The sequence below is a fragment of the Danio aesculapii genome, chromosome 12, assembly GCF_903798145.1.
Source record: "Danio aesculapii chromosome 12, fDanAes4.1, whole genome shotgun sequence".
In the NCBI taxonomy this organism is placed as follows: Eukaryota; Metazoa; Chordata; class Actinopteri; order Cypriniformes; family Danionidae; genus Danio; species Danio aesculapii.
In genome coordinates this window covers 26,629,297-26,762,567 of record NC_079446.1, presented here as the reverse complement: position 1 = coordinate 26,762,567, position 133,271 = coordinate 26,629,297, and the positions used below count along the sequence as shown (strand labels likewise).

Sequence of the window (133,271 nt, the reverse complement as noted above, 5' to 3'; positions counted from 1 at the left end):
TCCGTGACGTCACCCATAGGTTTCTGAAGAGCGCAAAAGAAGCCACAAGTAGGCGCGGCCAACCGTCGCCATTTTGTTCGCGCGTCATCGCACCCACGGCGGGATACCAAACAAGGGCAAAGAGGCGGAGAGTGGGCGGAGCTTGCTTAGACCTGGCAGACAGACTTTACTTTGGGAGAAACGCTTGATACTTTATTACCTGCGACTCGTTTGTGTTCTGACCACATGTGCTTGGCTGTACACTATATCAGTAAAGTGATTAGACTTTCAAAAACACTGTTGTAATACATTGAGCCACTAAACATTGTTCTTATGATGTTTTTCTACAGGAGGTAAACGCGAAATACTTCCAAACACTTCAGATGTCTGTGTGTGTTAGTAAATGCAAGACTATTGATGAACTCCAGCACAACACTGTATGATGACGCTTCAGATGACTGTTCTAGAGCCTACAGCTAATCATTCTGTCACATTCTGGAGTGCTTTACGGGTCTAAAGAAAAATATTAATGATAAATGATCTTAAATCAAACAAATACATTTATAGAGATGGTATACAAGTATATAACTTTACTCACATGGGAAACGAGGCCACGTGAATGGTTTGTGAGCACAATTAAATGCACACAGCATCCCATATCATCTGATAATTGTAAGAAATAAGTCCAAAAGGCAGCTGACTGTGTAAATCCACATAAAACAGAACAAAAATACGATGAATATGCCGAGATCAGTGGCTAATCTGCCGGATTCAGCTGAGGTGAAGTGACGGCGACCAGCGAGACCTAGCTGTCACTCAAGTGGCCACGCCCTTAATTATGCAAACTTAATATAACCTAATATAAAGGAAATGGATGAGTTATAAAAAAATTCACCCCCCTCACAGTTGTCATGGAGGGTAATAATAGCTATATGAACCAAAATCGTTCTTTGTACCAGGCTGTAAACACCTTTTTTTCTGCTGTAAAGTTGGCCATTCTAACAGTGGGCTCAATTGCCACTTGCTCTATTATGGAGCCAGGACTAGCGGAATTTTGATGAATTGCAGTTTCAGTTACTTCCGTATTGGCCTCCTGAGGGAGAGCGGGAGGTTGCCGCTTGCTTAAAACATACTGTTTACAAAAATGAAGATCTGCACCTATATCAGCATGACAACCAGTGCCTTAATTGACAACCATCTTTCGGGACATTTTAGTGCAAGTGTAAATAATTTTTTTATTTGGGCTCAAGTCTCGGAGGAGACGGGCTTTATGACTTGTTCTGCAACCAGCCCCCAAGGGGGCGATCTAACGGCCGGGACCTTCACTCAAAAGCAGGAGTGTGGCACACCTGGGTTTAGCATTTCATCTGAAAGACAACACTCACTGACATTATAGTGTCCCCTTCACTTTACTGGGGTATTAGGACTCACATAGGTTGCAGATTGAGCACCCCCTGCTGGCCTTACTAACACCATTTCCAGAAGTCAAATACTGTGAAAGTCAATGGTTATAGGTTTTTGGCTTTCTTCAAATTATCGTCTTTTGGGTAAATGATCTGTTTATTGAGCAAAATGTTAAAGGGATTTCCTGGGTTTCCTTTTCTGTGCATTTGCATTTCATACAAGAATGCCAACTGACCTACTGAGGAGATTTAGTACAACCACATAACAATGCCTCCCTTACTGTATGTGCATAACAAGTGCAGCTATAGCTTTCAAAGTCGTTTCAAATCTAATATGATTCGCTTTCTTATGTTGAACATAAAAGAAGATACTTTGAAGAATGTTGGAAATAAAATAATATTGCTATCCACTGACGAAAACTGTGGGAATGCATTTTGATCTACTGCTGGATGTGATTGAAAGAAGACTAGATGCAGCATGCATCATCATGTTTCCTTCTGTTTTCTTCCAGGCCTCAGATAATATTCCTGTCCATCTAAAGCGAGGTGTTCCAGACAGACTTTTGTACAGGTCCACCATGGCACTGACAGTCGGAGGAGTACTTTACTGTCTCGTGGCTCTTTATTTAGCAGCACAGCCCAAAAAGAAGTGAACTGTATCCATCCTCTTTTCATCAACTTGATGAAATGTCAGTTTTGATCAGCTGTGTTTATCATGAAATATATCAGTATGCCTCCCACCATTAATCACCATCAACAGACACTCAACAAAGCTTCTATTACATGATGCTGTTTTCCTTGTGTTCTTACAAGTGAATTGCTGTTAGTTGTATATATTAAAGCCATGCTTCTAAATCTTTATAATTCCAGCCCTACACAGAGTTCTTCTTGATGCATTCTTTACAGGTGGTATTTTTGTTGACCATTTCTTTTGCTTGAAAGAGAACAAATATACAAGTGAATCCTTGATTTTACCCCAGTGAGGAACTTATTTTATTCTGTTGATTCTTTTAGAAAAAAAAGGACTTAAGGTTTTTGCTAAAAACAGTTTATGTAGTATTAATTTCCGAATACCGAAATCTGATTCTCATCATGAATATTTACTTGGAAGAGGGTAAGGCATTAAAAAAGACAGAAGATAAAGTAAACCATGTTTTATTTAAAGGCGCTAAAGACGTTGTTATTATTATTAATCTCAGCTTTTTAATTTAATACGGTGCAGTTTAAACTTCCCAGAGGGGCTCAATAGGACTTAAATTGATTAATATTGTAATTTATTTAAAATGTGTGGATTGTAGACCTGGTAAAATAATGTTAATTCATCTGTTTATAAAGAAACTGGTGTCATAATGATTAATCGCAAATGAACATTTTAAAAGTTTTGCTCCAGGATTGTGAAAATGATTCAATCCATTTTTAATAAGCACATCAGTAATTTTGCTGAATGAGTTAGCATTTTTAACAGGCTAATAATAACATTATAATTTTAAACATTTGCATGTTGAGAACAACTGTATAGAATCAAAAAGCCGGATCTACTTCAAGTGATATTAAATATATCAGACAGAAAAACAATGTCAGGCTAAAATCACGTACACTAGGAGTTCAATCCAGGGGAGTATTCCAGAAAGCAAGGTTAACTTACCATCTGCTAAAGCCGGAGCTCTGGGTTGATTAACTATAAACCTGCTTACTCATGGAATGTTGATTTCAAATTGCTCTTGGGAGCAACTTCAGATAACTTAGAGTATGTTATCCGTGAACAGAAAAGACCGAAATCATGAGACATAAAAACCAAACACCAAAAAAAAATAAATAAGCAGTATGGCACACCTCCACTTTCTTCTTTTTCTATTTAGCGTGCTGATCTATATAGAATGACTTTTTGAACTTGGTTGTTCTCTTTTATACTTCAGCAGTTTAATGGCTAGCTGCATTCTTTAAACTTATTGCTAGGGCCAGACAGAATCTGCGGATGTTTTTTGCTATTTCTGTGGAGAATTTTGGTAAAAATCTGCGAATTTCTGCGGAATTATTTTGGGAGTATCATAACTAAAACCTTAATATGTGAGGTACAAAATAATATATCTTTAACTATTATTTAATGTTTAAAATGCAAGTCCAATTAGATTCACTTTATTTGGTAAACAAAGCAAGTCTCTCATATATTATATATCTACTAAAAGACAGAAAATATTACTGTACAAACTGTGTTGTACATAAATCAGATGGACATTAGTCAATAATATTACTGTAATTACTTTATAAACTGAATAAATATAGATATACACACATTTACTCAAGTAAATAAACAGAATTAATAATGGGCTAAAGATCTGCGGAAAATCTTCCATGTGGGCCTATTTATTGCTCACTTTTGGTAGTTGTACATTTTTTTTATAAAATTGATATTATTATTATCATTATTATTATGAAAATAAGATTTATGTTTGTTCGATGCTAATTATTAATTAAATTAATAGTTTAAATAAAAAGCTCTTGGAATAATCTTTAGGTTTGTATATTTTAAGGGTTGGTTGGTTTAGCTTTCACATTTGTTATGAAGTGAAATATAATTCCATAATAAAATAGCATCAACTTCACATTTGATCAAAAACACCCTCCTAAAATGATAATAATGCAGATCAACCATGTAAATAAGAGTAAATTTAATAGAGTAACCAATTTGAATAATGTATTATTGAGAACATACAAAATATGCTTTAAAATATTGTGAGAAACGCATATATAACAGGTTAACTATCCCTGAAAAATAACCTACCCCTGTGCAGGTAATGTTCTGGGCACAAGTTGCTATGGTTATTATGGTTTATTATGATACCCTGAATGTTTCCTCTGTTTTTACAACCCAAAGCTGAGGTTATCTACATTGCTTATTCAGGCATGTCCCATTACCTGCTTTTGGGAATACCCCCATGAGTTTGAAATGTCACGGTGAACTTTCCAGAGCAGTTCTCTTGCCTGCATGTTAAACAAAAAAAATCAGTGTTCAGTGAAGACTATGTAATAGGTATGTGTGCTCTCTAAGACTCCCCCATTTTTTTGTGTTCAATCTGTCAAAGTCAAACACGAATGAGTAAAAGCAAATACTGAAAAGTACAATTATGATAGAGGTTAAATGTTAATTCTTGCAGAAAAAAAAATATTGACACTTCTGTACAGGTACAGTCTAGTATGCAAAGTTCTATAAAAATAAATATGCCATAACTTGAGCAGGGGAAAATTGCAGAGCATGTTTGAACATAGCTATATTATTACATACTTTCTTACCTATCGTCTTGCATGCTGTCACTTTAAAAACACTTCTATTTCCCTCTAAATGAAAAAGAATACTTTTTGAACAGGCTTGTGGAGTGTTTATTATTTTGGCAGACAAGAAACCCTTCACTCTCAGCCCCATTTAAACCTCATCAGCACAGGAAGGTTTAAAGCAGATGTGTGATGCTTGGCAGATTGTGCGAATCATGTTTTGGTAATGGAAAAGTGTTGTGAATGTTGGGAAGAGGATAAAAAAAGGTGAGACTCACACTTTACAGCAGTGTTGATTGGTGTAATGTGTTTATTGCGCATTCGGGCATGTTAAGCGTGCTATGGTGAAGCCCCAATTAATAATGAGAAATCTATAGGAAGGGCTTTTAATATGCGCAGCATATTCTAGAAAAGAATCACTTACAAGGTCAATTCATTTGTTGCAGCGAACATTTCATTCATGAACGCTATCGTCATTTGAACATCTCAAGGACTTGTGCTGCTGCTGTGCACCATTTTATTACGTAAAGCAAAGCAAAAATGCTCCTTATTGGAATTGACATTAATTTCCTCTAAGTTCTAGCCCTCTGAGATTTGCATTTAATTGAAAGGAACACAGAACCAAATTAAAAAGAATGACCTTTTGATATCCTTGTTTGTTTGCTCTTTTCTTAAATCTGATGGACGTCTGACATTCAGGATAATATAAGATATTAGAAAAAAATAAATAATTAAATGGATAGTACACCCAGAAATTAAAATTTGTAGGTAATTTGATCACAGAAACCATGACCCTTGGTGATTAATTTTTATGTCACTTGGAGAGTAAAAAGAAAATTATAACAGGCAAGTCTAAATGATAACCAATGACACTTGACTGTACACTGAGATCTTAATAATAATAATAAGCTCTATTGTATATAGTGCCTTTAAAAGTAGCATCTCAAAGTGCTTTACAAATATAAAAAGTAAAGACGTAAAAGATACACACAAGGATACATGCATGTAAGATCACACAAAACAAAGCAATTATAATTAAAACAAAGATTCATTTATTCATTTTCTTTTTAGCTTAGTCCCTTTATTAATCTGGGGTCACCACCGCGGAATGAACCGCCAACTTATCCAGCATATGTTTTAAGACACTGGTGCCCTTTTCATCTCTGGGAAACATCCATACACATTCATTCACAGACATACACTACCGTCAATTTAGCTAACCCAATTCACCTATAGTGCATGTCTTTGGACTTGTGGGTGAAACCAGAGCACCTGGAGGAAACCCACGCGAACAAGGGGAGAACATGCAAACTCCACACAGAAATGCCAAGTAACCCAGCCCAGGCTCGAACCAGTGACCTTCTTGCTGTGAGGCGATTGTGCTACCCACTGCGCCACCGTGATGCCCTAAAACAACGATTCATTCATTCATTTTCTGTTCGGCTTATTCCTGTTATTAGTCCGGGGTCGACACCGCGGAATTAACCACCAACTTTTCCAGCACATGTTTTACGCAGCGGATGCCCTTCCAGCTGCAACCCATCTCTGGGAAACATCCATACACACTCATACACTACGGACAATTTAGCCTACCCAATTTACCTGTACCACATGTCTTTGGACCGCGGGGGAAACCGGAGCACCCGGAGGAAACCCACGTGAACACAGGGAGAACATGCAAACTCCACACAGATACGTCAACTGACCCAGCCGAGGCTCGAACCAGCGACCTTCTTGCTGTGAGGTGACAGCACTACCTACTGCGCCACTGCGTCGCCTAAAATAAAGATATTTCAAATTTTTTATTTTTAAAAAACATTACATAAAAGCTAGCCTAAAAAAGCAGGTTTTAAGTCATGACTCAAAAACGCTCAGAGATTCTGCATTCTGAATATCAGAGTGTTTCACAGTTTTTAGGTGCCAATGAAGAGAATGCCCCATAGATTTTAGACCGCAGTTAAAAGACTAGCATCAGACAAGCATAAAGCCTGTGTAAGGGATTAAAAGCTCAGACAATATTGCGGTGCAAGATCATTCAAGGCCTCGTAAATTAGCATAAGAAGGTTTAGCAAAATGTTTAATCTGTGTAAGTAAGCATTATTTGCTCTTGAACACACTCAGGAGCATTTGCTAAAGTTGTGAATTAAAGTTAGAATGTTTGGTTTCCTGTATAGACTGACCATTTTAATTCATAAGACCTCAATGGACCATCAGGTCAGTAGCCATAAGAGATTTGCCAGTGGGCCATTGCATTGGGGGTTGTTTAAAATACACATATGGTATCCTTGTCATACAAAATGGCTTCCCCAGATTATTGTTTGAAACGGCCAGTCAAATATAAAAATGTGTGGTTTGCATTTAACAAGCATTCAGCATGACACGACTAAATACAGCAATATTTATCAAGTGTTTATGAGGAAAACTGTTAAATGACAGACAGTAACTCCAGGGAATGCTGAAAATGATCTTATGTCATTTGAATATCGCGTCATTTGTCACACAATGTAATTTCTAATTGTGTGTAACAAGGAAATAAATACATTAGCCTACTGTGTATAGCAGTGTTTCAGGCATAATAAATAATATTGGATATAGCTTGTTTTCCACGTACACTTTCAGTCATTTTGTTTGTGGAAAAAGATTTAACCCTTTAATGTGGTAAAATTGTGACATGACTTCTGCACAAAACGGTCAAAATGGCAGTTACAGAATGTTTAAAATGCTCATTATGAGATTAATTTATTAGTATTAAAGGTATAGTTCACAAAAAAGAAGACATTTCCTAATAACCCTCCATACACTGGAATAATATAAAACTGTTACTCATATAAATAAAATAAACCAAAATATGAGATTTTATTTACCCTCAAAGGTTTAAATTTAATTTATGTTACAGTTTTAAGTTAAAATTCTGAGGTAAAAATAGCTCTGCACAAAGTTTCTTAAATTATATTTCACTTTAAATGCCAGTGTGTCATCAGATATGACAGTTGTTAATTTAATTTTGCCTGTGTTTTTTTTTACTCTCACAGTTCTGATTGTGTCAAAGACACCGTTTCAGATAAAAACATTTTTCAAAGGGACAATTCACCAAAAAAAAAAAAAAACGTTTTCTTGCTCTTTACTCACACTCACACAAGTGTTTCTGTGTTTACTCTGAAAATTTTGCAAAGAATAAAGGCAGCCATCAACACCCTTAGTAGGAAGAAAATATCTATGACAGTCAATCACTGTTATTTTCAGCATTCCCTTAATTTAAGTAGTAATAATCTAACATCATCACAATCTTGTTTTGAGTTCAACAGAAGAAAAAAACTCAAACAGGTTTGTAAAAAATAAAGGATGAGTAAACGATTATAGAATTTTTAGTTTTGGCCGAACCATCCTTTTAATATTCTACTAAAGAAAAAAAATCAATCAACATCTTGAATAGCCTGAGATCATTTCTAATTATTTTGGGGTAAACTGTCTCTTTACAATTAAAAGTGCTGTATTAAAGTTTTTGACTCTTCAACATAAAAATACCATAATATGTTTGCAGATATTTAAGAAAAACGCTAAGTGAACATTCTTGTTTCTCTGAAAAACAATGCTAAAGTCAGTTATTCTGCTTTGAAAATGTGAGTTATGGAATGGCTCTCTTTGTTTAGCTTCTTTTAACCCACCCGCTGCCACTTTAGCCAATTATATTTCAGTATCCTGGGTTGCCTTGTTTGAAAACTTCATATTTCATTCATTCATTCATTCATTCATTCATTCATTCATTCATTCAGAAAGGCTCTCAAAGTATGCTTCCGAGACCGAAATGCGACCTCTGGTGGACAGTAGCAGACTCCAAAATGAGACGCAGATTCAGTTCCTCATGATAATATATACCATATATATATATATATATATATATATATATATATATATATATATATATATATATATATATATATATATATATAAAATAATTAGCAATAAAAAAATATTACAAACGTAAACATTAGGCGAGCAGGTTACATTGTAATTTAGGCTCAGTTGTCAGGGACGCTCCTGTTGGTCTTCAATCTGGCAACCCGCGCTTGCGTTTGTTTTAATCCAGAAATGCAATACCTAGTTCTGCCACTGGGTGTCAAACTTACATACTGCACCTTTAAATTGTGATTACTGATCCTTTTGTAATGTCATAAACCACACAGAATAATGCATATAGTGAAGAAAATTGGCTAATTAATAATTATTTTTTTACATCATAATAATATTTTACCAATAAGAACTTTTTTCCTGTAAAACATACTCTAATAATATTTATTTACAACCCCCCAAAAAAGGTACAGTGTACAGTTTACAAAGCCCCTTTTGAAAAACTCTTTGAGCATCCATCTTAGGCTGTTCGCATGGCAACAGGAGACACTGTACACAAAAGAACTTCCAAAAATCCCTTTGAATCCGTCTGTTTAATGGCCAGAGCTCTGCAGAATTGCAAAGAAAGGATTTCCATTGTTCCTAGATCCCATTTCTCCACGTTTCTTTATAGTCTAGAGGTAATAACACAACAAGAGGCTGACAGACTGTCTAACTGCACACTGGCTCTTGATATGCTGTCAGAAACACAAAGCAAAGTGAAACAAATCATTGACAATGAGAGGCTGTGATTCACCCGGCAAAATCTTTGAGCCGCTCTGCTTACTATTGAAGACTGCAATGATCGGCCACACTGAGCATTTTAAAGAGGTCAGTAATCTCTCTGCCAAGAACTGCTGTTCTAGTGATAGACTTTCTTTTTTTCCAAGACAATCAATATTAATCTTTTCTACTTCAAACCTGTGACGTCGAAACACTCATCGCCATGGCAGCCGCAGGACTCTTTCGAGGTGTGCACAAATTTCCTGGCATGAGCTTAATTCTGTTTACATTATTTATGTCTCCATGACGTACATTTCATATCTGAAAGAATACACAACCGGCTTTTGTCTGATTGTAAACGTGATTGCTAGCGCATGTTGAGAGTTGTGATTGATTTGTGCCCATTACCTGTAATGGAGCCACAGGAAACACAGAGCTCGCCTTTAATTCACTTGCTTCCTTTTCTCTTGATCTCTCTTGTTCGCCTAATTGAGCCTGAATGGATGAATGAAGAATGGGCTCGATCATCCGCTGTGTTTGTTTTGCGGGTCTGTTTTGCATTTCAAACTTCAGATTTTTTTGTTCAGTTATGTAACAATAACTGGCAGTTAAACTAGTAACATACACTCAAAAAAATTTACTTTCGCTGCTTGTTCAAACTACTTATTGAAAATGAGTTGAAACAACGCAATTGTTAAGTTTTTAGGACAACTCTGTTGTTTTGTTCAATCCATCTAACTTTGTAAAAAAAACGATTAAGTTAACTTAATTGATTTGTGTTTTGACAACATGAAGGAACTGTGTGGAACCCAGCTTTTTTTTCTACAGTGACTACGTTTACATGGACATCAGTAATCGAATTATTTGCTTTAATCTGAATAAGACAATAATATAATTAAGGTGTTTACATGTGTTGCTTTTTAAACGTTCCTTTCATCATCCCATTTTACATGTTGTAGCACATAATTCGATTAACGTCGTTGTGTCACTGCGCTATCCACATTTCCTCTGGAGTTTCATGTAATTTCGGATGTTTCAATTTTGGTTTGTCAACTTTAACTGCAGTTTCACTGTCATTCAGGAACATTTCATGCATTGCCCTGTGACAAACGAGATATTAGATGCAAGTTTGAAGCATGGTGCTAGTAGTGGCATGGCGTGGGCATGTATGGCTGTCAATGGAACTGGTTCTCTTGTAATTATTGATGATGTGACTGCTGGCAAAAACAGCTAGATGAATTCGGAAGTGTTTCGGGCAATATTATCTGTTCATATTCAGCCAAATGCTTCAGAACTCATTGGACGGTACTTCACAGTGCAGATGGAGAATGACCCAAAGCATACTGCAAAAGCAACCAAAGAGGTATTGAAGGGAATGAAGTGGAATGTTATGCAATGGCCAAGTCAATCCCCTAACCTGAATCCAATTGAGCATGCACTTGCTGAAGACAAAACTGAAGGAAAAATGCCCCAAGAACAAGCAGGAACTGAAGACAGTTGCAGGAGAGGCCTGGCAGAGCACCACCAGGGATGAAACCCAGCATCTGGTGATGTCTATGCATTTCAGACTTCAGACTGTAATTGACTGAAAGGATTTGCAACCAAGTATTAAAAAGTAAAAGTTTGACTGATGATTATTATGCTATCCAATTACTTTTGGTCCCTTAACAAGTGGGCGGCACATATGCAAACTGTTGTAATACATTTCATTTGATTTGGATGTGAATACCATCAAATTAAGCTGACAGTCTGCAGTTAAAGCACATCTTATGTTTCATTTTAAATCCATTGTGTTGGTGTATAGAGACAAATATATTAGAATTTAGTTTTTTACAAATCAAATTATTAAAAATTTCCATGGATTTAAGATGCCGATAACCTTTAAACGTGTCATTACTGTCTTGTGAAAATGGTCAATCGATTACAAAATGAAGTCCTCCATGAAGACCCATTGGGGAACATTTGTGAGGGTAAAGCAGACATTATGGGGGTGTGTGTCGTGGAGTGTGTTTATTTGTGTGTGTGAGGACCCCAGTCTGTGAATCTGAAAGTGAGAGAGAGTGTGTGTCTGTGTGTGTGTGTGTGTGCGAGAGAGAGAGCAGTTGTTAATCTCCATCTGTAGCCCTGCTGCTCACTTGGCTTTAAACAAAGCTTCCTCTGTTCTTTGGGAATAGTGTGTAGGTTAGCAATCTCTCACATGTGTCACTGCAGTTCTTGAAGTTCAGTAGAAGGCAGTTTGCGTTATAGTCCCTATGCACTGCTGACTTCTTGGTTGCACCAACTTTCTTTAAAAAAAAACAGAGCTGTTCAGTCAAGATAATGCATTGCACTGCTATAATAAAAAAGACGAACGGGATTAACAGACAAAGTGATTCCTGCTAATTACAGACCTGTGTAATGAAACAGATGAAAAGAGTTTGATGTTTAATTAGTCTTGGCTTCCTCTATTCTTTTGTCTCATCAGTGAATGTCTCCTGATCATTTTTCATCCCCACACACAGCGCTCTCCAGCTTTCTGCACTGACCCTCTTTCTGATTGCAAGCAGCACTGAGAGGTATGCACTTAAAGCAATATATAGATATATTTACTTTTCAAATGACACGATGGCATGGATATTTCCAGCTTGTATAAACGGTTCAAAGTGGTGGTGGTGGTGGTTTAATGGTATGTGGGAGGTTTTCTTAGCACACTTTGAGCCCATTAGTACCAGTTGAGCATCGTTTAAATCAGAGGTCCTCACACACTTGTTCCTGTGGAGATCTACCTTCCTGCAGAGTTCAGTTCCAACCCCGATTGAGCACAACTGAACAACTTGGAAGGATCTGAAGGAGCACTTGATAATTACAGGCAAGGTTGGAACCAAACTGCAGGAAGGTAGATCTCCAGGAAGAGGCTTGAAGACCTCTGGTTTATCACTTCAGCTTACCTGAGCATCATTACTGACTATGTCCATCCCTTTATGACCACCGTGTGCATATCTTGCGATGCCTACTGTCAGTAGAGCTTCTCAATCTGTTTTCTTGAACATGTCATTTCACTGAAATGGTTCCACAGTTACCAGTGTAGACTTGCACTAGCTGCTTGTAAGTTCTTGCTTAAACTCGAACGTAAGTCCACACTATGGCTTAGTAACAGAAAATTTGTACTTACCTTAGTTACAACACTTGTTCTTAAGGGAGATTGTAGTAAGTTGGTCATAAGCTCTGTGTAAGGTAATGTGTAGTCACACTGAATGAGGTTATACCTAATTAGAAGCCTTTAAATTCTTAAAATAGTCTGAAATGCACATAAATTGAACATAAAGTTATCAAAATCAAAACATTAAACTTGAAATTAATGTCCTGTTACTTAAAATCCTGTTAAGTAACAGGAAGAAAAATTCTATCATGAAAAAAAATCTCTATTTAATTGATTGATAATGTGCTGGCAGTTAGCTCTCTGCAACTCTCACTTGGTTGCCCACTGAAGCTAAGCAGGGCTGCGCCCGGTAAGTACCTGGATGGGAGACCACATGGGAAAGCTAGGTTGCTGCAGGAAGTGGTGTTAGTGAGACCAGCAGGGGGCGCTCAGCCTGTGGTCTGTGTGGGTCCTAATGCCCCAGTATATTGATGAGGACTCTATACTGCTCAGTGAGTGCTGTCTTTCTGATGAGACATTAAACCAAGGTGCTGACCCTCTGTGGTTGTTAAAAATCCCAGAATGTCTTTTGAATGAGTACGGCAGGGCTATTTAATTAGTTTGTTATGGGGGCCAGTTCATGACAAGCATCCCAAATGAAGGTCTGGAGAGATATGACTTTTCAATATGACTGAGGACACAACTGCATATAAGAGCCCATATGCTGTATTTTTGCTCCTTAAGACACCCACGTTGGCGTTTTCTACATTAAAATGTTAATATGTTGTATTTTGAAACTACAGAACATCACTGCATTGTAAAATAGGCTTTTTTTTACAAGCATATTCAAATGTTGTGTTTCAAAGCACAACAAAAGCAGAAAAGACGTGATATGGGAACGGCCAGGTTTTTTTCAACTTAACTAAATTTAATAATTTATGTCTTGGTCTGTCATGATTACCAGCGATCTCTAACCACCAGAGGTCACTGTTAAGCACTCACTTTCACATGGACTACATCGTTTGAACTACATATTCAGTCATGCCACACACACACACACCTGCTCCAAGTCTCCACTGATTGGACTCCCACAGCTGATGCTGCTTCTGAACTGATTACCACACTACTTAAGCAGCACACGCAGTCATTCACTTTGCCGAGTCTTGTTTACCTGTAAAGTGAAAATTCAACTAGTTTTCCTTAGTCTTGTTTCTCCATGTTTTGACCTTTGCCAAGTTTGTCTGTTTGTCCCTGTTCACTGCCTGCCTTCCGACCTCTCGCCTGTTATAGTGACTACAATTCTGGATTTGCCTTTATTCATCTGTTTGCACCTGTGTTGACCCTTGCTTGCCTGACTACCGAATAAACCTGCACTTGGATCCTAACGTTGTCTCTGTCACTCCACGTGTTACATGGTCACACTAATTGGAGTGCCGTAACAAATTGCCTCGGGGGCAAAGTTTGGCCCGCGGGCTGCCAACTGAATAGCCCTGGAGTAGGGGTTTAACCCCGGCATTCTGGCCAAATTTGCCCACTGGCCTCTGTCCATCATGACCTCCTAACCTTCCCCATATCATAATTGGCTTCATCACTCTGTCTCCTCTCCACTAATCAGCTGGTATGTGGTGTGCTGTCTGGTGCAATATAGCTGCTGTCGCGTCATCCAGGTGGATGCTGCACACTTGTAGTGGATGATGAGATTCCCCCCAAAAATGTGTAAAAGTGCTTTGAGTGTCCAGAAAAGCTATATATAAATGTAAGCAATTATTATAAAACAAAACAGTCCTCGAAGGAAACTTAAACTCTTTTGTCACAAACTTGAAGAGTTTGACTGAGTTTGGGCACCCCTGACCTAGACCAAAATACTTCTCTAAAAAAACCTACCAACCAAAAGTGTTTTCAAAAGGAATCATAAGAGAAGTTCACCATGACCACATTGTTTTACCTTGATTGTACATTGGATTTATAACTTTTGTAAACCGAGGTCAATCAGTGCTTTTTAAAACACTATTGGTTGGGTTTAGGGAAGGGGGAGGGTGTGGGTGATTGGCCAGTGGGTCAGTCAGTCGACAGCGGTGGATTTACGGATTTCTCTGATGCGAATGTCGAGAGAAAATTGAGATCTGACAAAGCATACACAGCAGTCTCTGGTGGATTCACGAAAACAAGAACTGCAAAAAAAATGTTGCTTCTGGAACATATTTTGCTTTCTCCAGAAATGTATATGGGGTACGTAATCAGAAAGAGCCTGGGTTAAGATGGAAAATGAGACAAACATATTTGATTACAAATCAGAGAACTGCATGAAAAAATCCTTTATTCGTTGATAATATATCCTTGGAAATACCATTTATGTGAAAAGGTGCAAAAGTTGTTGGTGTCATAATTTTATCGTATCATTCATTTGACCTAAAAACTGCAGTCAAATGTGTATTGATGTATGTTTTTGTGGTTTCAAAAATGTAGGCTTAAGAATGTTTTGCCAATATTTATTATGTACCAATAGTATCTATTATAACAAAGTCTTTCAACAGTTGGGCTTACATTACTTTTTCTGGTCTCTTAATGGATAATGGTTCTTATCATTTCAGTTTCATCTTTCATTCATGCCATCACAGTTTCTGAAAATGTGGAGAACAACTGAGAAACTCTGAGAATCCTAGAATTCATTAACTCATGCTGACAGCGTTCTCGGGGGAATGGGAGGATGGGGTGTCAGTCTACAGCATTTGTACTGGCTTGGAGCCACACCAACTGTTCATAGGACAAACACCCACAACCACACAACAAGCCAAAGCCCGAAGAGTCTGCTCAAGAGACAACTGTACAATCAAAACCACGCAATCCACAATGGGCATAAGGCAACAGTGGTAAAACAAACTTTATTACATGGTCAGAAATCTCACACCATAATCCTCTGAAATATTACATTAATGAGATGCTTGCTCTCATATAGAGAGTAATCAATGAGACTTTGAGCCAAGTGTAAACTTTACCTGTGATGACATCATGGATAAAGCTAATCAAACATGAAGGGTTACTGGTAACTTTTTGCCAAATGAAGAACTGTCAACTATTTGTGGCTAAATATATATATATATATATATATATATATATATATATATATATATATATATATATATATATATATATATATATATATATATATATATATATATAAACATTGGTAAACAGAACAATTAATATGGTTGGTTGAAATTCCAGTAGTTCCAGTTAGTTTTGATCACAATTCGAAATAAATGTCCATCCCTCAAATATTAGAAGTAGCCATTGTAACCTCTGTGATATTTCATGAGATGATTGTATCCTAAATCCTTGAGTTTTTAATATTTAGATTTTTTTTAAAGTATGCACATTTTGAGTGCTGTCGCCTCACAGCAAGAAGGTCGCTGGTTCGAACCTCGGCTGGGTCAGTTGGCGTTTCTGTGTGGAGTTTGCATGTTCTCCCTGCATTCACGTGGGTTTCCTCTGGGTGCTCCGGTTTCCCCCACAGTCCAAAGACATGCGGTACAGGTGAATTGGGTAGGCTAAATTGTCTGTAGTGTATGAGTGTGAATAAGTGTGTATGGATGTTTCCCAGAGATGGGTTGTGGCTGGAAGGGCATCCGCGGCGTAAAAAAGTGCTGGATAAGTTGGCGGTTCCTTTCGCTGTGGCGACCCCTGATTAATGGGGGGACTAAGCCGAAAAGAAAATGAATGAATGAATGAATGCTCTTTTATAAAGAGAAACCCGGAAATGTGAAAAAGGTCCATCATCTGTATAATCATGAGGACACCAATGTGTGCTTCATTAGGAAGCTGATGTTGATCAACCAACTTGCAAATATGCTCAGAAACCTTTAAGAAGAGGTCTAGCTAACATATGTTGGTATGAGCTATTAGATATGTCCACGTCATATTCACGCACATGCATAAGTTCTCTCTTGCACCGCGCAATCTGTCTCTTTGTGACGTATTCAAAGCACAAGCATCTAATATGTACTAACTGATGAAACTTTGGGGGCAACACGGTGGCTCAGTGAATAGCACTGTCACCTCACAGCAAGAAGGTCATATTTAAAACTGATTGTCATTTTCTAATTGTCTGTAATTCTCTAATTGTCTGATTGTCAGACTCTAAGCCAGAGTCTCCTTTAACTATCTTATAAAGAATCCTCTCTGCTTCAGTTCTGCCCCCTACAACATTCAGTCATTAATTACATTAAGATGGTACTGGTGTCCACTATAGTTGACATTTTAAAAAAGGATGATATTTTGTAACACAAACAATTTAACAGCTTTGAAAGCCAAATGTATTGTTCCGGACTCTTTAACAAACAAATATATATGTAATAATAATAGTAAAAAAACATTTAAAAAGCAAAATGTTGCATATTTCTCTCCTTCCCATAAAATGTGCTCATTTGTATGCCGGTCATTTTGGATGCAGTGTAAGAAGTGGTTCCTAGCATGCCAGCCAATCGAATGACATATCACTAGAAAGCCCAGGATGTCCTCTGCACAGTACAACAGGACTTGACAGAGTAGTTCAAAAAATTCAAAGAAAATTTATGTAAAAACAAGGTCCACTAGGACACAAGTCAATGGGCAGGGTCACAGGAGGATATAGGCAATGTGTCTGAATGGTATCGAACTCAACTGATAAAAGAAAAAGTCCGCCATTCTCCAATTCTCGTACAGCTCTCTCGACAAAAAATTCTTGCTGTAAACCAACAGCAACCAAAAACATGCAACAAATCCTATGGATCATGGAAACAAACACATACGACTCTTGCCATGCAGACATGGTCTCACCCAGTCACTGGATCTCACAGCTTGGCAGGTCTGCCTTGCCTTCGGAAAGCATGTGCTCTCATGAATAATTAAGAAGCAGGGTCTTCTCATAGGATAAGAAAACTCCGATATGAATAACAAAAAAAAAAAAAAAAACCTATGCGTCATCACTCCACTAGCAGATTCGCGCCATGTCACCAATTTTGATACCGCCCCAATAATTATTTTAAACCCGGAAGATGAAATTAGCTGACAAAAGCTCAAAATCATCCAGTTTTCCCTACAATTAAAGCTGACAGGTGCTAACTTTGTCTTAACTGATGCTCAACACACACAAATCTGTTAAAATAAAATAAAATAAAAAATATATATGTACATTTTGAGAAAACACTCAGTAAATCAACATGTTACTTGCTGATTCCATGTCATTTTTTGTGACATTTACTAATAATTTCTCGTCTCCATAGCATATTTACTTTCAGTGTTGCTGGGCCTAAGAGACTAAGAGTTTTTCATAAATCTTTATAAATCCCACCATCCTTAAAAAACCAGCATCGGTTCCATCTTACTGGCTTTAGATATTTCAGATATTGTATTCAAATCCCTCTTAAGCTGGGCTTGAATTGTTGTCGGTGGTGAATTTTGAATGCAATTAAGAGCACAATGGTATCTCCAACACCTAGAACATTCCCTGTGGTCTCTGCACAAAGATAGCGACTGAAATATGGTTTGAAGAGATAACCTGCCTTAGATTTCTGGAAAACAGAGTCTGGTATTGCTGAACGATTACGCCACGATTTTTTTTGTGATGTTCTATTCAGCCGGCGGTCTGACCTTTCCTTGTCTGCTTACATTTTTCAGGTTGTGTTCTTTGTGCTATCTTTCTCTCTCTCATTCTCTGAAAGTCAATAGAGCTTTATTGGAACGACTGTAAAGGGCTGAAATACTGCCAAAGCGTTAGAGTGTTTACAGGTGCAATAAAGGAAACAAATCTCTTTTAAAAACATTTAAATTGTTTTTATCAATATAATAACGTTGTTGGACAACATTTTTTAAAGTGTGTGTTGTCGTTATTTATTTTTTATATAGATTTAACAAAAAAACTGCACATTTATTCTATAGCACATGAGAGACTTTTTACTGCTTTGTTATTAGTGACAAAAAGCGCTTCACTTACACTTATATTGATAACAGAATTCAGAGGTGAGATAAAGAATGTGAAATGTTTTTCATCCATCAGAAAAAGGAATTAAAACTAAACAAAGGCTTCTTCTTTTTAATATTGAGAGGTAAGATTTGACCATAAAAGACACCATTCTCCATTTTCTATACAACACACTCTGTATTGTTGCTTTAAAGTGTGATTTTGTCAAATAAAAAAGCTTTAAAGTTAAAATAGGACAATACTATTGATTATGTTTCTAGGAATGTGCATTTGTAAGAACAGTAGACAATAACTATTGAAATCTCCTCCATTCATTGCTAGAGAGAAAAAAAAAGTTTCACAATAGATACAAAACAAATTACTTTCCATCTTACATTGAAATAAAACAACAAATACTTGAATGACGCACCGGAATGATTTGTTTCTGGCTTTGGCAGATAGTGAGTAATCATAAACAGTGTTGAAACGAAGAAAACTATCTGTTCTCATTCTTTTTAAAGTAATCAGAGTTCTGTCATTTGCTCGGAATAAGTTAGAGGATCTGTGCCGCTTCACCATTTTCACTGATGGCAAAGAAAGGAAGAATAATTAAAGAAAGAAAGTTACCTTAAACCTTCATCCTTCAACCTTTGGTGTCCAAATGTGTCCTTGATGATGGGTCAAGACGATCTGCTGCAGTTTAAACCGAGCATCAGAATGGGGAAGAAAGATGATTTAAGTGACTTTGAGCGTGGCATGGTTGTTGGTGCCAGACGGGCTGGATTGAGTATTTCAGAAATTGCGGATCTACTGGGATTTTCACGCACAACCATCTCTAGAGTTTACAGAGAATGGTCCGAAAAAGAGAAAATCTTCAGTGAGCGGCAGTTCTGTGGGCACAAACGCCTTGTGGATGCCAGAGGTCAGAGGAGAATGGCCAGACTGGTTCCAGCTGATAGAAAAGCAACAGTAACTCAAATAACCACTCGTTACAACCGAGGTATGCAGAAGAGCATCTCTGAACACACAACATGCCAAACCTTGAGGCAGATGGGCTACAGCAGCAGAAGACCACACTGGGTGCCACTCCTGTCAGCTAAGAACAGGAAACTGAGACTACAATTCACACAGACTCACTAAAATTGCACAAAGAAGATTGAAAAAATGTTGCCTGGCCTGATAAGTCTCGATTTCTGCTGCGACATTCAAATGGTAGGTTCAGAATTTGCCGTCAACAACGTGAAAGCATGGATCCATCTTGCCTTGTATCAATGGTTCAGACTGGTGGTAGTGGTGTAATGGTGTGGGGGATATTTTCTTGCCATTCTTTGGGCCCATTAGTACCAATTGAGCATCGTGTCAACGCCACAACCACCCTCAGTATTGTTGCTGACCATGTCCATCTCTTTATGACCACTGTGTACCCATCCTCTGATGGCTACTTCCAGCAGAAAAACGCACCATGTCATAAAGCGTGAATCATCTCATAGTGGTTTCTTGAACATGACAATGAGTTACTCAAATGGCCTCCACAGTCACCAGATATCCATTTAATAGAGCACCTTTAGGATGAGGTGGAATGGGAGATTCACATTATGATGTGCAGCCGGTAAATCTGCAGCAACTGCGTGATGCTATCATGTCAATATGGACCAAAATCTATGAGGAATATTACCAGTACCTTGTTGAATCTATGCCACGAAAGATTAAAGCAGTTCTGAAGACAAAAGTGGGTCCAACCCGATAATAGTAAGGTGTACCTAATAAAGTATATATTCACACACACACACACAGACACACACACACACACACACATATATATATATATATATATATATATAACAATTTATAAATATAAAATATATATCATACAATTATACATATACATTCCCCAATCAAATATTTATTTATTTTTCTTTATTTATGCACTTTACTTTTATAGATAACTGTGACCATTTATCGAAATAAATTATACATGGGCACATATAGAATTATATACACAAATAACGAACTAAGAAAAGTATATTAGCAACTTTTATAATAATTAACAAAATAAATAATTCAAATATTGCACAAATTAGTTAACATTTATTGTTCTAATATTACATCAATAAATGTGGCACATTTTTTCTCAATATCTATTTTGTTCATATAACAAACAAATAAATACATTTTTATGTATTTGTTGCATTTAAAATAAATAATACAAACTTTGAACAACTTTGTCAATATTTATTGTTTTTAGATGGACGGATGGATGAATGGATGGATTAGATCAGGGGTGACCAACCCTGTTCCGAGAGACCATCTTGCAGGTTTCAGTTGCAACCCATATCAAACACACCTGCCTGTAATTATCAAGTGCTGTTCAGGTCCTAATTAATTGGTTCAGTGTTTGATGAGGTGCAGGGTTAAGCACCCCTGCATAGATTAGATAGATAGATAGATAGATAGATAGATAGATAGATAGATAGATAGATAGATAGATAGATAGATAGATAGATAGATAGATAGATAGATAGATAGATAGATAGATAGATAGATAGATAGATATTGCATTTATATAGAAATAATGTATTCGTTTCTTTATTCATTTATTTAGATGTTTAGCTGGCCTCTGAGACCTCACACATCAGAGATTTGATTTTTCATGCAGGACATTTGAAGCATCTTATCAAGTTGACATTTGTTTCTAATCAGTTTTCATGGGATTAGAAAGAATCAGGCTGATGCTTAAATGTTAAGTATGCTTTTGAGCTATTATAATGGCTTTGGGTTTCTAATTTTCAGTGACATTAACTCACAAAACAACCAGCAGCCAATCCAATATATTGATTTTGAATAACACACAACCATTTTACTCCCTCTGATAATGTCCTCTCTAAAAAAATTGCATTATTTATTTTAAAAGACTAGACTGTAAAAAATGTTGGATTTCACACAATTCCTACATGCCGACCCAACTCAAATTAACTGTTAACTTAATCATTTTTTACACAATTTAAGTGGATTGAACATAAAAAGATTAAGTTGTCCCCCAAAACAACTTGGAAATTGTGTCATTTCAATTTGAGTAAGTACACTAGAAAAAAATTATTCATTGTATTTCTGAGCCACCATGCCGCATATTTGCAACCAGTTACCTTAAAAAATGTAGTAAACTCAGTTTTAAGTGTAGTTTGAACAATCAGCAAAGGTAATTTTTTTTAGTAAATGACAGATTTGAACAAATCAGCCGAACTCATTATTTTTTAAATGCATAAAGCAATGCTTGACATTCCCAGCTCTTAACTCAGAAATAACCTCATGTATGTTGGCCCAACACAAATCGACTAAGTTAACTTAATAAATGTAGGTGGATTGAACATAACAAAACTAAGTAGTTCCAAAAAAATCTCAAGAAAAGTGTTGTTTCAGCTCATTTTAAATAAGTAGTTTGAACAAGCAGCAAAACCCCCTTTTTTGAGTATGTCTGTGATCCCCTCTCCAATTGATCCATCTCTCGCTTTCTTCATCATGCAGGCCACAATCATCTTCCTTCACTGTGATCTTGGCTGAGTGTTTTCTCTGAAGAGCCATATAGACCTCACTGCTCTCTGATTGACTGTAATTGTAGCTCTCCAGCTTTCAGCAGTGGCTTGTGTTATGGGAATTCGCCATCATATGTCAAGCAGCCTGAAACAGAGTCATTACATCACACAGAAAAAAAAAAACGGCCTTATTGTTAATCAACTTGGCCGTGGGGGGAAGGTCAGTATGTGTAATTCCCTGCTCTGCGTTTTCTTTACAGCTTGATGAAGTATTATAGTTCCTCTCTCCAGCCAAGGATGTGTAATCGATTCGAGCTCCAGAGCTTGTGGAAGTGAGATGAAGAATGAAGAGAGGACATTTTCAGATTACGCTGAGATGATTTTTTTCTCGATATGCTTGTGCTGTGCTTATTTCATTAGTATTCTTCTTGTGTTTGGAGAGCTGCTGTTTGTGTTTATCACAGTGCCAAAAAAGGCGTTGGTTGGGGTGAAACAAAAATGAGGCACAACAAAGTTTTCAAAAATCCTCAAAATGGCGTATTCAGAATTGAATCATAGGGATGATGAATGGTCTATGGCAAGATGTTTAAAAATAAAAATCTATACAAGGCACTGGTGTTTAACTTTTTAGAAACGAGTATCTTTTCCATTACTTGTACTTATTAAGTTGTAATAATATATGTTAATTAAAAGTTTCTCTGAATTTTTCTGTCAATTACTTTCTGTGAATTGGGTTATGGGACCTTAATCTCTACTCTGATAACTTTTTATGTTGAAATCTCAACTCTACAGTTTAACAAAGAGACTTTTATTGACATTTTAGTAGCTTGAAATAATATAATGTATAAGAGATAATATATAGAGAAATAAGTCCCTATATATTTAATTTAATTCAATTCACCTTTATTTGTATAGCGATTTTACAGTGTAGATTGTGTCAAAGCAGCTTCACATAAAATATCATAGTAAATTGAAACAGTGTAGTTCATTTTTCAAAGTTTACATTCAGTTCAGTTTAGCTCAGTTCAGTGTGGTTTAATAATCACTTCTGAGGGTTCAAACACTGAAGAGCAAATCCATCGATGCACAGCTCCACAGATCCCGAACCATGCAAGCCAGTGACCACAGCTGTGAGAAAAAAACTTCACCATTTGGCGAAGGTGAAGAAAAAAACGTCGAGAGAGCCAGGCTCAGATGGGCACGACCATTTCTCCACTGGCCAAACAATTTGTGCAGAGCTGCAGTACAAGTGCCGGAGGCTGGACCTCAGCGAAGACTCATCTGTCCCTGGAGCGTCACAGGAACCAGTTTCATGCTCTCCACTCCTCCATGACCACCACACTAGCTGCTCAGGATACGGCCTGGTCTAGGATATGGAAACCTTGGGATCATCTCGTCGCTGATCTTGGATCGAATCAGTGGTGCTGCGTGGTCTGAGGATCTCGAGATGAGTATCCCCAGGTGGAAATAGAGAATAAAGAGAATGATTACCGTAGCTGCTGTTCATTGTGTATATCAACGAGATGAAGAAACCTGTGTGGAGTACATTCATGTATCATATCGCTAAGTGATGCACTGAGTCTGAGTGTATACTTTATATATCATTTAAACTATTAAAAATGTCAATAAAAGTCACCTTTTCCAACTTTTTAAGGTTAAAAGTTGTTGTAAGAAAGATTAAAGTCCCATAATGCAATTCAAAAGCATAAGTGTCTTGTTTGGGTCTCGGCATGGTGAAGACGAGAGGTAGGATCCAAATGCAGCTTAATAATAATTTATTAAAGAAAGTATTTGTGCAGGTAATCGTGGACAATAATAGGAAAAAAATAAAGAATCAAACGGGGCAAAGTCATAGTCCAAAATCATAGTCAAAACAGTAATAAGATCATAAACAATGCATTGATCCAAAAGTGCAAACTTAAGCTACGGTCACACTGTGCTTTGTGTGTGCGAAATTCTGTCGTGCTGGCGCTGTGAAAAGGGGCGGGATTAAACAAGATGATTAGACATTAAAAAAAGCGAGTGATTGCTCCATGTTTTAAATTTCTGTTCAGAGAGGTCATGTTTTGATCCTCGATGGTCTCACGCAGTCAAGCGATGTGATTTTGCAGGTCAGAGTTCACCAAGCTTGAACTTTGCGCCGCAGCAACCTGCGAAATTTGACGCATGACCCTGCGTTTCCGGTCTGACGCATTCGCGTGCGTATGAATGGAAGTCTATGGGAGGAAAACCCAGTGTGACCGCAGCTTCAGGCAAAATACACAGTGACTGGAAATGTACGTGATGGGAAACAACAGACTCACTGCAGACTGATGTGTGTAGGGCGTATATATAGTCCGGATAATCAATAATAAAGAGAGTCAGCTGTGCCTGTGTGATCAGTGGAAAATAGTGACTGGGGTGTGTAACAGCATGCAGGGATTTGTAGTTGTAGTTCACCAGCGATCTTTCAAGAAGTGATCGCTGGTGATCATAACAATAAATAAATGGGTACAAATAAAATCATGAATCACAAAATAAAGAAAACAGTTAATTTACAGATATTTTTTACAGACTAGTTCATTAGAAACTAGTACCTAAATAGTCACTAGTACACATTAATTTAGCTAATACCTGTTTATTACACAATAGTACACACAGGATGTGACCCTGGACCACCAAGTTGCATGGGTTTATTTTGATAATAGTCAAAAATGCATTGTATGATTCAAAATTATTGACAAACCATTAGAATGTTAAGCACAGATCATATTTCAGGAAGATATTTTTAAAATTATCCTAATGCAAATATATCAAAACTAAGTTTTTGATTAGCAATGTAGATTGCTAAGTACTTCATAGACAACTTTAAAAGGTTCAATATTTTCAAATAGATGCAACTTAGCTAAATGTTGTCCTGTCCTAACAAACACAACCCAGGCTCATTTCTGGAACCGTTCTTCAGAGGACTCGAACCCCATCATTATGGTCAGCTCCTCTCTGCATCTCAAATCCATCAACGTACATGGTGAGCTACTGGACAAACTTGTATTAGCGGGAAAGCCATCCATATGGAGGTAAGCAGCAGATCGGTGTCATACCACACTGTAGCATTCATTTTAAAAACAAAATGCTGCCATACGTACTTCTGGCAACATAATTCACAATCTCCAGAAATGTATATGGCTACATTTTCAGAATAAGCCTATGTTGAACAAACATCATCAATTAATACTTATTTATTCAGCTTTCAGGTGATGTCTAAATCTTATTTTCCCAAGAAATGGACGATTATGTTTTTGTGGTCAATGATCATGTTTTCATAGATACAAGTACTTCATAGATACTGGTACTTATTGTTAGATACTAGAACTATAGTTAGATAGTAGTTATTTATTGTATGCTAGTAATTTTAGATATTATTACCCACACACTGCATCCCTGATGCATAATTATATGCATATATAATTTTTTGTTTCTTTGTTTACTTTTCTGTGAATATGTGTAAGAAAATGTATTTCATAGTTTAAAGAGCTTAATAACAATCATAATATTTTACAACACAGGCTCATTGTGAAAATGTAGCCCTGCGGACGTTGCTGGAGACAGCGAATTACGTAGGCGGAGGTACGTATGGCTGCATTTCATTTCTTTAAACGAACGCTACTGGGCGGTGTGACGCCGTTCCTTTTCGCACTTACAAAACTGACCGCTTACCTCCAACTGGACGGCATTCCAGCTGTAACCAGTTTGTCCCATTAGCGCGCCACGTCTGTCGGCGGATTTGAGATGCAGAGAGGAGTTGACCACGAAGACAGGGGTTTGAGTCCAGTGAAGAGCAGTTCCAGAAAGCAGGTAAGACAAAAACAGAATCCAAAATATAAAAGAAACAAGTGAATAGCAGGGTGAGGGTGTGGTAAAAAAAAAAAGTCAGACGAGGGCTTATAATTTTTTGGATTGCTTTTGAAACGTGTTGGTTGGGTTTAGGGAAGCGGGTGGGCGGATCAAACGATAAAATTGGTTGGGTTTAGGGAAGGGGGAGGGTGGATCAGCTGATCGTTTGCTCAGTCAGTCAGAAAGTCTGTCCAAAAGTGAGTCGACGGCAGCCTCTGGTGGGTTTACGCGAGAACAGCAGGCGCGAATGGCACTCGCGAGGGAAATTTGAGATCTTGAAAAGCGCACACGGTGACCTCTGGTGGATTTGCGAAAACAAAAACTGCAGAAAAACATGCTGCCGGGACGGATTTCGCGGTCTCCAGAAACGTCCGTGGAGGTACGTTTTCAGAATGAGCCTGGGTTGATATTTTATCTATGATGTGTGCCATCATGTTAGTCTGTGCTTTAGTGGAGAGAGCTGCTGGATTTACAACATGTTCATTCATCAACTTCTCACAAAATACATGAAAACAAGTGGCTGTTTAACTGTGAGAAAAGCAAAGTAAACATTCTAGTAAACTAAACCATATCTGATGTGAATAAAGCACATTGTCCTCCATAGACATCAGCATGAAATTTTCCAGCCATAAATTATATATATTTTTAGTACATTTCACATCTAGCGGATGATTTATAATAAGCTTGTTTGGCATGCTGTCTCGGGAGAGAGCCCTAAGCTCAAGGGATTCTCAAGCCCAGGGCTCCCTCCCATTTGCAGAGCAAGAGGGGAAATTGAGCTCAGGTAATTCTCAAAAACTCCCCGCTGATGTGGCTAAATGTGAACTGCCTTAAGAAGGAAAAATACTTATGCTTTGAGCTAGACTATGGTGCCCATTTGGCTTAGTCAATTTACGTTAAGGATGGCTGACAAGAAACTGACGTTTTGACACAGTGTCAAGATCCTGAAGCGCCAGTGTTTCAAAACACTGCACAGAAGCATGATCTGAAACACCCAGGTCCTGTGACTATGGTGATACAAAACACCCAGGTCACGTGACTACAGTGTTTCAAAACATCAGGTCACATGACTAAAGTGATTCAAACCATTGGTAATTTCAGAAGCGTTTCGAGACCTGGTGAATTTGCGCTTGAATGAGGAGGTCAGATCTCATGTAGCCGACTGTGCGTGTACAGAATAACTGTGCTGTAAATGGCCCGGGTTCGAATCCTGACTAGTACAAATACTCTGTAATTATAAATCGATGTATTTTAACAATGTTACTTTTTTATAACCAAACCAAGACATATTTATTCACAAAGTGTTCATTCGCATGTCAGACCATGTTAAAGCAAAATACGTTACAAGAACAGCATTTAAAAACTAACATCCACAGCTGCATCACCCTGGATTCAACCCATTATCTCTGTATGCTAGTCAGGAACTCTCACCACTTCACTAAATCATTGTAAACCCCATTCTACAACATGGGGTTTAATACCTCAGTTTGTGAAACTGTGTCTTTGCTGAAGCTCTTCCAGAGTAATACAAAAAAATGATCACTGGGTGTCTTTGGATAGTGGGAGGAAACCGGGGAACCCGGGGAAACCCACAAGGACACGAGAAGAACATTTAAACTGCACAAAAACGCCAATCGGCCTGGCGAGGACCGGAGCCAGTGGTGTTCTTGCTGTGGGGCAACAGTGCTAACCACTGGGTCGCTGTACCACCCAATCTAGGTAAAAGGGGGAGGAGAACAGGAGGAAGGGGGGTTTCTTCCAGACAAAGATGGTTGTGGAATGAAGAATGTGGTTATTTCTAGTGGCTTAGGAATTGGAGGATCATGTATTGGCTAACGCGGGACCGACTGTGGTCAATCATAAGCACGCGATCCTCTTGAAATTAGTTTATAAATAAACTTAGCTTAAATGTATGAAACCTAAAATAAACATTATTTGTTTGAAAACACTTGTGATTTACTAAAGTGCTGCGAGCGTCTTTCTCCAATTTATTTTTTCTCTGGTTCGGCCATTGTGGGAAAGCAGATTTGAAATTAGCAGCTCATCACACGATGCAGCAGTCAGTGTGGTCCTACACTGTAGGGAACAGCCTAGACTGATCACACCATATGCATGAGTATGTGTCAAAGGGTTAAAAAGGCGATAGTACCTAAAGAATAAATAAGAGTCTGTTAAAACAGATTGCCATACATGATCTCCCTATATAAAATGACCTCGCGTATGAATGACGCTTTCTCTTTGTTTGTATTTTCCACTACTGCACCATAAGGGAATAAATTCAATTATGCAGATTCTCCTTCCAAGTATTCCAGTGTGCCTGTGATCCACTCATCACCTGATTTCTCATAGGATGCATTCAGAAAAAAAACTACTAATGAGAGGGTTTGACTGTAGCACTCGGTTATTCTGAAGAAGAAAAGCAGGCTTGGTGAAGGAGCGATGGTTTTTGGTCTTGCTGAAGGGAGTGAATATGGTCATTAGAGCTGAGAGGGAGGCTGGAGAGCCGTGATCACAGCTCTGATTAGCTCTGCTGTTTCATGTTTCCTACGTGACCTGGTCTTAGTCGAGCCCCACAGTGTGAAACGCTATGCAGGCCCTGCTCGAAATAGCTCCAGCTGGACTCAATCAAGTCCTGTAGATCTCAAGTGCAGGGCCGGTCGCCTGCCTATAACATAACAGACTCATTATGTTGGCTGTACAAAACTAACATGTACTGAAATCCTGTTTAAAGTCCCTGTGAAATTAAAATAACGTTTTTTTAGATGTTAGTATCAGTATGATCTTAAAGTAAACATTACATCAAACTAACCATATTGATTTTGTTAGCTCTTATTGCTAGTTTTGTGGTGAACAATTCATCTGTGCATACATGTCATTAAGAAAAAAATAAATAGTTTGGCCTTCTAGTCTTTAATTGAAGTCTGAAAATGCACTTCCTGTTTGTTTTCAGTTAAATTCTCAGATTACTTCTGTCTGAGGTATTGGGTGTGGTTAACATACTTAACCACACCCCTCCAATTGTCAGTTTTGACAGCGCTGTGATAACAAACAGAAATGGTGAGGAAGAGGTGTCTGTTAGGTGGTAATAACTCTACCCCCATATATCTGAATGAAATACCTGCTTTACTACATCCAATCAACTCACAGTAGAAAAAAACAAGCCAAACCCACCGGTTTCTTATTTAATATTCTGTTTCTTTTGCAGCCTTTAAAGATATCTAAGCTAGTGTGCTACAAAGAGTGACATAAACATCCAGCGCTTGCTATTTGTCACTTCCACCCAAATAGATTAATTAATTTATTCGATGTCACCTCATATTTCAGTTTCTCATCAAGTCTTCGGACCAATCAAATGCCCTCTAGTATCTTACATGTCCCATCCACTTAAAGATGCTTCTCAATTGCTTTTTATTTCATGCGCTTGAGCTCAACCATCTTCATTGGCTGTACTGTAATAAAAATGAAACACTATTGGCAGTTTTTAATGGGAGGAGCTACTCTATGTCCCACCTTGTCTTTGTTTCAGTTGACATCACACATCGAACAGAATTGGACATTTTAAAGCACTTCATCTGTAACTGTATCTCTTAGAATTTTCAAGCAACAACAGAGAAACGTTAGTCAGACTTTCAAGATTTGAATTATGACATATTAGTCAAAGTGATACTACTTAAGTTTTTTTTAACAAACAATTAAAACTACAACAACAACAACACAATAATAATAAATAAATGTTAAAAATCTCAGAAACTTTCACTAATGGGTCATAACTTTTCAAATTATTAAGGTATTATTCAAAGTCTAGCCTTGTAGAACATGCTAATTCATGGTAGCAACAAGCTGGCAACATGAAACAGTCTAAAAATGTGTTAACTCATGAAAGCTTCATGCTAAGTCAAGTTATGTTAAAATAGTGCATATTTCGATATTTCAGTTGCTAATCCATAGTAGAAACATGTCTGCTTTAATGTGTTAAAGGGGACCTAGTTTACCCCTTTTTCCAGATTTAATATAAGTCTTTAATATAAGTCTTTTGTGTCTCCAGAATGTGTCTGTAAAGTTTCAGCTCAAAACACCCATCAGATTATTTATTAGACCTTTCAGAAGTTTGTATTTTATAGTTCTGACCATTAGGTAGCGGTTTTTGTGGCATGTACCTTCTATAGGAATGAACCAGTAAAATTAATGATTCAATGACTCATAAATAGAGTAATTTGCGGCCACATACTGGGGTAAAAATTTTACTTGCAGAAATAATTCTTAGTCTCACCACTAAAGGAAAAGTCGGATCTGACTTCATATATTTCCAAATCTGACTTCACATCCCAGAGCTGTTGAATGCCTTGATGCGAAGAACCATGATTTACAACTGCCATGCCAAAGCTTTGACAGATGCTCAGTGCGGTGTGCACATCTCTAGGCAAAAACAATGAATTCAGCTCAATGCAATATGGTTTATATGGAACATCTTGACATTTTTCAGCTCTTGAGCAGAAAACGCACACACTGTACTGGTGAAATCTGCTTTGAGCTGATTCATCTGTCACAGAAACCTGACTTAACACCCTTGCTCAATGAAGCAATCCTACTAATCACTAATAAAACGCCCACTTAGATTTAGGAAAAAATCAATAACCCATTGCATGCTCCAGTTCAGCTTGAATTGCTAACATTAAAATGATTTTCTCAGTTTCAGCCGACCCTGAAAAGTCATGTTCCTCAAGCATAAGACATCCTGATGAAATGAAGTGCTATTTACACTGACAGAAGGCAACACAAGAGTCATTTCCCGTCCTTTGAAACCCCGGCCCTGTAGAAAATGATTACAATGTAATAGAAAGTGAGTTCAATCAAGCAGGATTACTGTAGAAACCAGAGCATTGGAAATACTAAATGGCCCAGTAATGGTTCATGAACCCACAAACCCATCTCAAAGGACCAGCCGCCATCACAGAATTAACTCTGCCAGCAGGGTTGTTTTCTGACAAAACAGAAACACCCATCTAAAAACACTTAAAGAAACTGTGGCCCAGTGGAAAATGAAGGCACAAATTCTGTGATCAATTTTGCACAGACCAGAGGCCTGAGTTGTATCAGAATCACTCTGAAAGCACCCTGAACTTTAGTAAGGACTTTTTAGGTATAAGTCATAAAATATTTACAACTGTTCTAGTTAAAAGAAAAGCCTGGTATACTTACAATCTCACAATGGCTTCGTCCAACCTGGCATATCTGAAACTATAAACTGGGGATCAAAATTTTTGAACAACCAACAATTTTCAAAATTGCCACTGTTTAGAGCCATTAGAAGTTATCATAACAACAATAAAAGATAATCTTTCGAACGTATTTCAAACAATATTATGTTAAGAACAGTATAAAAAACCTAAATGAGTTATTTGAACTTAATCGCTGATCAAAATTGTGGTACTTTTACAATCCCAAATCAGACGATGTCGGGACTGTGAGGAAAATACCAATTAAAAAAAAGCAGTGATTTCTAAATTTAATTGACTTATATTTCATAGCTGACAATACAACAAACATTATTTAATGTGTTCCTCGTGATTTTTATTTCTTTATTTACTTTTCAAAATAATCACGTATCCCAATTTTGGTTCTTGTAACACATTTCAAAAAAGTTTGGGGCAGGAGCAATTTAGGGCTAGTAATCAGGTAAATTGCAACAGGTGATGTCAACAGGTGATTGTAATTATGATTTGGTACAAAAGCAGCATCCAAGAAAGGTCTAGTAATTTAGGAGCAAAGATGGGCTGAGGATTGCTTGTTTGCCAACAAATATATGAGAAAAATTATTGAAATGTTTAATAACAATGTTCCTCAAAGAAAGACAGGAAGACATTTGGATATTTTACCTTCAACAGTGCATAACACACTTAAAAGATTCAAGGAATCTGGTGGAATTTCAGACGTGTGAAGGACAAGGGTGCAAGCCTAAGCTGAAAAATCATGATCTCGGATTCCTTAGGCGGCACGGCATGGCATCAAAAATCATCATTCATCTATAAGCGATATCACCACATGGGCTCAGGACTTCGTTGTCAAGTAACACAATATGTAGTTACATCTACATATGTCAGTTAAAAATGTACTGTGATAAAAGGAAGCCCTATGTTAACAGTGTAGACTTGTCTGGGCTCAGAGGCACGTGGGATGAACCACCACACAGTGAAAATGTATACTGTGGTCAGATGAATCGGTATTACAGGTATTTTTTGGGAGAAATGGATGCCGTATGCTTTGGACCAAAAAAGAAAAGGATAACCCAGACTATTACCAGCGACAAGTCCAAAAGCCAGGGTCTGTCATGGTATTAAGTTATGTGAGTGCCCTTGGCAAAGGTAACTCGCACTTCTGTGATAAAACCATTAATGCTAAAAAAAAAAGTACATATGCTGCCTTCTTTTCCAGAGACACCCATGTATATTTCAACAAGACAACGCAAAACCACATTCTGCACACATTACGAAGTGCTGGCTTTAGAGGAAGAGGATACAGGTACTTTACTGACCTGCCTGGAGTCCCGAAATGTCTCTAATAGAGGATGTGTGGTGCATTTTGAAGCGCAAAATGCAACAACAAAGACCCCAAACTGTTGCTCACCTTAAGACTTGTTTGCAGGAAGAAAAAGGCAAAATTACACCTGAAACACTTCATCACTTAGTGTCTTCTGTCCCTAAACTTGTTTAGAGTGTTGTGAAATGTAATGGCAACATTTTTTTTAAAGTGGGTTCTAAGAACCAAACTTGAAACACGTGTTTATTTTGAAAGAAAACAGCAAATATCATGAGGATCACATTAAATAATGTGCTGCTGTACTGTCTGCAGTGAACTACAAGTCAAAGTAAATTTAGAAGTCACTACTTTCTTTCTTTATTTTCGTTTTCAATTGTCTCAACTTTTTCTGATTTGAGGGCTGTATTTGATTAACTGACAATCCTTATTTAAAAGAACATGATTTAACTTTGACCACTAGAGAGTGAATATTCACAACAAACAAAGGTGTAGTTTGATGATGCCAGTGTGGTATCATTGCAATTGTCGTCTTCATTACATCCTACAAGACCCCTGCAAAAATCATGTTCATGGATGAGCTAAAGTTTTCAAAATGTAATACCTTATGCGATGAGTGCACGTGGATAGTCGAGCTGTGCCTTTGCACAGTCACACTTCACTGTAGCTTGGGCGGAGCCTGACGTGCACTTTTTAAAAAATTTAACTACACATCGCAATGATGCAGAGAGCAAGATCTGTGATTGGTCAGATCAGTAGTGGTGACAAGTATAGGTGGGGCTGAGAGCCAGGGTAGTGGAGTCATGCCTGTGGTCTAACGGCTTAACAAGTGTGGACCCATGGAGGATACTTTTGTTTCAGTGTTTACTTTATGATTAAAGTTGTTAAACGTTTGCCAGTTCCTGCCTCTTTTTTACTTGAATGAGTGTGAGTTTGAGCTATTTCTACAGAAGCATCGAACTATAGTATAAACCCAAAACACCTGCAAAGAAACTTGACACAGAGGATAATTGAAACCCCACTAGCTACTACATACTGTTCTGAAGTGTTTTGCCAGCGCAGCACAGACAGAACACAGAAGTATAAATGCTCACAATGCTGTCTGCTACATGCAAGACATGTGCTGTGGGGTAAGGCGATCACTCGACACATAAGTATAAATTATGCTTAAGGCTTTATGCTTAAATTATGCTTAAGGCTTTATGCTTTATGCTTAAAACTGTCAAAGTGAAATAAGACCGCTGAACCAATTGCTGATAAGAAAGGAGCATTTAACTGGTCATCAAACTCTCTGGTTTTCAATGATTTTGTAAGATAGTAGGTTGTCAAGATGAAGGAAAGGATGAACCTTTCAGCCATTGCAAGATGTTTTTCCCAAATCAGTGATTGCTAGGATAGAATATCTTTATAATGTCCTATAAAAGGCTGGTCATCCAGAAAAGACAAATGCACAAGAGGACAGAATAATGCTGAGTATCTCACTGGGTAATCAGTTCAGCACTGTAGTTGGAATTGCCAGTTCAGTGCTCATCATGATTTAAGGACCTTTATCTCTGCATAGTGAAAACTTCTGCAGTGACCAACTCTTCATCAGCAGAAAAATAAAAAGATTTCACTAACCCTTGCTGAAGAGCATGCTGTGTGGACCAAAAACTGATCCAAAGTTCCCTTTAGTGATGAAAGCAAGCTTAATTCATTTGTATTTGATGTGAGCAAAAGCTGAAGGAGGAAGTGTCAGGGTTTGGTGGTGTTTTTTGCACAACAGCATTTGAGTCTCTTATAGATCTACATGGCAGAGTGAATGCAAATGTTCATCAGAAGCTCCTTCTGCATTCATGGCCCAATCAGCCAGAAATTTACATGCAGGATAACGAGCCCTGTCACACACACAACAAACCGAAAACAGTTCCTTGAAGTTTAAAACAAAAATATTGGCCTGAGATTTAACCCAAGTACATGGTAATCAGCCTCATGTTCTGCTGTTTACATTGCCTCGTACTTAAGCTGAAATTGTTTGTACATGATTTCTGGATCTGTTCTGTTAACCCTGTGGGGGTTTGACTTCCTGCTGCTTTCCCCGCTCTGTCATGGACAGACGCATGGAGTTTTGCCTAGAACAGAACCATAAAGCTAACACCAACTGCATGCTTAACTCTTTCTCCACCAATGGTGAGATATCTCGTCAATTGAGAGACAACGCTTCCCTGTCATTGACAAGTTTTTATGGCAATTCCTGTAGATGTATTGCGGTAAGGAAAGCTCTAGTCAAGTGCATGTCTAGAATGAGTTATGCGATTTCTGGGTCTCCCAAGTATGAAATGCAAGAATGATCAGTGTAGCACAGACTGCATGTAAAAACGAAGAAATATACAGCAAAACAGGCAGACCTTGATGGACTTGGATTCTGATCACACTAGGGATGCACCGATACCATTTTTTTGGACCTGATACCAAAATTCTGAGTATCGATCAATACAGATCCGATCCTGATACTGTGCCGTTTTTTTTTTATTTTTATTTTTTAACATAATACAATTTTCTATAGTTTCTATAGTTCTGGCGATAATCTCAAATAATATATCTACTTTAGTAAAAATAACAGACCTACAGGCCTACTGCATACGTCAAACGACACAATCGAACTAAAAACATATTTGCTGTACACTAAAGGCTACATTATTTGAACATTCATATTGACATTGATAGGATCTGTTGTGGTCCAGCTTATGTTTCCTTTTTTAATATAAAGATTTTTCTTTAAAATCTGTAATTTGCTACCATTATTGGCCCCAATCATGGGTAAAATAACTAGCCTTTTAACAAATCCTGATATTTTCCTGCAGGTTTGATGCAGACTAAACTAAGGCCAGTTTTACTAAACAAAAAATAAAACACTCCCTCGCCTAAACAATACAAGTGTGATGAAGAAAATGAAAGCACAGAGAAAATCTGATGCTCAAGACATAATCTCTAAAATAGTAACTTATATTAAGCATGTAGCAATTAAATGACAGGTTTGTGGTACATCGATTACAGTGGAGCATTAATAAAATCTTTTTTTCCATGGAGCGAAGCAAATGATCCACCCGTTCATCTATTTTTATCTGAACATTTTTTGTTGTCTGAAAAATTATCTTTTTGGAATGAATTTCGTTTGGTATTATTTCTCTTCATCTTTTTGCTTAGTTTTTAATCTCAATGTTTATGTATATTTTGTTGGTCAGTTATCAACAAAATAAACAAGATTTGAGGTAAAGTTCAAAACAAGGTCCGCTTATATGCTTTAGCGCCAAAACAAACTAATATTATAATATTAAAATAATAATATAAATAAAATTACAGTTAAGTTTCAGAGTAGCCTTTATTAGGCTAAAAATTTTCTGTTGATGACAATACATATTGCGTCCGTTAGTTTCACTTTTATTAATTTAATTAACTATTTTGACCACAATGAGCCAGGCTTCACAAACTATTTACAGCACTGAAAGTATTCCCCTCGAAAGAATAAACTGGGTCAGAAGGATGAGAGAACAGAAACTCATTGTGAGAATAATTTTACGGATAATTTCTAAATAAAGTTGATCAAATCATTATTAAACTGGTAAGTGACAAGTCGATCTCTCTCTTTTGTATGTTGCAGTGCTGTATTTATTATACCATATAATTGTAGTGTATTGAGTGTGAGATGGGACTCAGATATCAGGAATGTGTGTATTTTGTGTTGGCCACTCTTTGTATAACCCTGAGTTACTTTTTGGTTGGCCATCTCTCTGTTTTTAATGAGTTTGTTTTCATTAATGCAGACTAGTCCAGTAAAAAGAAAGAAAGAAGAAATACCCGCATGTGTTTAGGATTTTTTTCTTAGCGCAAACGCAACAGTAATCTGGTAGTGTTTGCGTTGCTTTGGCTTTTTCAGGGGTTAATTATTGTGATCTTCCGATTGCAACAGAAAAATACTGGGAAATGTCTCTAGACTGATGGCATTTCATGTTGTTCAGTTTTATAATCTCAAAATGTCAGCAAAATCACCTGTTTTGTGTTTACTTTAGATAATACGATAGAGAATAATTCAAACACTAGCTCTAAAGTGATGTGTTTTTAAGGTTTCTGCTGTTCTGACGTCAGCTGCAGATGTGAACGAATGGCAGAAAAAAGTAGTTCCTCTTACAAAAGGATTTTTACACTCTCCGTTTGATTTTTTTTAATTATATACACGATTTTGCCATCGAACTGTTGTAAATCACACTAGCAGTGCGATATGGCTGTATATCATCACTAATGGGACAGTAAGACACACGCCTCCCTCCAATGCCTGTACATCCATATCGCACTGCTACTTGTGTGATATTGCTCATATATCAGGTGTTCAAATATTTATAGCAGGAAAATAATTTGTCAAATTTAGATGAAAATCATCAAAACCGCTGGCGGTTGCTGGAGGAGAAAGAGTTAAATATACATCCTGACTGAAATAATGAAATGGCCAGTCTGACCTAAACTTGAATTTTTGGAAACCCCTTGGTGACAAAAGGTATGGCTAAGAAACCAACTCCAGTCACCCAACTGTGAAAAGAGACTAGAAGAGTGGACCGAAATCAGCAGAGCAGTGTGACTTTTTGCTACAATCATTGCTCTTCTCTAATTGTGATCACAGTGCTTTCCACTTTTCCATTCCCTTCCCTTCCTTGATTGAAACATCAAGTATTTCTTTCGTCTCCCTGGATGTGAACAATGTTCCCAGGCTAAACTTAATGCCCTCAATAAAATATAACTTCATATTTCAGAATGAAATTAAAAATTCATGTCCATTCCTTCATAAGATCTGTCAAGAGCGTGAAGCTGCTTTAATATTAAAATAGCTCTTGTTTCTTTCTCGTTCTCGCAGCTGTAGGGGAACTTCTCAAACGTAGCTCCCCAAAATGCTCATCACTCAGCCTGATATATTAATGCAGACTCCTGTGGATTTGATTCAGCATAACAAGTAGTAGTATATTACAGCACTCAGACAACTCGGAGCTTTATTTAACACAAAAAGAGACATATTATAGGTCTACAGTGATATAACACCTCCTTCTCTAATCTTATCCCTGCTGTTTGTCTTTCTCTTACCATACATCTCATTCTCATCAATATCCATGAGAGTGAAAATTACAGCTCTGCACTCGATGACTGTCCTGGGAGAAATGAATTGATAAACAGACAAAGCCACTTCGTCTCTTGTTTAAAGGGTAAGTGGCACTTAGACATGCAATGCAAAAGCATTAATGCAAAAATCTCCCTCCCACCTTCCCATTTCCCCTCAGTCATCGCCCTCGAGATCACAAGTGTCAGAAAAAAAGATGCCACGTAGCTACATAAAACTGAAGAGGAATAAGATAAAAAACAAAAACAAACTCGTGACACATGCTGGGGGAAAAATCACGACAGACACATTTAGAGAACTAAGATGAATAGATGTGAGGATTTGTGAATTCGAGATTAGTTTGGCCTGACATCGGACTACTAGGCCGCAGGCGACCAATTACACTCCCCATTGCTGGAAAGGCAATGTTTCACAGAGCCATACATTATTTATTAGCCCTAATACTCGCTGCACCTTTTTCTGTGAGTCACAGCACTGTATTTCGTTTCGTCTCTACATCCCTTTGGTGCTTCTGAGTCACCTGGAATCCTCTTTTACCACAGAATATTTTCTTATAAAGTTCTCAAAATTTGTGCCATCGATTAGTTTTCTCGTAGGCTGCTGTGATTCATAATTTTTAATCTTCAAATATTAGGCTGTTAACCCACAGTGAATTCTTTATCAAAGTGCTCCAGCGGTGAAAAATACATTTGATTGCGTTTTAACGAAGCATCACTCTGATTCACTGACAGAAACAATTGGATTTGCTTGGTGTTGGTATGTTGGCGTGTTTTAATAAACCATTTGCGCCATCTATTGGTTTCCATTGGAACTGGTTTGAGATTGTCCATGATAAAATTGTAATGGGTCGACACGGTGGGTTAGTGGTTAACAGCACTGTGGCCTCACAGCAAGAAGGTCGCTGGTTCGAGTCAGTTGGCATTTCAGTGTGGAGTTTGCATGTTCTCCCTGCTCACATTGGTTTCCTTCGGGTGCGGTTTCCCCCACAATCCAAAGACATGTGGTATAGGTGAATTGAATGAATTAAATTGGCCGTAGTGTATGTGTGTGAATGCAAGTGTGTATGGGTGTTTCCCAGTACTGGGTTGCAGCTGGAAGGGCATCCGCTGTGTTAAACATATGCTGGGAAAGTTGGCGGTTCATTCTGCTGTGGTGACTCCTAATGAATAAAGGGACTAAGCCGAAGGAAAATAAATTAATACAATTGAAATCATTTTTTAACATGTTAACTGCCAGTGTCCCTCTTTTAGTTATTGTATTGTTACTGTCGCTTATATTAGTAATTATTAAATGATTAAAAACTCTAAATGCATCCTGTTAAAACCATTCTGAAATCAGGCTTTGCATTACCATGAAAGCGGTATTTTAATCCTTAAATTGTCTTAAACTCATAATTTTACTGCAGTGTTTTTAAAATTTTAATCTTGATCAAACTGCAAAGCTCTAGGTAAAGGTTTGGTTATTTCTTTGTGATAGAAGTGATTAGATGTTATTTATTTCTTTTATGGCCGTAGAATGTACCAATCAATCAATCAATCAATCAATACCATTTTTTAGTGGATGTAAACAAAAACAATGGGACCTATTTTCTGTTTTACATTTTTAATATCTACAGCTTCCGAGAATCTAAAAAGGTCCACATATTGATAAATGATGTCATGACAACTGTTTTAACATTAAGTTATGATTGAATTGCCTTTTGTTACAGTTATAGCAAGCAGGAAATGTTTATGGGCCATCCACATTGAGATGGTCTATCTGACCAGTGAACGTAACTTGGATTGACATATGGCTTTCATTTAAGAGACTTTATATTCAAAAACATTAATTATATTTAACGGTGCAGTTTTTACAGTATGTTTAAACCTCTCGAACTTTATTTTTGTCTCTAAATGATTTTACTTCAGCAATAATCTGCAGAGCGTTTTTGCATAAAGAGGTTAAAATGAAAAGAATGAATTTGCAACAATATTGATAGTGGAGAATGTTTTTTGCAAGTCCTAATATATCGCACATAATTCTGTAGTGATTTTGGTTAATAAACTGTACATTTAGAGCTTCGCTTTGACAGCTCAGTTTTATTTTAATGCTCTGTGTCAATTGTGAAGAAATGTAAATTATAATTTGCACAAAAACGTGGCTAACACAAAGATTAAGATAAAAAAGAACGGAAATTGATTATGATGTGTTTTTATCAAAAAGCTTCTATCCACAAACGAATCACGCATAATTAAGAGAACCTGCATCTGCATTGAAGTGCTTAAACTTTCCACAAGAGGGAGACATGATACAACTTTTACACCGTCACCATGCTGACACACTGAAAGATTATTCAGCATGAGATGATGTGAATCCAAAATCTTCTGATAAAAAGTTGCATCATTCTGAATTACTTTTTCTCTCCAACTAAATTTATGACAGTTTTCGTGATTAAAGTAAAATGTGAAAATTTTTGAAAAACATCCATACATAGTATAACTTTTGGTATACTTACCTAGAAAAACTGCTAACTGTACTAAAATTGTTATTTACTGTAAATAGGCCAAATAGTAATATAACATATATAGTGTTATATAATGTACATTAAGGCTCATTTTTATTTTTATTTTCTTAGAAAAATTTAACAAAAAATAGAAAAGAGATTGTTAGTGTAAAAGGATCAAAGCCAGGGGCGGATTTAGTGATTTGGGGGGCCTATAAGCAATTCCAGCCACGGGGCCCAAAAGTCCTAAAAAGCACCCTTTCTACTTGTATTTCATTTTTATTTATTTAGCTGTTTTTTAGCTATCACTCAAACTTCTTTTCAAATGCAATCTCTACATTTTAAATGATTCGTTTAGAACGTCTTTTTATTATTTAAAATTGACTGCTTGACTGATCCATGATTGGTGGTGGTGGACAAATAATTTATTTATAATATTATTATTACATAACATTACACTATTATAATAATATTACATTTCACTTTATATTAAACAATATTTAATTACATTAAAACTTTATTTGTGACTCTCACCATACAAAATATGATAGAGAACAATGTTATATATAGTTTGGGTATAATTTATACTTCTAGATATTTATTGGGGGTCCTCAGATTTTCTGGGGTCCTAAGCAGCTGCTTACTTCGCTTATTGGTTAAATACGCCCCTGATCAAAGTATTTATATATAAATACAAATTTATTAAATACTTAATTAAGTATTTAATTTTAATTAATGTAACTAATTATAATTACATAAAATTATCTTAATAGTCTTAATAGAGTTTTAGTTTTTTTAAATGATGGAAAAGGAAATAGAACAGAAAGTGTGAGTGGACCAGGACATTTTTCTTTCTTTCTTTCTTTCTTTCTTTCTTTCTTTCTTTCTTTCTTTCTTTCTTTCTTTCTTTCCTTTTTCTTTCTTTCTCACATTTATAATGGACAGTTGGCATTTCTGTGTGGAGTTTGCATGTTTTCCCTGTGTTCGCGTGGGTTTCCTCCGGGTGCTCCGGTTTCCCCCACAAGTCCAAAAACATGTGGTATAGGTGAATTGGGTAGGCTAAATTGTCTGTAGTTTATGTGTGTGAATAAGAGTGTATGGATGTTTCCCAGTGATGGGAAAAAACATTTAAAACATATGCTGGACAAGTTGGTGGTTCATTTCGCTGTGACGACCCCAGATTAATAAAGGGATTAAGCCAAAAAGAAAATAAATGAATGTATTTTTTTGTGTGTTTTTTTTTTCTTCAAGACCTACAAAAAATGCAAACTGTAACTGTACTAAAATTGTTATTTACTGTAGGCCTATTTGTAATATTACATATTTAATGTTATATAATGTACATTAAAGCCCATCTATTTCTTCTTTTTTTTAATTTATTCATTCATTCATTCATTTTCTTTTTGGCTTAGTCCCATTATTTATCCGGGGTCGCCACAGCGGAATGAACCGCCAACCCTCCAGCACACGTTTTATGCAGTGGATGCCCTTCCGGCCACAACCCATCCCTGGGAAACATCCACACACCCACTCACACTCATACACTACAGACAATTTAGCCTACCCAATTCACCTATACCACATGTCTTTGGACTGTGGGGGAAACCGGAGCACCCGGAGGAAACCCACGTGAACACAGGGAGAAAATGCAAACTCCACACAGAAACACCAATTGACCCAGCCGAGGCTCGAACCAGCAACCTTCTTGCTGTGAGGCGACAGCACTACCTACTGTGCCACTGCGTTGTCCTCTTCTTTTTTTTTACAAAAATGTAATAAAACATATAAAAGAGGATCAAAGCATTTATATATATATATATATATATATATATATATATATATATATATATATATATATATATATATATATATATATATATATAAATTATAAGATTCTTAATAGAGTTTACATTTTTTATAAAATGATGCAAAAGGAAATAGAACAGAAAGTGCTAGGGAACCAAGACATTTTCCCTTCTTTCTTTCTTTCTTTCTTTCTTTCTTTTTCACATTTTGTTTGGTTCCCTAAAGAACCATTAAATTAAATTCCTCAAAGAACCATTTTCATAAAGAACCCTTTTTCCACCATGAAGAACCTTTTGTGGAATTATAAAAGGGTTCTAGATGTTGAAGTTTCTTCATAGAACAATTGGTGACAATAAAGAAGCTGTGAAGAAAGTGTTGTTGTGACATGAATCAGTAAGCTTGTTGCAGTTGTGGATGATGTGCAACAAATAGCATAACACCAACGAGTCCCATGGGGGCAATCGTGAAATGTCGATTTCTCGATTTTATTAAAATTTTTGTATGCCTATGTTTTTTTTCTTCAACACCTTTATTTTTTTTTATTTTTAATGTTAGATGGATAATGATAATACAGCTGCTCTGACAGGAGAATCTGCTCAGACACTGTGATGTCAAAGGGAATGGGCGCGTCTGCACCACACCGTTTTATTGGTGCGCGCCCACACAAATCCATATCCACGGAGCACAGACGCACACACGCGCTCGCAAGGTATGAGGTAATTGTTTGGTCACGTGACTCCTGCAGTAGCTGTCAAAAGTGATACAGCAGCGCATCCCTGACCAGCCTGCCCGCTTCCAGCTGATTGGACTGCGATCAGGTGTTAGGGATCATCTATAAAGTGCAGAAACGAAAAATATGACTCGTACTTCTTGTATCTTCATAGCAACAGATTACAAACTGATTTTGAAAGACAATTATTGTGAATTTCTGGTAAATAGACCCATGTATTTATTGTTTAGACCAAGTCACAATGACCTTCCTTAAATAGATAAATGAGAGAATACGTAGCCTAAATGACAAATTGAGTGACAGGGCCTGATTTCTGCGAAACAACAGCATATTAAGAAATGGATCTGCAATAATTTATTCCAACCACCATAGAAAATAGACATAAATCATAATTTTACACTGTAATTTTGAAGCACTTATATGCCCCTGTTTTTTAATCCATATATCCATATCTATTTTTCATCCATATATATATATATATATATATATATATATATATATATATATATATATATATATATATATATATATATATATATATATATATATATATATATATATATATACATATACTTTTTTGAGTCCACAATGAATGAGTCCACAAGATGCAGACTGGTATTAGTCGAGTCAGACACAAACCAACGATAACCAATCTTTACACTTGATCCCTTGAATCAGAGTTATTACCCCGCCTATGTCGCAAGTCAATCCGCGTTGGGCTCAAGAGTCAGAGGAGGTGAGACTGGGGTTGGAAAGTAGGGAAAGTGGGGCAGTGGAGAGGGCGGATGGTGTCGAGCACGCGCCTTTCAGGTTCATGTCTTGACAACGCCAAGTTTATCGCTTGCTTCCTTCTCGCGGAAGCGGCGCGTTGTCAGCGTGTGCCAGTGTTGAAGGGGAAAACCTCAGTCAATGCCAAATTTGGGAAGCGGAGTGGAGGAAATGGCATTTCAGCTGTTTTCGCACACCGAGCGTTGCACTGCTGCTGCCGGTGACGCCTGGGGGGAGCTTTAATAAAGCGGGATATACCTGTCTCTAGCAGCTGAAGATGCTGAATTCAAGTGTTTTATTCTCGTCATGGCAAACGGAACCGGCAGCATCATGTTGAAATGCGTGGTCGTCGGCGACGGCGCCGTTGGAAAAACTTGTCTGTTGATGAGCTATGCCAACGACGCCTTTCCAGAGGAATATGTGCCCACCGTCTTTGATCATTATGCAGGTAAATATACCAGATATTATTACGACATAGCGGATGTTAATCGGCATTTCAATGTGTAGGCTATATTAGAAGTATAAAACATTGGTTTTACAAGACCTTGAAGTGACTTGCTTTTTGTTGCGCCTGAATTTCTGTAATGGAAACCACCTGTGGGCTGGGGATGCAACTGGTGCACAGCAGCATCCCTGTGGCACGATTCACCACCCTTTCTTCTGATAAGAAACAAACAAAACCAATTTGCATTCCTCTTTCACTTGATCAGATTTTACTAAATCTATATTAAGCACCTCTTTGGATTGATTAGAAATTAAAGCAATTTTAATCCCTCTTTCAGCTGATCATAAATTAAAATTTTGAGTTCCTATATTATTGATTTCAAAGAACTAAAACAGTTTTGCATCTTTCTTTCGCTCGAGCGATTAAAATTCTTCCTTCACCTGTTCAGAAAGCATGACAAACAGTAGTTTTATTCAAGTTGGATCATTTGAGTTTAAATCAAAAGTCTATAAAATACTAATTTATGATTTTGTTTTCAGTGAGTGTGACTGTCGGGGGTAAACAGTACCTGCTGGGGCTCTATGACACTGCGGGTCAGGTAGGGTTAAATCATTCTTCTCTTACTGGCCTAAGGCTTTTTCATTAGCAATAATAACTGGATCGATGCAAAGTACAGGGTGACCTGTTCAGGTCCATTCAGAGTCTTTTTGCCATTGTATGGATATGATTTAAATGGATGGTTCATCCAGAAGAAAATTGTGTCATCGTTTACTCACCCTTAGGTTGTCTCTGTGTGACTTAATGCAGAACAGCAAAAGATGATATAAGGCAAGCGGACAGTCTAAGGGTACTTTACATAACAAAAAACAACTTTTCTTTTGTGTTTCTGTGAAATAATTTGTGTTGTGAAAACGTTTTCTTGGATCTTAAAAATGACTAAAATCTGTGTATTTTGGCCAGGCTAGTTAATATCTGGCCAGGCTAGTTATTGGCGATGTCATTTAGTCCACCATTGTTGGTGTTTGGCTGTCAAGCTGTAGACCTCATTATAAGGAAATAGATGCTGTGTTGCAGGTTCACCCTATGATTATTTTGTGAGAAAGACAATTAAATTAAAATCATTTACATTTTGGAAAAAACGTTCTCTTTAATCCCCCTGCCAAACTCAACAGGTGTGTTATATCAAATAGGACTGTGGAATATGATGATATACATATATGTATTGCATGGACAAAACAAAAAAATCAATCATATGGAGTTAACTTAGCAAAGGTTCGTAGCGGAACCACGCCTTACTTTGTCTCCTTAACCAATCAGCTACTGCCTAAAAACTTATTTAAGGCAGACCAGGCCTCGCATTGTTCTTCTCATTCTCTTGAAAACCCCTCTCCCCCCTCTATTTCCTTACTTACAATTAGCAATCCTATAACCCTCTCTTCCCTCCTAAGTTGAATCGGGGAGTCCAATCCCTCTACCAAAATATTACAGAGACGGTATACCCCTCTCGCAGTCTCTGGTCATCATCGTAGGATGCCCTATCAACCAACCTACCTGTTCACTGTTTATCCTCTTCCCTTCCCGTTCATCCTACTATTCCGTACCATCCCTACAGAAACATCTAGCCTCAAAATGGCGTGGTCCATGCTGGTGAAATTACGTTTCATATAGTGGTGTCATAAATACATTGTTTGCGCTAATATGTTTGGAATATGTTGGAAAATGTTTCATAATTTATATAAGCACAATATCACACGTAGGGCTGCACAGTAAATCGTTTCAGCATCGATTATGCAATGTGTGTCTGCAGTAGTCACATTGCAGAATATGCAATGTTGAGTTGAGTTTATAATTTATCATCTGGAGAGTTGAGAATACAGTGGAGTCTTTATGAAGTCTAACCATAACAGAGTGAATGTTATTATTTGCATATGCTTTAAAGGCATTTCAAGAGAGTTTAAAGCATTCATGCACAAAAAAAGTACATTTGTAAATTTGATGAAGAATAATTTTACTGATTTACTAAATTGAAGGCTAGGGGAGAGCGGGGCACAAAGTAACACTTTTTGGTTTTGGCCAAATAATGAACACAGTAGTTGGTTTAGACAAACTATATTTTTTTACCAGCAACACACAAGCCTCTCCTACAAATGAGCACTGAAAGTATAACCGCCGAAACTATGGTTTCTGTGCAGTATTACCAAAAGTACCAGGAGTAAAAATGTTACAATTTACCTCACCTATGGGGCAAGTTGTAACAGACAGAGGGTTAGTTGTAACACATGCTTATGCTTATAATGTCAGATTTCACACAATTAATTTAAATTCAGTTTACTTTAAATAGTGTATTTCCTCACTAGCTATTTTTTTCTACATGGCACAGTATGTTCATTTATGTATTTATCTTTTGGATAAACACATTTGGATTTATTGATTTATTATTATCCATTATTATGCAATGCATTTATTTGCATTTTTAGCAATAAAATTATTTTTTTCTATTAAAAACATTTTTTATTTAAAAAGTTCTTAACATTACACTCAAAATTAGAAATATTATTTTGTTTGTTTAATTTGTGCCCAACAGTGTGTGGCTTATTTGTAACATTCTGTTACAACTAACCCCGCTATGTCGTGTTTTCCTCAAAACTAGCTTGCAGTCACTGTGTGTTTTTTACACCTTTCAAAATGGGTTCATTTTTAGCCTAGAAGACTATAATCACAACAATATAAGATTTGTTTGTACATACTTTCACAGATTTTTTTTAAATAAAAAAAAATCGACTATAATAATATAATTATTATATTATTCGACTATAATCCTGTTTCTCATCCAAATTTCACTGAACTTTTACAATTATTGGCAATAATTGCAGACACTGGTGAAAAACTCGGAAGCATGTCGTGTTTAGCCCTGAGCAAATAGCTTAACTTCTGCTTGTTGTTTTTTTCTCTGTTTTTTTTTTTTTTTTGCACATGATTCACAATTTTACAAATTTACCCCGATCAGTCTAAATGAATGATCTGTTGATGTCTGATGTTATTCAATATCGTGCAGCCCTAATTACGTCATTTAAGGATGCAGACAGAAACATGAATAACAGCATCAAGAGAAAGTTGCAATTTTCAGCGCATTAGGTTTTGCAATTTATTTTGCGATTTATCTTTTGTTTTTATGTTTACTGTAGTCATTAGTTTTTGGAAAGTCTTTTATATTATTTTTTATATTAAAAAGTTTTATTTTTATTTGTACATTTCAATCAAACATTTGCCCTAAAACTCCAAATAAATCAGAATATGATGAGTAAATGTGAATGAGTACATTATAAATATATACTTTTTAAAACAATGGTCTCAAACTCAAGTCCTGGAGGTCCGCAGCTCTGCATTGTTTAGCTCCAACCACTTCCAACTCATACCTGCTTAACAGTCTTGAGTAGTCTTGAACACCTTGATTAGCTGGATTAATTGGGTGTGATTTGTGTTGGAGCAAATCTATACAGTACTGCAGCCCTCCAGGAATCTAGTTTGAGACCGCTTTAAAATGTAAAAATGAAACTGTCCTTTACATGTGGTCAGACAATTAATTGGTTGAATTTACAGAAATGATACTATACCACAATATACTGAATATCATTATGCGGATATGTGATAAATACAGTACATAAATTGCTCTCTAAATCTTGCTGTAAGTAGTTGTAAATGCAGACGGAAATTTGATCATGATGTTTTTTCATTCAGGGCCAATAATTTACAAGTGGTATGGGCTGGAATTGTTAAAAAAGCATAGAATCTGAATATCTGCCAGCGTGTGTAGGCTTGGATTGCTAATGAATGATTTATTTATACATTAGACTCCATGTACTGATACATTTTTGCCCTTCTGCCACTGCAAAAGCGTCAGACTATTTCGGTTGAATAGTTGAAGATAGCTGATTTTAAATGGCTTTCCACATGGTTCCAATACAGACATCACAGCTTTTATGCCATGTATGATTATTAACCATATTGTTATTGTTTCATTCAAATAATATAGAAACCTGTATCCTCATATTTTAATGTGGGTCATGAAGCAGACAAAATTGTTGCCAGGACTTCCGGACATACCAAATCCATGAGATAAAATCCACTTTGAAGCTCTTAGTTCTTCAACATAGTGATGTAGTGGATCTGACACGGTTGGATGTTTTCCATTGAGCTTCGTCCTTTAAAAAGACTCAGAATGTGAGTAGTGGGCCAGATGTGTAGAAGTGTCACTGAGGGCCAAGCGGTAGGGTTTAGTTTTGAAGCAGTTCAAACACAGAAAACCCTCCCCACGTGTGCACTCTCGCTCTCTCTTCACAGCTGGCACCAGTTAGTACCATACAGAAACCATAACCATCGCTTGATCAAGAGGAGTCATTTAACTGGAAAGAGAGTTAAATTCAAAGCTGATGCTCAGAGTGGTATGACAGACTTAAAGTTGATAATCATCCCAAACTTTTGTGACTTAATAGGTGTTTATAGTTTCAAGACAAAGCTGATTTAATGAAAAATGTATTTATTATTCATTCATTCATTCATTTTTCTTCGGCTTAGTCCCTTTATTCATCAGGGAACGCCACAGCAGAATGAACCCCCAACTTATCCAGCATATGTTTTATGCAGTGCATGCCTTCCCTACTAGGAAACACCCATACACTCTCACATACACACACATACCCTACGGCCTGTTTATTTTATTCAATTCACCTTTAGCTCATGTCTTTGGACTGTGGGGAAAACCGGAGCAGCCAGAGGAAACCCATCCCAACATGGGGTGAAACATGCAAACTCCATACAGAAATGCCAACTGACCCAGTCAGGATTCGAACCAGCAACCCTTTTGCTGTGAGGCAAACAGTGCTAACCCCTGTACCACCCTATTTATTATTTATGTAATTTATTTTTTGTAGAATGAAAATTATTGGTTACCATCAATGTTAAGCAGGATTTTGAATGTATATTTTAGGCAATCTCTCTGGTAAAACTATGAAGTGGCTTTTGAACACTGGATGTAGTGCGTGAGTTTTATAGACTACCTTAATCATGATTTGTGTCACTTTAATTGTTTTTTTTTTTTGGAACAAACTGTCCATATCCATTATCCTCTCCTAATTATATATAATGTTTTGTCTGAATTCCTTTTAAATAGTTAAATGAGATTTTAGTGTACAATAAGCATTCTTAATGAATTTAATGGAATTTATATCAATATAAAGCATCAAACATATACCAAAAATTTTATCTTAGTACCAACTACCCAGATAATAATTTAACCATAATCTGTATTTTTCATTTAAATTTTCTGGATTCCATTTTAATGGTTTAAAATGGCTAAATTACTAATCAAAACAAAAGTTTGATTTTGTTTTCTGTGATGCCATGGAAGAACCATTTTGTTTTATTTAAAGAACACTTCAGTTTATGCTGTTGAAACTAGAAACGATGCATTGCTTTGGCAATATAAGGTATATTTTTATGTTAAAAGGAGCTTTTGTCTTAACCTTTTTTCTTACTTTGGTTTTCATTTCTGCAATATTGCTGCTGAAACAACAGCATAAACTACCATGACAATGATCACCTCAGTTGCTGACTATGTACTATATTTGGTGTTTAATGTAACCATTATGAGATTCAACACCAATTTACATGACTTTTATTGCCATACGGAAAGTGCCAGCTGATAATTTACCTAAAATCTTGAAATTAAAATAAACTTTTAAATGCTTTTTAGTTAAATATGGATGTTAGATCTGTAAACTCAGTGTAAACATGCATCAGTCACTCAGCATGTACTTTTAACAATGTTTTTTTGCTCTTATTTTCATTTTTATTGCAAAAACTTTCATACATACATTGCCGCCTAAATGCTTACAAGAAAGAAATGAACCATATATTAAAGTTCTACAAAACAGAACTCAAAGCCCTACCTTCCACCCCATCCATCTAACATTGATCTAAATATTTGTGGAAAATTCATCAAAAATAAAATAAGGCACACATGAATAACATTTACAAAAATAATATGGAACTGGCTGGGACAAAAAGTAAAAATTGAAGCAAGGTGTACATGGACAATGAAACCAAAACAGATATTATAAAATAATTAAAAGAATATTATAAAATAAATAATGAAACAAATAAATTAATTAATATACAATAGTCTTGTAAAAATCTATCAGTCTATCTGCAAAAATAATATGAATGGTTTCCAAATCTTGTTAAAAAATGACAATTTGTCACTTGGTATAAATCTTCGAAGTGTAACTTATTTCCAAGTTCTCTTGTCCACATTTTAAAGATGGGGACACTTTTAACAATGTTAATGAGGGTTAATATTTATTATTAGATTATAAACCTGTCCATTTCATTGGGAGTGCCGAGCACTAATGTTCACATCTGAATGTCTGGTATTTAAATGTTTCTGTTATGTCACGTCAGGTGTGAATGCGAAATCATTGGAACCTTATATGTTGATAGTAACTGTTTTTAAAATAACATTTTTAAAATGTAAAAAACCTTTTCAACTACAAAGAAATCTGCGGAATGGGTTAAAAATTGATGTTAAAGGTTCTTTTGTGGAACCATCAGTGGCAATAAAGAACAGTTTATGGTTCATTTTCAGTTCGGATTTTGATTTATTCATAAAAATAAATATTGTATTTTCACTTTGACTAAATTCTAAAGATCCTGCAGTTTGTTTTTTTTTTGGTATCTTTTATGCATATTTCTAGAAGTGTTTAAACCACATAAACGTACAAGATGCATTCAAAAAAAGTTTATAACCTTTATTCCACAACTTCGCATTACATTGCAATTGAAAGGGGCATAAAACTGTCATGTATTTGGCGCTAATCTGCCAGTTCGTTTTCAAACATTGGACTTTTCTTTTTTTAAACCCAAAGTGTTTAATAGGAATAATACACATTTTTCAAAGCAGTCTTTGAAAGATCAGATTGCTTGGAATTTGGAACAGTTTGGAAGCCCAAATAAATTGTTAGAGACTTTTTGTGCCCTTCAAGACATCTCGCATCTATAATCGTTTTCCCTGCGGTAGTACTATGTGTGCTGTTGCCATATTTCAATTTAAATATTCCATATACACCGTGTTCTGCACTGACTAGATAAAGAACCTCATCAAAAGTCTCTTTGTATGACAGAGGATGGCTTGCCCTTCTCAGTGTGTGCTTTCCATGGCCATATGATTTCAAACCTCATTGGGAACAGAGAAAGAAGAGACCATTTTCTGGCACAGCTGAATAACTGCTATCAATATTGGAAGAATAGGCAGGTGTTCGTTCTATTTCAACATGTCAAAAATAGTTTCAAGCCTGTGATTTCTTAGAAGGAGGGCGTCGCTTGGCTCATAAGCAGATGCATGTCAGTTGGATGCCTTCACAGACTCTGCGTCTGATTGGTTCTGACATGCTAATTGCCTCAGGAGGAGTAAGAGAGTATCTGGATAGTGTCAGTAAAGGGGCAAACTCTCATATGTTGGCATCTTTCTCTAGTCTTCACCTTTTTCTTTCTTAAGTGAGGTGATGTTTTACCAGGGCTTTGATTTGACAGATATTTAATGAGCTTCAGAGAAGGAACTGGACTCCAGATGTGAAGCACAGCATTTCTTATTCAACCCAGGAATCCTGACTGTCTTTATGCCCCTTTTGAGGCACACGCTAGCTACCTTGTGACTTGCTAGATAACTAGAAGGATTTTAAAACCATAAGATTTGAAGTGCTCACACAATGTGGTCCTTTTGTTCACAATTGCTTTGAATTCTTTCTGGAGTCTATTTCTGGAATGAAAGAAGGACATTGAGTCCGAGCCGCACACAAATGCATACAGCTATTTTTTTGTTTTCTTTTTAGAGGAGACACGATTGAAAAGGCATGCAATTTGCAGACTGACTGATATGTGGGCTTATGATTGTAACTTGCGTTGTATAATATTTTGTATCATTTATTAGACACTTATCTTAAAGTACAAATGAAGTCAAAACTAATGATTTTGTTAGCTCACATTGCTAGTTTTGTGGTGAACAGTTCATCTGTGCATGTCATTAAGAAAATAAATAGTTTGCCCTTCTAATCTTTAATTGCAATCTGAAAATGCACTACCTGTTTGTTTTTAGTTAAATTGTCAATTACGTGATTTTGAGGTATTGGGCGTGGCTAACATACTTAACCCCTCCCCTCCAACTGTCAGTTTTTACAGCAAACAGAAATGGATGGATGGTGTCTGTTAGATTCTGAATGTGAGTAGATTCTGAATGAAATGCCTACTTGATTACATCCATTCAGCTCGCAACAAAAAAAAACAAGCATCGCCCACTGTTTGCTCATTTAATATTTTGTTTCTCTAGGACCTGTGTCACAATATGAAAAAAAAAAAAAAAAACAGTCGCAGAAAATAAATAGAAATCTTGTTCATGGTTCATGTGGACTTTAAGTAACTTAAACAAGTAAAGAAATGCAAAAACTGTGTATTATATACAAGCCAACAAATTAGCAATTAGTGTTGCGCTGCAATTATAACTTAACTTTAAAGCTATTTCTGTATTTATTCTTATCTTTAACTTTTTATTTTTTGTATTTAGTTTTTAAATACATTTTTATTGATGATATTTTAGTATTTCATTTTAATGTAGTGTTTTTTCAGTTGGTATGGAAAAAAAGACCACTTGAAAATTTTCAATTTTCTGAATTTTTAAGTTAAATAACAATATTTGTTTTATTCTATAAAGACCTGAGGTCTGTTCTTCGTACCTCGCTTAAATGATCTAAGATGATTTAACTGATCCTGGATCTTTTAATGTTGATAACTGATGTCCAGCTGATTTGGTTCTTCAAATAAGTTTGTGAATCAGATTTAAATGCCTGGATGAACTGATCTGCGATCTAAGATCAGTTCATCCAGGCATTTAAATGTTTGAAGAACCAAATTAGCTGGACATCAGTTATCAACATCCATCCATCCATCCATCCATCCATCCATCCATCCATCCATCCATCCATCCATCAACAAAACTTATGTAATCTGCAATATGTAATGCATCGTTGAATTGATGATCATGATTTCAAGGATCGCTAGAAAAAAATAAGACAATATTTATACTCAAAGAACCACGGGTCTGTTCTTCGTTAGTGGATTACTCAATTATTATATATAATATTACTTGAGTAATCCACTAACGAAGAATGGACCCGTGGTTCTTTGAGTATAAATATTGTCTTTTTTTTTTTTTTTTTTTTTTCTGAAAATTACACTTGGTCAGATTAACAAATCTTTTCTTTCCTTTTTTGTGATTTGAAAATCATTGTTATTTCACTCATCTGTAGTTATAACATTGGTGTTATTTAAAAACTTTTTAAAAAGTTTATTTTTCTTCAATTTAAACTTGCAAATTTAAGTTTGCTGTTCAGTAGCATTTCTGCTTTATTAAAAACAACTTATTTCAATTATTAATTTCTTTAGTAGTTTAAGTTAATTATTGCCTTCAGCCAATCGTTACATTGCTGATCATGATTTCGAAGATCGATAGGTCTGTCCTTCACAACACGCAGCGATCTCAGATCAATTCATCCAGAAATTTTAATCTGATTCGCGAACTTGTTCGAAGAACCAACTTAACCAAAGATCAGTTATCAAGATTAAAAGATCCAGGATCTGCCAAATCATCTTGGATCATTTAAGTGAGGTACGAAGAACAGACCCCAGAGCAGTATAAAGTATAGAGCAGTGGAAAGATCTCAAATGCCTCTTCTCACATGACTATGTGGATAGGCAAAACATTACTTTTGCAAATGATGACATCACTATCATGTGGTATACATGACCAGAACATGAAAGAACCCCAAATGTCACCAAAACAATGGCAGACTACAGAGCTGTGTTTGTGCCGCAGGTGCTGATAAGCTTATTACAACAAAATCTGGTAATGCGCTATAATAACTCTGCTTTTGAATAGACATTTGTCATCATCTTTTTGTGTTTGTGCATGCTCTCTGCATTTTAATGTATCCTGCAGTGCTGTCTGTTTGTTTACAGGGCCACATATAGTCATTGCATACTTATTACACCATTTAACCACTTTCCCATTTCCACAAAGACATTTCTTGAAACTATACATGTATGGATGCAAAACTTTTCTAATACGCAAAAGAGAAAAAACACATTGCCACATAGACGGGCCTTATACAGTAAATGACAGAAAGATACAAGGTTAAATTTGCCATTTTGTATCAATTGTTTGCAGATCTAGCAATTTCTTGAAGCTTCTTCTTATGAAAGTAGATCAGATTGGGCAAAAACTACATTCCATCCAGCAGCAGAGAGAGACTGAAGGTTCTTGTAAGTGAATGTGTGCATCACTGTAATGATACCACCAGCCATGGCTAGCTCGCTGGAAATACAGACCTGTAGGAGTGCGTTCAAGTAGGAGGATGCTGTTTTGAAGTCAGACATCAGTGCCAGGTCAGAGCCTTCAATTTAGAACAAACATGCCATCACATTCCAGATCATAGCAGAAGACTGATACCAACAAGGTATCTGATATAAAGTGCATCCCTTCAGACCGCATTTACTCCCACCTCAGATGGCATCAGGTGGCTTGTTTAACTTGGTTCTAGTTAAGCAGCATGTAGTCCCAGGTGCAGCACGTCTCCTCTAAAGCATCTGGCCAGAATCTGCTTCAACTCCTGAAGGAAGTTCAGAGAGAAAAGACAGCATTGAGCTTCATCTGGGCTCAGTAATCCGCCTGTGTGTGTGTTTATTCGCTGTACCGCACAGCAAGCTTCAATTAATCTGCATCGTCTAAGTAAACACAGACATGAATTATTCTCTTTGGATAAATGGCTCAGGAGCCTCTTTTCGCTCGAAATTTTATTCCTTTCTCTAGTCCCTTTCCTGCTCAATACATTCTGAATATAAAAGTTTCTGTGGAAAATCATCCAGCCATTACATTCCCACTTTTCTTCTTTGTCTTCTACTTGCATAAGTGGGCCTTGTGGGTAAATTTAGCTTGCTGATTTTTCGTTCTCTCTCTGATTCCTGTTGTCTTATGTAAGGAGTGAGGTGCGAACGGCAGAGAGACTATCAACTGCAGATTGACCCACTTCTTGCACTACAGCAAATCCATACAGATAATCGTGCTGGGCGACAAGGGGAAAATAATAAATCTTGATTGTCTTGAATCGTGTTTGATGGATTCAGTATTATGATTATGATTTCTGTTTTTACATTTTATTATTCAACTTAAAAAGCACGATATTTAACTTGTTTTTCATTAAAATGAACAAACACTACTAGAGCATGTTATATATGTTGGATATATACTTCAAAAATCCAAAATGTTTTTAATAATGCTCAAATCCAGAGAAATTTTGCATCAATAGCTTTCAGCCTTACTCTACATCATACACGTTTCAGCAGGAATCCTATAGGATGTAAAGATGACAACTCCCATGATTCCACACTCATTCACGGCATCATCAAGACAACAGTTGCGTCCCAATTCCAATACTATCCATCCTAAATAGTATTTGAAAATAGAATTAGTATGTCCTAAATCGTAGTATGTTAAAAAAAGAGTACGCCAAAGGTTCCCGGATGGTTTACTATTTCCGGTAAAAATTTCAAGTGTAGAACCGTCCATACTCTAACCCAGGGGTCACCAATCTCGGTCCCGGAGGGCCGGTGTCCCTGCATGGTTTAGCTCCAACTTGCCTCAACACACCTGCCTGGATGTTTCAAGTACACCTAGCAAGACCTTGATTAGCTTGTTCAGGTGTGTTTGATTAGGGTTGGAGCTAAAATCGGCAGGACACCGGCCCTCCAGGAACAAGTTTGGTGACCACTGCTCTAACCGCTGATATTGCCCACAGTACATTGTATGTTGGACGTGAATTTGATTAGAACTACAAACTTGAGTGAAAAGTGTAAATGATCGACTAATGTGATGGATGCGCGAGACCAACTGTCAAGTAAAGAGACTTCAGTAAAGATGTGTATGACTTTTAATTAATATCTAGCCCACTGGGAAATATTTACATTGCGTTTTCTGTGTTATATTTAATCTGCAACAACAATACTAAACCTGTACAAAAAAAAAACATGTTTGGACATTAACATCCGAATTATCTAAAGACTTGAGGAGAGATCTCTGCATGAAAGACTCGCGAATGGCAGAAATATAAATTGGGACGCAGCATACGCCTTTGTTAGTTGTGATATGCACTCTCTAGTGGCAAAAGTGGCTAACATACTATGCCTTTGTTTGTTGTGAATATGCGCCCTCTAATGGCCTCTGGTCTGGCAAATTTGGTCGCTTTGAATGGTTATGGACTGTCCACTAATCTTACTGACAAGTTAACCAACCAATCACATTTTGTTGTGTCATGTCATGTTTAGGGGGGTGGAAAGTCCCCACATTAACAGCTCTACATGCCATCTAGTGCATCATGCATTCACGAACATCTGTACAAGTTTACAGCCCAACAATATCCTAAATGATCCAGCGGCAAAACACATAGGAGATCAGCATGATCTAGACACTGGTCAGAGATTCAATCATTATTTGGGTGACCTATTTCTACATATCACACAAAATGATGACAGAAAGTTAACATTTTGTTGTGTTTGAGTATCTACAAATAATAATAATAAAACGCATTACTGTTGTGAATGATGTCTCACTTTTATCTTTGAACAAATTGACAGAATATTTGAAGGTTTTTCACTGCTATTAGAAAAAAATAAGAGGTTAAAGATACCTGTTTCTTGTCGATATCATAAGTTGATGAGCATTTATGCAGTGAATATTGCATACTTAATATCACATCGGAAATAATCCAGCATTTAGTCAAATTATTAAATGTTCATCATCACAAAGTTATTCTCACAACAGCAGATGGGTGTGCAGGCAGTAAATCACAGATTCATGAATGTCTCAGAGGCATTTTTACTAAAGCACATAAATTTAACCAAGAATGCTGTTACCCACCTTTCACAATGTGTGCACTCTGATGACAGCCATGCCAATACAACGCTTCTGTTTTAAGAATATAGTGTCCTGCTTTATATCCAGCAAGCAGTTTTGGAGATGTCCAATTGCCGTGCTCTATTGTTTTGCCCATATGCGCAGTGATGTGAGGGGGTGAACAATCAAAATTGGTTCTTTTAGGTAGAAATTATGACAAATGTTTCATATCCAGTAGGCATACTAGTTAAGACACATCTCTTTTAGATTCCAATTAAATGGCCAAAACCGACTCTTGGACATCTTTTAAAAATGTTAACACGCGAGTCTTGCATAGTTAAGAATGCTGTGTTTAATAATAATCTCTTAATAATCAATGTCATCAATGTAAACCACAGATGTTTTTTATCCTATCAGACATGTTTGCAGGCAGATTGGTTAAGATTACTGCACATTCGACTCCCAGAAATCCTGTATATTTAAACCAATCGGAAGTGTTGTCCATGGGCAGTGCTTAGCTTGACATCTGAAGCTGAAACTACTAAAAGTATAACCACCACCACGGTGATCAAGGGTGTAAATATTAAATAAATTCACTTGTTTTATATCTTCAACGTATAAAATATGATGTCTCCAAGATGGCCTAGTTATTCAGAAATATTATAAAATGGCAAAATACTGAATGTTTCTCACCTAAAATGTAGACATTCAGGTTGAGAGGTTGACTCAAACTGACTAAAAATAGGAATCTGTGTGATATGGAAATCTCTCTTTAACTCTTAAAAGGACAGTTCACCTAAAATGAAAATTCTGCCATCATTTACTCACCCTTCACTTGTTCAAAACCTATTTGAGTTTCTTTTTTTCTGTTGAACAAGTTGAATATATTTTTTAAAAATGCTGGTTGCTGGTACCCATTGACTTCCATAGTAGAAGAAAAAAACTTTATAACCCCATTAGGGAAAATAAATGATGAGGTAATTGTAATTTTTGGGTGAACTATCCCTTAAACTTTTTATTTTTTCTTCAAATAATGTAATACGGCAGATGTCACTTCCATTGCAGTATTTCAGATATTGTTGTTTTAACCCTAAACACATAACTCAGTTCTTTAGTAACCCTAGATGTCAGTAATAGTGAAACTGAAAGTATATAGATATCTGATCAATCAATAACTACATTTCACCATTACTTGGCAAGGTGACAATGTAAATGTGTTTTATGTGCAATCTTTGCTATTAGTTTATGATATTGGCCAAATTTAGTGATTACTGATTGAGTGATTCAACATGGTCATCTCCATTGAGCTTCACTATTAGTAGACTAGTAACAATAAATGTTTTGTAGAAGCAACACCAAAATAACAGCACCTTTTAGCAATGCACTAAATATCAAACATACAATAGTATTTCATTACATTGCACTGGTTTTCTGTTGATTGAGGAGTTTGACTGTGTTCAAGTCTCTGGTTCGCAGCATTTTATACATTAAAACATCATTCCAAAAAACATACAATTTCTTTATCCAATCAGTAAGATCAGAACTGAAACTGCTCTAACATTTAAACACAACCTTTATCTCTGCATATTATACAGAGGACTTGCAGACTGAGATGGACTTCAGAATAGATATAGTCCATCACACACGCACACAAACAGAGATAAATCTGATTGACTAAGGAGTACAGACATGCATACATGCAGTAAATGGAGAGCAGAGGGGCTCTGGAGATAAATGTTTCATAGGAACATCAGCGTAAAAACCCTCTTTCTCTCTCCATCCGTCTGTGTGACTGAGGGAATCTTACAGGAGCTCGGTACAGACAGACCCATTACAATCTGATCTGAACGACAAGGGGAAGAGAAAAGGGCAAGGCAGTTACACTCTGAGTGATAGTTGGGTGGATGGATGTTTGCTTTATTAGCTCTGTGCTGTAATAAAAGCGGAGACACAATCAACACTGAACACACAACAAGGCATATGACTCCTAAATTGTAGGTACATTCAGGCATTTGTGATTCATTTGCTTTAAACTGGAATAATACACAACCAATGTATCATTGACAGGACATTGGATCCATTAATTTAAAGGCTTAAATATGATGGGAAACAATTGATTTCTGTTACTAATACCCAAACACAATTCAATTTTTTTACCCCTACCCCTTGCCCTTGGCCCTAGAAACAAAGTGTGAAGGGGTAGGGCTTGAATATTTACATCTAAGAAATGGGACACCACTACAACACCCACATGTCATCATATGTTATCATGAGCTCTTACTTCATATGAGATCAACGATGGCGACTGCTGTTGTTATTCCAGTTGCGTTATTTTTTTTGATAGTTATCTTAAGGATATGCCCAAAAAGCAATTATATCTATTTGTCATAATGATATAATGTGACAATAATTGGGCCTTATTGTTTTAAACCACTAAGAGTTGACAATAACAGACATGACAATAACAAGAGTTGACGTTTCCCTCCATTTTTGTGCTTTAGCTCAAGATGCTAACCTTAATCCAGTTCCACATGGCACCTCTAAAACAAATCTTTATGTATTCTCATTATATTATTATTTTTAAAAAGGGAATGAGAAATTTACTATCACAATAAGAGAGTTGACAAATAATGAATCTACTATTGGTGTCTATTATTGGAGTTCACTTTTAGATATTGCTTGATGCTATTAGCAGGTTTGGCATGCAATCTGAGCTCGAAGTTAATTGAGCCTGGTCAATTAGCATGTTAGGGCGTCCCAGATCAGGTACAGTAGGTCTCGAGAGCTCCCCCTGGTAATGGAGGAAAAAGAGGAAATCGCTTTGGAAGAACCTCCCTTTCACCCAAAGATAAAGCAGTAGAGTGAAATTGGTCTATTTATTGTAGCCTTGTATCAGTCTGATTGGATTAGTGGTAGTTATGGATGAGAGGCCAGCCTCGATCAATGATATCACATGCTTCTCTCGGAATTAGTTCATAAAACTTCACATAGTAAACGTGCAAATTTAATGAGAGGTGAAAATGCCCCAATGCTTTCTAGAGTTTCCCATTAGAGGAAGTGAAATCCCTTGGAGCAAGTCGCATGTTTTTTTTCTGTCAGTGTTTTAATTTTAGGATCATTATGCCATTTTATAACAGATGTAACAGAGTTGATCAGAACATAGGAGCAGACAGAAAATAGTTTTTCTAAAATACTGAAATTACAAATGATAGATGTGCCATGCTAATGCTTATTTAACTTTGTGGAGTGAAAACACAATAAAGGTGTAAGTTAGACTTATGTCATGGTGATTGTTGCTGAATGTATGATTAAGGAGGCAGTTACAAATTACAAGACCAAAATGTCTCTAAATAAAATAATGAATTGTAGAAATAACTTAATATTTTTTTTTCTGTGATATTATTCAAAATGGTTATATTAAAGTTTTTGCTTTAAAAAAAATAATATAAGGTTTATCTTGGAGAAACAAATTGTACACAAAAATATAGATTATTATATTATATTATATTATATTATATTATATTATATTATATTATATTATATTATATTATATTATATTATATTATATTATATTATATTATATTGTTAATACTTGATGTGTACATATACCATTACAGTTGTATTAATATTGTTCTTCAGAATGCTCTCTCAAAGCGTTGTTGTTGTTGTTGTTGTTGTTGTTATTATTATTATTATTATTATTATTAATAATAATAATAATAATAATAATAAACATTTATATTATTATGATTATTAACTTTAAGGAATTACACAAACTTTAAGAAAACAGTAAAACTATACAATAAATTTTTTTTTTTTTGTTAAACTCCTGTTAACATTTTATCATTGCAATTTTAAGTTTTATGACTTTAGTTAAATGCGCATATATATATATATATATATATATATATATATATATATATATATATATATATATATATATATATATATATATATATATATATATATAATATTATTATTTATTTATTTTTTTAAATTTATTTTTTTTTTTTTAATAAATATATGCCGTATTTGTCAGCCCACTTTACCACTAGGCTGGTGCATATTCTTTTCATTGCAAAAAAAGAAAAGAAAATATATATATATATATATATATATTCAAATAAAAATCGAAACAAAATAGAAACCTGTTATATTAAATTAGAATTTTGACAAAAATGAAGAAAAACTAAAACAAATGTCCTTTGCCATTTTAAATGCCAATTCATACCAGTGAGAGCTGCTATAGCAATAGCTTTAAGACACAGGTTTAAAAAACAAAAAAATTAATGGAGTCACATCACAGTAATAATGACAACTGTAGAGATGAGCCATATCATTGACGTCCCTTTCAAAATGATGATCCCATCTGAGGAATAATAAAAACTAGAGCACTAGAATTTAAAGAGCCAGAGAGCAAAACTGCAGCACACACTCGTATATAACCCAGTCGATATTAAGAGCGGAGCACAAAATACATCCTTCAAAAACACACACAAACACACACACAAAATTCCTACCAACCTCAAACCTCTAAACAGTAAGCATATGCATGTATCCACAATATTTGCACACAAAAGCATGTATTAAACAATGTATAATAATGCTAATTATAAACCCCTTTAAGCCGAATATGTCATTCTGACGTCTATAGCAAATAAAGGACAGTGACTAGGCATCTCGAAACCACACATAACAAATGCCTGATAGTCCTACTCCATCCTATATCAGATATTTGCTTTTCTAAGAAACAAATAGGAGAGAGACACAGACAAGAGTTGTCTTATACTGTACAATGTATGAAGCAGAAACTGTACAATTGAATGTATTGTCACAGCGTTCATGCCCAGGAGAAATGCGTGCTTTCAGAAGCTGTCAGTGGTATCAGCTGGAGGGAGAAGCTGGATGGTAATGACGGCAGCAGAGAAGGGTGTTTCCAGGTTCACTGCATTAGACTCTCTTTTTTTTTTTTTTTTTCTTCTTTTTTTTAAAATCCATTTCCCTCAGCTCTCAAAAGAGCAGGGTGCTCACATACACACACACAGGTACACACAGTTTTCACAGAAATGTCACATGTTTCATTATTAACAAGCTCTGGATCACGATAAGCCGTCACTGGGCGTTTTAAAGGGAATGAAGCAGTAATATAAAAACCTATTTAATAGACTGGTTTTCAGAGGATGTAATCAAAATGTGCTTTAGTTTCATTAACGGACAGTAAAGCAGGCTGTTTGAGCTCAACTGGGTCTTTATGCTACAACAGAAACCAATGTAGCGGAAACTACTTAAAATTATGAGCGACTTGTGGGTTGATTTGGCAGTTCTGGTGTAGTTTTTATTGCATTGAGATTACATTTTTAATAGCAAAAATACATCAGCATATTTCTCTGTGATTTGTAAAAAAATGTGTACAGGATTAGACCCAAATGTATTAATTTAATTAAAAAAAAATTTATTGACGTCCAAATGTAATGATATTGTTGCAATTTAAGGAGATATTTCACACCCCAAAAATAAATAATTTGTTACTCCCTCAAATGTTTAGGTCAAAAATTTAAGTCAGGAGTTGAAACATTAATCATCATAAAAAATAATCACTGACTTCCATTGTAGGAAATCTGTGGCTGTGGACAGTTTAAGCTAGCAGTTTTCAACATTTTTCTAAATATTTTCCTTTGTGTTAATTAAAAAAAGAAGTAAATGATGACTGAAATTTCATTTTAAAGTATATTATTATCCTTTTAATATATACTGTGTCAAATCATTCTTTAAATTATTCTAATATGCTAATACTAATTTTGTTTGGCTCAAAAACATTGAAAAACTGCAATATTTAGTTGAATGAAAAGTTGTAAATCCATAAAAAGAAATGGGTTTAATTTATGGGTGAATGAATGAATTGGTGAATATTGACAGTTTGGTGTTCGTGTCAAAGCATCTATTAAAAAAAAGTGTGTGTGTGTGTGTGTGTGTGTGTGTGTGTATGTATATATGTATATATATATATATATATATATATATATATATATATATATATATATATATATAGATAGATAGATAGATAGATAGATAGATAGATAGATAGATAGATAGATCTCAAACAATCTTGTAACATTAACGCTACAACTAAGCAATTTAACCAAATTTAGCAAATAAATAAATATCCTAAATGTGTCTATTTCTTTTACATTTCTTATTTTATTAAAATTACAAAATGCAAAGAGTTTCTGAGTATTTCTACCTTGAATGGCCATATTGGTCAAATTTATCCCATGCATTGTGTTTGCTCCTTTTTCCTGTGCATTTGAATATGCATGCCTCTGTTGCCTAGCCACTTCCTGCTAACAAAAACTTTTGATAGCAAAAACATTTTCAATAAAAACATTTTTACTGTGGTGAAATGTTCCTCTCCTTTTTGCTGGACAAAGGTACACAGTTATAGGCTATATAACAAAAAGATTATATTTTTAGGATAACAAATGGTAAAATACAGTTTAATTAAATAAAGTTTAATTCTAAAATCTCAATAGAACATAGGTCTCAAACTCAATTCTTTGAGGGCCGCATGCTCTGCACAGTTTTGCTCCAACCCTGATCAAACACAGCTGATCCAAATAATTGAGGTGTTCAAAAGAGTCATGACCACCTTCATTAGTTGGATCAGCTGTGTTTGATCAGGGTTTGAGCAAAACTGTGCAGAGCATGCGGCCCTCCAAGAATTGAGTTTGAGACCTATGCGATAGAAGCTACAAATGTCAATATAATTTGACAAATTAAATTCAGTACAGTCTTAAATGAACCATCAGAATGACCATTATGATCATTCTTATGGCCATTATGAAGTATGTTTTCAAGGTAAATGCATTCATTCTACCTCTGAGCTTCATTAAACAAAGGTATTTAGATGCAACAGTTTAGATGATTATGTTGATAGTATGCTCAATTTATTCGACTGGTAACAGCTCTATACTTTCTTATTATTGTAACTAAGTTTGCAAAGATTTTGATAAACCCTTTATGTAATTAGTGCAGGTGGAAAGGGAAAAATGCCCCAATAAAGACATCAAAATGCCAATGAAAGCAATTTTGAGTGCAAATATCACAAATATTCTGATTGAAAAGCATATTTAAGAGTGTATAGCATAATACTTCAGGATAAATTAATTGTACAACACTATCAATTAATGTTCAGTCAACGTCTTTCTCATGTTTTTTACTTGCACATGTGAATTATTGATTTATTTGTCATGTTAAGGCTAATATTGAGCCATACAAAATATGCTACAAAAATGTAATTTCCGTAAATCTTCAATGTTTGGACAGATAAGCTATCTGTTATCATCAGCTAAGTGTTATCATCTTTTCAATCTAATGAGAGCTTTTAAGTGGTTAGTAAATTTCACATTTGACCTTTTAACTTCCTAACATCACTACATTTTGTTAATGAGCCTCCAACGCGGACATGAACCCATGTTAAATGTCTGTTCTCTGGAGGTAGAGTAGCATGAGATATGCAGGAGACGTGGGTGGATGATGTGTTGGTTTATTCTGCATTCAGTTTTGGCAAAGGGCAGCTGTAAATAATACCCTTCCTCCTACCCTGCCCCCTGCAGAATGTTTGAACAGGCCAGAGGATGGCCAGTGAGTGTATTTATAACACAGCCGGTTCACAGGCCGACACACACTCAGACAACAGTCTACTTACACCACAGATGCACCTGCTCAGAACAGGATTTGTTGCAGTATAACCTGACTAACCAAAGCTGTCAAGTGGCAGAGACAGGACGGTCTCCCGACAGCAGAAGCAAACCGTTTCAGCTGTAATTCATAAGGTCCTATATCGTAGGTTCATATCTCAGCCACAGACCTGCAAATTTGGCCTTGAAACATTGACAGTTGCAAGTAAAAACAGAAGCTTTATATCTCTCGCCAGGCTTCTTGATGGATGAGCGACTGTCTAGCCATGTTATGCAAACTTTTTGTTTACAATGAGCTTTCCGAAAATGTCCTACAACTCACCCAATAGTCACAGATGTATTTTGAATGAAAATTAATAAACTGGTGTGGCATGATTTAAAAAATTAAGTTAGTGTTGTTTAAAATAAATAAAATTAAATGAAAGCAAATTACTGGAAAGTTTTATAGATCGTAACACTTTAATGCTTTCATTGGTTTGTGATGATAACATAATAAGTGGGTGTGGCTTCAAGGCCCCGCCTTCTTTGAGCATATCTATTTAAATTCATTTGTTTTATTCTGTTTAGTTTAAACGCTAATGAACAGAAACCCTTCAGCAGTCACAGGACATCAACATGACGTCAGATTGATGTTGTACCCCAACATCATGGGATGTTGGATTTTGTTTGGAGATGAAAATCGGCTTGAAATCAGATGCCGACATCAGGTCGACGTAAATGTCTAAAGTCAGACAGACATTACATTTTGCTTACTTTCCAATGCAACCTAAAAACAAGAAAATATTAACATCTAATTATGTTACAGCTTGACGTTGTGTGGGCGTTACCACAATGACGTCTATCAGATGGAGGATTTTGGTTGATGAATATGATATCCTGGCTGATGAATAAATATCAGTATTTGATGTCAATATGATGTTGATTTTTAGATGTTTGCTCGATGTTGGACTTTGCTCACTTTTCAACACAACCTAAAATGAACAAAATATCAACACCATTTCACGTAAAAATAACATTGTCCATCTTGGCAACCTAAATCTAACCTAATATTAACATCTTATGTCGTAGTTTGTCTGCTGGGCCTTTGGAGAAGTGAATTATTGCAGCAATGAAAGTTGTAATTCTAATTGATTATTGTAGATTTTTTTTTTCTCATTTTAATTCTAATCGAGTAAGGTGCCATTTACACTATATAGTGCAGTTTCTTTTTTTATTATTTAATTTTTTTTCAAGTTTTGTTCAGGTTTCACCTGGCATTTACACTACTTTAACCTGTGAAAATGGAGCGTTTAAAAATATATATACACCACCAGTCAAAAGTTTGGGGTCAGTAGGATTATTAAATGTTTAAAAATAAGCTTTTCCTGCTCACCAAGGCTGCATCAAAAATACAGAACAAATTGTGAAATGTTATTAGACTGTAAAATAACTGTTCAAAAGTAGTTTATAATTTAATTTAATAATTTATTCCAGTAATTTTAATGATAAATGTTCAGCTTCATAACCCCAGTCTGAGTCATGATCCTTCAGAAATCATTCTAATATTAATCATTATTAATAATATTATTACAAATATTATTATTATTATTATTAATGGTAATAGTAATAGAAGCAATAATGACTGGAGTAATATTTTAAACTACATACAATAAGAAAGCAGTTATTTAAAATTGTAATATTTGACAATTAAACTTTTTTTTTTTTTCATTTAATAAATGCTGACTTTATATTCTATACTGTACATTATTTCTGTTAAGTGGCAAGACTTTTGTATAAGTAAAGTCAGACCTTACTGTCCAAATTAAACAAATAAAAATCAAGGCATGATTATATATTTTATTCTGGTAAAATAAGCGTAATCTAGAGGCCGCTTCTGTTACCAAATGATCAACTAGAAGTCAAGTTATTATTTGTTGTTCCTAAAACTTGGATAGGCGACAAGACATTTGTCAGGTAGTGTACAGTAAATCTCATCTATTGTGTTAGAAAAGCATCATTCTTATAGAGTTCATCAGATGAAGCATTACACGCAGCAATTATTGTGTTACATTATTGTCACTGTCTAGAACTGTTTTCTATATTGAAAGGGTGGCATTTTTTTGTTTTGTGAATGGATTTTGTAACATTTTGCAAGTCAGACTGATGTGTTTTTGACTTGAAATTTAAATCTTTTCATATAAATTCAGATCCAAAACTGCACTTGATTCATGAATGTCTTTGTTGGAATAAAATGCAGTGATTATTTGACGTGCTTTCATTTTTTCTTTATTTTTTAAATCCATGTACTAATTATTATTTTATTGTCTCTTGCTTAAAAATACAAAGTGTTTTAAAAAAAATCATCAGTCATTCAGTAGTTACTTATGATTGTAAGTCAGTATGAGAATTGATCCATTTGCTTGTGTTGAACGCTGCTTAATTTTAAAAGTTTGAATTGAGCTGTTCTTTAACGTTTCTATACTATTTTGCCACAAAAAGCCGGTTTAGTTAAAGAGAAACTCACAGAAGTACTTTTTCACTCATAGTAATCTTGTGTCTGCAGTTGTTTGTAACATCCCTCTTGGTTCAGACACAGAGGTGCTACCAGATGAGAGATGTCATGGTAAATTAAACTCTGAAGCTGAGAGACTCCGGCTCTGCTTTTCTGAGGTTTCATTTCTGGAAGCCCAGAACTCTGCCTGTCTCAAATGTAATGTTTATACAACAATGCATGGCCTGAGGCACATGCTGTAATAGTTTTAGACACCCTCATTATAAAGAATAGCCATGGATGATTGCATACAAACAAACACAGAGAATATGAAGACACAAAGAAAAAAAAAAAAACTAGCTCCCAAAATATCAGTCACATGTCCCCTGTAAATCCAGGCTTATCTGTTGTAGCGTCTGGGGTTTCTGGTTTCCAGAGGACATGTCGATGCCTCTGCCGTTTTAGAGGACGAATGGGGCGGCGCAGGAAACGCTATTGAATGAAATATGGATTTATGGGCCACGAGTCATAATCTAAATCATATTAATCTCTGCTCGATCATTAGGGTCAGTGTAATTTGTGGTTGCTGCTTAAGTGATTGTTGATAATGTTCCATTGCAGAGCATTTGTAGACAGAGATTCAATACAGTGCTGGATGCTATTAGTTAAGATTTGAAGAGAAGGAAATGACCGTTTGTATTCGAAGCACAATTGTTTTCAAATAAGTTATTAACATAAATGTTTCTGATAGTGTTGTCACGAAGGCAGCCAGTTCTGATTCTAGTACAGTTTTGTGTATCATAGAACTATATGTGGTTTATTTTAAATAAATTATAATATTATATACAAATACATTGTATGTCAAACAAATGTTGCATTTAAAACATCAAATGAAGTTAGTAATAAAATCTAAAAATATTCAATGTAAAAAGGCCAATAAATAAAACATCGGAAGAGCAAAAACAAGATTAGATGAAAAAGACATCTATTAGGTAAGCAAACTTATACTTTAGAAATGTTAAATATTTTTGATTTAGTGAACATTCTTACTCTTTCTTGGTGACTTGCTCCCAGGGCTGTTTAAATCAAAGTTGATATTTAGCTGCACTATGTTGGTGTTTTGTAACATCTCATTTTTACGAGGTGGGTCGTTAGCCCAATGCTCAACCTTAAACCTGGAGGACCAGAACATACACACATACACTACAGACAATCTAGCTAACCCAGTTCACCTATAGCACTTGTCTTTGGACTTGTGGGGGAAACCGGAGGACCTGGAGGAAACCCACGTGAAGATGGGGAGAACATGCAAACTCCACACAGAAATGCCAATTGACCCAGTCGGGGCTCAAACCAGCGACCTTCTTGCTGTGAGGCGACAGCGCCACCCACTGCGCCACCGTGCCACCCCTCAACATTCAGAATATCTAAATCTAGCCAATTGTATACTCCTATTTGGGCCAGCAAAAACAATATTTATGGATATGCATTTGTGCTCCCAGAACAAGGCATTTGCGCCCACAGAACTGCCGCTTGCTGGATATTTTCTCTTTTTCGGATTTATCCTCTGTAAACACTGGAGAAGGTTGTGCATGAAAATCCCAGCAGATGTGCAATTTCTGAAATACTAAGACCAGCCTGTCTGGCACCAACAAACATTCCATGTTCAAAGTCACTTAAATCACCTTTTTGCCCCCATTCTGAACGAGCAGCTGGACAGGTGTACCTAATAAAGTGGTCAGTGTATATCACAGAAATGCAAAACATTGTAATTTCAGCTTTTTCCAATAATGTGCAGGCCTTAAATGAAGCTTAAATTTTAATTTTTTTTTTCGGTGAGCAAATGCATTATAGGTACATGAACAAAGGGCAGTAAAATCCTCTGTTAATCTGTCTATACTGAATATCTGATTTACATTTGTGTTTATACTTTGTTGGTTACAGGGGTGTCATGATGTATTGATCATAAACGTATTTATAAAAGATATTTAAAAAAAAAAAGAAATGTTATTGTGTTAAAGCAGTCACCAAATCAGTTTGTTCTATCAATACTTTTATTCTATTAATATAGTAATTAAACCCATGGCTCTGCAGTACATTTTTCATAGACAAAAGCATCCAGATTTTGCTGTGTGTGAATAAAACGCAAATAGAAATGTTTTGACTGGAAAAATGTGAAAAGAATCAACACTATTGCAACAGCATTGTTTCTTTAGGCCATCGTGGGCACACAGAAGCTATTTATAAGACTTGTCTAATGCTAAAATGATAGTTTGAGGTAAAAACATGTTGTCTTAGAATCTGTCATACTTCAGTGTCGTGATTAAACATTTTTGTAGTCTCCTCTATCACCTGTAAATATTCTTTTCTTTGTAAATGTCTCATTCACTGGAGAAAGATGATGAATATGACTGACTGGTTATCATTTACTCACATATACTGTTATACATGTGAATGTATTTCTTTTTTGGGGGGTCAAATTATATGAATGGTGAAATATCTTATATTGTGACAGGCCTAATCGACATGTTGTGGCTAACTTAAATGTCTCTAAATGCCCATGGGCTCACATATTCAAACATGTTTTTGACTAGCTCAACGCTTCAAAAGACACACTGCAAAACAGAAACCTTCGACGTGTTTCTGACAGCACTTGGCTGCATTCCTGATCGTTTTTGACCTCGTGAACAGTAAAAAAAGCCTCTGTACTTGTTTTAACCCAGTGTCCTCTGCTCTGACAGGAGGACTATGATCGCCTGCGACCCCTGTCCTATCCTATGACAGATGTCTTCCTCATTTGCTTCTCTGTGGTCAATCCGGCCAGCTTCCAGAATGTAAGAGAGGAATGGGTCCCTGAGCTGCAGGAATACGCACCAAACGTCCCTTACCTGCTTATCGGCACTCAGGTACACAAACCTGCCTCACATACACCACTGTAATACTCCAAATTTACAACAAACAATGCTTTTCAGAACCATTTCTTATGTTGGTCATGAAAGTGTCTCACAAAAATGCCTTAACTTTGGCCATCTGATGAAATGGGATATATTTGTCATACTTTTTAAAGCTTTCAACCTCCTTTAGAACATAATATCGCTGTTTGAGAAGTAAAAAATGATTGAAGTTTCAAAGCATCTCCTTTAAAGTGCATCAATAGGAGTTTAGTACCACACCAGATAGTTACAAGAACTCAGACGTAAGAACTAGCCACCAGGCCTGGCTCCTTGTTAACTAATTCCCCTTGTCCAGTTTTGCTGGTTGCACTGTCAGTGGGAAGTCTGAACTGATGTCAACTGTGTGATCTCAAAGTGATGTCGACAGCAACAACAAGTGCTGCATTCAACTAAATCAACAGCTTAAGAATGGTTGATGTTGTGTTTGAAGCAGTGTTTTTGTGTTTACTGTGTTACAGTGTGATAATGAAGATGGAACTTGTGTAGTTTCTACTGTGCTAGATTAAACCTTGCTCTGTACTAGAAGCTAATGTAGTTCCCAAAATGTCATTTCCCATTTCTCGCAGTGTGCGCATGTCAGCAACAGGTGTATCTGCCAGTAGTTCTAGGAACTGTAAAAAAAGTTCCTTTTGTTATGATGGCCCCTAAACTTGATTTCCTATCTAACTGTTGAAATGACAAGGCTTAAAGACATGTGCAATTTTTTTTGTTTGGTGGTACTGGAGTAACCAATGTATGAGCTTTAAAGTAGTTTATTGGATATTTCATTCATTTTGAACAAATCTTTAATATGGCTCAGCAAGTTGTGTCAGAAAGTGATTTGTTCATTTTGTGTTGACCACATATGTGCACCATCCAATGGGTTCTGTATGGAACATACAGAATCTGACTCTGTGCAGTCTTTGCTGAAAGAAACTGATTAGCCCACCTTACTAGTCTACAGTTACGAGTCCTTCATTCATCAGATGTGACAGCTATAGAGAATGGAGGAACTATGACGTCAGTTTGTTTGCAAAAACCCGGAAGCGAATTAGCATTTTAGCAGTTCCGGTTCCCTTGTCCCAAAGTCAATGGATTGTTTTAATGGGATTTTGGTTAAATCTCTTAAATAAGGGTTGTGGCTACTACAAACTCAAGATACTGTCACGTTTTATTCTACGAAATGCTTCTTTAAAAAGACGGTTGCTATCAAGTTGCTAAATGAGACTACAGATGATGTCGGAGACTTTATAAGTCATTGAGCTGAACTGTTCTGGAACGCAGTCTGCTTGCGTTGGACATTTGGATTTGTGTGTTATTTAAGTATTTTCATAAATAGTGTTTTATAGTTTGTAGTATTTTTCTCATTTGGAATTTATATTGTGTGAATGCCTTCACTTGTAGAAACCGTCATGACAGATGATCATTATTTTAATAAAACAATTTAATGAAGATACTTCTGCAGCTGTAGTCTCTTTCCTGCTTTCAGTAATGCAAATGTGTCATTAAATGTGTAAAAATACATAAATATTAACTCATTTTAACGTGATCAATTGACTTTTCGTCATTTTTTCTTCATATGAACACATTTAGATTTATAGCATATGTGACTGTATGGGCTGCTTTTTGGTGTACTTTGTGACAAAAAAAGAATATTGAATGTCGTTTACTATCCATGATGGAACTTGTAGGCATTTGATAGACCTGCCCCTTACACCTCATCAAGGTAAGCGGGCTATTTGCACACACGTGATACACTTACTTAAATATGTCTTAATACATTTAGGCATATTTATAATATGAGATGTGAGGGAGATGAGATGAAATGAACAACTGCATAGCGTGAACACCCAGCTACTGTAAGCAATGAATTAATAACTTGAGTTTCTTACCATTTGGCCTTGACTGCTGTAATTTTGTCTTATTTAAAATATAATCAATGTTTGCATAAGGAGTTATGGCGATCAACATGTAATATTTTAACATAATCTGCTCTAATAAAATGACTCCTTAAAAAGGGATATTATTTGCTGCACAAGATTAAAATATCAGTAAAAAATGGAGTTTGTGTAATGATCCAAACTTCAAATCACTGGTGTCAAGGAAGAGTGGGCTGAGAAGCAGAATGTTTTAGTATCTGCCCAAAACGGATCATTTACAGCAGAGTATTATAACTGACATATGAGTGAAACTTCACAGACACATTTGTGTCACCTGAGACTTGTGTTTCTTTCTGTTTAAAGGGCATAATGTAAGTCCTGTAATTGGTATTGTATTAAGAATGCATACATATTTATAAAGTCTATACAATTAAGCTTTCTCAACTGTACTGAATACTGGAATACTTTATTCTATGTTCTTGTCTAAATCTGTCACTATTTAAGTGAAAAAGCCTAGATTAATTTTGAGGTTTGCTGGAGATTACTTGACAAATGTGATTTATTGTTGTTGTTTTTCCCCAAATTATTTCATAGTCTGATGAAATTCTTGATTCTGATTGGCTGGATCTGTGTGCAATATAATTAAATATACAGGTAGTCCCTGTCAGTTTTGACAACAGTTCAAAATCCATGTTTTTTGATGGGAGATTCTTTGCTTTAATAATAATCTCTTACTCCTAAACTTAAAGGTGCAATCCGCTTGTTAAGTCGTGACATATGAAATACTGTTTTCGGGTCCAAACCGCTACTCGTTTGAATTGAGAGTATATTTGTTTATGACCACTTTTTAGTCATATCAGACATTTTAAAGTGTATTTGATATAAAATCATGATGTACACAACAGACTCTGGACTCTATTATTTTAACTAGTTTTGACTAGGGCTGCGCGATATTGGAAAAATCTGATATTTTTCTGCAATAAATATTGCAATATGAATAGTTTCACAAGATGGTTTGAATAGCACTATTTGGCAGTTTTCTGGTGAGTCTAACAGTATTTAGCTACAAAATAATTGCAATACAATGAAAAATGCGTTTGTTACATTGCTTTGTCTTGTTTCTAGTCAAAAAAGTCTACAAATTCCAAGATCAAGTTTAAATATTTTGTTTTCACCTTCAGAAGAAAAGTCAAAATTATTACTTTTTCCTTAAAACAAGCAAAATTATCTGCCAATGCAGTCAGTAAAATAATCATGTTTTTGCTTTGAAATGTAGATATTTGGACTTTTTGCGTTAACTGTATCAATTCCGTATAAATAATAAAATAAATTCTTGTTATACCTCCAAACATCATAATTTTTTGTGCTCAAATGTTCTAAACTGTCTTGAAATGCTCAGTCACAGACCTTAGAAATGCATGCAAATTATAAACCTTCACTCTATAGTGAAGACAGACATTTCAGGACGGAATGCACATTATCAAAAGAGAAAAACTGACACTGCATTATTTTTGAGACAAACAAGTGTGTTCACATGTTTCTAAAATATCTGCAAGCACACTATGCTATATCCATGCTTTAGAGGAGTCAAAAACGTACATGCTGTACAGCACCTTCAAGAAGAAATAAAAAAATCTTTAATTTTGTATGTCTATGAATTGTCTGGTTTTGTTCATTTAGTGTTGACTGTGTGAATTACTGATTTGTGAATATGCGTTGTAACTGATGTGTGGTTTTAATTATGGATTTAACATTGACTTGTATGCTAATGTTAAACATTCTCTAATTAAGTGTGCATGACATAATTTGGTCTAAGAAATTGTCCAGATGGCTTCTGATTGCGGTTTGGCAGTTACTATAATATGCATAGAGTTTGTGTGTTAACCGTGAGGTAGTGCTGTCAGGTCATGTTTATTGCTGTGTAAACGGTCCAGGTCTTAATCAGACCACTGAGTGAGATGAATACAGATGCAGCGCAATCGATAAGACAGACGACCAGAGAGATTCATGGGAAGCTACTGCACGATTAATAGAAATAAAGCCAAAATCCTGATGTGGCTTAGTGCGATTATCAAATTACAAAGGATGCGGTTTGGTTAAATTAATTTATGCACACAGTGAAGCACAGCACCGTGTTCTTACATGTGAACAGCTGATTATCCACTGGTGTTTGCAGCATTTTGGTTCACAGTGTTCAGCTGCTGTTCAACTCTTTTCTGCATCTTATCTCTTGCATTGTTTTCGACCAAAACCAGAGCTTACAATGCATTTTTGCCATACATTTACTAAACAGAAACTGTAAGTTTGCTTTTTAAGGCCAAAACGCTGCTGTTTCACATTGCCACTTTAAATCGGTTAGTGTTTTTCTACTTCAATATCTTTTATTTAATAATTATTTACCTCCCACACTTAAAATGACAGTGGTGGAATACAGGATTATAAATGTATTTACATTTTACGTGTTGCTTTACAAAGTTACATTGCCAACTACTGGTCTGGCATGAATAATATAGCATTTTTAATCATTATTGTTAATCCTGAATCTGTTCATACTTTTTAAAAAACTAAAAGTAAAAGCTTTCCTGTTTTTGTACATTGTTTTTGTGTAAACAGCCTGGATTTGCATCATTTCAGCATGCATTTGGAAATGCAATTTGCTCTACTATATTTCGATACATCGTGTAATAAGCAGCATATATCAAGAAATACAGACAGAAAGACCATTAAAAAAATAGCACACACAAATTGCAACCCAAGAACAGTGTAAGAGAGCGACTAATACAACGTTTATTTGAATGGCAATTTTCATAATAATTATTTGAATTCTTGATCGTGTCATTTTAGCATCCACACATCTCAGTGATTTTTAACTAGCTTAAATCTAAATAAATCAGAGCTGTCTTCATTTGTCAAAAGCACCAATCTAGTAAACAGGAGAACTTCTGTGCAACAACGATCCTGTAGGTAAATAACCAAATGTATTGACACTCATGAGATCTTAGTGTTGTGGCAGAGCTGTGGTATTTTCATGTTAATAGTTATAAATGTATTAATGGACTAGTAGAATGTAATTACAGTATTTTGAGTCGTATCACTTTTTATGTTTGTGTATTTATACTAAATGTCATTAGGGGGCTGTTTACTTATCATAGAAATCATGTAGTTAGACTATTCTAACTATTCATTTTCTCCATGGTATAGAGGCGCAAAGCCTTTGTTATCACAATGTAATAGTTTTTGTTACCAATGCCACCTATTCCCATCTGCTGCTCAAGCTTAGGCATGGGATGATAACAGGTCAATGATTCATTTGAATTATTTTAAAATAACAAAATATTTTAAATGTTTCTCAAAATAAAATAAATTGTGTTAAAATGGGGGAAAATGTTTTAATTTTTACCCAGACATTTAAAAAGAATATATTTTAGAGCAGTAATCACAACACCATGAAACCACGATGTTTTTATTCAAGGTTATCATACCATCAGAATCTTATACTGGCTCATGCCTATTCAAGCTAGTCAAATGTGTATTTTTTTTAAAAGACAAAATTTTAATCTTGTTAATATTATAATTATTGCAGTATACCTAATCAGATGTGTGTGCCATCGTCATTTGCTGTCAGCAATGTGAAAGTTGACCTTTTTCTTCATTTCTTTTATTTGCAAAAACGGAAAAAGCTTATTGAATATATATACACAGTTATAGATACAAAAGATACAAAAATATCAGCCCTCATGTTGTTGTTATTGTCATTTTTATTAATATTCTTTTTCAAATATTTCCCAAATGATTGCTTAACATGTTTAACAGAGCAAGGAATTTCACAGTATTTCCTATAATAATTTTTCTTCTGAAGAAAGTTTTATTTGTGTTTATTCCAGCTAAAAAAAGTTTTACTTTTTTTTTTTTTATTATTTATTTTTTAAAAACATTTTAAGGTCCATATTATTAGCCCCCTTAAGCTATTTTTTCGATATTCTTCAGAACAAATGATTTGCCTAATTACTCTAACTTGCCTAATTAACCTAATTAGCATAGTTAAGCCTTTAAATTGCACTTTAAGATACACTAGTATCTTAAAAATATCTAGTGAAATATGATTTATTTATTATGATTATTATATATTATATATACTTATTGTTATGATATTTAAGAAATTAATTATTGAAACTATTATCTTTAGAAATGTGTTGAGAGAAATCTTTTGCGTTAAACAGAAATTGGGGAAATAATGCAAATATAGAAATATACTGGGGCAAATAATTCAGGAGGGCTAATTCTGACTTCAACTCTATATTTACTTATTATATTAACCCACTTTTGTGAATTCACACTTGAAAATGATATTTGCATGTGATAGTTTGTTAAAATAGGTTCAGGTTTAGACTTAAAAATGGCTAAATACTATTCTTTTTATGTTTTTGCATTAAACACAGTGAAATTCCATGAAAATAAGTATCGTCTGGTTAGACTGGTTAATGACGTTAAGGGAAACCTGTAAATTGGTGCTGTGTTTGTAATCAAAGATGTGAAGAACACAGAACTCTGTGTTGTGGTATTGGTAATATCTCAGTGGATGTATGTGGAGCGTGGAGATTAGCTGGCAAAGCCTCAAACTTAGATGAAGTGGAATTTTAATTGGAAACAGGGAAGACCGAGACCCTCCTAGATGACTGCTGCGCTGGTTTTTAGGTGAAAGGGGAGTCTGCAGACGAATGCCACCATCTGGTCTTGGGTTGAATTTCCTGAAGCCTTCTGCTTGAAAAACAAACTCCACCGTATGGAGTCTCATTCAACATCCTCAACAGAAATGCAGAGAGCACACGTGTGTTTGTACGGTTAACTTCTCATGTTGAGCTGGCTTAAGTGGGACTTTATCTCTCTCTGTGTCTCTCTTTTTGTTTTGGGATTTAGATTGACCTGCGGGATGACCCCAAGACTATCGCCAAGCTGAACGACGTGAAGGAGAAGCCCGTTGTGACCGAACAAGGCCAAAAGCTAGCAAAAGAGGTGAGGGGAAAACCGATAGTTCCTCTTTCTCAAGTACAGCACGAAACTGAAAATGGACTGAGTGAAAACCAAGTCAAAAGGAAAGCGAAAAGAAAGGCACAGCTGTGAAGGAGCTTTGCAGTGAAACATGATGAAGATCGCTCTACATTTTAAAGTATATAAGACTACACACCATAAATAGAATGGTACTGTCGAAAATCATTTGGAATCACTTTTCACCTCCACAGAAGTGCGATGATAAATGTTTATAGCTTGGAAATAAATACTAATGTCTTCTGTAGCGATCAAAGTAAACTGCCCAAAGTAACATTACATGGGACCTTATCATGTACCTGATGCAATGTAAAAGTGCTAGTTTCAGCCTGGCGCAGGTATCATTTTCACACCCTGCGCCATGTTGTTTAAATAGCAAACGCATTTTCACCCATTCGGGCACCCATAGGTGTGGAAAGCAGGTGTCTTAAGGCGCATTGTTGGCATGTGGAAACGGCCATAAAGGTATACCAAACTGAACCACTCAGTGGACACGGACCATTAAGGTCTTTGTACACCTGAAGTCTGAAATTTTCGTATGCGTTATTTTTTCGTATTCATATGCACAAAAATTTGTCATGTAAACAATCCTTTCACATAGAGTCTAAAGGCCGGCTCACACTGTGCGATTTTTCTTTTTCAATGATTGATTTTCTTTTCGGCTTAATCCCTTTATTAATCCGGGGTCACCACAGCGGAATGAACCACCAACTTATCCAGCACGTTTATGCAGCGGATGCCCTTCCAGCTGCAACCCATCTCTGGGAATTTTTTTTTTTTTTAATTTAATTAATTAATTAATTTATTTATTTATTTTATAATCCTGAACGACTGTAGCATGTCAGACTGCATGAACGTGGCTCCCATGTCACACTGTAAGATCTCCGCTGTCATTAAGTCAGAATGAACGACGTTGAAGACGCGCCAAACACAAAGAAAATGCCTTCGGAGTTTGACATCATCCACCAGTGACGCTTTCACTATCCCGCATTCTGAAATGATCTGTAGCGGCAATTTATTATTGAATTATTTTTCTTTTATATATAAATTATATTTATCTAATTTATATTTATCTAACGTCGTTTGAATTGTCGTATGGATTGTGTCATCAAAATCTGCGCTCCAATTTGTTCTTGGATTGACGCTCATCGCTGCTGTTGTCACACTGCAGGAAAGTGTCTGAAAACTTCTGACACTGCCAGACCTTCATTGGAGGAAATATCTGATCGCAACGGGCACTAAGCGGCTGTCAGTGAACATGTCAAACCAATGATGAAAGCTCACCAATTTTAGCCTAGGATTTCAGGAATCTTTTAGGATTTCTCAAATTTGTCTTTAGATGATTTGTCACAGTGTGAGAAGGGCTATATGCGTATTAATTAATCCATTACGAAAAAACGCAAAACATTTCGGAGTCAGTTCAAGCAGTGATACTTGTTCTCTTCTCTTCTCCAAAGAAGAAAAAGAAAGAGGAATAAGCTGCATATTGTGTTTATCCAATACTGCATAGAAATAAATGAGAGTTCCGCTCCTTATCAAAGAGCTGCGCTGGATTTTCCCCAAAAGCACTGTTTATTTCAGGAAATGAGTAGAATTTTGATACATTGCTTGTAATACTTCACACATTCATGTATGTAAACACATCCTGAACAAAGACTGGCAGTACATAGTCATTATAATAGATGGCGGCCACGTTGACGTGTTAAAGCAACGGACCAAAAGCAGACCACGAGACGTCAAGCTTTCTATTATAATGTCTATGAGCAGTACATCAAATGTATGGACACACACACACCGAACAGCAGCAGTCCAGAGGTGTGTATGTCACCGAATCCAGCATAGAGGTTTTCAACTGTCCGCCACATTCTGTCTTTATTTTATGCACTGTGCTGGTCATAAAGTTATCTGTAGGTCAAATGACGACATTCTGTATTTAGCTTTTCGCTGGTGCGGTGGCTTTGAACTGTCAAAACACCTCTCAAAGCATATTTTTGGATGTAAAAAAAAAAAATTTAACCCGGTTTGAAATTTTTTTATGATGAACGAAAGTTTTAGAGGCATTGTGTCAATACGATTCTCACAACGTGAGGTCGAATTAATTTTTTAACACGCAAAAATACGGATGAAAATTGCGGATTCAGTCTGCAGCTACAGTTTGACCATATAAATTCTATCTTGTGTGTCACTGTGAAAAGGGGCGGGATAAAACAAGATGACTAGACATTGATAAAGTGAGCGCTGTGTTTTAAACTTCTATACAGAGAGGTCATGTTTTTAAGGAAGCCTATGGGGCAAAAAGTGCAGCGTAACCACTGCTTTAAAGTGAATGGGAGATGAGAGACTGATTGTTTTAATTATACCCAAAATACATCTCTCATTGGAACCAATATCTCACTACGAGAATAAGGAAAACCATTTTAAACCATGCGCTGGGCTCAAAGGCCTTTTTTTCCCATGCTTAAAATCTTATAAGTGGATTGGGACACACACTAAGGCCCAATCCCAATTTTTGTAACCCTACCCCTTGTAGTGTGACGGGGAAGGGCTTCAAAATTTACCCCTAAGAAATGGGACAGCTCTACAACTCCAACACACGTCATCATATGTCATGGTGGTCTCTTGCTTCATATAAGATTGACTATGGCGACTGCTGTAGTTATTCCAGTTGCATTATTTTTTGGTATTTATCTTCAGGAAATGACATGTAGTCATAACGATATGATGTGGCAATAAACACATGAAAACAACAACATTATACCAGATACTGTAAAATTCCCAGCCACTAGGCTTTTCTGACAGGGTATTCGAGTGTCATCGGGTGACAGACTGTTGTAGGACTGCTATACAGGGGTTATTATTAGGGATTATAGATGGCGACATTTTAGTGTTTTTTATTTTAGCTGGGTTTTTTTAAGCATGACGGTAAAACATGAACGCGGTTATGAATGTATTAAAACATATGCTAGGGGGTAGAATTGGGATCGAGTCTAAGAGTTAAACCTAAACTAATGCTGTTACCCATTGACTTCCATAGTATTTTTTTTCCTGCTATTGACGTTGAGTGCCAGCAACTAGGATTCATCAAATTTTGTGTTCAACAGGCGAAGGAAACTCAAAAGGTTTTAAAACCTTTATACAAACATAACACAGTTATTATAAAGTGGATGTCTAAAAAGGTTTTCTATGGCTTTTCCAGATTGGTGCCTGCTGTTACGTTGAATGCTCAGCACTAACACAGAAGGGCCTGAAGACTGTGTTCGATGAGGCCATTATAGCCATTCTGGCCCCTAAGAAAGGCGCACTGAAGCGAAGACTGGGCCCGCGCTGCATTAACTGCTGCCTCATCACATGAACCACCAGCTCAGGTGACAAAAACAAGAACTGACTGTGACCAAACAGCAAACAACCAGATCACACTCTGACTTCTGAATGAACACGGTCACCTACAAATGAAATGCCAACAATGGGGAGTACGGTCATAAAGTTCTGGCCACATGACAAGATAAAAAAAACTTTCTTCAGGGAGAAAAGATACTACATATTAAGATAAAAAAAATGAAATGATTTCTTGAACACACAAGCACAGAGATGTCTGAGAAACCCTTTTGAATGACTAAGAATAAATCAAACTGTATGTCTGTGTCTCTTTTTGAGAGATGAAACCCAGACAAGCCTAAACAGCACAACCAAACACGGCCATATTTACAGAAGTAGGACTTTTATTTAACTTCCAAAAAAAAAAAGGGAAACTCAGCATCTCAATTTAGGTTGCAAAACAGTTGCTTTTTACAAAATGTCTCAGTTTTGGCTTCATTTACAAGCAGGACGAGAAGAAAAATCAAATAAGTATACTGCCATTAAGAGCAGACAACAAACTATCTGTTCTACAAAAAACAACACATTTTTTATTGGTGTAAATGTGAGTCATTTCTTTGATTCGGAGCACGTACGGTCATTTTTGACTTTCGTCTGGATCTCTTTCTCTGGGTTCCTGATGGCCTGTCCTTCTTTTACTCACTTAAGCTTGTATGTGAGTTGTTTGCGATGCCAATGGATCCAGATGGGGGCGGCGAGGAGGCCGGTCAGAAATCCAATGGTTGCCCCAAGGGTACATGAAATGGGCCAAACCTGGACGAAAACAAAGAGATCAAAACTGTTTGCAGGAGCACAAGCAACTGACTGCAAATTCTACAGCATCACTGTGGTGTTTTACCAACCAAATTTTGTATCCAAGACTGCTTTCTTGCTTCTTATTTTGTATGTAGAGTTTTGGGTGTTGCGTGCGTATCGGTGACCTTGCCTCTCAGGTGTGTGCCGACTGCTTTGCCTTTTGACTTTTTTGCTTCATATGATCAAGGTGATCTCAAACGTCATTTGATTTTTATTTTATTATGAATTTCTTGCTGTGGAGTGGTCCGAGTGGTCTTTTAAAGCTTCCAGCAAATTGTGAGCAGCAGCAACAACAACAAAAAAAGCATTTATAAATAGCAGATATATGGAATGCAAATCTAAAAGTCAAACGGCACAATGGTTTTTAATGTAAGAACGTAATTGGAGATGACTTTCTGTTGATGCTCAGCGCACAGTGGATATATAAAATGTAATGTAATGACTTGCTTCAAAATATTTACTGACTATAAAAAGTTTTTTTTTTTCTAATTTTGTGTCTTTTTAGTCTTGCGTCTTCATTTAGATTTTAATATCTTCGAATTACACAAAAAATGACTCTCTTCTTGTGTATTTATGAAAAGTTTGAGATTTTGGACTCCTCGAGAACAGGTTAACTTGCATGCAAGGTCAAAAAAACTTGATTTTCTTTTAATTAGGGCTGGGCAATATGGCAAAATTGAAATCTCGATAATTATTTTCTATATTCAGGGTACCCCCGGGATCCTCCAAATGAAATTCAAGGCTGTTTAAGACCTTTTTAATACCATTTCAAATGAAATTCAAGGCTAACTTCAAACCCATTCTGACAGAATTATGGGGGGAAAATGTCAAATCTGTATAAATTCTGAACCCTAGAAAACAATTATGTACAAGGGACTACTTGAATTGAATAAAACATTTTATTTAAATTGTCAGTTATATTTAATACATATGCAACAGCGTAACACACATTTGATTTTTAATAAACAAATACATTTGAACTTGGTGTTGAACACTATAGCCTTCGCAGCTCTGCTGCCTTGGTTGCAATTTTTTCCGTCCACTCTCAAGTCCTGTCAACTTCTGCTTGTGGCTTTTTCCTCAACGCGTTTGCCATAGAGGGGTGTTGAGCCCCAGTAAGATAGGATGTGTCTTGGCTGTGGTGGCAATGCTTCTAATGTAGAAATTAGAGGTGTGAACCTACACTAGTCTCATGGATCAGTTACGATTATCATGCAATCGATTCAGTTCAATTCGATATTCCGTTGTACATACTCGCACTAGCCATGGCGAGTCCGACGCACTTTCTGCTATGACGTGGAGCGTGAGATGCACTCAACGTTACGCTGCATGAATTTTTTAAATAGCCTACATTAGTAACAGTTAATATTGTTATGGTATGAACTGTAATCCTAGGAAAGGCAAAAATAAATATATAAAATAAGACCTTTGTAACGAAATCCAAGACTTTGTATGCCAAATTCAAGGCTATTAAGGCCTTAATTTGAGATGATCAAATTTAAGACTTTTTCAAAAGTCTTCAAAAGACCCCGCGGGTACTCGGATATTGAACGATAATGATATATATTTCAATATAAGTTGTTAATGCTTCCAGGTTTAAAATAGTATCCCAACAAAGACTGAAGCCACAAAAATTAGAGGGTTCATTAAATGGCATATTTTTGGCTGATAAATTTTCGGTGGCCGAAAATTCAGTACATCTGTAATATCGACACACTTTTAGATTCCCATTGTTGCACGATTCTGCTGTGGGATTGGCTCTTAGATTAATGTCCAGAGATTATCATTGTTATTGACATAAATTTAAACGTGATTCAATATAATATCGTTTATCGTCCCAGCCCTACTTTTAATATGCATTTATTTTTACCTTATTTATTCAAAAGTGTTGCTGAACGAAACATTTTTCCAAACCCCTTCTTTATATGATGCTAATCTGCAGTGACTGGTCCAGTGACTTAAGTTGCGTCCCAAATGGCACACTATGCACTTTTGTACTTTTGTAGTTACACACTCAACAGCATAGTATATCAATGTATTGTCGACCCAAATGAAACGCACGCTTTTTTTTTTTTTTTTGTTGTTTTTTTTCTAAGCGGAAAGTGAAACCATTTCCCAGATGATATTTGACGGTTGCCAAATTAGCTAAATTAATGACCAAACTACCAAATAATACCTGCAATGAGTATAAGGCTACTTTCCCACTGCAAGGCTCAGTGCTTAAATCAGATTTTTTTTTCTCAGATCTGATTTTTTTAAATAGCTGTTGGCATTGTTATAAATGCGGCCAATATCAGATTTGCTGTGTGAACAGGTCACGGTCTCAAACTGACCCACATGCACAAAAGTACAATTACAGACAGCACAAAATGTCTATGCACACAATAGCTGCCTCCCAAATCACATACCTATGCACTATTCTACACCATTTTGTAGTGTAAATAGTTTAAGAAGTGCGTTCACACTCAAAACTCTAAAAATAATAAGTGCACTTTAATTACCCGGATGATTCACTCATTCAGCCGATAAAATGAAGTGTGGAATGATGGACACTTCACGCACTTAATGACCGCAGCTTTGCTCAGGTAGCGGAAGGTGCAGAGCTATCGGGTGCACATGTTGGATAACTTTTTAAAATTATTTTGGATGGTGAAAGCAAAATTTTCCAACGAGAGTGATTTATAGCGCCTCCTGATGGTGAATACGGTTATACTCGTGGCAGGTATTATTTTATAGTTTGGTCATTTACTTCACTGATTTGGCAACCGTCAAACGTAATCAGGGAAACGGTTTGAATTTACGCTTAGTAAAAAAAACAGTGTTCCATTTGGGATGATACTACATACATATACTATGCTGTTGAGTGTGTAAGTGCATAAGTACATAGTGTATAGTGTGCCATTTGAGACGCAGCTAATGTGTATACTGCATGAAGTAAGCATGTTGTCAGTTATGCTTTATTACTGCCCTTTTCACAGACAACCGTGGTGTATTTCATGTACTGTAAAGGGTTGTTCTGCTACTACTAATGTGCATTTCGCCATTTGAGACCTAAAACAATTCTCTTGTGATTGAAAACACTAATCATTTGTGATTTATAACAACAGCGGTGCGCGTCTTTCTGACCGCTGGTGAACTCGAGGGTTAATGAGCAGCCGCATACTGAACTGTGAAGGCGGAGTTGCTTTCTCTCTGTTTGCGGAGTTATTTCATTTTACTTTATAAACAACAGACACGTGCAGAAGGGGGGTTTGGGTGCTTGAGCACTTGCCCTTTATTCTCTCAGAGAGAAAGTTCCCCCTTAAAATAAAAGTGCCTTCTTTGCGCACAGATTCCCTATCCGTAACACCCACGACGCTCCTCAGCTTCGCAATTAACCCACACCCCAATCGTTGACCAGATTGGTTAACAAGCACCACTTTTGCCTTCAAATGTTTTTTTCAAAATGAAAAAACAACTTTTCTTTTAACTGCTCCTGTGTGTGATTTGTGTAGATGATGTCTGCAGCGCAGAAGGATGACGCATGTCGCTCAAAGATTATGTAAAAATCTGCTGCTGTCGCATTGCAAAACATCAGATCTGTTTCTGATTTAATACTATATATAAAAGTGGCACAAATCTGAATTAAAAGATCAGATTCCATGCGGTTTGGGCTGTTCACAGTCAAGACAAAACCAGATCTGACTCACATGTGGGCAAAAAAAAATCAGATTCGGGCCACATTTGCCTGCAGTGTGAACGTAGCCTAAATGCATTCACCATTGGGAGGCAGTATAATCACTCTTGTAGGAGAATTTTCACAATCTATAATAAATAAAGTGATGCAACTTCAGTGTCTGAAAGCTCCGCCCCTTCCGCTTTGTGAGCAAAGCAGTGGCCATTAAGTGCATGTCCAACAATCCACACTTCATTTTACCGGTTGAATAAGTGCATCATCCGGGTATTTGAAGTGCACTTACTCTTTTTAGAGTTGTCAGTGTGAACGCACTACTTGCACTATTTATACTACAAAATTGTGTAGAACAGTGCATAAGTATGCGATTTGGGATGCACCGCTAGTCTTTTGTGATTGGTGCAGTAGCATTGGAAAGAGAACACTCATCACAATTACTAGATTACGGCTTATCAATTATTGAAGGTTTTGTACAGTGAATGAACAGACAACATGGCTTTAATTTGACCTCATCAAGTCAGAGGCAGCGTTCCTCAATTAAATACAACAATGCTGAAGACGCTTCCTTCAATAACAACTGGCCTGTGAATCCTGGGTTGTATGCTTTTATGTTGCTGTACTTTGCCAGTCACCAATAAAATGACAGGGACGCAATGTACGGTTGGGGCTTCCCTGATGTGGTATTGCTGTAAAAAAAATCAAACCTTTAACCATTGACTATTCACAAGCTCGTCATTTGGCAGTAAAAACAAATGGATTCTCCCTTACAGTGCACATCGTCTATGAAACATGATGCGATCTTGTGTCTGCGTGCACAACAAGTCTGCTGATGTTTCAGGTTGATGTCAACATAAGCGGAGACATGAGACATTTGGGAGACATTTTAAAAGAAAAAAAAAGTTTTAATGACTTAAGGTCGACACGTTTTTTGAGAGACATTAACTTTTTACATGGAGCTTTTTTAGATTTAAAACTTTGCAGGATGTTTTCATTCTCTTAGTTCTGTTTAACACATTGCATTAAAAAAATCTGTAACAAGGCCACTTTTTTGGACACATTTTTTGGAGAAATTTTATTCTATAAATACATTTGAGAATTTTTTTTTTTTAAATATAGCTGGAATCAATAATTAACAGGGTTTAAGGTACTTTAAGCAAGCCTTTAACAACCTAGATCAGAGAAAAACTGGCAATCTGTTAACGAAAAATATATTTTAAAACTTCTTAACAATTAAAATGCCATCTCCTATGGCCCAATCTATCTAAACCTACCTTTGTTTCCTAAGTTACAGGTGCTCAGCTAATTCCATGAAGTTTTGAGTTTTCTTTAATTGATTGTTTTTTTGCTATCCAAAGGTCAACGTTTGTTTTAAATATATATTTTTTGATCTAGAGAGTACAGAGAACTGCACTGCAATGCTTCTACTGGGATTGAATAAAAAACCTAGGATAGTTCACAAAAGTTAAACAGGACCAGCGAGATTCAATCCAACAACCTGACTGTTGCAGACTGTTACATGGGTTTGTTTTACAGTGCCACCAACTGGACAGTCATGTCCTTATGACCACAGATTTTAAGTTGAATGAAGATGAATGTATCTAATCCAATGCAAGAGTTAAAAGCATTTGGGCTCCACCAAATTTGAATGTCCTGTTGTATCCTGTTGCAAATGAGAATGGAGACTTTTACTACTTTTTTTTTTTTTACTGACAATCAGAATCCATAAAAAAATATAATCCATTTGGTTCCAATCAGGCAAAAACCCAGGACTAGTTCACAGAATGATGTTGTTCTGTCCATCAAATTAGAGATGTGTGTCTTAGTCTATAGATTTTAATGATACGACATTGAGTCTGTAGCTTGGTTTTCCATCAGCCTGTGGTAATGCACATTTTGAAGTATAGTATGAGAAACGAGTGATGGAAACGGCAGATTTTGAGAGAAAAATTTCTGCTTGAGGTGGTTTCGGATATTTATTCATTCATTTTCCTTCAGCTTAGTCCATTTATTTATCAGGGGTCAGCACAGTGGAATGAACCACCAACTATTCCGGCATATGTTTTATGGATGGATGCCATTCCAGCCGCAACCCAGTACTGGGAAACACCTATACACTCTCACACACTACGGCCAATTTTATTTCTCCAATTCACCTATGCCGCATCTTTAGACTGCAGGGGAAACAGGAGCACCTGGAGGAAACCCACGCAAACAACACTGAAAAAAGTGTTGCATGCAAAACTGTTGCAAACAATTTATTTGTGTTGAATTTAAACAAACAAATTAAATTGAGCAATGTTCAACTTTGTTTGTTTAAATTCAACCCAAATAAATTGTTTACAACCACTTAACGTAAAAAAATTGAGTACATCCAAGGAATCATCTTTGAATAATTTTTTTCAGTGAAGATGCAAACTCCACACAGAAATGCCTACTGGCCCAGCAAGGACTCGAACCTGCAACTTTCTTGCAGTGAAGCGATAGTGCTAACCACTGAGCCACCGTGCCACCCCTGGTTTCAAACATCCGGGTGCAAAAAAGGTTAATGCAACTAATGGTATATTATTTAATGCATTGCTCAATAAACTCTGATGTAGTGCATGTTACACCCATGTGACTAATCAGCTGTCTCTCCATTGTTTACTAGGTTACCAGTACTACAGTCAGACACACTAACAACTCAATGAAACAATCAAAAAAATGTATTCTCTGCTTATTTAAACTACGTATTTAAAATGAGCTGAATAAACACAATTGTTGAGTTTTTTGGGGGACAACTTAATTGTTGAACTTAAATGTTCAACCCACTTAATTTTTTAAATACAATTAACTTAACATTTTAAAAAGATTAGCTTTACATTTGGATGGAAACCCACCTTTAAACAAGTGACTTAGGAGTTATGCCAAACCTTGTGAAATTGAAATTGTAAAAAGGGTTGGCACTAGGGCTGCACAATATATCGTTTCAGCATCGATTTAGTCACATCGCAATATTTACAATGCGCAGTCAAGGTTATAGTTGACCAGTAGCCACAGTTGAAAAACACGATTTATGGTATAGTGACTCCACAATGTTACCAACGTTTTTTTTGCATTTGCACACTTTAAGGCACATGTTAGCATTTTAAGCCATTTCAAGCAGTCCATTCGCACATAAGTCAGGCATTATGAATTATGTTTGTAACTTAAGAAAGCTTAATTGTATTTATGTATATACGATTTTACATTTGACTACTCAATTTGTGTACCTAAATATAGCTAGACTCCCAGAAAACTACAAAGCACTGATTATTTTGTATATCTTTGCTCTACTGTATTCATAAATGTTTGTTATTGGTTTATTATAGTTTCTGCAAAGGCTCAACAAAATAATCCCAATTACTCTAAAATAATGAGTTTTTCCCTAATAATTCCATTCAAGTCATCTGGGGAAATTAAACACAATATCGCATTGTGTACTGCAGATAAATAAAATATTGCAATGTCAGTCTTTATCTAATATCGTACAGCCATAGCTGGCATTGTCTTTACAATATGGCTAGTCTCTACATCTCTGGATTGTTTTAAGACAAATACATATTTGCTACATTTTACACATCATTAGTTTGCAGAGATACACAACTGAGAGAGAAAAAATAATTTTGTTATGCTGATTCAGTGCTTAAGAATCATGTTTAGTTAAAGAGTCAGTTTTTATCAATTTTAAGCTTTTTTATATTATTAATCATTGTAATATAATATTTATAATATTGATTTTTTTTTTAAATGTATAATTTAAAAAACAGTTACCAAAAATATCTGACAATCCCTGTCTATCTTTTTCGTTTCCTACTAAAACCCCTTCATACTTGCTTACTAAATAACTGAAGGCTCGGAATGACAAAATGTCTGCAAGATTGATTATTCAGTTATTCCTAGAGCTTGACAAAGGCTGCGCTACAGTGTCATAACAGTGAGCAGGATCGAGTCACGCTGTTCTTCCTTTCTCCAAAGGAAAGCTGGATTGAGAAAAGTCCTAAGATTATCATTAGTTCACACTCCTGTCATCCCGTGTTGAGGAATCACTGTACGCCAAGCTCACTTTCCTCCTATAATGAGGCAGTCGTCTCTTTCTCTCGCGTCTAGACATCTGTGTGTCAGAAAACACACATGGGAGACTTCAGCGTGACATTTTGAGGGCAAAACGAGGGCAAACACCGGCCTCTGATCAATGTCTATGTACAACACATGAATAATTGAAGGAGCAGCAGAGTCCTTCTATGCTTTGAGAACATTGAATTTTTCATGAAGATGCTTCATTCCCAACAAAACACATCCATGGCTGTCCAGAATGATTTATTGGGTGTATTTCATCTGAAATGACTCTCATAGTTAACTACACAGCATTTTTTAATCTGACAATGCTAATGTAGTACTGCTCACATACATGTGCTTTGAAATGGACACTGCCAAAAGTCTGAAGATTTGAATAATCCTATAATTTGTTTTGTAATTTTTTCTCTTAATTTTGTCTCCCACTTCAGCATTTTTTTAATCATAACTACAGTAAAAAAAGAAGAAAAAAAAGCTGAAATGTTTGGATCATTACTTCAGTACGACAGATTATTATTGTTCAATATAATTTATAGTAATTGATTTATGGGTGGCATGTTGGCTCAGTGGTTAGCACTGTCGCCTCACAGCAAGCAGGTCACTGGTTCGAGATCTGGCTGGGCCAGTTGGCATTTCTGTGTGGAGTTAGCATGTTCTTCCGTGTTTACGTGGGTTTCTTTTCGGTGCTCTGTTTTCCCCCACAGTGCAAACACCTGCGCTACACACTCACCAGCCACTCTATTAGGTACACCTTACTAGTACTGGGTTGGACCCAATTTTGCCTTCAGAACTGCCTTAAACCTTCGAGGCATGATAGCATCACGCAGTTACTGCAGATTTGTCAGCTGCACATTTATGACACGAATCTACTGTTCCACCACATCCCAAAGGTGCTCTATTGGATTGAGATCTGGTAACTGTGGAGTGATTTATGCTATGGTGTGTTATCCTGCTGGAAGTAGCCATCAGAAGATGGGTATACTGTGGTCATAAAGGGATGGACATGGTCAGCAACAATACTCAGGTAGGCTGTGGCGTTGACATGATGTTCTATTGGTAATAATGGGCCCAAAGTGTGACAAGAAAATATCTCCCACACCATTACACCACCACCAGCAGCCTGAACCGTTGATAGCAGGATGGATCCATGCTCTTATGTTGATGATGCCAAATTTTGACCTACCATCCGAATGTCGCAGCAGAAATCGAGACTCGTCAGACCAGGCAATGTTTTTCCAATCTTCTATTGTGCAATTTTGGTGAGTCTGCGTGAATTGTAGCCTGAATTTCCTGTTCTTAGCTGACAGGAGTGGCACCCGGTGTGGTCTTCTGCTGCTGTAGCCCATTTACCTCAAGCTTCGATGTGTTGTGTGTTCAGAGATGCTCTTCTGCATACATCGGTTGTATCGAGTGGTTATTTGAGTTACTGTTGCATTTCTATCAGCTGAAACCGGTCTGGTCATTCTCCTCTGACCTCTGGCATCAACAAGGCATTTGCGCCCACAGAACTGTCGCTCACCGGCTTTTTTCTCTTTTTCGGACCATTCTCAGTAAACCCTAGAGATGGTTGTGCGTGAAAATCCCAGTAGATCAGCAGTTTCATAAATACTCAGACCAGCCCGTCTGGCACCAACAACCATGCCACGTTCAAAGTCAGTTAAATCACCTTTCTTCCCTAATCTGATGCTCTGTTTGAATTGTAGCAGATTGTTTTGCATTTGCATTAACGAGCAGTTGGACAGGTGTACCTAAAAAAGGGGCCGGTGAGTGTAAGTGAATTAGGTAAACAAAATTGGCCATAGTGTATGAGTGCGCATGTGAATGAGTGAGTGTATAGGTGTTTCCTAGTACTGGGTTGCGGCTGGAAGGGCATCCGCTGCATAAAACATATGCCAGAATAGTTGGCTGTTCATTCCGCTGTGGCGACCCCTGAAAAATAAGGGATTAAGCCTAAGGAAAATGAATGACTGAATGAATGAATAATTGATTCATTATAAATTACAGTTAAACATTGTCAAGTTAACTTCAACTTAATTATTCAGCAACTTTTTTTTGTTTTTCTCAATGTGAGAAGCTAAAACCTTTGGTAATGGATTATATGAAAACTAAGATTTGTCATCACAGGAATAAACTACATCTTTCACAGTATTTGTATCACTGTTTACAAGTACAAGGAGAGAAATTTCAATCAAACATCTCCGATCTCCTGCACGTCAAAGTTTTTAAACAACATTGAGTAAATGATAACAGAAATTTTCTTTTGGATGCATTAATTCATTCATCTTCTTTTCGTCTTAGTCCCTTTATTAATCTGGGGTCGCCACAGCGGAATGAACTGCCAACTTATCCACCATATGTTTTACGCAGTGGATACCCATCCAGCTTTAACCCATCACTGGGAAACATCCATACAAACTCATTTACACACACTACGGACAATTTAAGCATACCCAATTCACCTGTACCGTATGTCTTTGGACTTGTGGGGAAACCGGAGCACCTGGAGGAAACCCACGTGAAGATGGAGAGAACATGCAGACTCCACACAGAAATGCCAACTGACCCAGCCGAGGCTTGAACCAGTGACCTTCTTGCTGTGAGGCAATTGTGCTACCCACTGCGCCACCATGCAGCCCCTTTTTGGATGTAATATTCTTTTAAAATGATTTTTAAAACTAAACTTGTTGGTCAAAAAAAGAAGCTTCTGCATACAAAGAAATAGAAAAAAAACAAAGTGAACAAAACCAAAACATTTACACAAAGTAAAACAAACAAAAACAAATCCTCTGGCATGTTCCTTGTTTCTGAATTCTGGATGCAGCACAGAGCTGGAGCTTTGAAACAAGGAAGCCTTGACTAAAATTCTGCTGCCTTGGCAGAAATCAGCACAATTATGTAACAAAATGCTCTCATTAAGAAACAAAGTTTTTAGAGGCTTTCTCTGCTCTATTAAAAGGCGATATTTGCCCACTGAGATTTCAGGAAGTAATGCAAAAACTCACACTGTAAGAACTAAAGCTGCAAAATTAAGCTCTTATATTGTTTGAGCATTTTGTGGTTTATGGTCAAATCATTTGCAAGTGTACAGAATTCTGTGCAAGAAACAGAAAACCCTTTTGGCGGTGAATAATCTAAACCTCTCTCCTTGGCTACTGAAATAATAAGCTTAATAAAAAGATTAGTTATACGTCCTGCAATACATATAAATAAATAAAATAAAATTATCTGATGCTTTGAGCGATAAATGTCAGTGGATTGCTGCAAAATGTATTCAATTTATTAATTTCACTTTAATCTCAACAGCCTTGATAGTTGAGTTTAACTACAGTAGTGCTGTTTAACAATTCACATACAAAATAAAAGTTTTTGTTTACATGTGTATGTAATGTGTATAATATATTGATAAATACACCCTATATATATTTTTGACAGCTTATCTCACAATTTGTCTTTACACTCACCGGCCACTTTATTAGGTACACCTGTTCAGCTGCTCGTTAACGCAAATTTTTGATGACAGCAACTCAGCAACAGAAAGGTGATTTAAGTGACTTTGAACATGGCATGGTTGTTGGTGCCAGACCAGCTTTTTTATGCACAATCATCTCTAGGGTTTACAGAAAATGGTACAAAATGAGAAAATATCCAGTTCTGTGGGCACAAATGCCTTGTTGATGCCAGAGGTCAGAGGAGAATGGCCAGACTGGTACCAGCTGATAGAAAGGCAACAGTAACTTAAATAACTACTCGTTACACCTGAGGCATGCAATAGAGCATCTCTGAACACACAACACGTCAAAGCTCGAGGCAGATGGGCTACTGCAGCAGAAGACCACACTGGGTGCCACTCCTGTCAGCTATGAACAGGAAACTGAGGCTACAATTCACACAGGCTCACCAAAATTGGACAACTGAAGATTGGAAAAATGTTGCCTGGTCTGATGAGTCTCGATTTTTGCTGCAACATTCGGATGGTAGGGTCAGAATTTGGCGTCAACTACATGAAAGCATGGATTTGGCTCATTAGTATCAATTGAGCATCGTGCCAATGCCACAGCCTACCTGAGTATTGTTGCTGACCATGTCCATCCCTTTAAGACCACAGTATACCCATCTTCTGATGGCTACTTTGAGCAGGACAACGCACCATGTCATAAAACGCAAATCATCTCAGACTGGTGTCTTGAACATGACAATGAGTTCACTGTACTCACATGGCCTCCACAGTCACCAGATATCAATCCAATAGAGCTCCTTTGAGATGTGGTGGAACGAGAGATTCACATCATGGATGTGCAGACAACAAATCTGCAGCAACTACGTGATGCTATCATGTCAATATGGACCAAAATCTCTGAGGAATATTTCGAGTACCTTGTTAAATCTACGCCACGAAGGATTAAAGCAATTCTGAAGGCAAAAGTGGGTCCAACCAGGTACTAGGTACAAGGTGTACCTAATAAAGTGGCCGGTAAGTGTATAATGTGTGTAATATATAGGGATATATACACCCTATGTAAATTTTTGCCAGCTTCTCTTATAATTTGTCATAATTTTTGCCCCAAAACACTGCTTACTTCAGAGTCTGATATGGATATAATGAAGAAATTAAAAGATAGGGACCCAAACCTGCATCACCTAATTGAGCATCATATTCATATTATTGTAACAGAATTGTGACACTGACCTGCCAGGGTCGGTCCCAGTCGAGAGGAATAGGGAAAGCTCCCAGCCAGGCCCCAATAACACTACAGCCAGTGGTGATCTGAAGAGATGTGTCCCACACTGACATCGCCCTAATAATCATAATAATACACAACACTGACAAATTAACACAAATAAAGCACATGCAATGCTCTTGAATGGAAAAACACTTAGCAAAAACATGTATATAAACAATGCTTACTACTAGGGCTGCACAATATATCGATATCACAATGTGATCATTCTTAATAGTCACATAGCAGGATATGCAATGTTGAGTTTGTATTATAATTTATAATTTGCACATGTTTTTGATGCCTGTGATTGTATAATGATTTTAAAAGCATCCAGGTTTAAGAAATTATACCATTTGTGTCCTTAACTACGATTAATTTGATTGAATTATTGTTATTTTTATCATTCAATTACCGCACTTGAATACTGTTAGACTCGGAAATCGATAAAACATTTTATTTCAATTGTTTCTTTTTCTTGATTGTATTTATAGATAGTTCTGCGTGAAAATACAGATGAAAATACAGAAATGCACTGCAAATAGCACAGACCACAAGAAAAATGCGTTGGGGGACCCCAAAAAGTTGATGGATTGTTTATTAGATTTTATGGAGATGCACTGCAGAATCATCCCAATCGATCTAACATTATCATTATTTATGAAATTGTATTCATATCGCAATATATATCGCAAAATAAAAAAATATGGCAATGTTCGATTTTTCCAATATCATGTTGCCCTCCTTCTTAAACAAGCATATATATGTATTTGTGTATGTGTAAGAAGTTAAAAGCACTGTTTATATATACACACTACTGTTTACAAGTTCCAGTAAAGTTTTTATTTCACTTTGAAACAAATGAATACTTTTATTAAAATTAAGGGCAAATAAATATAGAAATTAATTAACAAAATGAAAAGACCACTTCAAAGGTATGACTTGTTCTTGAATTTTATCATATAGAGTGTTTATTTGAATATTATCATTTAGAGTGTTTATTTGCAAATAAATATTTAAATATTCCGTTTAAAAATTCAGTTTTAAATATTCTGCAATATATAAATATATCTTTAAAGTGATGTCATATTTTATTTTTCCAGCGCTGTATAAAATGAAAAAAAAATGCAGCTTAGTTTTAGCAAAAAGTGCAACTTTTTCTACTGTTTTCAACACTAATAAGCAGCATATTAACATGATTTCTTAAGACAAGTAATGATTCTGAAAATCCACAGAATCACAGGAATAGTTTATGTATAATACCAACCCTAAACTACTTAACAATTGCGTATACAATAGTAAAAAAAAGATAAAAATGCTGTGTATAGGTTGTATAACATGATTTTTTGGCTGTTATAGAGTGCATGTAGGACACAAGTGAACTCTGAATGTTCATTGAAAACAGACTGCATATTTACATCTGAGAGACAAATTTCCTGCAGTGCTTACGCAGAGATACCGCAGCTGTATAAACACACAGTATCTCAGACTATCACACCGCTGAACCAAACTGCAAACACTCTGTGCTCTTGTTTCAGTTTGCCTGATACGAAATTCTTAATTCTAAATTTAAGATGAGATATCACATTGATAGAAGTTTTTGCAGTTTTACTGAAATATACATTCAGAAAACAGGAAAGGATTTGACTCAACTCATGTCCCGTGCTGGAAAAAGAAATAAAAAATTCCTTCTAAGAGCAATAAACCACACTCAAGACTCAATATAGCTGATCAAAATGAAGATTGGGTCACTGCAACTACTATTTTTTCGAAATGTAGTTAAGGGTGTCACCCTTAAATAAATGTCTTAATTTTGTAACCCAAAGAGAACTTTTGCACACAATCATCAAACTTGGTCAAGGTCTCCATCTAGTGGATTCCAGCCACTGTGGGCATTGAACCACTGGGCATGAAAACCTGAAAATGGGTGGATTTTTACATTTACAAAACAATCTAATTTGCAAGGTTCCAAGTTGTGGATCATATTTGGATCAACTATGAAAGTGGTAAATGGAAAGTACAACAAATATAATATTTATATTGCCATTTATCCTAAAACCAGAATTTTTTAATGACTTTCTGTAGGGATATTTTACAGTTTGAACCCAAAAATGACCAGTCTGTCAGAAGAAAAAGAGCTGGAGTCAGAGATTCAAATAAATAAAGTTTACTGAAGATAGTTTGCAGTTTCATCTGCAGAAGCCAGCTTCAACACTCGCAAGAAGTTCGTAGGTCGCTCTGCTTACAACCTCAAAAACATCAACAATTATACTTTTACATAATGTCATTAACTGTGTCATACATATAGGTGTTTTAACCTGATTGTAAGCAGAGCGGCATACAAACTCATTGCGAGTGTTGAAGCTGGCTAGACATGAGACAATAACCGTTTTCAAGGTATTCCGCAGTTTGGAAAAGTCAAGGTTTTAAAACCTTCAAAATTCTCTGCAATACCGTTCCTAAGGTATGCGTACAATATGTTTTATTTATGTTTTTTTTTTTAGCACAACAGTATCTCCAGCAGAAAAGATATCTAAAGATGCTGTTTTAAATTGTTAAAAAATCTGTTTTTGAAACAAATGAAGACAGCAGAAGTTAATAATTCATTTAGCCTGACATGTTTACTCTTTCAAAATATTTTTAAATGTTTCTCAAAATACAATATATTGTGTTCAAAAAAATTTTTTTTTAGTTTTTTACCCAGACATTTAAAAAGAATATATTTTAGTGCAGTAATCACAATACCGTGAAACCGTGATATTTTTATCCAAGGTTATCATACCATCAGAATCTTGTATCGGCCCATGCCTAAAGCTGGTCTCTGCTGATGAAACTGCAAACTTTCTACAGTAAACTTAAAAAAATATAGACTAGAGATTGATTGCATTGGTCAGAAAACAAAAAGAGGCAGTCAAATACAGACTCAGCAACTGTACACTCTTACAATATACATGGATGTTTATAACTTTGAAAAACAGTAAATCCACCAGTGTATCAGCTGAAATATTTTTGGCCAATATTTTGATCAGTTTGTGGAATAAAAATGCCAGATAAAAAATAAATAAATACATGAAAGTCAAGATCCAACATTTTTCCTTGGGTTGCATTGAAATGCACAAATGCCCTGCTCTGGCTCCATAAGCAACTACTTTTTATTATAATGTTATATCTTTTGTTATAAATACACTTGCGGAAAAAGTAACAGCCAAATATTTATTATTGAAATGTTCTATGAAATCACATTTTTGGACTCCACACACACTGAAATTTGGGAAATCCAAACTCTTGCTTGTGTAATAATAGTTCATTATATTATATTTTACAAACGTAAAAAGCAAAAACCCATACAGTGATCATTTTTTGCTTTCAGAACTTATTATCAGGTTATTCTAAAAGGTTTAATCCAACAATTCATTAGTGTTTTTTTAGTAGGTGAGTGAAAATGTCAGCTCAAACATTGTTACAATGAGCAAAATTAAGCAAAAATTTCATGCACCCTTGACAAATATTGATAACACAATCAGCTAATAATTTATTCATTCATTCATTTTCTTTCTGCTCAGTCCCTTTATTCATCAGGGTCGCCACAGTGGAATGAACCACCTAATAAATTATTACAATTAAAAAATTTAAATAAATAAATAAATGTAATTTTCTTACCAGACACTTTTTTAATCAGAACTCCGTGAGGAAACCAATGTTTACTTGTGATTGCACCACAAATCATGTTGCACAACATTTTAACCATAAATACCTCTTTTGCACAATATTATACTGTATTATGTAAAGTACTTGTGTAGTTCATTTTAGATTATGTGTATCGTTAACTATTTATAGTAAATGCATAGTTGGATTACCGCTCCAGTATGTTAGTTTTATTTTTAAAGTAGGTTTACAATTATATCACAGGTTCAATATTGATATTATGTATTATTTTTATTATTTACTATTTAATTTTATATTATAGGTTACATTTAGTTTTGTTAACATAATTATGTTTCTATTTGTTCCACACAAAACAATCCACACATGTAGTGGAATGACAATAAAGCTCTACTTGAAATTGAATCGAATGAATCAAACGATCAATCAATCAATTCTACCTGTGCATTCCTAGTAAAAATGCCTAATTAGTCTGTGAAAAAAAGTCCACGATACCTGAAACGTGAACAATAATTCATCATGTTAATGTATAAAATTTATCCAGCATTTACCCGTCTCTGCTGAAAACCCGTATCCAAGCCTGTACATTCGGGCCCAGAATGCAGAGACATCTCAGTGTAGTGAGTGTGGACAGCAACACGGCCAGAGAAAATGTTTCCAGCGCAGACCTGCAGCATTATACATATTTTATTCACATGCTATTTTAGATTTTTTGGACAAATAAAAAGAAAACGCGAACTTACTCAAGCAGAGGAGCTCCATATAGTACTACCACAGTATGAAAAAATAGGCATGACAGCAGAAAGTACAGACAGGATCTGAAAAATCTGCTGATCTGTGAAAGACAGAATGATTATTACACATTTATAAAGTTCATTCATTAAAGAAAGTAAAGGCCATCGCTACCTTGTAGCTTAGGGTGTTCTTCTTTGTTGGTGGGCTGATGCCTAGAAGCCAAAAGACTGCGATGTTGACCACAGTAATGGATCCAGACACGCAATACAGCCAAACCATGTGGGTCCCATAGACGGAAAATTTTTTCACCAGCGCAGCAGGCATCACAGTCGCCATAAAGATAGAGGAGGCGATAATGGCATGAGCCGACGCCATACCCCTGATCTCAACATCCCACATTATGGAGGATAAATAAAGGAAGCTGTACAACAGGTACAACGAGATTCAATCAATGAAATAAATACATACATGCAAAAATATAGAATAATAATAATTAATCATTTTAAAAATACAAAAAAACCTGTTAATTTAATAAAAGGTCAAATTAAGGACAAAATAGACCCAACATTCCATACAAAAATGTAACCATATTGTTGTTATTATAGTGTGATAACCATGTTTTAACACATTAGACATCTTTTGTATACCACAGTTATAATACAAATACCATAGTTAAAATATGCAGTGTAGTAAAACCATGGTTGATTCGTGGTAACAACTGTTTAACTAACGTTACATTTACCGTGTTTCTTTATCATTTGTAGTAAAGGAGCAATAAAAAGGCAGGCAAAAATATCACCGTTTCCAAGATAAAGCAAGATATAATGCTGCACACAACAAAACTGAGTGAATAAAATGAAATGAAACTTACTTCCGAGTAACGTTAACGTTAAAGGCTAACTTAACCAATGGAGTGTTGCATTTGAACTTCCAAAACTACACAACAGGTTCTTCCAACACCTTAACAATTTGAACAAATTCTAGTTTCATCATTTCTCGACCGAAAGCCAACATTACAAATAAATGCAAACGGTGAAAATGTTTATTTACAATACATGACTACCGTGTACTTCCGGCAGAACGAAGCCAGCAACAATCGACAAAACTCAATTTACTTCAAATTAAAAAAACTTAAACTACACCGATTATTATTGTTATTTTTATCATTATTATTATTGTTATTATTATTATAATTATCATTAATAATCACTGATTTACATACAATTTACTTGCTTTACTTACAGGCAATAAAACACTGGAACTTTACTAGACTCTTATTTTGATAACGCATCGCAATACGTCACTGACAGTGGTGTGTTTATTAATTCTTCTAGCTTCATTTTTACCTCGACCGAGAATTATTTTGACGTGTTGTCTACGATTTTGTGACATTTCAAGATGGTTTGTGAAAAGTGTAAGTAACTACATTTTAAATCATTCGACAAATGAAAGGATTAAGGTGTCTGTTTTACAGAAATATGTCTGATTTGCTAACTTATAGCATTATAATTTCGTATGTAATTTAACGTTAGTAATGTTAGCTGTGACTCGCTAGCAAGATAACAGTAGCCAGTGGCACTTGTTCATCTCGATTGTGACAAAAATGACTGCTTTTTGAGTGACATTAGCGAAGAAAGAAATATGTGGACTTTTATGAATTATGTGTTTTGTTTGGGCAGGCGAGAAGAAACTGGGGCGAGTCATCACACCCGATACATGGAAAGATGGAGCTAGAAACACAACAGGTAACACTGTTTTGACCTTAAGATAAAAAATTTATTGTAATGTTTATCTTCCATGTATACGTTTGTGTTTATGTCATGCCTGAATATTAATTCTAAAATCTATTATATTACAGAGAGCGGTGGTCGCAAGCTCAATGAAAACAAAATGCTGACATCCAAAAAAGCGAGGTGTGACGCTTAAAAATGACTTCTGTTAGATAATGCTCTGATAATGCAATTAAATGTGAATTATGAGGAATGTAATGTATGTAAATGTATACTGAAATTGTGTACTTTTTTCAATCAGGTTTGATCCGTATGGGAAATCTGGATTTGCCACTTGCAGAATATGCAAAAGCTCAGTCCATCAGTCTGGTTCACACTATTGCCAGGGATGTGCTTACAAAAAAGGTATGATGAATAGTGAGACGGTGCTTCAGTTTTCTTTTGTGATTTGTTTTTATGTGTAATTCGGTTAGTTCACTTGTTTTAACTAAAAAAAAAAAGTAATATATAAAATAAAAATATATTTAATTCTCCTTCTCCAAATCTAAATCTAAAATGCAATCCAGAGAAACAACTTTTCAAAACACTTCACATCTAAAATAATGTCCAGAGTTGGGCTTAACGCATGTGTTGTATGTGTGCTTTTTTGACATTATTTTTAAAGAACAATTTTGTAGTGTCATTGTGTCTTGATTTTGATTTTAGATGTCTTTGGTCTGTGCTGTAATTATATTTAAAGCTATAATTCACCCCTCCAAATTTAATTCTGTCATTATTAACTGTTCCTCATGATGTTTTCAACCTTAATGAGTTTTTCTTCTGTTCAACGCAAAACAAGATATTTTAAAGCAGTGTTTCTAAACCACATTCCTGGAGGAGCACCAACACTGCATGTTTTGGATTTCTCCTTTGCCTGTCACGCCTATTACAAGACTTTTAGTCTCTGCTAATGATCTGATGATCTGAATTAGGTGTGTTTGGTTAAGGAGAAATGGAAAATGTGCAGAACTGGTGGTCCTCCAGGATCGTGGTTGAATAACTCTGTTTTAAAGGATTCTGCTTGCTGGGACCCATTGACTTCTATAGTAGGAAAAAAAATCACTATGGAAGTCGATGGCTCACAGCAACCAGCGTTCATCAAAATATCTGATTTTCTGTTCAACAGAAGAACAAAAAGAAAAATAAGTTTTAAACAAGTGAAGGGAGAGTAAATGATGACTTTTGAATGAGTTTTAAACTGCAGGAGTGTTAATTTTTAACCCAAGACTATTTTCAGCAGTCAATATGTCTGCCTTCACAGTTATTTAAAAGAAAACAAGCCCAATCTCACAAGGAAATGTAACCATTTTACATGTTGTCAGAAAAGTGGCTTATTAATACAAATTCATGAAATTGTATGTGTATGTTTACATATGATTATTAAAGCCCACCTTTTTTTATACCCCTTTTACAAGATTTAAAATAAGCCTCTGGTGTCTCCAGAATGTGTCTGTAAAGTTTCAGCTCAAATACCCATCAGAAAATGTATTATAGCCTCCAGAATCTGCCCGTTTTCGTGTCTGAAGACCATGTAGCTGTTTTTGTTGGCTGTAGCTCTAAATGCAAATGAGCTGCTTTTCCCCGCCCACCGCTCCGTCTGCTTTTTATAATGTGTTAGATAAACAGCAGTCAGAGACCGACTCAGATAAAGCTGAAATACAGCTCATTAGTCAAAAATACCAAGTAAATTTATTTCATGTATTTATGGTGGAGTCTACTCAAGCCTTTCTGAAATGATGGGTCTTACACAAATGCCGTTTGCACACACACATATTAGTGTTTACTGACACCATGCGTATAGCAGTTAAGTATTACATGGCGATTTTACTGTCTTTATTACAAACATGCTCTGTTTTATAAATGTTTTAAACTTATAAAAATCACAGAGTTGTAGCAAATATTTTAATCCCAGTTTTTTTTGTCAAAAAATGTTCTGTGGACATGTTATTATAGAAACATAGGGCCTGTCAATTAATTCAGTGGGCGGGGAAAACTGCATTCCTACATTACGTTGCGGTGGGCCTCAAAATCACTGGGATTTGGATCCTATTTTAACGTCAGAAATTTTTAGAAAAAGAGACTTGTGTTTCTATCACTCCAATATGACAGCGGACACACTTCCAAAAGTTGATTTTTATCATAGGTGCCCTTTAAAAGGAGGCGTTCCACCAAACCCCACCCCTAACCCTACCCTTCATTGGGGGATGAGCAAATTGTTTTTAAAACAATTGTAAAAAATCAATATGAATTAGCCACAAAATCAAAAAGTTACCAAATGCCATGGGATTGCGTTGGATAAACGAAGCAATTACACCAGAGTTCATTTTAATAAACACCTTTATATTATCTCACAGTCCTTCTCATTCTGCTTTTTCAGGAATTTGTGCCATGTGTGGGAAGAAGGTTATTGACACTAAGAACTACAAACAGACCTCAGTTTGAATGATGATACGTTGGAGATGTTTGTGAATGACCTCGTTGACTCTTCCTATGTTGAGAATGATCATTAAGTTCACAAGAGTTCAGTTTGCAGTATTTTGTGGCAAACGGGCTGCAGAATGATTGCACTAGCTTATGACTGTATTTGTATGAAAATACGTCAGTGGTATTTTTCTCCTTTTAGAGCAATATATTGGCTTGTACTGTTTGGATAATGTAGATGCCTTCTTATTTGCTGGAGAACACTTTTTGTAAATGCTCTCTATTTCTCTTTTATTTTATTTTAATGATTGCAGTGGTTAGGCAATTCAAATAAACCAATCCCTGACAAGTTAGATTTTCTTCATAATGATTTATTGCATTTCTTATTCATTTATTTGGGATTATTTAGCCATCACAGCATACCAAAGTTTTTGATTTTTAAATGTTGCCAGTTCCCATAATTGGTCAAAAAAAGTGTTTATTTTTCTTGCTGTAAGGCGTCTCCTCAAGTTCCTGGAAGGCCGCAGCTCTGCACAGTTGAGCTTTAACTCTAATTAAACACATCTGATCAAACTAATTGAGTCCTGCAGGCTTGTTTGAAACATAAAGGTCTTGAAGCTTCTAAGTATGATCACCCCATAATGTCCATGATTTTAAAGAAAATGACAACACTAGAAAACCAGAAGTTCAACATTATCTTCTGTTGGATTTCAGGTCATATGGGACTATGTGGAAATGAACTGGCAGATGAAACTGCAAAAAAGGCTATCTCCTTGAATGTTACCGAATGTTTAATTCCTCCTGATGACTTGAAACCCACCATAAATTTGTACATAAACGAAACATGGCAAAGAGAATGGAACAACTGCATCAACAACAAATTATATGAAATTAACCCGAAAATAAGTGAAAGACATTTAGCAAATTATAATTTCGAAACCAGGCATGATCAGACGGTCTATACCAGATGTCGAATTGGACATTCTAGGTTGACACATTCATATTTATTAAATAACGAAGAATCACCTAAATGTAATAACTGCCAGACTGCTCTTACCATCAAACATATTTTGTTGGAATGTAGAACTTTAAATTCCATTAGACAAAATTTTTAAGATGCTGATGTGGCAATAAATATGTAATAAATAAATGAAACCTAAAGGTAAAGCTGCGGTCACACTATAGTTTAAGCTTGTGAAATTCTGTCGTACTTTGCTGCGAAAAGGGGCGGGATTAAACAAGATGATTCGACATTTTAAAAAGCGAGCGATTGCTCCATATTTAAAATTCCTGTCCAGAGAGGTCATGTTTTGATCCTCAGTTGGTCTCACGCAGTCAAGTGATGCGATTTAGCAGGTCAGAGTTCACCAAGCTTGAACTTTCCAATGCAGCGATGTGCGAAACTTGATGCACGACCTTGCGTTTCCGGTCTGACGTATTCGCGTGTATGAATGGAAGTCTGTGGGAAGAAAAGTCCAGTGTGACCGCAGCTTAAGCGTGTTGAAGCAGGGTTGGAACTAAATATCCAAAGCTTTGGCCCTTCAGGCACTTGATTTGACGCATGTGCTATAAGTCAGTGTTTCTCAACCATGTTCCTGGAGGACCACCAACACTACATGTTTTGTATGTCTCCTTTGACTGTCATACCCAATGCAGGCTTTTCAGTCTCTGCTGATGATCAGAATCAGGTGTGTTTGGTTAAGGAGACATTGAAAATGTGCAGAGCTGATGGACCTCCAGGAACATGGTTGAGAAACACCGTTAAAAGTGATGTTTACTCTACTGCATAGGTTTCAGACTCGATTCCTGGAGGGCCGCAGCTCTGTTTCGCTCCAACCCTAAACAAACACAGCTGATCCAAATAATAAAGGTGTTCAAGACTATTATTAAGCAGGTGTGAGCTGGAGGTGGTTGGAGCTAAAATATGCAGAGCTGAGGCCCTCCAGGAATTGAGCTTTAGACCACTGCTTTACTGTGTCCAAGACAGTTTCACTATTAAACTAATGTAAATATGAAATGAGAGAAATAAGTCAGCCAATGTATATATTGATGCTGATAGTTAAAGCTTTTATTCACTTCCTATTATCCCTCCTTTGTTTTGATTTTGTCAGCACTGTTGCTGATAGTTTCTGGAAATCTGTTTGTTCTTACACCTTTCAGAGAGTGCTTGGAATTGGTTTTGGTTTATTTTAGATCAATAGTCTCAAACTCAATTCATGGATGGCCGCAGCTCTGCATAGCTTGGGTCTAACCACCTCAAATCATACCTGCTTAATAGTCTCTAGTAGTAGTCTTGAACACCTTGATTAGTTAAATTGGCTGTGTTTGATTAGGGTTGGAACAAAACTGTGCAGAGTTGTGACTTTCCAGGAATCGAGTTTGAGACCTATGTTTTAGGTGTCTTGATTCCACGTACTTGTATGATATAATTATATATATATATATATATATATATATATATATATATATATATATATATATATATATATATATATATATATATATATATATATATATATATATATATATATATATATATATATGAGAGAGAGAATCAGCGGATTTCTTTTACAGTCTTTTTGATTGGTTTGCCATATTTTAAGTGCAAGAAAGCACAACATAGCAATATTTAGATACTGTAAAATATAATTTAGTTAAGAATAGTTCATTTGAGACTGTTTTTAACATCTGTAAATATTTCTTGCCAAATAAAATTTGTGACAATAGCTTGCAGAAATCATTTGCTTAACAAATCAGAGATGGATTTCATAATGGTGCTTTATTGTTGTAGATTGTGTGAATGACATCTTTCATTTCTGTTTGTACAATTCAGACCTGTGCATAATATAAAAACGTGACAATGGCAGTGCTTTGATTTTAAATAAACATTTTCTAAATGCACACAAATGAAGCCACACAGATATATCCGAGAAACCTTTCATTGAATTGCGGAACATCAAAAATATAAATCGTCTTCGCTTTTTGGCACTTTGAATATTTTCTAATTAGAGACAAAAATACGTTTTTGGTTTTTAAAAAAAGTTGCGGTTAAACTTTCCAATAAGTTAAGATTAGTGAACATGAACTAACAATGAAAAATACTCACTTCTAAAGCACTTCTAAATTTCAACATCAAACAAAACAATTAAAATCAAAAGTGGGATATGTTAATATTTAATAAACCTGAGATAATAGAACAAACTAACCAAGAATGACTATATTAAAAATAACATTAACAAAGATGAATAAATACAGAAACAAATGTATTGTTCATTGTTAGTAAATGCATTAACTGGTGCTAATTAATCAGACCTTATTATAAAATGTGGAAGTTGCGTACAAAATTATTAATTGTTTTCATTTTTGTAAAAACTCATAAGGTTAGACAAGTGTGTGTGTATATAAGAAAAAAATATTAATTTAGTAATTGTTAACAGTAGAAATGACACATAATAAATTCAATTTTAAGGCAGCTCTGTGAATGTTTGGACATTCAATAATGGCTTGAAAATAGTAACACTGATCCTTCATATATTCACATTTAGTATTTAAATATACGCAAACAGTGAAGACCCCTGAGCTGTTGCTGGTGGAAAAAAAATATCTACAGCTCTGGCTCAGTGAGATTCTCTTAGCACCATGGAGCTTTTCAAAAGTAGAGCACAATCGTTGACCTGTTTGGCTGTAAACACACTGATGGACTTAAGGGATGGAAGTGTGATCACTGCGCGCTTTTGGCCAGGGCCAGGAACTCCTCTCGGGCCTTTGGATCCTCTCTGAACACACCCAGCATCGCACTGGTCACGGTACGGCTGTTCATCTTCTGCACTCCACGCATGACCATGCACATGTGACTACAACAACAAACAGCCATTCAGCTCGCAGATAACATCTGATATAGACATTTTCACACTCTTCGCAGCGTGACGAAATCGCCAGACAAGACAACTACTGTAAGCAGAAGCGTGAATGGCTCTACTGTATTCTGAGCTTTGAAGTTAGTTTGTATATAGTCACGCTTATTTGTGTTAAGGAAACAGATTTATGTATGGAGGCTATAGGATGTGTAGTAAGAAAGCAATGTTTATTGGTTGTAGAACTTGTAGTGTCATGAGGAAAACAGTAAATAGAGGATAGTAAATAGGATTTTATATGTACTATGTCGATAATATGAGTTACTAGTTACTTTTCAGCCACGGTTTGCATAGTTTGTTTAATGTGATTGAATAGTTTTTAGACTTACGCTGCTTCAATGACGACTGCCACACCAACAGGCTGCAGGGCTTCAGAGATTGCCATCGCTATTTGCTTTGTTAGACGCTCTTGGACTGCAAAAGAAAAAGAAAAACGTGAGAGTAAAACACTGAGTATGCAATAAAATGTGATGCGGTACTGATTCAATACTAAGTTTTGAGATGTTATACTTGACTATGTACCACGTTTTTAATGTTAATTTCTTTACCATCCACAAGTTATTGGTCAGTAAGAAGTCTCTTATGCTCCCAAGGATCAAATCCGTATATCAGATGCAAAAACCTCTAAATGCCATCTGAAATTTCCTTCTAAAACAGGCGTTTCTATTAAATAAGCATCCTGTGTGTATTTTCAGTAAATCCACTTTTATGGAAAAATTGGTTCTTAGCATTGCCTTTAAAGTGAAATAATTGCACAAAAATATTGGAGGCTGAGAAAAATGAACTTATTAAAAAAATTGCAGATGGCACTTGGAGGTTTCTGCATCTGAACTCTTTTATTATAATTGTACGATATTAGTGCAATTAGAGCTGCATGATTAATCGAAAAAAGATTGATCTCGATTCGACCCCCACATGATCTTAATCCAGCATCTCTATGATTCAATAATTTTTTCATGGCTAGGAGAGAAGCATAAAGGCAGTTGCACAAGTCTTTACATTGTTTTATATACATTGCTCAGCAACGTGGACATCTAGCCTATATAGCAGGGGTAGGGAACCTATGGCTCGAGAGCCACATGTGGCTCTTTGACCCAAAATATGTGGCTCTCCAGCTGTCTCTCTTCAATAATATTATAAAGTTAAAAAATTATAGCTGTCACTAGAAATCAGTTTTCTATTGAAAATACAATTACTATTACCTTTATATTATATATATTTTTACAGCAAAATGAATAAGAACCCAGTTTACAATAAAAGGATGTTTCAACCAATGCAAATGTGTGGCGCTGTGGATAGAATCGTGACACCAATAAAGGGCAAGCAACTTTCATTTCTATGGTAACATGCAAATTCCTACAACATGCATGAGTGGCGATGGCTAAAATAAAAAAAATCTTTAAATTGTCCTTTCTTAATACATTGTGATGCATCATATTTGCTTATTTTTGAGTTGTGCATGGACAAAAATTAAGGTTTTGTTATATGTGCACACACCCCAATGGCTCTTTAAAAAAAAGAAATGGCTCTGCTGAAAAAAGGTTCCGGACCCCTGCTATACAGCATTGAGTATAATGCAAGAGGCAATCTGATAATGACAAATGTCTCATTTTACCTGTAAACCATGGTCTAATAATGTTGTCAATGACCGATAGCAAGCATATGTGTCAAACATAATAATTCAACTTCAGAATTATGAATATGTGTATTCTGATATAATATATGTGCATTAACTACCAGGACACATTTAAAGTTTATTCAGGTCTACCATTCCAAGTATACAAAATCTAGCATTTTAACCAGCAGTAGACCTTTACATAATATTATTGTTGTTTTACTATGTTCGAGATGTAATAGTATACTGATATTACCTTTATTTTACATCTACAGAATCGTGAGAAAATCGTGATCTTTATTTTAAGCAGCAAAAAAAATCACGATTCTCATTTTAGCCAGAATCGTGAAGCCCTAACTGCAATATAAAATAAAGGTTGTCTATTATGATATAAACAATTTAAAAAATATATATTTGTTAGATTTACTACTTTTTTAAGGTAAGTGGTTGCAAACAATTTATATGGGCTGAATTTAAACAAATAAAATCTAGTAATGTTCAACTTAATTTGTTTGTTTAAATTCAGCCCGTATAAATAGTTTGCTACCACTTACCTGGAAATATTTAGTAAATCCAATGAAAAAAAAATTGATTGTATATATCAAAACAGAAAATCTTTATTTTATATTGCGGGAATCTTTTACAATTATAATTGATGACAGATTTTAGTGCTATATGTTTCATCCTTGGGAGCATAAGAGACTTCTTACTGACTTCTAAATCACTCACATCAACGTTATCTCATGGCAATGGACTCTTTTCACAGGCCTGTAATGATGTGTTAAAGGCTCATAATCTTAAATCCTTGAAAGTTTTTAATATTTAGATGTTTTTTTTTGAACACATGAACATTTATATGTTTTTAAGAATGTATAATAGCATCTTTGCATCAGATTACAAAAAAACAAATTACCGCTTATGCGAGGTGTTTCTAATGCAGCATCTATGGGGCAGGGCAGTAAATTTGATGTTATTCTCTCTTCTGCCTGCAGTTATCAGTCTCACACTATTTTTTTCCCCTTTTTCTAAAAGTCTTGATAACACCATTGTGGAGTTTTTCTTTTATTATTTCAGCAAATTGGATTGTAAAAATAATAATTTTTTTGTACTCTCCCATTTACTGCGCTCTAAGTTTACCCAACTATGATGCCTTGCGCTACTGAGAAACCCAGACATGTGAAAACGGTCCATTCATGACTGCTTTAGTGACTTATATGTATGAATTCATACAATCTCATTCATACAATTTAGTACGATTTGCTCGCCCCCCAATGACGGTTGGGTTTAGGGGCGGGGTTGGGTGCCACGCCTACTTTTTAAAAATAAACTTGTACAACTTTATACGAATTAGCCACCAAACAGACAATACGTAAAATAGTTACGTTTCCTCATGAGATTTTTCAGAATTGATAAAAAATTTTGGTGCTCAAATCAGCAAATACAGCATTTATTTGAAATGTAAATCATTACGTCACTTTTGAGCGACTTTATACATCCTTGCTTAATTTAATGACATAAAAATGTAATTGGGAAGGTTTACATATCTGTTTATTAATTAATATTTTAATATAATTAATATTTAAGATAGTTACCTTGAAGTCTGCGACTGTAGATTTCAACGATCCTAAAGAGGAACAAAATGAACAGTGTGTGAGTTAAAGATGTTGATATGTCCTATCAAGAACATTTTTCCATAATATTGTTATCCTAAATAGCTGTTATAAGTAACAATTCTACACAGATTTGTGATATGATTAGTAAACAACATCAATACAGTCTCACGAAGTCCGGGTGCGTTCCATGCATGCAAAGAAAACTCCAGGGTGCACATAAAATTATGTGAGTATATTATGTGAGGATAGCGACGTTAACGTTTCCCACAAGCCCTGCCGCAGTAGAGGTGGGAGTCGAGGGGGATTTCCTCAGCGCCAGAAGTCAGCGAGTCTGGCCTTTTACAGATGGAACAGGATACAGTGCCAGGCTTTAGATTTAAGCCTCAAGTGAAAGGGCTGTGATAACAGAAGAACTCAGCCACTTGTAACTAATAGGTTCTCTTTTTTCAGTCCCTCTCTTATGTGAGAACAAGGCCCATTACCATCCGTCTGAGACTGGCACAATCATGTATCTGTGGATGTGTGTGTGCGTTTGCATTGTGTATACTCACCTTGCAAGCTTACTGAGGCCAACAACCTTTTTGCTTGGCAGATATCCTATGTGAACCTACAAATAAATTAAGAGACGATATTTATTTAGTTTATTTATCAGCTCACTGAAAAGAACCCATTGACCTCCCAGCCCTAAACACTCTCCCAGGCTTAGACAAATGTATGCTTCAATGATTCCAGACTTGTCTAGCAGAGTAGCAACAAGCATAGTAGGGCTGCATGATATTGGAAAAATGACACATTGCGATCATGTTTTTATTCTGCATTATATAATGAGAAATGAATACAATTTCACTAGATGAGTTAAATAAATGTTTATTAAGTATCTTTAATTTTAGTTTGATTGGGAAAATTCTGTAAGGGAGTGCGTAAAATATAATAAACAATCTACAAAAAAGCATAAATAAATTCAATAAAGAAAAATTTGCAACTAAAATAAACAGCGTTTTACTGTTTTCTGAAGAGTCTAAATGTATTCAGGTATGATTGAATAATCAATGTCAAATAATCCTGCATAGTCTTCGTTATACAAACAATTCCATAAAATTAATCTTTATTAATTTTTCAGAGTTACAAATGGTACATTTTTTTATGCCTGAATGCTTTTTAAAACTCACAGTCACAGGCCTCAAAAAACACTTGCAATATGATCAATTATAAATTATAGTCAACTTTGCGTATATACTCGCGATGTGACTATTGCGAATGGTAACATTGCAATATCGATGCTGAAACTATATATAGTGCAACCCTGAAGCATAGCATAAAAATGATGAAACGAGTGGCTAAAATCATTGATTGTTTGATACATACCTTGCCAAAGAATGGTACTAGATGATGTTCACATAGTGAAAACATGTCAATGTCTTTCACAATGACTAGCTCTTCGTGGTCTTCATCAAAGATGGCGTCATTAAGGATATCTGAGGAATAAAAAAACGTTAGTTGCTTTTTATAGTGTCACATGTAATGTCCATTGGGAAGGGCAAGTTTTCATTTAGCAGATACTTTTTACATAGTTATTTACAAATGAAGAAAATAGAAGCACTTTAAATCACCAGAAAAGCAACAATATGTAGATGCACTCAAGTCTCGGTTAAAATCTCTATAATTAATCAGGTCAAATCAGGCATATACTGAGGAAATTCAGTGTGATTAGTTCAAGTAGCCAATCAGAAGCTTGTGATTGCAGCATCTGACCAATTGAGCAATTCCAGAATGACGTTTAAGTAAATTATACAACTTCTCATTACAGTAGAGTGACTGCCCAAACATTTCATACTAAAAGCCTGAAAAGCACTTCAATTTAAATTCATTTAATTTAATATTATGCTGCTTTTGCCATCATATAAATAAACATGACCCATTATTTGGTTATGAGTTTGTTAGTTTGTTTCCATGGATGTTGATGGCTGCTTTCCCCCCAACATTTTTCAGAACAACTTGTTTTGTGTTGAACAGGAGAGAGAAACTAATAAAAGTTTACAACCACATGACAGTGAGTAAACAGTGAGGAAAATGTTCATTTTAAGGCAAACTATTCCTTTAAACTGTGGTTAGTGTAGCTAAGCCATGGTTGATTTGTGGTTACGATGGTTTAACGGTATTTGATTTGTAGAAAAATAGTTGATTTTTGGGATCCAGATACTTTAGGGATGCAGTGTAAATGTCTCCTATCAGTCATTTTGTGACTAGCACAGCATAAACGCTTTGAGCCTGCACAGTTAGCTACTGTATTATTTCATATTGTGTGGTATGTTTGTTAGGTCAAGCGTTTATCTATTAACATTTTTCAAAGGCTGTATCCTTTAGAGTCATGATGTGTTCAAGCACTTCACCTATTTTTAGTAACACTTCTAAAAATAAAGGTTTTGTATTGCCAATAATTGGTCCATGGAGAACCATTAACATCCATAGAATCATTTTATTATACAAACTTTTCACAAAAATGTCATTAATGTTATTGGCATCACTGAGAAAACACGTTTTTTATTCTTCCTGATAGGTTACCTGTATTTTTAAGAATGTATTTTGTTAATAGGTGTTAACAGGTTGTTTGAAAACAATATGTGCAAAAAAAAAAAGACTAGTCGTAGTGGTTGATTTAAATGATTACTGAATAATAGGCCTACTAATTACAGCGCTTACCGTAGATGGTCTCGTGGTAGCCCTTGGTCAGAAACTGCATGGCTTTAGCAGCGCGGAGAGGGGTTTTGAGGAGACCCTGTCGGTCGGTGTTTTCCCCCAGTCCTCTCAGTATGGTGGTGTATGCCGCCTCCAGAGCAGGTAACCGCGACTCATCCTCCTCCTCTTTCCGGGATGTCTCGTTTTTGTGCTGGACAGCGACTTTTTTCGTGTCGACCGTCAACTCGCTAAAGCCATTGCGGCAGAGATACTCTGTGACGATTTTGCCATTGCACAAACTGTTAAGTTCTGCTGCCTTTTGATATTCCATACTGACTAATAATTGACTATTTAGAAGACAATAATAATACTTGAAAGCCTGTTATTTATTTTAGAAGTCGAGCAGATGTTGCTTCAGAACTGCAGCCGGTGCTTGGGTAGCCTGTTGATCGTCGTGGAGCTGTGACTCAGATTCTGTCTCCCACTCGGTGGCTTTTATAGGAGCCGTCCACTATCACTGTGTCCAATTGAGCACCTCGGCTTTCAGCGTGAGCACGCGCTCGGTTATGCTCTGCACGTTACACCCAGTTTCTTATTGCGGTCACGCCATCTGCGCTTCAAGTTTATTGCGTATCTTGTGTTAATTTAACTCCGTGTCCGAACAACACCCGAAACGACACACCGTGTTACAAAATACGACACGTTTGCGGTTCATATGACTTTCCATTTATGTTAGCCTTGTTTTAATTACTGAGTTGAATTATTTTGTTCACGACTTTGGGATGTAATTATGGAAGAATAAAAAAGCTAATATTATGAAAATAGTTTGAATTAGTCTTTTAAAACACTTTCTCATCAAATAATTTTGTTTTTTATCTACATAAGCTACGTAATATACAATAAAACATAGCCTACTGTTTGATAACATATATAATAATTCAAATATGAATGCATTATCATTCTCAAAAAAGGGTCAAATTATAGAAAATGTTTACATGTAAATTGGAATACGAATATGAATAATTTTGATAACCGAACGATTTTTGAGTGATGTTTGATTTGATTTGTCCACCACTTAAACTAAAAGAATAATGACGCAGTGAACGCGCACACGCCGTTAACCACGCACGCACCAGACACGGAATCAAACCTGTCTGAAGCACAGATGCCGTGACCGTCGATTTTTACGCAGTATAATTGTCTAATGCGGAAAGTGATTCTTGATTTGCTGGTCTGAATGTAAAGGCAGGAATGAACGTCAGATTTCTGAGCATATGACCTCACGTGCTCATACATAAGCTAAACCCCCATAATCTGTATTAGACATGTCAAATTCTTGAACTGTTTTAAATAATAATAATATTTAGAAGTAGCCTAGAAGAATAAAAATGCACAGGTTGTTTATGTTTTCTATCCATTAAGTTACAATGTGTTTTTGTAGCCTATATTAAATTTATAATTCATTCATTATCATGTTGAAGTTGTATGTCCTCTCACCATTTCTGTTATCTTGAGACATAAAAATAGGCAAAAGTTAAGAGATCAAATAGTTAAGATTGCTTTATTAAATTTTTTTTAAATCATATGACTGAAAAATATTTAAAATAGGGTCATTCCACATAGCAGCATATCCAAGACTGATCTCTGTGACAAAGCTCATTTTCAGGGGAAAAAAGGTCAGTTTTCTTGGGATTTTTGCCTGAAATTCAATCATGTGAACGTCAGGCGTGGACTGATGAGGTGACTTTGAAACGATCTTTGTATATTTTACAGTGAGTTATGTAATAACCCTTGAACATGCCTGCAGCTGACTTTTTTGTTTCAGATAAAGGGAATGAATGAATATATCAATGGATAAATTTACATTTACTTGAATGTTTTGGAATATGGAATGTTATATAATTGTTACTTAAAACCATCCTGTAGATTAAAATGTATTTACCCTGAAACTACAAAAGAACACAGAGTCCGATCAAAACCAAAAGGAGATTAGTTCTTTATGCAATGTACAAAAATAACCCAGCAGCTCCATTGCATCACTATATTGCGTCACCTGAATGCTTTTTTTTTTCTTCTTGTGATGATGTTGAAGGGTTCTGGTAGTTTGTTTATTAAGCAGTGAAGTGAAAAGATGATTGACTGACCTAAATGCTTGCTCATTCTAATTTTACAAACCACACTATTGAATCTGAGGAGTAAAGTTGTTTATAAATAGTGAGTTTTCGTTATAAACTCATATTTGCACATTAAAATGCCCTAATTCCAACTTTTTTTTTCTTAAAATTGTTAGATATAAGAATTGAATTTTGAGATCCAAGTCATAATTTTAACTTACTAAGCATATAAAATTTCAATTTTACATTTACATTTAGTCATTTAGCAGACGCTTTTATTCAAAGCGACTTACAAATGAGGACAAGGAAGCAATTCACACAACTATAAGAGCAGCAGTGAAAAAGTGCTATAGACAAGTTTCAGGTGTGTAAAGTCTAAGAAGCAAAGCATTAGTAAAAAAAATTTTTTTTTCTTTTTTTTTTTCTTTTTTGGAGAAAGAGAGAGAGAGAGGGCACAGTTAGTGGTATAGCCAGAGAGGCAGTTGCAGATTAGGAAGGAAAGTGGAGACATTGAAGGAATACATTCAAAATTGGGACATACAAACTCAAAATTGCAAGATATAAACTCAGAGTTGCAAGAAATGACCACTTGATTGTAAGAACAGGTCAGAACTACAAAAATAAATAAATAAACTCGTTGTGAGAAAAAAATTCTAAATTCTGAAACCAAAATGAATTCTGGAATATAAACTGAAAGAAATAGAGTCAGAATTGTAAGAGCCTATAAACCTGCAATTCAGAGTCTAGTAAAGAAATTTAGCAAACTGGAATGTCATTTCCCTCATTTATTTTTCAAAGTTGGATTTAAAACTTCTTTGTATCCCTCAGCCTGTTTCATAATTAACGCTAAATTAATAAAAACTCATTTAAAACAATATCTGTTTTCTTATGAATGTTTTGTAGGGTTTTGTGGGGTTTTGTAACAGACAATAGGGTCAATAGTGTGCAAGATATGTAATAGTGTAGCTATAAACCATTTCATTGTGGTGATGCCATTGGCCCATGAACATTTCATAACTGCAACAAGAGAAAATTCAATCATAACTTATATTAATACAGCTATAATAACATTATTTATCAATATGTGGCTCTTTTTGGATTCTCGGAAGCTATAGAAACTATAAATGTAAAACAGGAAATATGTTGGGACCATTGTTTTTGTTTACATATCTCAAGATGGTCTATATTTAATATCTTAAAGAAACTTTCCTGTTAATTTACTTACTCTCAGGTCATCCAAGATGTAGCTGAATGCATGGTCCTTGGAGATTGTATAAAGGCAGTCAATGAGTGCGAGCTTCTGGTCGCTTGATCCGAGATCATTTATCAGAAAGGAGTCATGCCTGCAAGTGTAATTTATAGCAGTTGCCGCATCTGGACAATCACAGGTAAGAACCATTTTGTCACAAATGTACATCCTCACTCTCTTGTCACCTCACACCTGAGTACACACTCGTGCATATGTCCTTAAGTGATGGGAAACTGATGCTTACTGCGTTTGTCTGTGCGCAAAGAACTGTTTACCAGCTAATAATATTGTGAGTAATATTCTTAACTAATTTCTTGCGTGGACATATTGTTTTGCTTCAAAAGAATTCATTAAAAAAAGGGGGACCCTTGGTCTTACATTGATATTATGACCAGGGACCACAGATTTACATAAAATCTACTTTAATGTTCTTCTGAAGAAAATAAGACACCCAGATCTTCAAGGGCCTGAAGGTGGTTAAATTAACTGTAAATGGCAATTTATACTTCTGCTTTGAGTGCGTTGTCGAGGTAGGTGCGACGTAGCCTTTGCCAAGTCACATACCCTTTGCTCCACCCTGAAGATCAATTTATAGTTCTACATCAAGAGTGTCAAGGTAAGTCTGGCGTAGCCTTCACACAATCACATAAACTTCAATGTACCTTGAAGTGCACCCTGATGCGCATCTCTCAAAAAAATGAACTACACATTGTGATCATTGAGTGCAAGCTTGGTAAAGGTGATGAGTGATCCGAGAACCATGGCGAGGCTGGTGGTGTGAGTATTTAACAAGTGTGAAGTCCTGAAGAGGAGCTCCAGATGGATACTTTGTTTTGTGTTTACTTTATGATTAAAATAGTTGAACATTCGGGGTTTCCAGCCTTTCTTGCTTGAATGATTGTAAGTTTAAACCTCTCAGCAGTATTGCACCAATTTCACATGAAAACCCAAAACACAGACAAAGACACTTAATACAGAGGTATATAGAAACCCCCCTACCTACTAGTGTTTCTAAAGTATTACTACCAGAGCAGCGCAGAAAAAAAATCAGACCCAAATATGTAATAATGTATTATAAAAGAGTTAACTGAGAATTGTGAGAAATAAAGTCAGGCATCTAGTATGAGAGAACTAACCCTAGAATTGTGGGAAATCAATAAATATTTAAAATAATTATAATTTTGTACACTCTCAAAAATAAAGATACGTGAGCTGTCACTGGGGTGATACATTTTGAAAAAATACTAATTTGTATCTAAAAGGTCCATACTTATTCCTCAAGGGTACATATTGGTACCAAAAAAGTACAAAAGTGTTCCTCTTAAAATTTGTAGGTACTAATAAATACTTTTGAGGTACCAACATGGATCCTTTAAGTACAAATGTCTACCTTTTGAAAAGGTACCACCCCAGTGACAGCTCGTGTGCCTTTATTTGTGAGAATGTAATGCAAACTGAAAAAATCATAAAATTTGGGTATTCTATAAATTAAATGTTTTAATTGTACAACTAAATTGAATATTGTTACTGTAATACTCTATATAAATACACACACCAACCACAGAACAAAACATTTATATATTTTTCTGAACACCAGAGGACTCAGAGCAAAAAATTAAATTCATCTTGTGCTAAAAAAAACGGATGAGTCTTTAAAAAGAGGCAGAATTCCCTATTCAGGCAAGGCCTGCCGCGTGCTGTGTTTAACGTAGATCTGCTTTGACATTGTACGCAGGTTATGCTGTTCTGCTTTTACCAGGTCTGACGTCATCAGTGTATGACAAGATCAGAATATCAGAGCATGGCATGAATCACAGCATCTGTGCAAGTAGATCAAATAAGCAATGTTACTGTGGAGACCAGGCAGACAGAATGCTTGCCCCTCGGGCTTTGTATGCTGTCCGTGACCTGTGTGCATGAGCAGAGGAAGATTTTCTAGCTAAATGTTCAACATGAAGATCGTGGAAAGAACAAGCACGTGTTTGTTGGGTTGGCACCATACCTGATGTAAAAATGCTTTTGCTTAATTGATTTTTTATTAGATGCAAAAAAGTTCTTTATGCATTTAATTACTATCATATTTCTCTATAAAAATAATGTTTTATATATGTGACCCAGGACCACAAAAGTGACGTTTATACACCATCTGTAATCGGAATAAATTTGCTTTTCATTGATATGGTTTGTTAGGCAGCCGATTCAAATGTTATCACTCGATTGAAGTGGTTATCAGCTGATAGATATGGGCCAGTAGGGGCCTACTACTAGGCTCAGTAGATTGTTATCATCCATCTATATGGTTAATCAGCTATAGATCACATACAACTGCGGCCGAGTTTACAGAGAATTATTTATACTATTTATTACATTTCCCATTAGTTGCATTTTATTAACTTCTACCCCTACCCCAACTCTAAATCCAACCATCACAGTAATGTAAATACAGATCAGGATCTTGAGTCTTCTCTATTAGTATAGATGATTAATAATGAGAATTATTTATATTATTTATTAAATTTCCTATTAATTGTATTTTATTAACGTCTACCCCAAACCTAAACCTATGTCACAGTATTAATAATTCAATTCATGTTTATTTCTATAGCGCTTTTACAATGTAGATTGTGTCAAAGCAGCTTAATATAGAAGTTCTAGTAAATTGAAACTGTGTCAGTCCAGTTTTCAGCACTGAGTTCAGATCGGTGTGGTTTCCTTTTCACTGTTGAAAATACAAACATTGAAGAGCAATTCCATGGATGCGCAGCTCAACAAGTCCCAACCAAGCAAGCCAGTGGTGACACTGGCGAGGAACAAACTTCACCAGTTGACGAAGTGACGGAAAAAACCTTGTGAGAAACCAAGCTCTGTTGGGCACGACCATTTCACCTCTGGCCAATCTTCTTGTGCAGAGTTTCAGTCTAGGCACCGGAGGCTGGAGACCGCTGGACGTCCATCATTGAGACCTGCAGGTGTGAGTAGGTCCTGGCAGGTGTTCAGACTGGCCCACAGGATTAATATGGAGACACGGCTGTCACTGTGGTCATTCAGGAATTAGTCCCATGCTCTCCGCTTCTCCATGACCATCACATCATCTGCTCAGGATACGGCCTGGTCCAGGGTTATGGATACCTTGGCATCATTTCTTCACAGGTTTTGGATCAATGGTGCTGCATAATCTCTAGGGGCCTCGGGATGAGTATCCCCAGGTGGAAATAGAGAATAAAGAAAATAATTAGTGTAGCTGCTGTTCATAGTGTGTTTAAACGAGATGCAAAAATGAAGTGCTATAAATGAAAATAGTAGTTATATAAACAAACATAGAAACAAACAAATAAAGCATATAAGCATTTCTAACAAAATGTCAGGTGCATTAAGAGAGGAGGAGTGTGTTCTACAGGTGGTTGTCAAGCCCGATCACCTGCGTGGAGCACACTTATGCATCATACTGTTATGTGATACATTGTGTGTATGCTTTACTAAAAAGATAGGACTTTAATCTAGCTTTAAACTGAGAGAGTTTAAGCCTCAGACATTATCAGGAAGGCTATTCCAGAGTTTAGGAGCCATAAATGAGAAGGCTCGACCTCCTTTAGTAGACTTTGCTATTCTAAGTAGTACCAGAAGCCCTGAGTTTTGAGATCTTAAAGAGCGGGTAGCGAGACGGAAGGTTGTTTAGATAAACAGTAGCTAGATTATTTAAAGCTTTATAGGTATGAAGCAATAATCAATACAAAACTGAAAAGGCAGCCAGTGTAAGGAGGATAAAATTGGGGCGATATGGTCATATTTTCTAGACCTGGTAAGAAACAGATCTGGATCTGGAGTCTTCTCTATTAGTATTGCTGATTAACTAAGTAGATGGATGATAACCAGCAGAATAGGACAATATTTGGCTTTACTACTATTTGAATGTGGAATCAGAGGGGGAAAAAAGTACATTTTGAGAAAATTGCCTTTTAAGATATTCAAATTAAGTTGATAGCAATGCACAGATCCTATTAAAAAAGAAAGTTTTGATAAATGTATGGTAGGAAATTTACAAAATGTCTTTATAGAACATGATCTTTACTTTTTTGGGGGGCATTTTTTGCAAGACTTTTATGGTTTTATGGTCCAGGGTCACACATTATTAAAAAACTACCTTACTAATTTCATAAAATAACTTTTGTTTTTTTGTTTTACATAATTTAAACCTTTTTTTTAACTTAAACATTTTGTGAAAAATAAAAAGTTGCAAAACCCATCAGATTTCCATGAAAAATGAACATTTTTCTCAGCCTCCTTTGATTATGTTAAGATATTTTACTTTAAAGACCAAGAAAATGACTTATTTTTTGCAATAAAAGTGATATTACTGAACATACACAAATTCTTATTTTAGATTACAATTTCAGACGGCAATTAGAGGTTTTTGCATCTAAACTCTTTAGATGTTAAAGGTCCTCTGTGAAATCAATGGCAGTAAATAAATTTTTTATACTTAAGTTCAGGCAAGAATTTAAAATAAGTAAAAATAAATGACTTAATATTATTCAATAGCCAGGTGGCGCAGTGGGTAGCATAATCGCCTCACAGCAAGAAAGTCGCTGGTTCGAGCCCCGGCTGGGTCAGCTGGCACTTCTGTGTGGAGTTTGCATGTTCTCCCTGTGTTCGCATGGGTTTCCTCCGGGTGCTCCGGTCTCCCCCACAGTCCAAAGACATGCGCTATGGGTGAATTGGGTAAGCCAAATGAATCAGTGAATGAGTGTGTATGGATGTTTCCCAGTGATAAGTTGGTGGTTCATTCCGCTGTGGCGACCCCAGATTAATAAAGGAACTAAGCCGAAAAGAAAATTAATAAATTAATTTTATTTAATGCAATCTTGTGGAAATTTAAGCATGAACTGAAAGATATATTTCACTTTGAATTGTTTATGTTGCAATGATACTTTGAAGTAAGCTGAAATGAACACTGAACTGGTTTCAGCTGAAAAATGACATAATTTCAGTTGTATTCCTTGACTTTCACTCTGCACCAATGATTCTGATATTTTAATTTATTTTAAAGCTGCTTTAAAATCTCTGTTGTATAAAGCTCTATATAAATGTGATTTGACATTTAAAAAACATTACATTAGGTGCAATTTGTAGAAGCGTGGAGGGTAAGGTCATGCAGGAGATTGGGAAAAGTTATCTGTGCAAATCAGTGTGGAGAATTTTTTAATATACCGAACATTTTTTTCTTTGCTGATGACGAGAGGAACGAAAGCTGAGTTGATCACGCTGAGATAGAGGACATATGAGAGACCATGTGTTCTCAAACAGAAGCCTCACTTCACAAGAACATGTTCAGCATGTGGCAATACTAGTTAGGATTTAAAATCTGGAGACTTCATAGAACATGAACACTCAGTCCTTTTAAACCGTTATTAATGTTTCTTTCTTTGTGTGTTTTTGAAAAATACCATTAGTATTCCCTTTAATTTAAATAAATGCAGCATTGGTGAGGAGAAAAGATCATTAAAGTATTTTTTCTTGATATATATATTTTTTTTTGATACTCTCTTTAACATTCAGTCATTATTTTTTCTTCGGATTAGTCCCTTATTTATCATGGGTTGCAGAATCAGGGTGGTGGTGGATGAGCAGATTCCCCCCAATGTGTAAAGCACTTTGAGTGCCCAGAAAAGCGCTATATAAATGTAAGAAATTATTATTATTATTATTAATCAACCGGCAACTATTCCGGCAAATGTTTTACACAGCAGATGTCCTTCCAGCTGCAACCCAGTCCTAGGAAACACTGAGGAAACTCACTCGAACACGGGGAGAACATGCAAACTCCACACACAAATGCCAATTAGCCCAGCCGGGACTCGAACCAGCAATCTTCTTGCTGTGAGGCGACATCGCTAACCACTGTGCCACTATGCTGCCTCTCTCTTTAACATTTGATATTGAAAAGTGGCTTTTTATTATCTGTATTGTAATGTTTTACAGAATATTATATACTATAAATATGTCAATAAAGGTCACTTTGTCAAACGGCAGAATTAAATTATTTTCAACATTAAAAATCAACAGAGTAGAGATCAACATCCCATAATATAATTCAAAATGTAAATAAAATGAAAGCATGGGAATCACAAAAACACAGAACCTGTTAATTGTTATTATTTTTTACAGTGTAGTGTAAAGGTGGTCTGTTTCTAAATGACAAAACAGTATAATAATATCATTCTCTGTAACAACACAAGAGTGATAAGATGGTAAATCTAGTTTCATCATGGCAACACAGGTAAAAAATGTTTAATTTTGGCAAGATGCATATCTTTATATGAAAATATTATTATAAAGTGCCATTACTGTTTTTCTCTACTTTAATACTGCCTTTCATTCTAGTAGCACGCTTTAATTCAGTGGAATTTTGCCAAAGATCTTGTGATTTCTCAGTTCATTCACATGAATTCTCAGACTGCTAACAGACATTAATTTGTAATTTCCTTGTCAAACCTTGTCAAAAATCTTACAACTCAAATACCAAGTTTTTAAAAATGCAGTAAAATCAGGAATACGGGATTTGCTCATCACCTTTAAGTTTTATTTAAGTGAAAAGTACAAAGAAAAGCATTCTAATGTTGGGACAAAAGCAAAATAAAAGTGAAAAGGTCATAGAATATTCAAATGAAACACTTTTGAAGAAGCCCATAGGCCTAATAACCAGGTGAATTGGTGATACATGAGGGATTGGCATTTGTTTGTAAAATACAAACAAATGTATTTGTACTCAATCTTTCCAAGCAAAGCATAATCATGGGTCATCACTTTGTGCCAAGTCACAGCAAATGTTTAGTCTCTTACTGTCTACCATATTTAGTATTAGGCTAGTATTAGTCACTGGTTTGAGCCTCGGATGGGCCAGTTGGCGCTTCTGTGCGTGAGTTTGCATGTTCTCCCCGTGCTCGCGTGGGTTTCGACCAGGTGCTCTGGTTTCCCCCACAAGTCCAAAGACATGCGGTTTAATTGAATAAGCTAAACTGGACGTAGTATGTAAATGCAAGAGTGTATGGATGTTTCCCAGTGTTGGATTGCAGTTGGAAGGGCATCCGCTGCGTAAAACATATGCTTGATTAGTTGGCGGTTCATTCCGCTGTGGTAACCCCAGATTAATAAAGGGGCTACGCTGAAAAGAAAGTGAATGAATGTTTCATATTGTGAAAACATTGAGGAAATCCAGAGCAAGGCAGGAACCCTCAGCTAAGTGTGCTCCACCTTTGAGCATCAGAAAACACTGCATGAAGAACAGTCATGTTGTGCTGTTAAATCAGTGGTCCTCGGGCACATTTTGTATGTCTTCCTACTGAACACACCTGATTCAGATCAACTCGTTAACAAAGAGATCTATGACCTGATCAAATATAAGAGACATGCAAAGTGTGCAGGGGGCGCACAAGAACCGCGCAAGAATTGAAAACCACTGTGTTAAATCAAGCCAGACAAGCTCAGGAGAACACAGTCTGCGGCTGCATCAAGACATTTTTTGACTTGTTGTTGATTGTGAAAGCTGTATATCAGTTGTGTGTAGTAGTGTTGCTACTGGTTCTACAGGCCAGAGCTGATCCCAGATCATCAAGAACACACTGGGAATGTGTGCTGGAGTGATAGGAGCTCATATTTTAGCTTCCCAGCAAGTATTTTTTGCTTTTAAAAGATGTCTAACAGATGTCTAATAGACATCTAAACGTGGTCGCCTTGGCTAAAACAAAGCTAAATTTGGGCTGTCAGTGAAAATCTAATAGATGTCTAGACCAAAACTAGACTAGTCATCAAATAAACCAAAATGAATGACTACACAAATAAAGTCTGTCTAATCTGTTTTGAGCTATTCTTAGATGTCTATTAGATTTTCACTGACAGCCCAAGTTTAGCCTTGTTTTAGCCAAGCTGCGTACATTTAGATGTTTATTGCATGTCTATTAAGCACAAAATTGTTTGCTGGTTTGTTTCTGGGAAAAATAGACATTGAGATCCCAGTCTCAAAGTTCAGAGAGACCATCCTGACTTTCTTAAGCAACAGATTTTCAAAGTAAATGTCTGTCATCGTTTGGAGAACAGAAGAGCAAACAGCATGGGTGTGAGAAATGTGCGCCCATTGATATGGCCATTGATATATTGGCAGAATACAGAGCCATATACTGCCATTAAGATCATGTCTTTCATGGTAAGTCTATGGTTGTTAAATCAAGTCTCATTCTGCATGTGCTACAAAGACGTAGTTTTGTAGACATTGAAACCAGAATTGTTAGCCCCCTTTGACTTTCTTTTCTTTTTTTTAAATATTTCCCAAATGATGTTTAACAGAGCAAGGAAATTTTCACAGTATGTCTGATAATATTTTTTCTTCTGGAGAAAGTCTTATTTGGTTTTTTTGGCTAGAATAAAAGCAGTTTAAATTTTTTAATGAACCATTTTAAGGTCCAAATTTTTAGCCCCTTTACACAATTTTTTTTCTTCGACTGTCTACAGAACAAACCATCATTATACAAAAACTTGCCTAATTACCCTAACCTGCCTAGTTAACCTAATTAACCTAGTTAAGCCTTTAAATGTCACTTTAAGCTGTATAGAAGTGTCTTGAAAAATATCTAGTCAAATATTATTTACTGTCATCATGACAAAGATAAAATAAATCAGTTACTAGAAATTAGTTATTGTAATATTGTAATTTTATTGTAATATTATGTTTAGAAATGTGGAGAAAAATTAACAGGGGTGATAATTCAGGGGGGCTAGTGATTCTGACTTCAGCTATATATTTATTTGTTGGTAAAATATTTATTAACGACCTTAAATAAAGAATATTATTTTTTATGTTATATCACTTTTCAATGTCTTGAAATGGTCCATGTTCACTTAAACACTTTAATAAAATTAATGGATTATTGCATTAAACAATAATACTTAGTAATACTTATATACTTATAATATAGTAAAACTTATGGCCCTGGGGAAAAATAAAAATACTTGCCCATTTAAAAGGTGTTATTGGTTATCCTGAATTGAATTAATGCAAATTATTTTTAAAATTGCATTATGAGACCTTGATCTCTGCTCTGTCGACTTTTGATGTTGAAAATTCAACTCCGCAGTTTAACAAAGTGACTTTTATTGACATTTTACTAGTTTAAAAGAATAGGAAATAATATAGAGAGAAATGAATCTGTAAAAAAAGAGAATATGTTCTGGCAGTTTTTTACAAGTTTTTGTACTGCAATATACAACACCAACCCAAACAATAAATCACTTTAAAATATAAAAAAGGTAAATAAAAGTCACTTTTCCAAACTTTTTAAGGTTAAAAGTTGTCAGAAGGAAGATCAAAATCTCATAATGCGAATCAACAGCATAAATAAACAGACAAAAATAAAAATACGAATCACAAAATACAGAAAACTGCTAATTTATGGATATTTTTTTACAATGTATTGTATTTTTTGTGATGTCAATAACTATAATAATGTTTCCTCCATATTTAGGAATATTGCATTTTAAAAAGATCTTAATGGAAACACCAAAATATTTTGAAAATGATTAAAGAGTATAAACTTTTTATCCGACAATAGGAAATGTGCATTATCTATGCAGGAAACAAATTTATTAAATACATTTCAGCATGCACATCAAAAAAGGGATTCAATTTTGTTTTAACAGAGCAAGTGACAACAAAAATTGGCACAATGGTATAGCATGGACAAACCAGCGCACTGACCACCACATTGTAAAACATCTGAAATGTTGGTTTGGTCATTCTATACCTTAGTCAAAGTCTGTTATGAAAGTGGTTTGGTATTTGGTATTTATTTATCTTATATCCTGCACTTGCTGCTATTGCACTCCTGGTTATAGACCTAAACTGCATTTCATTGCCTTGTATTTGTACATGTGTACAATAATGTTAAATCTAATCTAAAAAAATATTACCTCCCAGAACTGTCGTTTGCGCCCCCAAAGAGTGGTCTTACCTCCGAAACCCATCTATAGCATTCAATGCATGTCGTCCTCATCTTCCGAGGCTCAAGTCATTTATTATAATAAATACAGCAAAATTCTGCCATTTTATTTTCAGTTTAAAGTAAATGTGTTCTGTTTGAATATGTATTTAACTGTAATTTTTTTCCTGTGATGCAAAGCTGAACTTTCTTCATTGTCACATTATTATGATTTTTCTAAATTACAGAGTATGCAAACGTAATATGAACTGTATTTTACTGTAGGACAGTTATGCAGTATGTTACTGTATTTTAATTTTTTATTTTAAAGCATTGTGAAAATGACTGTTTATTTTACAGTAAAGAAATACAATAGTATAAATACACATATTGCAAGATAAATATCAGTATTCTTGCTGATTTACAGTAAATTACTGTCCAACTGCTGCCTGTTACTGTAGATTCTACAGGAAATTGTTAACAGTGTTCTCTTCATGTCCTGATTGATTAATTAACTTTTATTATTATTTTGATCAAGTTAATGTGCCCTTGGTGTTTTCTTTTTTTTATTAAACCTTGTGTTGTGCTTGCCCTTTTGTTTTTGTTATTTTTTTTAATTTTTGCACATTAACTAGTCTAAAAAGATAGCATAGTTTCATGCATTTTTGCACATTAATATTTTAGACCAGAAAGTGAGTATTGTCCATCCAATTTATTGTATATATTTTTATTTTCAATTCTCTGTGTCTTTATTCAAACTCCCCTCCTCCTCTTGCTTCTCCTCCTCATCATCGTTCTGCTTTTCTTGCTGTTTCTTTTCTTTGTTCTCTTTCTCTTCTCTTTCTCCTCCTTTGTCTTTTCCCTCTCTTCCTCCTCATTCTCTGTCCCTTCCTCCTTCCTCTCCTCCTCATTCTTCTCCTCCTTCTCTTCATTTTCTTTCATTCTCTCCTCTTTCATCTTCACCTCTTCCTCATTCCTATCCTCCTTTTCTTCGTTTTCTTTCAACCTCTCCTCTTTTATCTTCATCTCCTCATTCTTCTCTTCTTTCGTCCGATTTCTCCTTCTCCTCCTCTTCTTGATCTTTTCCTCATCTATGTTCTTCTCATCATTCATTCTCATTTCCTCCTCCTCCTCCTCCTCTTTTTTGACATACTCTACACTGAGTGTCATGTCATCCGTCTCGTCCACCTGATAAACAAAATCAAACTAATTCAATTCACATGTTATGATGTCATATAATTCCTCTCAAAAATCCTGAAACAGATGTTAGTGACATATAGACATATTAGTGAAAGCATCAGGAGAACATGGATTAAAACTGATGGTCATACTTATTCGTACTTACCTTTAGGTCATCTCTCGCACAGCTCACTTCATGAACGATGACAAGAGCAACCTCCAGACTCTGATCAGGCTTGGATTGGTACAGAATATCATCTGTTAATAGAGAAATAATTGCAGTTAGTCAATTTTACACACAAGGCGATGTTAAACTTTGAGTAAAGGGAAATTAATACTAATTAATACAAAGTACTTATACAAAATTAAAAACATATATAGCAACAAACAAATATGATGATTTACCATCACAGCCTTCAGAGTCCGAGAGCTGCTCCTCAGTCTGACCAAAGCAGGACATACCAAAGAGTTTTGTTGCAGCTTTGAAAAAATTTGCCATCTTACTCTTTTTTGTTTTCACTTCCTCCTCCTCCTCCTCATCATCTATTAAGAGAAACAAATGCAGTTTACACATTTTAAATTTTAATTACAATACAATATGTAGAACATCCACATTACCGTTAGTTTCACAACAAATAAAACCAAAAGAAAAACACAAATGGTTATCATACTGTAGCTAAGCCTTTGTTACCACAAATTCACGATGGTTTCGCAACACTTACCATAGTTTAACCATGCTGTCAGTAACAAAAATTTGGTTACACAATTGGTCAATGAACCAAAAAACTTTGAAATGTTCTTTTTATTTATCTAAAACTTTTTTTTTTATGTTTGTTTAGCAAATTGTAATATGTTTGTAATATTCTATAGATATAAACTATGCCATATATTCATCCATCATCCAAAATGTAATTAAAAAGTGTTTTGGGCCTGATGTCAGGAGCTTCAGCCTTAATTAAGGCTCCTTTAAGGTCTGTCGATCATGAGTCTGCCTGCCAATACTTTACGGTAAGGGCCCTCAATAACCTATTATCAATGAAACTCCTGAATACTCATATCACTATATAAATATGTCTTACAATCATTGCCTCTGTCAGGCGTTTGCTTGAACTGCGTCTCTTTCTGACTCCGGAAGATCTTGATTTTCCTGGCAGCTTTTAGAAAAGAGGGAAGTTTAAAGCGCCGCTGTTTCTTTGGCTTCTCCATCACAGCCAAATGCTTCATACTCAATCCGTCTTCCATAACTCAACAATGTGTTCACTTTAACAAAATCAGAGATCGTTCTTGCTAACCAACTGCAAATCAACAAAGTCAATTGCGTCTGTGCTGCAGGTTCACCGGTGTGGCAGGTTTATGTGGAGAGATTCTAAACGTTCTACGCGTCACTAGATTCTACATGTTCTAAAGTTTCCTTCGCTTGTGTTTACTTTTAAATAAAAAGAAGTGACTCAGGATAAATGCATATCACATAAAAACAGATATCGTTAGCGTTATAAATGTAAATAATGATTTACGACATAAGCTGTTTTAAATGGATTTTTTAGGTTAAATTACTTGAATTATATACACGTTAAGACAAAATTTCAAGCCCTCCACTGAAATTCAAATTCTTTTGCATGCTTTTACCAACAGAGCAAGTACATTTTTCACAGTATTTCCTATTTCTATTATTTCTTCTGGGAAAACTTCTTTTTTATTTATTTAGTTAATACTGACAGCGTTAAGTAGTTTGGGCTTTATTGAAGAATGAGTTTAGTGATCCCGAATAATTTTTTTAAAAATACAATGTTTGAACTTATTTGGTACTTTTTTCGGGAGATAGCTTTATTTATTTATTGTAACTTAATGTATTTACTAACATTAACAAACAATGAGCGAAACATTTGCATGGAGGACGAAACCTGCAAAACATTAAACAAATACGCAAATACATAAATAAGTGATTTGTAAATAAACCCATTAATTCCTGCATAAATAAATAAATAAATAAATAAATAAATAAATAAATAAATAAATAAATAAATAATATGCAGTAGGGTTAGTGGTTGTTAGGGTTGTGTTGGCTGTTAGGTTAGGGTCCGTCACACGGTTTGCAGCTTGACGTGCTGTAAGGGCTTGTGTGCATCAGTGATGCTGAGAGCAACGCCACTGGTACTTCACAGCTACCGGTAGGGTCACCCATAGTGGACAGGTCTCAGTTGAGATGCCCGACCAAGACAAACTGATTCAGCAGAAGTATGACCTGATGCTCTAGACAGAAGATGACACCTGAATGACCAGAAGAAACTTAAAAATTAAATTGCTTATGTGGAGTTTGATGGACCAATGTAAGCTGTTAGCTCTTCTTTGGAATATCACACACACACAAAATACAAATATTACAGAAAATACAAATAAATCCAGCAGATTTTAAGAATGACATATTTATTAGTAATAAATATTACTTACCTTAATTAAAAAAAAAAAAAAAATTCAATGTCTTGCAATGGCAGAATCTACTTTTACGAAAACACATGAATGACATTAATGGATTATTTCATCAAACATGTAATACTTATGGCCCTGGGGGAAAAAAAGTGACCACTTATTATTGGTTGACTATTATTATTGGTTATCCTGAATTGAATTAAAGCAAATTATTGAGAAAATTCCATGTTTAATGTTTTACAATTGACTCGGAAATGAACACCAAAAGAAGATTTCAGTTCATTATTGTATTAAAGGCGAAAAGAAGTATGCAAGTAAACGTATGCAAAAATAATCTAAAAAACAAAGAATTTCATACAGATTTAAACGGCACAAGAGTGTGTAAATTATGCAAATTATTTTGTGTGTGAATTTTAATATTCATTCATTCATTTTCTTTTCAACCTAGTCCCTATATTAATCTGGGGTCACCACAGTGAAATGAACCACCAACTTATCCAGCATATGTTTTACGCAGCGGATGCCCTTCCAGCCGCAACCCGTCACTGGGACATTTTAAAATGAAAAAAATATTTTGAAAAATGAAAATAATCCTCAAAATGAGAATCTAAATCTTCCAGTAGGTGGTAGTGATGTCTAATAAGTGAGATGATTCGTTCAAACAACTGAATCATTCAACAAAGAAGTAAAGTGCTGTCTGGACATGGATTCACTCAGAAAATAGACACACACAAGATCTTTTGTGGCTTTTAAGGTAATGTTTTACACAATTCTCTCTTTTTTCATTTTGAAATACAAAAAAGTAAATTTGACCTAATTTACAACATGTGCATTCTCAAATCTCTGACAGGCCATGAGCAAAAGATCTGAGTTCAGAGTTTTAATTTAAGAATTATTATTGACCTAGATTACTATTATTACTATAAGAGGTTGTTACAAGCAATATACAGAATTATTCCTATTTAAAATGCAACTCATTAAGATTCAACTAAATCCACAGATCAGTCATAAAGTACCATGATAACTAGTGTAATACACAAACATTCATAACATTCATTATAAGTAAAAGGGGCATTTTTAATGTTTTAATACAATAAAATCAGCAGAGGGCGGTATATCACGTTCAATTACTCAATATGGATCAATTAAAAACTGATTTGCATGGGGGAAAATGCACTAGGTTGAAATCATAATTGTTTCTAAACCTCCACCTCTGAGACCATTTATTGAGTTTCCATTAGGCTGACTCAATATAGATCATTAGGGTGAATTTAATCACTTTTTTTTCATTTCTTTTAGGATACTGCCAAATATAGTTACAAGACCATACACTGCAGTATCCATACTACAGGGAGCATTTCCCCACGCCTAATCTTGCTCATGTGAATATTGCTGACTTGGACTTTCTAAAGTCGCATGCTTCAGTAATCCACAAGAGAGTCATATGAATATCAGAACCACATATGCAGAGTGTCTGAGTACTGTAAAGGAATCACTGTATACTATTAAAGGCCAGAAACTGACACCCAACCTAGCTTATAGTGGGATTTTAAAGAACAGCTTGCCTTTGTCACACAGCATGTAATATATGTCACATGACTGATTTGCATGAAGTGAGACTCACTCACATGATAATCACAGCTGATTCATTTGTGTATGGTGCATTCACTGAAACCTGCTAATATCTTCAACTAATTTCAATTTCGTAGGTTTAAGAAATACAGTCAGTGCCTTTTTATTTAAGATGATAGAGTCTACCATAGTAAAGCAGATTACATAATAAACCCATTTGCCACATCAGATGTTAATCTAATAAAGCAAGTGCTTTTCAATTCATTTAAAGAGTAAGATTTATAATAGATCTTGTACAGATTATTAAACCTGTATTTGTGTGATCACACAAAATTAGTACGTTATTGGGCACCTGGATGACAAATATGATGGTTTTAATTTGGGATTTAAAAGCTATTTTGATATATTATGATTTATTTATATCTATGACTTTAAAGTTATTAGGGGAGTAAAATGTACTGAAAACTTACAAATAATGAGTGAAAATTCTTTAAAAGCCCAAGTGTCCAGAAACAATAAAGGAAAATAAAATAAAATAAAGAGACTTAAAATCGTACTTAAGTTACATTGCATTGCATTTTAAATGTAAATGTAACCTATGAAATAATAAAATAAAAATAAAAGACCCTTGTTTCATTATAGGAGTCGTCAAAGCCTATAATAAATAAAGTGAACAAAATATTTTGCAACTTACCAAAATTGGCTAAAGGGAAAACAAAGCAATGCAATGACCCAGATTAGAGACATGTAGCCTTCCTCAAATACCTCTGATGAAACTTATTATATTAAGCTGAAATGTGTGCTTGAGTGAAATTAGGCAGTACTCGTTCTTCATGTTTGAGCAGAGAAGTTCAAAGTAGGGCCCGCAGGCCAAAGTTGGCCCATAGTAATCTTTGATTTGTCCCTCCATCCCACATGAGAAGAGGATGTGAATGGTGGGGAGGTTTGGGGCGAATGCCTTTAACAGAAATCGTCAAAATAGGGCCTGCGGGCCAAAGTCGGCCAATTGCAACCTTTGATTTGGCCCACCATCCCATCTGAGAGGAAAGTGAGAAAGATGGAGATGCTGGCAAATGCCTTTAACACAGAGATTGTCGTTTCTAATTTGACGTCTTATAATTTTATTGCTGAGCTACAAAAAAAGCAAACTCAAATTAAATGTTTCAATTAAAGGTTGTAAATGAATCAGATTTTATTAAATGTAATTACTGTCACACGATGCATATACTGTATAGAGGACTATGCAGAAGACATTGGCGAGCAATTCAAGGCAAAATCTAGTGTAATTCTGTTTTAAAGGAGATTGTTTTGTTTTTACTGTAATAAGTTCATTATAAAATAAAAAGAATTACTATATTAGTTAATATAAAGCAATGTTTTCTAGTCATTTTTAAATATTAAATAAATTAGGACATTAGCCATGGCAAGCCTCAATCAAGTTTGGTTTTTGGCCCTTCATAAGAAAAAATTTGGGGACCCCTGCTGTAAATGAATCAGATTTTTAAAAATATAATTGCTGTCACTCGATGGATAGAGTACAATGCTGTTATAAATTAAATAGTTTTTTACTGTAATGAGTTCTTTATAAAATGTAAAAACATAAACTGCATTAGTTAATATAAAACAATGCTTTCTAGTTATTTTTAAATATTAAATAAATTAGGAAATCACCAGTGGCAACTTTAATAAAGTTTGGCATATTTACCTTTGGCCCACCACCCTCAATCAAGTTTGGTTTTTGGCACTTCATATGAAAAATTTTGGGTACCCTGTGTTTGAGTGTGAATCATATCTTGCCACTCAAGCCACTCACCACCTCCATCCTGAGGCTGTCATAGGCTACTATTGTTTGGGATGGATTTACTGAAGTCCGAATTCTAAACGAGTCTTTCTTTTGAATCAAATCTTTTTTTAAAGATCTGCTCAACTGGTTCACAAAGCCTAGCTCAGCGACTCGTTTGTCGGCATGTATTGCCAAGACATGTCACAAAAAAGTGTCCGGACATGCCCAGTTCGCACTAGTAAGTCTAAAAGGCTTAAAATGAGCAAATCACAAGAACACATTTAATGTGAATAGAGACGTTTATAAAGCAAAAGGTAAGATTTAAAAGATAACAACGACGAAGTGTTAAAACAAAATATGCTAAAATTAAATGTTTGACAATATTTATTGCTGTTTCTTCAATATGTAATATGTTTTTGTTAATATGCGCCTTATAAGCACGTTATGATTAACATATATTTTATTAGTAAACTTGGCGGTTAATGTTCTAGCTCAGTTCACTTGCAACTCAATTACATTTACAATTAATTTAACCAGATAACTAAATAGGCTATACATATGTTATTATTATTATTATTATTATTATTATTATTATTATTATTATTATTATTATTATTATTATTATTATTATTGTTGTTGTTGTTGTTGTTGTTTTTGTTGTTGTTGTTGTTATTGTTATTCCTTTAACTGTGCCACCAAGAAAATTTTTTTGGATTGCATTTCTTAACTTCTAATGTCGCTAGTTAATGCATCAAATAAATTTTTTTCAACACATGCCATAATTTCTAAAATATCAGCCTCTATTAAATGGTTGATATGTCGGTTTATGGTAAAAGTACTAGTATATTAATTTATTATATAGTAATATAATAATTATTACAATAATATAATATATTAATTTAGTAATATATAAAAGTATTAATATATACTATTAAAGTATGAAAATATGAAGTGTAAAAACAATTTATTTTAAAAAAATCAAAAGTAAACATTTTTGAATACTAATTATTAAATCATATTTAATTTTTAATGGATGCCATAAAATATTTCAGATTCTCAATTTTCTTATTTTTTAACAATAAAACCAAAATCAAGTTTAGTAGTGCAACAAAATTATGTTTGTTTGATTATTTAAACCAACAATGCTGTGTGTCAGCCATTATTTAAAACAGTCAATAAATGGTCAACCATTTGGTAAAGCAGGCAGTTATTAAAGGGTTATTATTATTATTATTATTAGGTTAATATTATTGTTATTATTTATATCATC

The 133,271-nt window shown here is 35.6% G+C and overlaps 5 protein-coding genes across 5 annotated transcripts in view; 3 read left to right on the top strand and 2 right to left on the bottom strand.

The window, feature by feature from the left end:
• Positions 1 to 2,246, top strand: part of LOC130238627 (cytochrome c oxidase subunit 7A-related protein, mitochondrial) — a 6,685-nt gene extending 4,439 nt beyond the window's left edge. Inside the window, exon 3 of the mRNA XM_056469706.1 lies at positions 1,895 to 2,246. Coding sequence (XP_056325681.1) covers positions 1,895 to 2,035 — 141 coding nt within the window. The 3' untranslated portion in view covers positions 2,036 to 2,246. The remainder of the gene's footprint in view (positions 1 to 1,894) is intronic.
• A 40,880-nt stretch (positions 2,247 to 43,126) lies between these two features.
• On the top strand, positions 43,127 to 80,268 carry rhoq (ras homolog family member Q). Its single transcript, XM_056468928.1, has 5 exons — positions 43,127 to 43,633; positions 44,170 to 44,228; positions 69,533 to 69,697; positions 76,522 to 76,617; positions 79,847 to 80,268. Exons 1-5 carry the CDS (start codon positions 43,492 to 43,494, stop codon positions 80,000 to 80,002), a joined length of 618 nt encoding a protein of 205 aa, XP_056324903.1. The 5' UTR covers positions 43,127 to 43,491; the 3' UTR covers positions 80,003 to 80,268.
• An 83-nt stretch (positions 80,269 to 80,351) lies between these two features.
• On the bottom strand, positions 80,352 to 98,781 carry pigf (phosphatidylinositol glycan anchor biosynthesis, class F). The gene is made up of 6 exons (XM_056468927.1): positions 98,573 to 98,781; positions 97,873 to 98,122; positions 97,710 to 97,801; positions 97,518 to 97,634; positions 93,273 to 93,381; positions 80,352 to 80,778 (listed from the first exon to the last, which is right to left on the bottom strand). Exons 2-6 carry the CDS (start codon positions 98,098 to 98,100, stop codon positions 80,665 to 80,667), a joined length of 660 nt encoding a protein of 219 aa, XP_056324902.1. The 5' UTR covers positions 98,101 to 98,122; positions 98,573 to 98,781; the 3' UTR covers positions 80,352 to 80,664.
• A 242-nt stretch (positions 98,782 to 99,023) lies between these two features.
• Positions 99,024 to 102,464, top strand: cript (cysteine-rich PDZ-binding protein). Its single transcript, XM_056470006.1, has 5 exons — positions 99,024 to 99,115; positions 99,381 to 99,446; positions 99,560 to 99,614; positions 99,733 to 99,836; positions 101,848 to 102,464. The coding sequence occupies exons 1-5, from the start codon at positions 99,100 to 99,102 to the stop codon at positions 101,910 to 101,912; spliced, it is 306 nt and encodes a 101-aa protein (XP_056325981.1). The 5' UTR covers positions 99,024 to 99,099; the 3' UTR covers positions 101,913 to 102,464.
• Positions 102,465 to 104,651: 2,187 nt separating this feature from the next.
• Positions 104,652 to 112,188, bottom strand: gch2 (GTP cyclohydrolase 2). Its single transcript, XM_056470043.1, has 6 exons — positions 111,734 to 112,188; positions 110,399 to 110,508; positions 109,585 to 109,640; positions 109,013 to 109,044; positions 106,135 to 106,219; positions 104,652 to 105,745 (listed from the first exon to the last, which is right to left on the bottom strand). Exons 1-6 carry the CDS (start codon positions 112,038 to 112,040, stop codon positions 105,613 to 105,615), a joined length of 723 nt encoding a protein of 240 aa, XP_056326018.1. The 5' UTR covers positions 112,041 to 112,188; the 3' UTR covers positions 104,652 to 105,612.
• Between the last annotated feature and the right edge of the window lie 21,083 nt (positions 112,189 to 133,271).

Coding starts and splice junctions, on each gene's coding strand:
- pigf (XM_056468927.1), bottom strand. CDS start 98,100: ATGTGGGATGTTGAGATCAGGGGTATGGCGTCGGCTCATGCCATTATC. Junction 97,802..97,872: donor AGAACACCCTAAGCTACAAG/GTAGCGATGGCC, acceptor TGTCTTTCACAG/ATCAGCAGATTTTTCAGATC. Junction 93,382..97,517: donor CGGGTTTTCAGCAGAGACGG/GTAAATGCTGGA, acceptor TATGATTATTAG/GGCGATGTCAGTGTGGGACA.
- gch2 (XM_056470043.1), bottom strand. CDS start 112,040: ATGGAATATCAAAAGGCAGCAGAACTTAACAGTTTGTGCAATGGCAAA. Junction 110,509..111,733: donor CTACCACGAGACCATCTACG/GTAAGCGCTGTA, acceptor TTTATTCCTCAG/ATATCCTTAATGACGCCATC. Junction 109,641..110,398: donor TAGTACCATTCTTTGGCAAG/GTATGTATCAAA, acceptor ATTTATTTGTAG/GTTCACATAGGATATCTGCC.
- rhoq (XM_056468928.1), top strand. CDS start 43,492: ATGGCAAACGGAACCGGCAGCATCATGTTGAAATGCGTGGTCGTCGGC. Junction 69,698..76,521: donor ACCTGCTTATCGGCACTCAG/GTACACAAACCT, acceptor TTTGGGATTTAG/ATTGACCTGCGGGATGACCC. Junction 76,618..79,846: donor GCCAAAAGCTAGCAAAAGAG/GTGAGGGGAAAA, acceptor TGGCTTTTCCAG/ATTGGTGCCTGCTGTTACGT.
- cript (XM_056470006.1), top strand. Junction 99,447..99,559: donor TGGAGCTAGAAACACAACAG/GTAACACTGTTT, acceptor ATTATATTACAG/AGAGCGGTGGTCGCAAGCTC. Junction 99,615..99,732: donor CTGACATCCAAAAAAGCGAG/GTGTGACGCTTA, acceptor TTTTTCAATCAG/GTTTGATCCGTATGGGAAAT.